At 32.1% G+C, this 121,896-nt stretch overlaps 6 protein-coding genes and 2 long non-coding RNA genes across 9 annotated transcripts; 4 read left to right on the forward strand and 4 right to left on the reverse strand.

The window, feature by feature from the left end:
* Nucleotides 1-6,005: 6,005 nt before the first annotated feature.
* LOC127711975 (beta-1,3-galactosyltransferase brn-like) lies at nt 6,006-7,171 on the reverse strand. Its single transcript, XM_052218132.1, has one exon. The coding sequence runs from the start codon at nt 7,169-7,171 to the stop codon at nt 6,050-6,052; it is 1,122 nt and encodes a 373-aa protein (XP_052074092.1). The 3' UTR covers nt 6,006-6,049.
* A 27,646-nt stretch (nt 7,172-34,817) lies between these two features.
* On the reverse strand, nt 34,818-38,449 carry LOC127710549 (uncharacterized). The gene is made up of 2 exons (XR_007986221.1): nt 38,361-38,449; nt 34,818-35,333 (listed from the first exon to the last, which is right to left on the reverse strand). It is a non-coding gene; the product is annotated as an uncharacterized LOC127710549 (long non-coding RNA).
* Nucleotides 38,445-56,738, forward strand: LOC127710533 (nuclear speckle splicing regulatory protein 1-like). Its single transcript, XM_052216465.1, has 8 exons — nt 38,445-38,554; nt 41,296-41,371; nt 43,986-44,054; nt 44,686-44,823; nt 46,510-46,717; nt 48,796-48,976; nt 55,145-55,186; nt 56,190-56,738. Exons 1-8 carry the CDS (start codon nt 38,520-38,522, stop codon nt 56,722-56,724), a joined length of 1,284 nt encoding a protein of 427 aa, XP_052072425.1. The 5' UTR covers nt 38,445-38,519; the 3' UTR covers nt 56,725-56,738.
* A 7,481-nt stretch (nt 56,739-64,219) lies between these two features.
* Nucleotides 64,220-72,657, reverse strand: LOC127710544 (ceramide synthase-like). Of its 2 annotated transcripts, none has more exons than XM_052216480.1 (5): nt 72,515-72,657; nt 68,984-69,070; nt 67,187-67,391; nt 66,243-66,338; nt 64,220-64,692 (listed from the first exon to the last, which is right to left on the reverse strand). In XM_052216480.1, exons 1-5 carry the CDS (start codon nt 72,643-72,645, stop codon nt 64,405-64,407), a joined length of 807 nt encoding a protein of 268 aa, XP_052072440.1. In that variant the 5' UTR covers nt 72,646-72,657; the 3' UTR covers nt 64,220-64,404. The 2 variants fall into 2 exon arrangements, with proteins under 2 accessions (XP_052072440.1, XP_052072441.1); XM_052216481.1 differs by having other exon boundaries at nt 72,466-72,546.
* A 90-nt stretch (nt 72,658-72,747) lies between these two features.
* Nucleotides 72,748-121,499, forward strand: LOC127710541 (SAGA-associated factor 29-like). Its single transcript, XM_052216477.1, has 10 exons — nt 72,748-72,830; nt 76,693-76,927; nt 77,508-77,583; nt 79,391-79,463; nt 84,925-84,989; nt 97,020-97,125; nt 112,818-113,000; nt 115,486-115,579; nt 117,092-117,160; nt 118,885-121,499. Exons 2-10 carry the CDS (start codon nt 76,778-76,780, stop codon nt 118,999-119,001), a joined length of 933 nt encoding a protein of 310 aa, XP_052072437.1. The 5' UTR covers nt 72,748-72,830; nt 76,693-76,777; the 3' UTR covers nt 119,002-121,499.
* Nucleotides 87,025-90,509, forward strand: LOC127710546 (uncharacterized). Its single transcript, XM_052216482.1, has 2 exons — nt 87,025-87,686; nt 89,315-90,509. The coding sequence occupies exons 1-2, from the start codon at nt 87,602-87,604 to the stop codon at nt 89,641-89,643; spliced, it is 414 nt and encodes a 137-aa protein (XP_052072442.1). The 5' UTR covers nt 87,025-87,601; the 3' UTR covers nt 89,644-90,509.
* On the forward strand, nt 92,514-94,484 carry LOC127710554 (uncharacterized). The gene is made up of 2 exons (XR_007986227.1): nt 92,514-94,098; nt 94,421-94,484. It is a non-coding gene; the product is annotated as an uncharacterized LOC127710554 (long non-coding RNA).
* On the reverse strand, nt 97,120-103,039 carry LOC127710542 (uncharacterized). Its single transcript, XM_052216478.1, has 5 exons — nt 102,358-103,039; nt 101,292-101,408; nt 100,724-100,783; nt 99,289-99,819; nt 97,120-98,805 (listed from the first exon to the last, which is right to left on the reverse strand). The coding sequence occupies exons 1-4, from the start codon at nt 102,943-102,945 to the stop codon at nt 99,679-99,681; spliced, it is 906 nt and encodes a 301-aa protein (XP_052072438.1). The 5' UTR covers nt 102,946-103,039; the 3' UTR covers nt 97,120-98,805; nt 99,289-99,678.
* Nucleotides 121,500-121,896: the final 397 nt, after the last annotated feature.

A 121,896-nucleotide genomic window follows, 5' to 3' on the forward strand; every position in this document is an offset into this window, starting at 1 on the left:
TTTTTATAAATTCGTGATATAGGTATGAGATGCGGACGGGTTTTCATCGCGCCTACAGCCATCCAGGTGCAAAATTGATACACAAATAGATAAATATTAAGAATAGTTCACGAACAGAGCGTGCAAGAGATTTAAAAGTAGTAGTTAAGTTTCATTTGCAGAAAAATGTACCTTTTAACATAATTATTAATGTTGTTTAACTTAAATCAGGTTTTGTTATTCAGCTTGTTGATATTGAATCAAATTCCACTATGCTGTTTTCGTTATGCGATTCATGTTTACTGTCGAATAATGATACTAGACTTTCATTTTCACTGTAGGGCAATTCATTTCTATTGTATATGCGATGCATTTTCACAGAAGGAAATTAATTAATTTTCATTATATAAAGTCTTAATTCAGCCGACTCTCTAACAAAATTTATGAAGTCAGAAGGATTGATTATATATGCATACTTAGTGAGTGAAAGTCTGAGGTAATGTATCAATAAATTTCTTAAACATGGTATTTATTGCTAATATAGTCAATTCTATTTTCTCAAATAATTTGTCCTGATCTATATGTAGGATAAAATTTATTCTTTCCTATGACACGTCATCATTAAATACATATATCTTGGACAGTTAAGCCAATCCACGTCACCGGAAAAGCAAAGTTTTTTTTCTCGGTCTAAATCTACAATGCATACTAATAAATTAAACGTCATTAGAGCTAATTTCCTAATGCTTGTAGTTAAAAGGTGTGGTTGGCCTTGATTGTGTAAATGTTGCCTAAGCATTGTAATTAAGATTGAGCAAACGTTTATACAAATATCAGGACTTTATTTGTCTCGTAAGTTCTTTACATGTTATATTGACCTTTACTATGATTAATCTAAAGTGACCGTTATAAATTAACAAACTTTATGAAATGTATTTATCAAAGAATTTAATCAATTCTTTACAACTTTCATTTAACATTTGCTTTACTTTAAAATATTCGTAAATTGTAGATTGTTCGTTTTAACCAAAATAAAGTAAAATTTATTTCCTCACACAAACAAAGCAAGCAAGCCAACCAAACCTTTAAACTACAAGTATTAGGAAAATAGCTCTAATGGATGCATTTGAGATAACAAAGAGCATTCACAAAACAATCTTCATTTCACGATTGAATGAGTGGAAACGTTTTCATCTTGCACAAAGAATTGACGCTTGGATGACTGGATAATTGATATTTATCATACCATTGTGTATACATCTTATACAGTAAAGAAAGTTCGAGCAACAGTCGAGTCATCTTAAATATGCTTGAATTTCATATAAGTCGGTGTTACAAATAAGCCAATACGGAATTGTGAGAATACAAAGAAATATTTTACAATATTATAAAACATATGAAATATAAAACAGTTTATTGTTACTTGTTTAAATGGTTCTATACCACGGGGTATAACCGCCGTACAGTTGATTCCGGACGTTAATCGCTACATCGCGAAGCAATGTTGGTAGCTATACCGTTCTTATATTTACACCAATGACTTATTGACTAACTATTCAGTTAAGTATTTAATGTTTATAAAAACAAAATTTACTGCTCCTGGCAGCATTGTATATCATTTATATTACATGAACACCATGTGACTATTTTAAATAGACAGGTCTGTGAATAACTTGTACACATTGCGAAGCAAACACTATGTGTAACTCAAACTTGATTAAGCTACAAATAGAGCATAGTTGGTTGGCTCTTTCACTAAATGCGACCGTGTATTTTGTGCTTTGTTGTTGTTAAAATACATAATACGAATGTGAAACCCGTTGTTTTAATTGTATTTGAAGACATTTACTTGAAAAACTGACCTCAGAATTTTGACACTGTGCGATTCATTCTCCTTGTAGTTTGTTTTCTTTCTTTAGTACCGTTCGTTGTACATTCTTGTAATGTTCGTTGTGCAAAAGCCTATCAATACGGTAGAAATGTGTATGACACGGCGTGACAAATGTTCAAAGCTTTTTAAGCGAGTTATAAAACTTTTCAAAGAAAATTCGTCGTAGAAAAACGTTATATTCATGGATGTTCTGCTCCAGTAAATTTTCTGATCCATGACAAGCTAATAGCAAACTCACCAACAATATTTGAATATTCATGATATGAACGTGGTTATACCCGTGTATATTCAAGTCAGCATCTACGACTCACTTGCATTTCAAATTGTAAATATCATCAATATTAAAGTCATTTAAAAACTATTTTCAGTTGTTGTATGTCGAACAATCATATAAAACGACAATGAAAATTCATCGCACTTCCAAAAATTCCACATCAGAAATGATTGCACTTACAGTGATAATTCATCGCATCTATAGTTAAAATGAATCGCATTCAGTAATCAATATTATGGATTCTGCTGCTTAAATAACACTTTTTTGGACTTTAATCCTGTTATTATACATTAAAAAGTTATATTCTAATGAAATTCTGTTAAAACATACATTCAAATCTATTATTTTGTATTTTCAAAAAGTAAACAAACGCAATTTTCCCCATCATCCTTTATTCTACAATAGACATACTCGCATACAACAGTGAAAATGAGCTAACTGGATTCGCACTTTATATACACTGATCAAGACGTAAAGGGAAGTAACGATAATTACTACAGAACAATTAAACAAGGGATCAAAAAAAGCAAACAATTTGAAAATGTTGTAGTTTTACAATAAAATGTTAATCATACAATAATTACACACGCATGTAAAATTTTTAAGCACACACATGGAGAACACATCCTAACTTAACATTGAATTATGGGAAATGACTTAATAAAACAAAAATCTTATAAGGCCGTACTTATTAGACTTTAAACAAATTTGAAAATAGGACACAGATTTGAGGCCGTATCTTTTTTAACGGACATGTACATAGATTAGCGATTGACGTCACGATGGGCACATATTTGAGAAACGGACACAGATTTGAGGCCGTACACAGATCTGAGGTTTACATATTTACACAAAAACTGTCAACTGAAAAGGCTGTTAATTACATTAAAATAGTTGCTTTAGTATTTCATCAATGTTCTTAATATATATATAAAAAAATATTCCCCCTTCAATTCTTTTATTTAAATTATTGTCGAGTCCGCAATTTTTGTATTTTTATATTCCTGTATTTATATAATATATGTGTAAGGAACTTGCTCATTGTTGAAGGCCGTTCGGTGACCTATAGTTGTTTTAATTTCTGTGTCATTTGGTCTCTTGTGAAGAGTTGTCTCATTGGCAATCACACCACATCTTCTTTTTTGATATTGAACAAAATTCTTCGGTAAATAAAAAAAAGTTTATAACTCACAGTATATGAAATCGTATTTGTTTTCTCCATCAAGAAAACGGTAGACCATGTAGAGATGACGCGTTTTTGTCAATTTTTATTCACATTCATTTGCTTCATTACGGATATACATGAAAGTTATATTCGAAAAGATAAAGGTTTCTTCATTTAACATATGTGTATGTCTTTATAAAACTTAATGTTATTGTATAATGATTGTTTGTCACAACGAATTTTTGAAAGTTCAATAAAACACTATAATTCTCAAAAATTATATGAAAATATTTCGTGAAAGGGTTATTAACAAGAAAATTTAAGAAGTTAAAGGCTAATAGTTACTAAAAATCCAAAAGTAAAGGCTCATCAAGTTGTTTGGCATAAAAAGGGGATCCGACTTCTATTTTAAAGAACACTTTCATTAATAAGATAATTAGTATGCAATAGTCTAATAATTGGTCAAATGAAATTAAATGCAAGCACTATGTTATTTTTATATTCAAAACACGCCTACCCTGTTATGATGACGCATAACAAAGATATTTGACCCATATATTTTGTTTTCAAGTCATATGAAATTTGAATGTTGATATATACATATTGCTTTAAAATATATAAATAATGAAATTTGAAGCGAGATGATATACTCGTTGTTTCTGTATTAAACATTTAAAGGACAAAACAGGTGACCCAAACAAGCGTGAATAGAAAAGGTGTACCTGACTTTTTTAACATGATAAGATTGTTAGCAATTTTAAGGATTTTTTTTAATTTATTGTTACCGGGGGAGAGATGCAAGTCAGTGCTTTTAAAGAACAATATCTTACGTTTATGTGAAAACTCATGTAAATTTATGCATGCATCTTCAACATTCCAAACCGATATAACTTACCAAAATCAGTTGTTTTGTGAAATTTGTATTTAGTTAAAACTATTTATATTTTTTTTCTGAATTCCGTCTAAGTAAAGTTACTATTTAAAGATAAGTACTAAGCAAATCAACATACTCACACATCGTTTAACGAACATAAAGATGTATCGTAGAGCATTGCACAATATGAAATGCTCCAAACTTGCATGTCTGCATGAATTATAAATAGCCAAATATAATAATTTAATTCATTTCGTCAGGATTTTTTTTTTTGTGAAAATGCCTAAATGACCTTGTTCTCAAAATCCTACTCAATCAATTAATACATAAGGAAAACGGAAAATATTTTATCTACAAAAGTTTTGAGTCATTCTTTAGTAGTTAGAGAGCACTCGAAAGAAGTAAGGTGCACTCGAATCTCGAAGTTACATTTTGTTCTGATTTATATCTTTAAATATCATTTTTCAGTATCTCTGTTTGTTTATAAATAAAGCATACAATAGAAACATAGTACACATGACAAAATACCACTTTTTGATGTAACCAATACATTTATTGAGTCATCGGTTCAGAAAGAAAAATACGCATTTTAACTGTATTGCACGTATATGAATACTTCGATACGTATATGTATCCAAATACTTCAGTTTTGCAACATCTCAAGGTTCATATTTGAATAAATTGGGGAATAGAATGTTGCTAAAAATATTTTCATGAAAACTGAGCTCAAAAATGGTTCAAATCTGACTTTTTGTAGGGCCACACATTTACGTTTATGCTTTCCCAATTTTATTACTTTTAAAAGTTGTTTGTACCTGTACTATCAAGAATACAATAAGGGGCAATACGATTACTATTTGGAATTTTAGATAAAAGCAATTGCATGTTTTGTGAATTTAAACTTTTTTCAAAGTTCAAAACCCCTACTATTTCTGGTTGCCATAGCGATGCTTCATAAATATGTTATTGGTTAATACTGTGAAATTATATCATGGCAAGATGCATCCGTGTATATTTACGTCCATTCGTTTTTCGATTTGAGATATTAAAAAAAATAAAATAAACCAAAACACTTTGATTTCTCATTTTGTTTTTCGTTTTTTAAGAAATGGAAAATGAAAAATGAAAACACTTTCGTTTTTCGTTTTTTGTTTTTGATATCCCAAATATACACGGACCAAGATGTCGTCTTTATGATATTAGGGTCGAGAAATGACTCTTTTTACAGTTTTGATTTCCTACTGAACTTTTTGAAATTTATATTTGACCACGTTTTTGGGTAGTATTTTGACAATATTAAAATAAGGAGATGTGGTATGATTGCCAATAAGACAACTATCCACCAGAGTTTAAATGAAGTAGATGTACGCAACAATAGGCAACCGTACTGCCTTATGTATCTCATGAAATGCAATTTGTGTCCATGAAAACCAGTGGATTTGAAAAAAAATATACCATTTTCATAATTATTGTGTTACATTACATGCAAGACATCATTAAACATCATTTTATGACAAAAAAAAATCCATTCAAAGCTCAGTGCTTGCTGACATGGCCTCTTAAATGACAAATTTTACATTTTTCCATTTTGGGCAAAAATTAAAGAAGATAGAGAGAAAAAGTAAACAGTATAAATGACAAGCAGAACACGATCCACCAACATGAATTATATTCTAGTGTACAATTATAGAGAGTGGTTATTGTTCAAGAAGAACAGAGATCCAGACTCTTTAGAGCATCTAATGCCACATGCACACGGGTAACTCTCTTTTGAAAAATACATCTACAAGTCCATTTCCGACTGGAAGAAATAAGTCGTTTTTAACCTCAATCTTGCGTTGACTACTACACAAATCAACGTTTGGCTTACTGATTACAATGCAAACTGTTTGCTGTTTTGAATTTCAACCACGCTTTGTTTAAATAGTCACTACTGTTAAAATTGTGACATGATATAATAAAGTTGAAGTCCATTCTCCTTACCTCAGCGTTGACAAATCTTTCGTCGTGTAATATATTTATACCTATTTTCTGTGCAACTAATGATACATAAACATCGTCAAGAAATATCGTTTTCATATAAGGAAATGCAATTCTCAATGTTCGTACTACATTTATGTGCGTCAGAACAGATCCACCTGAAAGAAACGGCGGTAAAACAGGTGGCTGATATTCTTCCTCTGATATGTACCATTTTCTATATCTTGACGATTTTGATCTCACCGGATTTTTCGGATTACACTGCTTATGTCCAAACATTACATCTCTACCGTCCCAAATTTTTTCACGGGAAAATTGTAACAGGTTTGGTATAGTTACAAAATAATCGTCGTCAACAAAAAACACAAACTGGCTGTCTGAACAGTTCCATACAACCCAGTCATACGCCATCGATGTCTTATATATGTTATTCCTGTATTCGTCCTTAAATGAACCTTGAACTATATCGTTGTTTTCAGCATATTCGTACCTTACTTGTTCGTCAAACTTGGAAGTATACCCGAGAAGGAAAACTACTCGTACATTTTCCCCATGACATGTTCCCCATGTGGAGCGAATGGCTTTTCTTTGGTCAAAATGTCCAATGTAAGACTTAACCAATATTATAAGTTCGGTATAAGCTGCACATTTCACATTGTATATTGTGCTATATTGGTTGTATATATGATTTATTGGTTGGCTAGAGGTCGTGCCATTGTCCTTTAGCTCATTCAAAATGTCTTTCACGTTGTTTAGAGGATAATTATAATGAAATTCATAACAACGCTGCTGTTTCGCTGGTGGCTGTTTCGCTAGTAGCTGTTTCGCTGGTGGCTGTTTCGCTAGTGACTGTTTCGTTGGTGGCTGTTTCGCTGGTGGTTGTTTCGCTAGTGGCTGTTTCGCTGGTGGCTGTTTTGCTGGTGGCTGTTTCGCTAGTGGCTGTTTCGCTGGTGGCTGTTTCGCTGGTAGCTGTTTCGTATGATTTCTTTTCAACTGGAAACAAATCATCATAAATGCAATGATAAGAACAACTAGGGTTATAGTTCTTTTGTTTCTGTATGATAATATAGAAACCATTACTACCCTGTTGGCTGCTTCGTTCCTCTTTTCTTTTTTGAAACAACTTCACCTACAAAAAACAAATATTTATCAATTATGGACTTTTGACGAGGTCAATACGTTTTATATGAGCCTGTTTAGATTATATTGACCGAAGACGAAGTCCTTAATTCATATATTCCATATGTAAAAAGTAAAATAACAAAAATACCGAACTCCAAAGAAAATTCAAACGGAAAGTCCTTATCAAATGGCAAAATCAAAAGCTCAAACACATCAAACGAAAGCATCTGAAAATGTTCTTACTAACACAAATAGAATCTGTATCTGAAATCTGAATCTGACAGTAACAACAGGGACATTCACAGCAATCCTTATCCTAGACAAATCACCTGAATAGTAGTGAAAGTGTTTTTTTCTTCTTAACATGTTGTTAAAACTTTACATAACAACTAGAATTTACTGTTCTATTTTGTAGAGGACAGTAGGTAGTATGAAAATATCTTTTAGTGCACATTCTCAAGTGTCGGTGTCCTAGTTAATTTAAAAAAAAACATATATTTCTTTTTTTTTTTAAGATGAATAATAATTATTATTTCATAGTCAGAAAAAATTTTAAATATTGATTACATGCAGCTGGTTACTCTTCATATTTTCTTATCTAAGACTGTCTGGACTTTGACAAAATTTAATTACTACATGGTCAAATCTGTCACGTCAAACTCCCGCCAGATGCTGAATTAGTGTTGTTAAGGGATGGTCAGTGCACAAATAATGCAAAATTTACAGTTTAAATGTATAAAAGAGACAAAATGTGTGGTTTTATTGATAACATAATGGTGTCAGAACACTCCTGGTGTGTTCCCAGAGGAATTTTGATATTTATGTTGCATTCAGCTTTGAAATTAGCAAACGGGATTTCAAAAATCAATTGAATAGTTTTGGAGAAATTAACCTTTAAATACTGTTGGTTGGAGTAAAACACGGTCTGACTGTAGTGTTACCTTAAGTAGAACAAATAAAAAACAACGTTGAAGAGCATTGAACCCAAAATTCCGAAAAGTTTTGCCAAATACAGATAAAGTAATCTCTTCTTAGGATAGAAAATCCTTATTATTTGTAAATATTTAAAGTTTTGTAAACAGTTAATTTTATAATTATGAGAATATCAATTCATGTCAACACAGGAGTGCTAACTACTGGGCTGTTAATACCCTCGGGGAGGAAAACTCCACCAGCAGTAGCATCGACCCAGTGGTTGTAAATAAACTCATCATAGATAACAGGATAATAATTGCGTTTCGTCTACTACATTGTCATGACAAATTCTTCAAAAAGGATCAAAAAGGGTCAACCAATCTTTTTGGTCATTTTAGCATTCTTGTAGATCTAGTTTTGCTGATTATGTTTGTTGTATAAAGTTCAACCTATCTTTTATAGTTTTGAGGTAATAGACCCAAAATTTTTAAAATAGTCAAAATTCTCTTGAAAGACAACAACCATTACATGAGTCATACGGCAATCACTGTTTTTAAGATACTACTCAAATTCTCGTAAATAAGTCAAAATTATCATGAATGGTCAATAACTCCTATAACGTTAGTGTAAACAGGAAGGAGGTAGATCTTGAAAAATTAAGCTTTTATGTCCATGTCCAATTTCCAAATCTATTAAGATTTATTAAATTAGATAATAAATGCAGTTTACCCATATGCTCTGTTTTCATCCATAACGGCAATATTTGTTGACTTACCTAATAAAAGCTCTTTATACTAGATACCTCATAGAACAGTCAACCCATGTTTGGTTGAGATTTTTTTCAGTAGTTTCAGTGGAAAAAAATCATTAAAACAGTTTACGATGGACATCGGACACAAGACGGCATACGCCAAGTGATGAAAAAAAGCTCAGAAGGCATTTTAGGCCAAATAAGAAAAAAAAGGAATATTGAAGCATTGGAAAATATTTGGTGAGACAGGAAACAAAACAAATGTGTTAGACAAAATAAGTTAGACTGTTTATGACGTATGTGAAAAACTCCATCGGAGTTGCGTACTAATTGATATTTTTTTTTCTCTGATACATGATTTGTTACTAGTTGTTTTTGGCTTTGACAAAACTTTCAGCAATTGCGAGTTCTCTTATTCATGTTATCTTTTTTAGCTGCTTTTTGTGTGCTTTGTTTCGATCTGATGAATCAAGTTTTTTTTGCTGATTTTTATACTTTGTTATACTGTTTTTTTATTGTGCTGTTACACCACTGTTCCAAATTCGAGGAGGGTTGGTTGCCCACTAATATGTTAAACCCCGCCACATTATGTATGTGCCTGTTCCAAGTCAGGAGTCTGTAATTCAGTGGTTCTCGTTTGTTGTTGTATATTATATTTATTTTTCGGTTATTGCAGTTAACATAGATCATGTCGTTAGTTTTTTTCGTTTCAATGATTAAATTTGTCATGTCGGTGCCTTTTATATCTTGCTATCAATTTATTATTATTGAAGGCCATACACCGACCTATAGTTGATAACATCTACGTCATTTTGGTCTCTTGTAAAGTTGTCTTATTAGCAATCATTCCATATCATATCATATTCCATATTATATAGATATAACGAGTTCTTATTTCCGGGTTTGGATTCTGTTTGCGTCCTGTCTGTTAAATCATGAAATACATTTATAGTATCATGCTGTTTTCGAATAAGTTATGGATTATTAAAATTGTATAAAAGAGAAGAAGTGTTATAGATACATAGATAAGCGTTAATTCTTGAAAAAAAAACACGAACCCGGAGGGCGAATGTTTTGTTTTTCGTGAATCAACGCTTATCCATTGTGTCTCTAACTTAAACAATTGTTCTAATGTCTTTTTCAAAATAAAAGCATTTTCTTAATTAGAGAGTTGAAATAACCCTGTTATCATGTTCAACGATGCATTTATAAATCAAAGTTCACAATTGATTGGTTAGAGAAATACAAATATAACATAACACGTCTGTCCTTTAATCATTAGGCATCTGAATATCATCCGTAATTAACAAAAATAAAACGTATTCGAACTTATTTTTGAGTATATGTGACAGCGATATATTCCTCTTTGTTTTATTTCGTGGAAATTCAAACTTTACCTAAAAGCAAGCGACTATTGTTCTCGAAATTGTTAGCTTACATGTTGAGAAGTTAATCCATTTTAATCCTAGCATTGTCCATTTCTTGTTATCATATATATGTTTTTTAATTGTATTATTTGTTTGAATCATTAAGTGACAAATTTCATTATTACATGTAGTTATGATTAAGTAAGATTACTTAATTCATATTAGATCGTTTCTAAGTAAATGGTCAGTTGGATACCAGCGGTCAAGCTGTACGGACGCCGTGCATTTTACAGTGACATTCATTGTATTTAGTATAGAACATTTATTGGAATTACCAGTTGTTTTATCTTTTTGGAATATTTACCGTTGAATTTTTATTGTAATTTTTTTGAACTATTGAGGAAGTTATATATAAACCATCGTAAAGCTTATCTTAGTTTTGTTGACTTTAGCCAGTGAGTCCCCCCCCCCCCCCCCCCCGAATTCTTAATATAACAGGAACGACGAAAACCCCTGTTATAAATTGGTGGAGGACCCGGGCAGTTTGTTTAGTTTCACACTTATTAGACAAACTGTACACAAGATCATACCTACACTCTACAACTTCATAATGGATTACAAATTGAGACAAAGATTTAATTGGTGGTGTCCACCTGAGCCTAGAAGGAAATGCAATATTAATAATCAGCTATTTTTCGTAGAAAACGATAACAATCCAGAACGTTCGGATTTTCTTCGGGTCGTCATTTCAAATATCGACAAAACAGTGAGATGTTTCCGCTGTGGACAAACAGGACATTTTTATAAGCAATGTGCAGAAATCAAAATAAAATCAAAGAAAAAGCTAGACAGAGATTTCGAAAGACTTTCCTCATTTATACTGCGTAAAACTTGTGAGAATTTTCCTTTCTTCACCTTGGACGATGCAGAATTTCGTAAAGCAACACGAACAAATTCAATTCTACATTTCCAGGTTAATTTACTTCAAACGAATCAAACCCAAATTTCGAAAGAAAAAGTGAAACTTGAATCAGTCGTTGATTTAATAAAGGATCAATTGAAAGAAAACAGAAAATCGCTGAGACAGGAAATCGAGTTTCTTAAATCAAGAGAACAAAACATTAAAAACCAAACCCCAGAAAGCAATTTCTAAAAGCACAGAACTATAGCGAGAAATAGAATTTCGGAATCTTGAAAACGATAAATTGGAGAGAACAATCGGAATGCTCTACATCAAAATATCAGGCTTGGACGTATCAGAACTAGCAAACAAAAAGAAGATAAAAGATTTAACCACTAGTTGCAGGAAATTAGAAACGGAAATTAACGCTTTAAGATATGACTCTTGTGACTGCAAATTTCGAAATCAATCGATGTCACGGCAGAATCAAAACAAAAGACAAAATTTAAACCACGATCCATCCCGTGGAAGAAACCCATCCCATGGAAGAAGACAGTATTTTTATTAGACTCTGGAACAGAGTCTTTTTTTCAGTTTGAGGGAATTTGTGACAGCGATATATTCCTCTTTGTGTCAAATCAAATCATACTGTATTTATAAAACAAAAATAGACAAATTGAATGTAATCATTTTCTTTTCAAATACGTGAAATAGCTAATATTAATCAAAAAATAAACGGGAAAACCCGCTACTATTACAAAAATATCCACTATTAAATACAAAATAAGAAAAATGGAAACACTTAAGAAAAGGGACAACATAGAGAAAAAACAGGGATTCGAACCTCTACTTCTTACTCAATTCTACAACTCCTTGATCTGAACCTCGCGGCTACCAACTTATACTATACGATTGCTTATTATATATAAATTAAGGTATATCCTGTGTGTCCGTTGTACGGATTTGTATCATATGTACATTTATATATGTTAGCGGCAATAAGTGAAATTAGGCATTAAGCTTAAATCCTAGGCAATAAGCTAACGCCTAGGCAATAAGTCTATTGCCTAAATAGTATTAGGCATTAATCTTAAATCCTAAGATTTAAGCTTAAATCCTGAAAAATGTGTCCAGGCATTAGTCTTAATGCCTAAAATGTAAATGCGAGTAAATAAAAAAAACATTTGTTCAAAATTAAAACATATTTGGTACATGATAACATGATAAGAACTGAAGTTTAAAATGTCAACTCCTTGAAATAAAGTCACCAGTTCTAACCACTTTATTTTTAAACTCGGGTATAACCAAAGCTGTAAATTCACAACCATTGTGATAATGCAGTTTATGGGACGCACTATAGCTAAAAAATAAAAACACTAAAAATATGAAACCCTTAATAAAAACAAAAGTCACCTATATTTAAGCACATTTTGACGTACAAAATCTAATGTTAAAAACTTTTGTAAGCTGATTTTGGTATGCTATAAGACATTTATAGTTTCCATTTTGGTTTAATTGGAAATCCATTAAATCAACCTGTCTTCTACTGTTGAAATCTTCGGCTAAAATGGCTTTCCATTCTACTCCCTTTCCTTAATACCTTTTCTTCATGTTACAATTTTCCCAAAGTGAAAGAAGACATTATTCGATGGAAATATTTGCATAGCCATGGAATCAGAAGAAATATTTATATTGACATTGTTGTATTCCTGTCTTTCATTTTTGCTTATGTACTTTGTCTATACAGTGTCTATATGCCATTTCTTTTTTCTTTGTTGAAATTGTTATTGTTTATTATAGTGATTTAGATTATAACATAATGTTGACTACTGTACCCCAATTTTTGACATTTTACCTAAAATGTCTGTTTGTTTTGGTCAAACAGTGTTGTCATACAAGTGAAAGGATTAGCTAGCTGTAAAACAAGGTTTATTCCATCATTTTTCACGTAAGGAATATGACAGTTGTTTTCCATTCGTTTGATGTGTTTGAGCATTTGATTTTGCCATTTGATAAAGGACTTTCCGTTTTTGTTATTTTCCTTGGAGCTCGGTATATTTTGTTATTTTACTTTGTATATAGTCACTACTAAATTGTTTAAATCATACGGTCTCTGTCGCCATGACCTGTTTATACATGTATAAAAATAAGGAGATGTGGTGTGATTGCAAGTGAGAGAACTATCCACAAAAATTCAAATGAAGTTGATGTAAGCAATTATAGATAACATAACGGCTTTCAACAATAAGAAAAACCCTTACCATATAGTCGACTATATATAGAATTAAGGAACAAACAAAAAAATATTAAATGTTCCTTTTCCAAAGTACCACGATAAAGAAAAAAAATAAATTTTGATTTTTTTAAAAAAATTTTCTCATCATTCTCCTTTACTCTACTTATCAATCTTTCAAAGTCCCCTAAGGTAAACAAATGTCATACGTTTTTTTTTCTAATTGCAGTAGTCTATAGTTGCCATCTTTTCCGGGGATTCTAAAAGTTAAAAGTTAAAAAATTATCATTGTAAAATCTGTTAAATTAGACCAAGTGTATATCAATATTTGGAATACAATTTTAAAAAATACTTTAAATCAAGAATATTTTACCGATTGTATATCTACTTGAAAGATTAAAAAAAATCCCAAAATTCACTTATTGCCTGAAATGATGTTTGGCAATAGGTTGAATAGTCATCATTATATTTCAGGAAATAAGCTTAATGCCTGAAATTTCAGGCAATAACTTAATGCCTAGGCGTTAGCTTATTGCCTAGGATTTAAGTAATAGTTATACACCGAGGGATAGGTGTGTCTGGATAAGAAACCCCGTCGGCCGGAGGACGGAGGGGTTTCTTATCCAGACACACCGTATCCCGAGGTGTATAACTAACTTACACCCCATTCTAAACCCTATATTTGTTAACATTGATTATTAAATGAAAAAAAAAAAACGATAGCATATTTATTGATAATATCAAACCATGATTTATAAGAATATTTTTATATTACATGAAACCCCACTGGTAACCTTTCTTTCAAACTTTGACAAGTGAGTATATTTTACAAATGTCAAAGTTGCTGTTTTGCATATTCCCGTTAAATCCATGTGCTAATATGGATCAGCAGGTCAAGGTTGACTGTTTCGTGTATTCTTATTACAAACAAAAAATACATCATGCTCCTGGTATACAGTTGTCAATATGGACGGGTATAAGACGGACGACATTCTGTGGCAAGCGTTGGATTTGGTAGAAGAGACTAAAGATAAAGGCAATATTATAACCCAAAGTACTTACCTGTATCAGTCTAATAAAGGTAATCATATCTGTATTTTATATCTTCTGATTTTATCAAAAACAAAAGCCCCCCCCCCCCCTCCCCCCTCATCTCGAGAATAAACAAACATTCATATTCGAACATACTAAGGAATAGGTGTGTCTGCATTAGAAACCCGACTACCAGACACGCTCAACATACAATATTTAATATTGAGGAATTCTCTTTTTTTTTTGGGGGGGGGGGGGGGTCAATCAGGGGCTGATCCAGCCGGAGGTTCCCAACCCAAGAGAAAAGGGGGGGGGCAACCATTCAAATGCATTGATCTTTCAAATTAAAGTCGGGTCCATCCCGTGGAACTCCCAACCCCGGATCGGCCACCGGGTAACCGGGGGAGGGGGTCCGGGAGCTAGAATCACAAATTCTTTTTTTAAAGATCAATGCTTTAGAATAGAGATATTTGACTGGGATAAAAAAAATTACCTTCAAGCAAAAAAGAATTTAAAGGATTATTTTTGTATTCCATATAGATGCTTATTTGAATTTCCTAAAATGTGTTTTTTTTTAATATCATGAAACAATTTGAAGTGAACACTATTAGTAATTTCTTATGTTCATAATCAATTTCTATTGTTACGAATAACAATGGACTTTGTTTGCGGAATGTAGAAGCAGGGGTTTCCAGAAACCTGTCGTCAAACCCTGTGGTCAAAATCCATTGTTTTTCGTAACAATAGATCTATTCAATTTACACTTGTTTCAGAAATAGAAACTATGAAGTATAACAATAGAACTGGGGTGTAAGCTTAATGCCTAATTTTACTACTTGCCGATAACATATATATATAATAGACATCTAAATTGCAACCTATTGGTAGCCGTGAGGTTTGGTCGACGTGTTGATATCAGTCACACATAACAGACTTGAAGGAGGGGTTCGATTCCAAGTGAAGGCATATAAAAACAACAAAAGTTAAAGGTACATTTTAAATTTAATTCCATTAGTGAACAGAATTCAGTAAATTAGTCAATTTAAATTTAATGAAATGAGGCACACAAAAGAAACAAATGAATATAATTTGGTAAGTCCATCGCAGCAACATATTTAGGCAGCGTTGATTCTAGAAAAGAAACCACGGTAAATAAATAGGCTGACATCACGGCAATGGTTTAATTTCAACAAGTCAATACGTTTGACTACAAAGCAATTCTTTCAGTTAAGCGAATCGGGTAGGAGAAATACCAGTACAAATGAGGACAATGTCACCAATATGGACAATCTCAACAATAAGCTAATTCTGGAACAGAAGAAAATTTGCATGTGATGGAGACAATAATTTAAAGATAATTTCGTTTTTTTCTATCTATTTGAAAGACGACAAACATAAGAAGTTCCTTAATTAGAACATATTCACCCCTTCTCGGCAAATGAAAAGTCAGTTTTTTTCCCTCTAATTTTCATAGTACATGGGTTTCAATGCACTATAAAATGATTTTACATGAATGACTTTTCATTGTAGATTAATTGCGAAAGTGAACTCTCTAAAAACTACACTAACGAAGTGTACAATCCCTTGAGGCATTTTCCTTGGGAAAATAGCCTACTGATTACAGATGAAAAAGAAAAGAATAAAAAATTTTTTTTTAAATTTTATACATTTTGTAATGGTACACATATATATGATAAACAAAAAATGAAATGGGGGTAAAGATGTAGGTAAAATAATATTTATTCAATTTATATACCTGACATTCGAGTCATTTTTGTTTCTTTCAAGAAAACAATGTCAGACTGCTGATATATAAAGGAAGGGATTTTTTTTCTCGAAAAACACAATACATAAAATTGAGAATGGAAATGGGGAATGTGTCAAAGAGACAACAACCCGACCATAAAGCAGACAACAGCCGAAGGCCACCAATGGGTCTTCAATGCAGCGAGAAACTCCCGCACCCGGAGGCGTCCTTCATCTGGCCCCTAAACAAATATGTATACTAGTTCAGTGATAATGGACGTCATACTAAACTCCAAATTATACACAAGAAACTAAAATTAAAAATGATACAATACTAACAAAGGCCAGAGGCTCCTGACTTGGGAAAGGCGCAAAAATGCGGCGGGGTTAAACATGTTTTTTGAGATCTCAACCCTCTCCCTATACCTCTAGCCAATGTAGAAAAAACAAACGTACAACAGTACGCACAGTAAATATTCAGTTTAAGAGAAGTCCGAGTCCGATGTCAGAATAGGAAACAAAAGAAAATAAACAAAATGACAATAATACATAAATAACAACAGACTACTAGCAGTTACTGACATGCCAGCTCCAGACCTCAATTAAACTGATTGAAAGATTATGTCTTCATCATATGAATATCAGGCACAATCCCTCCTGTTAGGGGTTTAGTATTATACCATCATAAAATATATGAGAAGAACATAACCCGTGTCATGCCAACAACTGGTTTTAGAATAAATATGTACATTTATCAACAAAAAGTAAGTATCTAATGTTGAATGATCTGAATTCAAATGTCTATACAGTGAGTTTTATAATTATATAAAAACAAATCAAATTTCAAAAAGCGGATTTATGCAACATTGTGTACTTTTTAAAACAAAAAAAAATGAAGATATATAAGTATTAAATTTTACCTGAAGTAGAAGAAAAACTCAAATGTTTGAACAATTTATCCTTTTTGTCCTCACAAACTATGTCAGTGCTATTTCATTCCATCCATTGAAATATCATTACCTATGTTATAAATTCACTTCATTATAAAAAGTGAACTCTTATTTAGGTTTGAATATTAAAATGGTAAAGGGTAATTTTGTAAGGTCACTCGAAAGTGTGAATATGTTCTAAATTGGTCAGACAATACTTGGTCTTTCTGAAGATTTAAAGCCCTCGGCTACGCCTTGGGCTAACCTATAATTAATTGATTTTGTTTCTTATTGAACATAAGTGTACAATGGACATTCCCCAACATTGTAGACTAGAATAGAATTCACGACCGTAAGGGATTATCATTCTCTTACAAACTTAGAATATTGTAAAGTGCTCAAGGCTCAAATGATCTCCTGATTGTTTGTATTCAAGAATTAGTGTCATTGTCAGTGCAATGTTTATTATTGATGCATGACTTCCTTTTTCGGCATTTCATTTAGGGCTTAGTTTTAGTGATGTAAGGACATTCTTATAATTTGGGAAATATTAAAAAAAAATGTGTTATAGACATTAGGTGACACAACAGTACAAAGAAAAGGTAGGAATTGTATATGTTTCCTGATTGTGAGTATTAAAGTAATTCATGTAATATTTTAGTGAGGAATTATCTTTTTTTTATTTACAGTCTAAATCCACCGTGCTAAATCAATAAATACACTTGAGGTACAACTAATTTTATTTCACAGCCAATATTTTGGTCCGGCTTTTTAAATCAAATACTATTTTATTATGTCAGGGGAATGTTCAAATAAAATGTCTTTAAAAGTTTTAAATATATTCAAAACTTAGAATTAATTCCTATTTTTTCATTTTATTGGAATGTTGGAAATAACTATTCTTCTCAACCGCTAGTCCAGTAATCAGAGTTTTGGAAAGCTAAAGATTTAGGTGGTTTTTGAATTTTTTTTCTTTCTTTCTTTGCATTGCTTTGATATTGTTTATTTTTTTAGTTATTTAAAGTTATTAATATTTTCATAATAACATTAAAGGTACCAGTATTACAGCACCAGTAGACTTCAACTTATTTTTATTTTTTTGTTTCACAATTTAACTTTAAGTCAGTTTCAATCAGTTTGTGGTAAATCCTTTCAATCTGATAAATTTGCTTCGGGGCAGTTGTAAATCATTTATAGAAACTCTTTGTTTTGAGCTGTAAATAGACCCAAATAATAGGATAATCCCTTACTAAGAACATGATTTACATTCATTCCTCACAATTAAGAGACATCAAATCCTACAATTTCATTGGTCGAGAGCACTTTGCTATATTCTAATTTGTTGAGGAATTAAAGGACAATAACTCTAATAAGGGGTCGTCTGACAATTCTTGTCTTGCTGATCATTTATGATATTCAAAGTGTCAATCCGTCTCTTAAAGTTTTCAAGATAACGGGAAACTGAAACAAATTGGTAAAATTCGTCATGTAAGAGCAATTACTCCTATAAGAAGTCGTTTGCCAGTTTAGATGTAAACAGTAGGTCTGGCATAGATTTCAACATTCTGAACATTTCTCCCACTGTCAGATTAGCTGTTTTCAAGATCATAGATACAACTTGCATTTTACCCCTATGCTCTATTTTAAGCCATGTCGGTAATATTGGTTTGCCGGTGGAATCGTCAGACACATTTTAGAATTAGATACCCCGAAGATGATTGTGGCCAAGTTTGGTTAAATTTGGTCCACTAGTCTCAGAGAAGAACAGTTTTGTAAATGTTAACGACGACGACCGACGACAAACAATGGACGCTAAGTGATGGAAAAAGCTAACTTAGCCCTTTTTGTAAGGTAAGCTAACAACGGGGGGGGGGGGGGGGGGGGGTTCAGTATGATTGCATGTGAGACTTCTATCAACCAGAGTCCAAATGACGTGGGTATAATCAACTTTAGGTTACCGTACGGATTTCAACAATGAAGAAAACTCTTACCGTATAGGCAACTCCTTCCTGACATGCCAAAATGTGCAAAACCTTAACGAGAAAACCATGATTTATGAAAAACAATAAACCAAAAACCACACTACTATCACTGATTATAAGTTTATTTTTCAGGTGTATTGACAGTATGTTTTAACTAAACAAATAAAGTCTTGCAATGTTTATTTCAATCTATTAAATTTAATAGTATCATTGATTTATGGAATTTGTAAATCTTGAAAGATTTGACGACAAAGGCACTACACTAACCCAATTTTATATTATCATAACACTGAAGGTTCTTTTCGACTACTGATATTACAGATCTTTAATATCATAAAATCAATGGGAAATGGGTGTGTGTGTTGAAATTTCAACATTCCCAAGTAACAATATGTCAAAGAAAAAATGTCTTAATTTCTTTGCTTCATCTATATAGGTACAGAAACGCCAACAATGAAGTTGTCCCATTGTGATATTGACGTTAGTTTTTAAAGATGTTACTTCTTATTTAGATAACAGTTGCTAAAAGAGAGTCGAAAGATATCAAAGGGACATTCAAACTCACAAGTCGAAAATAAACTCACAACGCCATGGTTAAAAAGGAAAAAGACCAACAGACAAACAATAATACACAAGACACAACATAGAAAACTGAAGACTAAGCAACAACTGGGTGTGATCTCAGGTGCCTTAGAAGGGTAAGCAGATTCTGCTCCACATGTGGCACCCGTCGTGTCGCTCATGTTAGTACAAACCCGGTAATAAGTCTAATTCGGTTGGTTACATTCGGGGAAAAGGGGACGGGATTGTAGTTACGACGTCTGGAACATATCCGCTATCTTCTATTGCTAAGGTCGAAACCTGAATGTTTATGTTAAAGCAAATATTGAACGTTTTAAAGGTATATCCATACAGGGGTCTGAATTGGGTTTATTGAATAGAGAAAAACCGTAACCAAATAAGGCATTGATTAGAATGGGGTGCTAAAATATAAAGACTAAAAATGGATAAATAAGGAAAATATAACAGAATAGTATAAGATATTAAAGAATTCAGAATTGAAGATCCCCTCCAAATCCTCATAAATCAAAGTGAAACCATATATTGGAAGAATGATTTGAATAATTTCTATTGAGGTTTGGGTTTAAAAAAAAACTTGATGTGCACTGTTGCACATAGTTGTATATAGAAAGATAAGGATGCATAGTGCATGCCACGAGCTAAATGTGAGTCCATGTCAGTGAGTTACTAAATTTACATAACAATTACTTTTAAATTACTTTCATATGTTGATCAATTAATGTTAACAGTTTCAACTCCTAAAAGGTAAACAGTTCTGCAAAAAAAAAAAAATTATATTCCTTAAAAAGGTTTCACAAGGCCATGTTTTTTTCTGTGACTGTTAATGACGTCTTTCCAATAAATCCATAGGAAGTTGGATGTGTACTGATTGATATTTTAGTTTTTTTTTGGTCTTAGATGCATGATTTATTTTATGAGTTAAGCATTTCAACTTAAATTTACAGTTTCTTCTTATGATTTGCTGTATCACCGCTGTCTCAGAATGGGGAGGGTGCGGTGGCACGCCAGCAAACATGTTTAATTCCGCCACATCACAATCTGTTTGTGCCTGTCCAAAGTCAGAAGCCTGTAATTCGGTGGTTGTGGTTGGTTGCTGTATATCATATTTGTTTTTTGTTTATTTATTTTTTTTAACACTGAAGGTTCTTTTGGACTACTGATATTATAGATCTTCACTATCATAAAATCAATGGGAAAAGGGTGTTAGTGATGACATAGCAACATTCCCAAGTAACAATATGTCAAAGAAAAAATGCCTTCATTTCTTTGCTTCATCTATATAGTATATAGTTACAGAAACGCTAACAATGATGAACCAAAAACAGTAACACCAAATAAAGTAAGATAAAAACGATTGACGGCTGAAATTTGATAACAAGTGTTAAACGTTAAAAGTCCAGTATTTCCGTGTGATTTTCATCTTATAATTTGTTAAGTGAAAATGGAAATAGAAAGGATAAATGGTTGGATATCAATGACAGCAACCCAACGACACAAAAAAAAACACATTTATAGGTCATCATATTATCTTCAAAAGTGCGAGTGTCTATCCAATGTGTCAATATTTGAATCGCCTGGAGTCTGTGAAAATTGTGAATACGCTGTCCTTGGTATAAATCGGGACGATATGAGTGAGTTAAATAAATATCTGGTTTACTTAAATACAGCCAATAGTGATCTAAAAACCATTATAACGACGAAACGCATCGACCATCACACGACACCATTAAAATATTAAAAAAGGCAAGGTTGTAATGAAATCGTGGAAAAAAATTGAAACAAGATTTTAACATTTCATGTTCACTAATGGGTTTTGCATATATTGGAAAGTCAAACTTTTGTATACTGCCATTTGATATTATGTTTTTTTGTGGTTTCAAAAGACCTCTTAATCAGTATGTTTAAAAATATGAACAAACAATATATTTTTATTTTTTTTAACTAAGGATATTTACTTAATAACATCTAACATTTTTTTCTGAAGTTATCCCATTGTGATATTGAAGTTAGTTCTTAAATATGTTACTTCTTATTAACAGTTGCTTAAAGAGAGTCGAAAGATATCAAAGGGACATTCAAACTCACAAGTCGAAAATAAACTCACAACGCCATGGCTAAAAAAGAAAAAGACCAACAGACAAACAATAATACACAAAACACAACATAGAAAACTAAAGACTAAGCATCAACTGGGGGTGATCTCAGGTGCTCTAGAAGGGTAAGCAGATTCTGCTCCACATGTGGCACCCGTCGTGTCGCTCATGTTAGTGCAAACCCGGTAATAAGTCTAATTCGGTTGGTCACATCCGGGAAAAGGGGACGGGATTGTAGTTACGACATCTGAAACATATGCGCTATCTTCTATTGCTAAGGTCGAAACCTGAATGTTTATGTTAAAGCAAATATTGAACGTTTTAAAGGTATATCCATACAGGGATCTGAATTGGGTTTATAGAATAGAGAAAAACCGTAACCAAATAAGGCATAGATTAGAATGGGGTGCTAAAATATAAAGACTAAAAATGGATAAATAAGGAAAATATAACAGAATAGTATAAGATATTAAAGAATTCAGAATTGAAGATCCCCTCCAAATCCTCATAAATCAAAGTGAAACCATATATTGGAAGAATGGTTTGAATAATTTCTAATGAGGTTTGGGTTTGAAAAAAAAACTTGATGTGCACTGTTGCACGTAGTTGTATATAGAAAGATAAGGATTATAGTGCATGCCACGAGCTAAATGTGAGTCCATGTCAGTGAGTTACTAAATTTACATAACAATTACTTTAAAGAACATCATATGTTGATCAATTAATGTTAACAGTTTCAACTTCTAAAAGGTAAACAGTTTTGCAAAAAAAAAATTGTATTCCTTAAAAAGGTTTCACAAGGCCATGTTTTTTTTCTGTGACTGTTAATGACGTCTTTCCAATAAATCCATAGGAAGTTGGATGTGTACCAGGCATGGGTCGAATTACATTGCAATGTAATGCATTATATTACAATTACTTTGACAAAACCATGCATTAAATTACAATTACAATTACATGCAGTTATCAAAGTAATGCATTAAATTACAATTACTTTTGCAAAGTAATGCATTGAATTACACATTAAATTTGTAAATTTTTTTTTTTTTAATTTCAATCAAAATATTTACTCAGAATTTATTTCCTAAATTAGTCTAATTATATAATAAACATAGAGCTTAATTTACGAACAAAAGTCAAAATGGTGAAAAGATTAATTGTAAAACTAACTAATTAGTGTTTTGTGACAATGTTCAATTATCTGTTATTTAATTATAACAAGGACTCCATTGATCTTTTGACAACAATGGAACACCTTTACAGTAATACTTTTCAAATATCTTTTTATGCAGGAAAATGTATAAAATAAAATGAAATAAAAAAAAAAAGAAAAGAACTCAATCTGATATACTGTGTTGTGTTATTCATTTAGAATTGTAATTTGATCATTCTAGTATTTATACCACTTTATTTTTTTTTCAAGTTCTACCTGGGGCAAGGCTTAATCTTCAAATTTCCAAATAAAAGTGATTTATGTAAAGTGTGAAAAATAAATATAAATTGAAAATCAATACGCAAATGATTATGTTCTTAGTTAATCAGAAATCTTAAATTCTGCTTTAGTTTATCTCCAGAAATCTGTTAAAGATAAATAGTATGTGAAAAAAGTAATGCCATGTAATGAAATGTAATGCATGAAATTACACAACTTTTTGCTAAGGTAATGCATTAAATTATAATTACATGTAATGCAAAAATTGCTGCATTACACATTACATGCAATTACTTGGAAAAATGTAATGCATTACCATGCATTACAATTACAAATTTGCATTACCCCATGCCTGATGTGTACTGATTGATATTTCAGTCTTTTTAGTCTTAGATGCATGATTTTTTTATGAGTTAAGCATTTCAACTTAAATTTACAGTTTGTTCTTATAATTTGCTGTATCACCGCTGTCTCAGAATGGGGGAGGGTGCGGTGGCACGCCAGCAAACATCTTTAATTCCGCCACATCACATTTTGAATGTGCCTGTCCAAAGTCAGCAGCCTGTAATTAGGTGGTTGTGGTTGGTTGCTGTATATCATATTTGTTTTTTGTTTATTTTTTTGAACATCAATAAGGCCGTTAATTTTTTCGTTTTGGTTTGTTTTACATTTGTCATGTCAGGGCCTTTTATAGCTTACTATGCGGAATTGGTTTCGATAATAGTTGATGGTCGTATGGTGACCTATAGTTGCTAACTTTCTACGTCGTTTGATTTCTGGTTGAAAGTTGTCTCATTGGCAACCATACCATATCTTCTTATTTTTATATTATCAGTTGTCCTTACTGGACATGACCAACAGATTAAAAAAATTGAAACTGATTTCTTTTTTGTCTCTTAAATTTAACCTGTAACGTATTGTTTTAGGGGATTTTTTAGTTCAAATATAGATATGTTCTTCCGTTAAGGGTTGCTTATTAATTCTGAAAATGTCATTTGAAAGGTTGGTATTCCAATTAAATCTCAAACTTGTCTTTTATTTTCTGTTAGGTATGGCAGTTGTTAATCATACTGATATTGCACCAGACCTTTCATTTTAAAAAATGCACAATCTAGACAGCAAAATAACAAAGCTTATGACATACATATTTGAATACACTGTCCTTTAGATAATCTGTTTTTTACAGTTGATTTGTGCATCTGTACACATATATGAGAATTATTGAGATCTATATTTCAGCCTGTATAGATTTAGTAGCTGTCCTGGCTATTACCTAGTTGGTGAGGCCGACGCTTAAGTAAAGAATAGAAACAATGTTTCCACTCTATCCATAAACGTCCGAAGATTTTGACCTAGTTTTGCACGTATTGTTATGCAGGTATCCTGATTTTCAGTAGTTGTCGTTTGTTGATGTGGTTCATAAGTGTTTCTCGTTTCTCGTTTTTTATATAGATTAGACCGTTGGTTTTCCCGTTTGAATGGTTTTACACTAGTAATTTTTAGGGCCCTTTATAGCTTACTGTTCGGTGTGAGCCAAGGCTCCGTGTTAAAGACCGTACTGTGACCTATAATGGTTTACATTTTATAAATTTTGACTTGGATGGAGAGTTGTCTCATTGGCACTCATACCACATCTTCTTATATCTATCTGGGACTATTATACTAACGTTAGTATAATAGTCCCAGTATCTATTCCATTTTTTTTTTATTTAATCCATATATATGAAATAACATGTATGTGGCCTTAGTAATTTCTGTCAATGACTCGATTATTTAGAATAATTGTTTCACGGTGACAAAAACGAGATTTGTTTATTTTTTATACACTTTATATAAAAACAAGCATTTGTGGAATTGTTGCCAATGAATCAATTATCCATAGAATCTGTTTGCATTTCAAAATCATGGAATACGTTGTACAAAATTTATCAAGACACCAAAAAGGTAATGTGGACAGAAATTTACGGGTGTTCAATAACCACACCCCCTTGCTTTTGGTTATATAAATTTATTTAAATATTTCAAAGCTGGTATGTTTTAAACGCATTCAAATGAAATCATCAGTATGAATACATTGTTTATTTCCAAATATAATAATTGTGTTTGTATTAAATTTATATAAATGTACTTTTAAGCTTACTAACCTTTATTGAAGTTGAGAAGCAACTTTTAAGCTTGTCAAATTGCATATCACTCAAACCTTGAAAGATAGTTTTTAGCAAGTTAAGATATCGTACTGTAAAAACGACATTGATTTTCCTATAGGATTACACACGATTTTCCAGAGGTTATTTATGTTTATCCTGCAAGCGACCTTTCTACTATACATGTACAAATATAGGATTCCAGATAACACGAAGCGATACATGGTATCTTGCTTCTGTTGCGACCGAACTGTTATGTTCAAATGAATGAATTAATTAAACCAAGTCAAATTGTTGAAAAATATTAATAACGCCTGCTCAAATCACATGTATCAAGAGAGAAAAAAAAAACACAATTGACGACAAAACTATCGAATAGTAAACCAAGGGAAAGGGTTATAACGGACCAGTCCGATTTGTGTATGCAAATAATATATAAGGATATTTATGATTTTGGCTCATGGTCCATTGTCATGGATGTCGATAACATTTACAGGTAATTGAAGTAATTTATGGTTATAAGCTATTTTGCGATATCAAAATAAGGGAAACACTCTTGTTTGGCTATTAATAGACACATATAATCAGTTTCTACTTCACAATACTACAAGATGGTTTTTAGTTATAGATTCTAGATCCTGAAGTTGTGTATCTTTTTATTTACATTATAGTTTACTCTTTATTTGTTCTGCATCCTTGGGGAACTAAACAGGACGAAATCGTGTGTAAATTCACATTCTTCGGCTCTAATTATATGTGCGTGTGTATGCCTTGATATGCGATGGGAGGGAGAGAGTAAAAGAGTATGCAAGTGAAATATGATACAGATAATTCTACTATTTACAAACATCATGCCAGATCATCCCTGTGATCCCAAATTTGATATGTACTGAACTACGTTTCCACCAACCATATAAGAATCAAGTATATATATACATTCCCGCCCCTAAAGAAAGGAAATTTCTTAAATTTCGAGATGATTGTCGGAAAACAAAGCTCAGATAGTATACTAAAATCAGAAAACAAACATCAAAGTAAAGACATAATCAAAACGATAATAGAAAACCTGAAGTTTCTCGCCAAACTATAAGCTATCGTATCTCCGATGTCGACTATAATACCACACAAGTCTCTTACAATGCAATACTTTCGTATCATTTTATAACTATTCTGGTCTTATGCATGAAACATGTAAATGTATCATGTAAATGAATGATAATTTCAGTTATGTAATTGATAAATCGTAGTCTAGCAGAGACCTGAAACTCATTTCATTTCATAAAATAATATCAACTTCCACACACAGATTCGGTGAGCACGAGCACTCTCACTTACATAAAAATACGAAAATAGTATATGAAACATACAGGTTTTATTTCTAGAACAAGCCATTCAAGCCCATGTTATACAATCTCTACCAATGAAACCACCAATATGAGTAACAACTATAAAAGGATGAGAGAAAGAGGTATATATTTTATTAAGATTGCATCAGTAGCTGGTTAAAAGCGATAACTGGTCCCTGTACTGGAGGAATACACTGGCGATGCAATCTTTACCGTTTAGTAACATTTTTATTCAGGCAACAAATGTGGCGATGCAATCATTACCGTTTAGCAACATTTTTATTTAGGCAACAAGTGTGGCGATCCAATCATCACCGATTAAGCAGCATCTTTAGTAAGGCAACAAGTGTGGCGATCAAATCATCACCGATTTAGCAACATTTTTATTTAACAAGTGTGGCGATGCAATTATCACCGAACACCAAATCACCAAATAAACTGCATGTGGCAATGCAATCATCACCGATCTTATGAACACCTTCGTAATTCTCAATACATTTGAAGGTATTTACAAGAACTTAAAAAAAGATAGTAAACTACAATTTGGCGATACAATTGTCACCGAATAATTACTATATATCAATGTGTAAAAACACATGTGCGATTGCGTGATAATTCTACTACTGAATATCATTGAAACATTCACGGTACTAAACTAGTGGAGTTGGCCTAAAAATGATTAGTTCCTGTGTTGTTATTGATAATTCTGACAGCGGTTGCCATTTTGCATTTTGTACAGGCTCGCCCACTAACTGTACACGATAAAGGAATGGACTACCGTGTTGATTCTTTGCTAGTATTCGTTTAACTTTCTCCTGGGCTCCATTGCATGAGTTTAAATTTTCATCAGGAACAAAATGTGCATCCCGGATAACGGATAGGTTAGTAAGTAACACTAGACGGGCGCCGTAATATGGTACGATTATCACTTTGTACTTCTTTATCTTCTTCAGAATCATGTTGTGAACTCTCAAAATCCAACTCCGAACTTGCTGAAAATGCATTTTGTTGTTGAACTTGTTCAAAATAATTATTAGGGTCCGGAGCTCTTATGTGTGCAACTTTTATTCGGTTAATGTGAACGGCAGTTTTTGTGCCCCATTTATGGGCATTATGTTTTTTCGGTCTGTGCGTTCGTTCGTCGTCCGTCCGTCCGTCTGTCCCGCTTCAGGTTAAAGTTTTTGGTCTTTCAGGTTAAAATTTTTGGTCAAGGTAGTTGTTGATGAAGTTGAAGTCCACTCAACTTGAAACTAAGAACGCATGTTCCATATGATATAATCTTTATATTTTTAATTCCAAATTAGAGTTTTGACCCCAATTTCGCGCTCCACTGAACATAGAAAATGATAGTGCGAGTGGGGCATCCGTGTATTATGTACACATTCTTGTTAATTACCGTTTGTCGGTTGGATCTTTTAATTTTGTAAAATGCGGGCTGGAGATTAGGTTCACAACAAATGGTCCATCGTAAAGTGGCTGAAACGCCCTGACCGGTTGGGTTCTTTTGTAAGTACAGATAATCGCCAAATGACACTTTCAACTCATGCTTATAAGTGTTTGCATATTCTACCATTTTCTCTCCGGAATTTTTAACATTTTTCACCACTGTATTGCTTGAAGACGATACTTTAATGCCGAAAAATAATTTTGCATATTAGGATGAATATCCACCATGTTAAAGTGTTCACTAAACACAGAAATTTTCAAACGATTTCAAATATGATTTCAAACGGGGGAAAAATCGGTATTATTATTGACTGACGAATACATAGAAAAGGTAATGCGGTTTTTATTTCCGCTTTCCATGATTTTCTCTTCAATACATGGGCAGTTAAGCGTTCGTTTAATGTCATGTGTTGCCTGTCGCATGCTCCTGAACAATGACGAGGCAATGCAGGTATAAATGCATGTGTCACTTCTAAAAGTTTACAAAGTCCAGCGGTATATTGTTAACGATTTTAGAGCCACGATATGAGACCAAAATTCAGAACAAACCAAATTGAAAAAACATGCAATTGATAGCTTCAACATGTCAACTACAGTCAAAACATAAGTATTTCCTTTTGCGGATTTCGGAAACGGACCGCATAAATATCAATTTGCCATACCTCAAAAGTTTCAGAAAGGGTCGGAAAGGACATCATTGCTTGTTTTGTTTTAAAATTTCATTCATTCATAATTTTATTTACGTCTCACCTTATGCATGCAATTTCACAATACAATTAATTATAAAAGATAAATATTTTTATATACATAAGCCAATCTGTACAGGTTTATGAGAGACGATAACAACTAAAACAGCAAGTAAATACATTAATGAATATTAAACATGAATGGTAAAAATATACAGCATAATTGTAATATTATTTACAATATAAAACTTCTCGGCGTGTTTTTGGTATAAAATATACAGGTTTTGGCACATAATCTAATAAAATACTAATACCATTTTTCTGATAGTCTATAAGACTATTAAAATGTTCATCAATTTTAAGAGATTCAGTAAAAAGAATTTGTCTAGGATCATTATAAACGGGACATTCATCTTCAACAGTACTACAACAATTAGAACATCTATCTTTCAGTGGCAAATTTCCATACCTCCCAGTTTCCAGCCTAATAGAAGCCACTTCAAATCTAAATTTTGCAATGGCACTTCTTTCACTGAAAGGCATCAACAGTTTACTGTAGTTTTCAACAACATAATCCTGTTTTGAAATAGTATACATTCTCAACTTGTTTCGCCCATTACCCCGTCTGGAAGAGAATGAATGTACAATGTTTTTTCATTCGTCAATATATTTACAAAACATTCCTGACATAACTGTATCAACAAACATATGCTTATTATTATTAGTGTTGGTATTGAAAAAGGCAACCAATTCAAGTTCAGTGAACAGTTTTTTAACCATAAAATTCCATTTTTTTACAATTTTATGTCTCAACCTGACCTCATCTGCCCATATAAATATTTTCCTGTTTATACGATCAGGCTTCATGTTTATTCATTTATGCCAGTGTCTTGCATTTACCTTCCATTGTGTATGGTAAATTGGAACCCACCCCATGCCCCCCATGACAGATGGGTTTGCTGTGTATTTACATACACCAAGAAAGAATCTACAAGCTCTCATCTGAATCGCATTAATAAATGAAAAATTCTTGCAGCCCCAAATCGCCACACCATATTCAACAATAGTACTTACAAGTGAATCAAATAGTTTTTTTTATAGACGTCATATGAAATGCCACCAATAGCTTTACACTTAGCTATTACCAGACCTAAAGCTCTGTTTGCTGACTTAGAAACTGCTTTTGCAGTAATACTAAAGTCAAGAAATTCATGTATAACAAGGCCCAGATAAAATTTAGCACCTTCCTTACTTGATAAAAAATGACATTTTTTCTCATAACCGGTAATGATTTTTCCCATTGTAGGAAACAACAAAAAGTTCCTTTGCTCTGTCTTACGTATACCCGCATGGACTCCTTAAGGCGAGCCATGGACCACTTTAAAAACAGAAGGTATCAATGCTTCTGGTATAACAATTTAGTGATGCGACGTCATTCTAGAATGAAAAAGAGTGTCATCAATGAGTGCATAATCGTTTGACTTCAATAGAACACCCCTTCTCATTTTGTAAGTCCGGAAATGTATCATTTTCTAAATAGTCTTTAATTGCAGATAGAAATTTATCTCCCTGGTGTTATTGATTGGGATGAAAAATTGTTGAAAAATTTTGCTGTTTAAAATTTCATTTACATGCAGGTTCGTATCTGACCTTGATGATTTGTGCAATTTGCGCTCTTGTTTAAGTTTAGATTTAATATTTTCGTCTTTTGGCTCATCGGAATTTTCTGATATTCGTGTTTTTGTTGAAACCTAAGTAATCTGGACTGCCTCAAGTTTGTGTTAAAATCCATTTTGAAAATTTTGACCGTTGAGTAATTTAATTTGGCCAATTTCGTCTGGAACGAAAAGGAAACACGGGTCATCTTCGACGGGGTTTTCAACAAATTCTGCTTTGAGATTTTTGCACCTCGACAGTGAGTCTGGAAGTTGCATTTGCTCTGCTTTCTTTTAAACTATTTCAAAATTAATCTGTTGGAGGATAGAAAAACAACGTTCATATACCGAACCCTTAAATTGCCTTTGGTATAGATGTTTAAGTGCTTGGTGGTCATATTCAACAATGAACGGGCTTCCTCTGAGATAATCAGAACAGTCCAATATACTCACAACCATTACCAAGCGTTCTAGTTTGGTGGGTCTATCAGAATGCTGCCAACGACTGAGGTTTTGGACCCAAAATGAATAACCCTCGGTTTAAAATTCGTGTCATTTGGATCAAGTTTGTTCCCTATTCCACGAGAAGATGTATCCCCGCTCAAGAGAAACTACAGATTAAACTCAACATTTCAGAATTTACCAGTCGATTTTTCAATTTATTAAACGCTATGTCTTGCTCCTTTCCAATTTGAATGCTTGATTCTTCTTTAACAGTGTAACGATAGGGCTAATTGTAGCGCTAAAATTCGGAATGAATTTCTTGAACCAGTTGAAAAGACCAACAAGTCTTCTAAGTTCTTTTATAGTAAGAGGAACAGGATACTCCCGAATTGCTTGAATACGATCTGGAGGTGGCAATTTTCCATCTTTCGAAATGATATGACCAAGGAAAACATACGATTGTGCCACAAAAAAAAAAACCCATGACAAGTCAATAGATGTTATATAGTTCGGTGTCATTTCCGAAAAGGATTCAGTAAGCTCCTGCTCCTGATCAGACAAGGTTGATTGATATTTACCTTATTTATATGTTCATGACTACAACTTTTACTACAATCCTTAAAATTAGGTGCAACACAATTATTTACAATGACAATATTTTGTATTACTGGACAACTTTTGCCAATAGGTACATATATATAACTGTATTGTGCATTGAGCGTTGAAAATTCTGCTATAGTTCTGTCTTACGAAATTATAACGCTAGATATGCTATTAAGAAATTTTACAGGAACTTTGTGATTATATGAAACAGTGCCAAGAGATTTAGCTATCATTAAATCCTTTTCTAATACGAACTGATTTGAACAAACACCATTTAAACCAGTCAAAATATAAGCAGGTACATGTCCCCATACAATACTTTCAGAGTTCGACGGCATTGTAAGTGTCGTGTGTGTTTGCATTAAACTGACTAATTAACGGCTCTTGGGCTGATATTGAACCTTTGGCTGGTAATACATGATCTGATATGAAAAATGCCATGTAATAATCTGATAGTTTTGTATTGGTATAAAACGATTGACGTGAATATATGCGATATATACAGTTACTCCATATATAAGTAAACAGAAAAGACCAGACACAGTATTTATCGTAAAAGTCCAAAGATGTCAGCAAATACGTTTGCATCGTAGATTTAAAATATATTAGTAATTAACTTCTAGTAGCATTTCAATGATTTTTATAAGGGTGACAACGTTAGAAGTGGCATATGAAAAAAGTTTATTCATTACCATATATGTAGCTGCGGCCCAGCACCCTCAAAACTAAAAGAAAAAAAAAAGAAAATAAATAGATATGAAAATCCGCTTCTGACTTCATAAGTTGAACCTCGGTAAATATAATATATATATTAAAAGTAAATCAATCATTTACAAATTTATAAATGTTTTCAGATGGTTCCTTCAATTTCCTCGAGATTCAATTGAATAAGTATTTGTGAAGATGAGACAAACACTTTACCATGTTTTCTTTTTTTTGCTGGCACTGAACTATACATCCTATGTAAGTTCTGACGAAGTTTTACGTTATCGTTTGAAGTGAAAATTATAAAATTGATAATCAAAAATTAAAATTCTCTGCTCTATAGATTTTCATGAATGGAGTTATTTGGTCTCTTGGGGAGAGTTGCCTCATTTGCAATCATACCACATCTTCTTATTTTTATATCTAAAATATATTCATAATAAATGCATCGTATCAAATGCATATATGAGAACAAGTTAACTACTTATAAATTGTTACGCTTCGCATGCTATGTGGTGTAAAGATATGCATCATAAATCTAAGATAAAAGACAAATTAAAAGAATAATTCTAAATGCTTTCTTTGGGAAATCTTATACTCTCTTCATTACAACAAGTTTAAATTACATTTGCTAAAAGAGAGCTGAGAAATGTTTGTATTGTGTAAATAACTAAGCGCCTATAAATAAATAATTTTGTATTTGTTTTTTTTTATAAATTAGTGCCTCCGATAATAAAAAGTCGTCATCGAATAGTCTCATTATGCCGATATTCACAAAGACTCGTTCCAATGTCAAAAGGTCAAAATAACACGATAGAGCGTTTTGTTTCAGTATGTTCTAGATAAATTTACAAAAAGCCAATTTTAGACAAGGTACACCAATAAGCCTGGAAATATCGTGGCTAGTCACATATGGTATGTACATTGTTTTAAGACGAAATGTTGAAATATATATAAATTTATCAGTTTAATCATGTTGTTGTGTTGCTGTCACTTTGATATATATAAACTTTAATTTTCCTTATTTTCATATGGATCTGGCAAATTTCAGTTGACAATGATATTCAAGAAAACCAAGCACTGGCAAAAAAACAATAACAATATTTCTTAAAACGCTATGATTTTTGTTAGTGTTTAGCATAACTTTAAGCGAACTTGGCTATATCATGGCGACTATTTTCAATGGTCGAGGAAGCCGGAGTACCCGTAGAGAACTACCGACCATGCAAGAAAACTGAAAATCCTTGACAATTTAAAATATCGAAGTTGAAAACATCTCGCCATTAGCGGGGTTCGAACTCACAACCTCAGGGCTAGTCATCGCTGCAGATAAACTACTAAGACCATTCGGCTACCAAGGCCACTGAAATGCTATGAAGATGCAATTGATATATGATGTATATATTGTATAAAACAAGAAGATGTGGTATTATTGACATTGAGACAACTATCTTCCAAAGACAAACGGACGGAGGCGTAAACACTTATAATAGAACAATTTCAGCCTTCGACAACAACAAAAACAAACAAAAAAACAGACAGAAAAGAGAAAATCGACGACCAGATTTATCCTATAAACAAGAATCAACAATTATAGCAGACAGCAACCAACGACAACCACTTTATTATAGGCTCCTGGAGTCGTTTTCACAAAAAAACTTACGACTAAGATTGCATAATCGTAAATATACTAAATTCTTCATGACTTACGATCAATCTTAGTCGTAAGTTTTTTTTGTAAAACCGACTCCTGGCTTTTGACAGGCACATACAAATGTGGCGGGATTGAACATATTTGTGAGGGTTCAATCATCTACCTAACGTTGTATTTAAGTATGCATGGATAGTAAAATTAGGGATTTTATCAGACTGGACACATTCATCCAAAACAAAGTATAAAGACAAGCTTAGTAGTTTTCAGTTTGTAGTATAAAAGTTGAAAATTGAGTATTAAGTGCATACATTTATGTTTTATCTATATCATGTACCCAAGCGCCTGTGATATTTATATCTATCTATCTATATATATATATATATATATATATATCCTAAATTGAGGTAAATTATATGGCCTTCCAAATACCGTTTCGATTCCTAACATCACTGAAGAGACATTAATTGTCGAAATCCGGATATGGTGTACAAAAATCTTTGCACCTTTTGTTTGCGGTATACCATCTTTTCTGCAAGTTTATTGTTCCGTTTGGTATAAGTTTTCAAATTAAGATCCATTTTTTACACCTGGTGATCCGTTTATTTGGCAACCGCCAATGGCAGTCAGCAGGGTTTAAGAACATTTGTTGTTCGACCTGTTAGTCAAATGCGTTTTGTTAAAATATACTTTTTCACTTTTTTGGTCTTTTGGAAAATGTTGTTTGTGCTGTATTTAGACCCCTCTAACAAGAAATTTCTTTTGCATGCACACGTATAAAAAATGCGGTTTTTATCCAACGCAATCATAGGTTTGAACGTTGTTTTCAATTTAGACTTGTATATATATATATATATTTTTTCATGTTTGACCTTAAATAACTAGCTAAGAATGAACACATATTTTATTATTAAAATAAGCACATTGTATAAATAAAGGTTTCTTGTTTTTACGTCGTACACAGTTTATTGCACAGAACTGTATTTATAAACTTTATCGTTTCACAAAATGTCATTAAGCAACAATAGCGTCTTATCTATCCGTAAATACGTCCTTGACTCCTTTCATTCTTACTTTTATCCCCGATTCCTTGCTGACTTAAACATCGAAGTAGCTTATCAAAACGATTTTCTCTAACGATCTTTCTGGATATTGAGCGTCGTTTGTGGTACTCTTTTCTCTAACGATCTTCCTGGATATTGAGCGTCATATGTAGTACTCGTTTCTTTAACGATCTTCCTGGATATGGAGTGTCGTCTGTGGTACTCTTTTCTCTAACGATCTTCCTGAATATTGAGCGTCGTTTGTGGTACTGTTTGAGTTGGTAGTCGTCTTGGTTTGTACACTATTACTGCCAAAGCTATGTACAAGGCAAGTAAAGACAAAAGTACTCCGATCGAAAGACCTGAAAAAATTAAAACAGAAACATTAGAAGCTCCGATTAGATAAACTATATAAAAAAAAGGCATCGACTGATATGTTAACTGAAAACCTAGAAAAAAAACAGCTACGAGTTATCTATACTGAAAGACCTTTAAAAAAACGCAGATGTAATTCAACTGGAAGGCTCCTCAAATGACCAAAGTATTCAGACTGAAAGTCCTAGTATAAAAGACATGAATTTACAAAGTAAAAAAAAAAATAAAAGATAAGAATACTCCTAATAAAAGAATTACAAAATATCATACTTAATGATTTGTTAAAATCAGGAGAAAACATATTTTAGTTATCAGAATCGTCTTTCTGGTAGCTAAAATTATTTTCAAACCGACTAATCTTATAAAAAAAACTAATTTTTTTATTTAACCACAACAATACTATTTTTTTATTGACATACAATAGATTTACATAAATACTAGTATATCATCAAATAAGTTGACCATATAGCTCTTCTACAAAAATAAGATATTCGTTGAAGAAAATGTATAAGATATATCCTCGTTTACAATGGTATTTTTGAATGAATCACCTATTCTGGTCTTGTTGAAGTACTGTGGAAGATGCTGGCTTCAGTTCATTTCAGAGTTCATAGAATTAAACTATAACTTTGGTGCATTAGTCAGTAGGTAGACAAATTTTTATATACTATACTTTACTATACACAATTAACGTACTACATCTTCAAGTGACCATATATAGTAGTTTCACAATGTATTGTTTTTGATACAAATTTGCAGAAATCTAGAATATTTTAAGCATAACCATGAAATTAATGCAGAGTCTACAGAAACAATTTCATTTTAGCTGCAACGATGGAGATTTCGACCACAAAAGTCTAAAATCAAAAGTGACAGTCTGAGATAAGTCAATTTCATATTGGTCATTTAAGAAGAATTCGAAGTCATTTTCGTTGTTTTCAAGTGAAGATACAAAATATATATTGAATACATTTTTGTTGTTGTTTGTTTTTGGGTTAAACATGTGTTGTTTGAGATGTCAAAAATTAAAATTAAGAAAATACTCATTTTCACAGAATTTTGTTTTGAAAAATTGTGTCAAAATTTTGACTCACTTCAATAGTTTGAAAAAAGTTTTAAGCAATAGAAATTTTGACTCCAAAGAAATTAATGGAGGTGGTGCGTTAAATTTTTGTTGTTGTTGAGTATATATCAACCTTTCTGTGTGTTGTGATATACATACTTCAATATAAAAATAAATTTAATGTTTGTTCTACGTCCAGTGGCAAATATTTCATGGATGTTCAAGACGAATAAAAATAAGAAGATGTGTTATGATTGTCAATGAGACAACTCTCCTCCAGTGACACATGACGTGGATATAATACAACTATAGGTCACCGTACGGTCTCCAACCAGACTGTATAATAAGCCGTAAAAGGTCCCGACATGACAAGGTATATTGAAAAATTTTAAACCCAAAAAAACAACAGCCTGATTTATGTAAAAACGACAAACGAAACACACATGATAGATGACAACCACTAAATTACATGCTCCTTCTTTAACAGGCACATACAGAAGGCTGCGGGTTAAACATGTTTGTGAGTGTTCAACCACTCCCCCTCCCCCCAAAAAATAGCCCTTTACATGGGTGTAAAAACACAAATAAGAACAGATCGTAAAAATCATTTGGAGAGGACTTGACTCATCAGATCGACATGAAGCTCCACCAATAGCACAAAATATCATAATCGATCTTAGAGTACTCGCAGTTATAAAACAGTAGTCTAAGAAGGTAAAGCCAATTACAACTATTAATCATGTTTTCCCAGATTAAAATATATATCAAATGTGTGTAAAGGTTCACCTGTGTAAAGACGTCAGAAGGTCTTAGAAAAACACAACCTTGTGTTATGCCAAAATATAAGTATTGATAAAATGTATGACCATAACTAGTGTTCATAACTTTATATCTATACATATTTATTGATGTTTTAATTCATTAATAAAAAAATCAATATAAGTAACAATAAAGACAATGTTCAAAGATCATCTTATTCAATGTTAAATTGGTAACCTTTTAGAATAAGTTTATTCAAATGTTCTATAAGTTTACATGGACCGTATCTAAACTTACGAGCTCTATAAACAACACCATAAAAATTAGGATGTGATATGCCGTTGATAACAAGGTTTTAATAGGTACAACCAAAACCCTAAATCAAATTTCTTTATCCACGAAAGAATTTAGTAAAGGTCTTAAGCAACATGTGGCAACGAAATCCCTAACCTGACAACCTTCCACTGCTACACGTAGATTACAATCATCGGTGAAATCTAAAACGACACTACAGACACGAAAACAGCAAACGAGCCGGACATTGTTTAAATATTGCACCTGTTTGTTCTTTTATTTATTTTAGCCATTCATGGCACTAGCATTATGATGCTTAGTGTTTTTATAGATTGGTGTATGCTTACTGTGACGCTTGATAGCAACATTTACATAAATAATACAGGAAGTCGATAACATACGAGGCAATGTTATAAAGATAACCATGATAACCCACATACTTTGTATCAATTGACTTACTTGACACGCCGGTTTAGATTTTTAGTATACTACTGATCTTATGACAAAATGGTTCACTGCCAGATATTATACTCGAACACATTATTCTCACGATCAGTCTTTGCTCTTAGTCATCTTGCAAATGATGTTTGCTTAGCTGAGAAGCAACAGTTTAATACCAATTTGAAAGTCATATATTATATTGACCCGACCGGCGATATCGAATCCATGACCTAGCTTTAGCTCTGGAGGTGAGCTCATTTCCCAAATTTCTTTGATATGTGATAGCCTTTTTTTTGGCGAACGTTTATATCTGATGATAAGCTGGAAAGCTGCATACCACTAAGTGTAGGCTGTGTATATTGCAATCCAACTTTGAAAAAATAATGATTGTTTACAATTTCCTGCGTATTTTATATTCATATGCAAATAATCATGTCAATGTGTCAATAAAACTTACCAAGTTGTTGATTCTTTAAAACACTAATCTGATTTCCTAATTCAGACATTTGTATTTATATAATCTCTCTTTTAGTCGGGTGACGCCCCCTTCCTGCGGAACATATCTGACTTTATTAATACACGCTTATTCACGAAGAAAACGTAAACAAACGTGGAGATGGCAGAGCAAGAAATTGGCAAGAAAGGAAAAACGTTAGTCATTAACTTGCATGTCACATTTATCGGCATTTTTTTTACAAAAACAAAAAGACGAACAAAAGTCCACAAAACGATACACAAAAAACTAAAGATTTTGAAACACTTAATAAACCATAATTGCATAAAAAAACAACCCCCCAAAACATGGTGGATGCAGGTGCTCCAGCCTCCAGTCAACAGGTCCTAACTTCCTAATATATGTTAATGATTGCATGTTTAAAGGTGAGACTATTAAGATGGGTTGTTCAAAGAACATAAAATCAGTCCTTATCAGTGTCATGATCATCTGACAATGTCTGATATTAATCAGTATTCAGGTTAATTTAAGGTTCATCATAACAAATGGACAAAAATGGCTGTTTTTATACCTCAAAAACTACTCTGTGTACCGACTTACCTGTCCAGTTTGGAAAGTTTTAAGGCCTGGCATCCACTAGATATACAAAAGTTAAATGCATTTTTTGTTTCAGAAAGATATAATCACTTCTGGATTTTGATGGGCATTTTTTTTCCTTTCTTCAGAAGGTGTAAAAATAAACAAACACCTGAATTGCTTTGATACTGTCCACTCAGTTAAACCCTTTAACTCACCTATAGTTGTGTAGATACCTATTGTCTGTCTTTTTTCCGTGTCAATCAAGGACAATCAATACAAAACAATGTAGTTTTACCTGAGAGGGAGCATCTCAAAGTTTTATCCCAACTTAGTTTATTTTTACACCTTCTGCAGAAAGGAAAAAAATGGCCATCAAAATCCAAAAAAGATTTTATCTCTCTGAAACCCAAAATGCATTTAACTTATATATATCTAGTGGATGCCAGGCATTAAAACTTTTCCAACTGGACAGGTAAGTCTGTACTCAGAGTAGTTTTTGAGGTGGAAATACAATCATTTTTGTCCATTTGTTATGATGAACCTTAAGTTAAAATTTTCACTTTTTTGCTTAAAACAATAAACAAAATTGAATAACTGTAAACTCTAACCAGAGCATTTTCTACAATAACATTTATTTGTTGTATTGCCATTATATTGCTATTTAACAGTATAAGGTATATTTGACCAATTTAGACAAGAATTAATACGTAATATTTTGTTGTCGTTAAAAAGTACATTTTCAATGCCTCTTTCTAGAAATAATTAAGTTGCACTACAATGAAAACATACTACACCTTTCTTTGAAGATTCTTCATTCCATCAATATCAAAATGATTAAATTCAAAAATGTTTATAAAAAATAGGTATAGAAATCACTCAAATCAGTGCACCTTCTGTCATGTCTATCAAAAGAATTGTGCCTCAATTTTGAGAAATTTTCCATCTTTCCGCCCAAAATCACTTATTCCAAGTTCTGATTGCTGTCTTGAAATGTTTTACAGGAGTTGATATATACATTGTAATGAAAAAATTATGGAAAAACCGAAAAATTGGACATCTAATTAAGAGAGCAAAAATGGAATTCAAACAAAAAAATATATATATATTTAGGGTAACACAGCTAGCTACATTTGTTGTACAATTAATTGTCACATAACAAATATTTTGGCTGATAAGCTTTTAATATGATGCAGGTGCTATATGATGAGCTCTTTTTGGTGCATGTTTGTTTTATTTATCATCATACTATTGCATAATCATATTTACAAATTTATGGGAAATACATGTAGTATGCTCCTCAGAAGCAAATTAGTGGGAAATTGTATGCTGCTTTTAAATATATGATGTTTAAGGAAATCCCAGAAAAGGAACAAAACAGAAAGGGTTTTAATCGACTGCCATCTTGTTGAAGGTCTTTCAGCATGTGAGTCGTATGACCCAAATCTACCCATCTCCCATTTTTGCTCCCTTTGGAGTATGGTAGGGGCTTATCCTGCTCACTTTAGAGTCCCACTTCCTGTCATCTGATATGATTAATAGATAAACAGTTATATTTTGATTTCTGGTATATCTTCTTTCTACATGTTCTAGATAAAATATTTTGTTATTTATACAATGAAAATGTTACCTGAAAATTGAAGAACAAATTCCTTTGTTTGTATTTATCATGATTTATAATGAAGTCATTTACGACAAATGCAGAATAGCATTAACAAGATTAGAAATCCTTTCAACAGAAATGTGAGGAATTCTTATTTTTTGCGAACTTGGTTATATACAGTATAATACATGTATGTATTGTCCAGGTTTGAAACAAGAAACCAAAAGATTGAAGGTGTATGTTGAGGTGTTCTTCTAACCTGAAAGCTAGAATCGGAATTTCTGAAGTATATGATAAACATAAATAGTGCCTGTGGATAACAACCTAGATGATATGGAAAAGGCCATGTATTAATCTGTTTGTAACTTAAGCTGTACTCTGATATTATGTAGTAACCCAAATATTCTTCATGGAGGGCATGTGGGAAGCTTCACTAATTTATATAAATGCTATATCATGTATATGAAGTCATCTGTTTTTCCACAACTCAAAAGGATTACCGTACAGTGATCACCTTATAATTCCATAACCTGACATTTATTAAAACCAGGAGGTACACCGCAAAACATTTGCACAATGTCACAAATGCTCTATAACTGTTAGAATATATTAGGAGTGTACACTTCAAACATTAGCACGCATTGGACTTTATTAACACAGATTAGTTTTTGCATATTAGTCCTGCACTAGTATTAGCCTATACCTGATCCATGCTCAATTTAGTCAAAAATGCTTTATTAGCTGTTCACTATTTTGTAGGTATGGTCTATTGTTGCCAAAGAAAGGACAAAACAAGGTCAAGGTTAAAAGTGTATTTGGTGATGACAGTGATAATGTGAGTAATATTTTGATGTCAATGCATAATTGTTTTATTAAAAGGACACACTGCTATACGAGCCTTACTTGGCTGATTTATATTTACTACAGGCATATGATCTTTTAATATTTTATAATTTTTTGCATTTTGTATATATTTGTATTGTGCATATGCCTTCAACCCCTCCAGGTATAAATGTGCATTTCTTTAATAAATTATACCTTTACTACATTTATTATGAAGTCTTGCACTTAATAAAACCAACAAGACAATTTACATAAGGTTTGTTTTTATACCACCGCAAAAAAATTTTGCGGTCGTATATTGGTATGACATTGGCATCGTCGTCCGAAGACACATTGGTTTTCGCACTCTAACTTTAGTTTAAGTGAATGGATCTCTATGAAATTTTACCATAAGGTTCAATACCACAAAAGGAAGGTTGGGATTGATTTTGGGGGTTATGGTACCAACAGTTAAGGAATTAGGGGCCAAAAATTAGCATTTTTGTAACTTCCAGACATAGCTTGTGTGTTAGTGTATGGATCTCTCTGACATTGTACCACATGGTTCCATATCACAAAGGGAATGCTGGGATTGATTTTGGGGGTAATTGCCTCAAAATTTTAGGAATTAGGGGCCAAAAAGGGGCAAAAAACAAGCATTTTTCTAGTTTAAGGACAATAACTTGTGTGTAAGTGTATGGATCTTTCTGAAATTGTACTTCAAGGTCCCATATCACAAAGGGAAAGCTGGAATTGAGTTTGGGGGTAATTGCCCAAAACGTTTAGGAATAAGGGGCCAAAAATAAGCGTTTTTCTAGTTTCCAGACAATTACTTGTGTTCAAGTGTATGGATCTCTCTGAAATTGTACTGCAAGGTACCATACCACAAAGGGAAGGCTGGGATTGCAAAATTTTAGGAATTAGGGGCCAAAAAGGGGCAAAAAACAAGCATTTTTCTAGTTTCAGGACAATAACTTGTGTGTAAGTTTATGGATATTTATGAAATTGTACTACAAGGTTCCATATCACAAAGGGAAAGCTTGGTTTGAGTTTGGCTGTTTAAGGTCTAGTGGCAAACATGACATGCATTTTTGGGTCAAGAACATATATGATATGAATATGAACCCTATTTGGCCTGTATAACTTTTTTATGCCCCCGCCGTAGCGTAGGGCGCGTTAAGTGTTACCCTTGTCCGTTTGTACGTACGTCCAAAAGTTAGTTTCTGTACTTTAACTTTAGTTAGCCTCAACCAAATGTTATGAAACTTATACACAATGCTTATTACCACAAAACACAGATCAAGTTTGAATTTTGGTGGCGTCACTTTAACAGTTTAGAGTTATGCCCCTTTACAAATGAAAAAATTGCTGAATTTTTCATTTTCATTCTTTAACTTTAGTTTGCCTCAACCAAATGTTATGAAACTTATACACAATGCTTATTACCACAAAATACAGATCAAGTTTGAAATTTGGTGGCATCACTTTAACCGTTCTAGAGTTATGCCCCTTTACAAATGGAAAAATTGCTGAATTTTTCGTTTCTGTTCTCTAACTTAAGTTAGCCTCAACCAAATGTTATGAAACTCATACACAATGCTTATTACCACAAAATACAGATCAAGTTTGAATTTTGGTGGTGTCACTTTAAGCGTTCTAGAGTTATGCCCCTTTACAAATGGAAAATTTCTGAATTTTTCATTTTCATTCTTTAACTTTAGTTTGCCTCAACCAAATGTTATGAAACTTATACACAATGCTTATTACCACAAAATACAGATCAAGTTTGAAATTTGGTGGCATCACTTTAACCGTTCTAGAGTTATGCCCCTTTACAAATGGAAAAATTGCTGAATTTTTCGTTTCTGTTCTCTAACTTAAGTTAGCCTCAACCAAATGTTATGAAACTCATACACAATGCTTATTACCACAAAATACAGATCAAGTTTGAATTTTGGTGGTGTCACTTTAAGCGTTCTAGAGTTATGTCCCTTTACAAATGGAAAATTGCTGAATTCTTTGTTTCCGTTCTCTAACTTAAGTTTTCCTCAACCATGTTTTATGAAACTTATACACAACACTTATTAATTTATTACCACAAAATTCAGATCAAGTACAAATTTGGGTAGCGTCACTTTTACCGTTCTACAGTTATGTCCCTTTATAACTTTATATGATATGCAAGCGAGGGCATCATCTGTGTCCCATGGACACATTCCCCATTTATTTATTCAATCGTCACTGATAAGTCTTTCGTAGGCGAAACGCACGTCTTGCTTTTTAAATTTTAATCCTGGTACCTATGATGAATTTATTTGTAATAGACTGAAATGCTGAGTTATATTATAATGTGTTAGTTCACAAGGTATCAGTCTGCAGGAAGAAAATTCTTTTTACAGGCACCTTATTCTTACTTTGAACCAAGCTGTCTTTGCTTTTACTCCTAAGTGCTGCATGCTTAGCATAGAAGCAATAAATACCAATTTTAAAGTATTTGGTTTGACTAGGCTGTGTAATGAACCAACAACCAGGAACTTATGACACTGTCAGAACTAGCACTCATTGAAATAAAAAAGTTGGACAATGTAACATTGCAAAATCAATATTGATCTTACATTTTTTTTCAGGAGAGTGCACATGATGCTATCAACACTTCAATAAAACAAGAAGCACAGAAATCTAAGATTAAAAGACAGGTTAGTATTTATCTGATGAAGTATATCTTTCTGTAAGTTGAGCACTGGCTCTGCATGCTCTGACAATGTAAAATACTTTTAAATATAAGTTAATCAAATAAAAAATGATCTAATTTTAAGTTTAGAAAAAAATATTTGTAGATTACTTGTACCTTCTTTCGTAATTTGAAGCGTCCAAATAATGTTTTAAAAATCTGAATTAGATAGAGTATTAAAGATATAACCTTGGTTTTGACTTGGGCCAGTTGTATCCCGAAAGATTTTGAATAGTCAAACAGAAATTTATATACAATAACTTTTTTAGTGATTAGTTCTGACCAGCCAAAAAAAAAAAAAAAAAATGATATGCCAAAATATGTCTTTTGGACAAAATATGATGTAAAAGATATCAGCCAGTTTTGCTGCTGTTTGTGATTATGAAAGGATCAACATTTTTCATATCATCTTTTTAAAAGTTTACAGACTGAAACAGATAACAGATGTTCGGTCCATTTCTATACATTTAAAATATTTTCTATACATATTTATAATTGCTAACATTTAAAAACCCCCCAGTTAAAAAATAATAAGCCAAAATATATTTATTGTTTACAAAGGGAGCTTACTCATCTTTATACATGTATTTTTTCAGACACAACTAGAAATAGACAGGGCTCTAGAAGCTGATCCTACAGTATATGAATATGATAGTATATATGATTCTATGCAGGAGAAGAAGGCTCAGCAGGCAGCAGCAATCAGTAGTGATAAATCAAATGTTGAGAAAAAGGTATGGATCACTGTTCAACATCAACATCTAAAATATATGTGTTAATAGTTATATATTGAATTAATAAATGTTATGTTTCAAAATCCGAAAGTGATTTTATTTGGATTTTACATGTTTACTTTTTCGTTTTGAATTACTTAAAACTTGTAGCAAAATCATCAACAGAAACAGTTACTTAGTCCTATAATATAAGCCTTTGTAAGTTCATATCGTTTGCTTTCAACGTTTTTGTTGGATTTTTTTTTTTAACTATAAATGCTTAAAAAAAAATATCCGATAAAAAACGTTGAAAGCAAATGATATGGACCTAGGGAGGCTTATATTATAGGACTAACAGTTGCTATGATTAATTTATTGACAAAAGGTCCAACACAGATACACATATCATACAAACAATTTTAAACAAGAGAGGACATTGTTTTATTTCAGATAACATTCATAAAACATGCATTTGCACATGAATCACACCAAGGACTCATCTTCACATAACTTGTATTTATAAACCAATTTAGAGTTCATAGCCATCTGGTTTGACTGTTAGCCATGAGACCTGAAAAGGACATTGCAGGGACTAAACTTAACAGTTGCCCAAGGCTACCAGATTTTCGGCTGGGCAAATATATTTTATCATCCTATAAACAAAAACTGTTCCCAAATGGAAACCTAATTGTCTAATCAAAGCGGGAAAATTAAAAAGAGAAAATTTCTGGAAACCAGTAAGTTCATTTTAAGAACCAAAACCTGGTCAGACAACTAAGTTTTCGATGCAAAGTCACGATTTGAAATATACCCCTTCTCTGAACACGTGTTCTAATCTCTCTTTTAAAGCTTCTACTATTATTTCACTATTGTTTAGTGTTTTCGTCTAAACTGTTGAATATGCATTGCTTCAGAGATGCATTCCAGTTGTCCAGGGAGTCATGACAAGCCTGTATTTGATGATAACTTGTCCATGCATCGTGATTTACAAAATCTTCAATGAAAAAACGAAATCTGGTAACGAAATTTTAAAATTTTTAGTTGCTATCTAATCTTCAAAAAAAATTATTTGAATAATATTTTTGATCAACACTTTTAAAGGATGGCTTGGATTTGAAATAGCATTTAATGATTCATAGAAACATCCATATTGTCAAAATGTCAACAGGAAGTTCAAATTGAAGGGAGACAGTTTTGGTGGGAAATGTACTTAAATCAGTATTGTTTTAAATCAATGATATATTTCTGGTGGCAATAATTCAAATATTATAAAGTTATCACACATAATCTTTTCCGGGCTCATAAGCTACGTATAGGTTTACATTAAAAGGCTTTAGTTGGATATAAAAGTACATATAAGCTTTATTTTATTAGTATGAAAATTTGTTGGACTCCTAAAATTTCAACTGGGCCCTGAAAAAAATAATTTTGGGGCCCAGCTGGCCACTGGAGAAAAAGAGTTAAGTTTAGTCCCTGGACATTATATCAACTATAGTTCAATTCCAATTTCACAATAATCAATTTGATAATTCTTACAAAATCCATTCAATAATATCATAAAAATAATGCACCAAAACATCCTTTTGTTTACAAAGGGAGGTTACTCATCCTTATAACATGACATTTTTCAGACTTATTCTTGTATCTTTTTTTTTATGATAAATGATAATTTCCAAATAATTATTTAGTTATCTTCTTTTATAAAAGGCCAAATACATTGGTGGATTATTAAAAGCATCAGAAGTAAGAAAAAGGGAGTTTGAAAGACAACAGGAAAGAAAAGTACAGAAGGAAAGAGAGACAGAAGGGGATGAATTTGCAGAAAAAGAAGTGTTTGTGACGGGTGCCTATCGTAAAAAGATGCAAGAAATGCAGGAAGCTGAGGAAGAAGAAAGACGGCAGTCTCAACTTGAAGGTTTTACATTTAAACTTATTTTGAAAGTTTGACACATGCTGAAGTACAATTGATTAATAATTTTTAATAAGTTAATCACAATTCAAACTTGCTGTTGGAACTAACTTGAAAACAGAGGTGTCCTACATGTTTATTGAAGGTTCCTCTGCAATATAATCTTGTGCTAAAACAGTGTAAAGCAAACATTAGTTTATCTATTGATGACTGAATATAAATATATATTAATTGATTTAATAAATAAAGAATAACTAATCACAAGTACAGTGACTGAACAACACAATAAATCACAATGTGAATTATAGCAGTTGTTTGGTCACAAGTTGAAGATTTTTGGATACATCAATTCTTGGATTCATTATTCCAGTTATTACATTGACATTTAATGTAAATAAATTAGAAAATGCAAAAAACTATAGAGCTTTTTTTACTCTTTCTCACATTATATTAATGCAACAACATTGACAATGTCTTGACATTACCTATTGTTAATGACCTCAGCTGAATGAAATTACAGGATATCTGTCTTATGAGAAATTATTGATTTTTATTTGATTAAGAAATCATGGTATTTCATTGCAACCAATGTCATATTAGTTTATATTCATGACACATGCAGGCAATATGGGGTTGTAATTTCACTTCTGCTCTTTAGGAGTTACAGCCATTAATTGAAATAAAAAGCCCTTTTGCTGTATTTTTGACATCCTTTTTTTTTATACGCCCGTTTACTGGACGTATTATGGTATACCGCTGACCGTCTGTCCGTCCGTCCGTCGTCAACATGTCGGACATTAATTCAAAAATGCTTTAACCAATATGCATGAAACTTTGGTGAATTGTTTATATCTATTGACGTGAGCTCCCTTTTGTTTTTTAAAAATTTCAGATTTACCATTTCCGAGTTTTGGGGTTTTATTCATTAAAAAAGGGGGGATTTTCCTGTTTTCGAACAATAACTCAAAAATAATTTCACCAATTTGCATGAAACTTTTGTGAATTGTTCATATCTATTGACGTGAACTTCCTTTCGTTTTATATAAATTTCGGATTTACCGTTTCCAAGTTTTGGGGTTTTATTCATTAAAAAAGGGTGGATTTTCCAGTTTTCGGACAATAACTCAAAAAAAAAATTCACCAATTTGCATGAAACTTTTGTGAATTGTTCATATCTATTGACGTGAGCCTCCTTTCGTTTTTTATAAATTTCGGATTTACCGTTTCCGAGTTTTGGGTTTTATTCATTAAAAAAGGGGGATTTTCCAGTTTTCAGACAATAACTCAAAAACAATTTCACCAATTTGCAAGAAACTTTGGTGAATTGTTTATTTCTATCGACATGAGCTCTCTTTTGATTTTTTTAATTTCAGAATCTATATTTATGGGGTTTTATTCATTACAAAAAGGGGGATTTTCCAGTTTTCGGACAATAACTCAAAAATGCTTTCAGCATTTTTTATTAGACTTTGGTAAATTGTTTATATCTATTTTTGTAAGCTCCCTTTTGATTTTTATAAATTTTCTATATTACATTTCAGAGTTATAAGATTTTATTTGTTTATAGTCTGACAACAGATTTACTAAGTATTGCGCAACAGCACAATGTATTGCACAACAGCAAGAAATCTTTCATATAACCAATTTCAAGTTCTTTGACTACATTTATTCAGAAACCTATAATATATCAAATATTTAATTACAATCCAAATTCAGACCTGTATCAAGCTTGAATATTGTGTCCATTTTTGCCCCAACTGTTCAGGGTTGAACCTCTGCGGGCGTATCCAGCTGCGCTCAGCGAAGCAGTTTATTATCAAATGAATTTCAATATTCATGGTTGGGGAAAACGATTGATTCACATGTAATTTCAGACTTCACACAAAGCATATCAAAGAAAAATACAAGTTTCTGTGGTAATTAAAACATATGGTTTAGATTTAATATAGTGATAAAATCCACAAAAATTAGTACATTTTGTACTACACAAATAGTATTATACAAATAAAATGGTACATGCATTCTCAGTGATAAGATTTTGTGTAAAATCTGATCAAATTTATACAATTTGAATTTATTTGTAGCCATGTTAGATGTCAAGAAGCAAAAGGATATGACTGGTTTCTATAGATACCTGCTGAATGAGAAAACTGGGGAAAATATCAAAACAGAAAATGAGAAGCCTGAGGTGTCTGTAAAAACAGAAGAAGAAAAAACCTCAGAAAAACCTGAAGACAGCGAAAATACAGATAATAGTTTACCAAAGTATGTTAGAAATTTGTATCAAGCTTTGGTTCACTGGGCATTTAATCTGTTTTTATACGACCGCAAAAAAAATTTTGTGGTCGTATATAGGTATGACGTTGGCGTCGACGTCGTCGTCCTCCGGCGTCGTCCGAAGACACATTGGTTTTCGCACTCTAACTTTAGTTTAAGTGAATGGATCTCTATGAAATTTTATCACAAGGTTCAATACCACAAAAGGAAGGTTGGGATTGATTTTGGGGGTTATGGTACCAACAGTAAAAGAATTAGGGGCCAAAAATAAGCATTTTTAGGCAGTTAAGCTGCCTTATGCGAGCACCCTAGATTTGTGTTCTACCCAATAAATGCTGAAATACGTGCCATTGTTATTATCTAGCTGGCTATTATGTTATTTATTACTAATTGGACATTTTATTAATACTTTTATTTCTGGAATACAAAAAATATGACCAGAAAAACCTTAAATGATCGTCGAACTACCCAAAACTTTTGAAGTTGCACATAGGAAGTAGTGCTCAAGAGAAATCCGTAGGTAGTTTATTATCCCCTGTGCTTTTGGCTACGATGTCAAAGAACAATTGTATGAAATATTTCATCGCCGAAAATCGGTAATTACAAGTCGTTGATATTTCCCAAATGGCAAAATACGCAGGAATATTGTTCATGTACAACAAATCTCTATGATAGAGGAAATAAAGTTATATAAGTGGGCGGTAATTTTTAACTTATCTTGCCAAATAAGGTTGTTGTTATTTTATGAATGAAACGAGGTCATGAAACAGATGCGGAAATCGACGTTGATGGGATGTTTTAAGTAATGTGGATAACTCGTCCCCGAGACAAGTCCACTCAACCCGTCTAAGAAGACAAATTTGACCGTTTGTCAGATTTACTTAGGGTTTCATGAAATATTAGACTAACATGTCTAGCGGAGCCATTATTCTTTTATTTGTGCATTGGGGTCTATTTCGGGGTATTTGGAGGGGCCTGAAGAAGGGAGGGGTTTACTATAGAACCTATGGGATTTTATTTTTTTAAATTTTCAAATGACTATTTCTCGAAAACAGTAAGTGATAGACACATGCAGTCTTCAGTAATGAGAACAGGACAATGAAAAAAATCAACCAAAATATAGAGTGAGTCCCTGGGGGTCATACCAACCCCCTTCAATTTGAAAATGTACTTTTATCATGTAAACCGTCGCGATCCCCACACCTAAACAATATATATACTTGTATGGGACAATATAAGAAATCAAATGAAAATAATTTGGGGGAGTCCCCGGTGTCGTTCCACCCCCTCCTGATTGAGAACTTGGAAATGGTCGAGATCCCCACCCCTAAACCATATATATTCATGTATGGGACAATAAAACAAATCAAATGAAATATAGGGGGAGTCACTGGGGTCACCCCACCCCCTCCTGTTTTAGAACTTGTAAACGGTCGAGATATCTACCCCTAAACCATATACATTCATGTATGGGACAATAAAACAAATCAAATGAAATATAGGGGGAGTCCCTGGGGACACCCACCCCCTCCTGTTTGAGAACTTGTAAACAGTCAAGATCCCCACCCCTAAACCATATATGTTCATGTATGGGACAATATAACAAATCAAATGAAATATAGGGAGCGTCCATGGGGTCACCCCAAACCCCCCTGTTTGAGAACTTGTAAACGGTCGAGATCCCTACCCCTAAACCATATACATTCATGTATGGGACAATAAAACAAATTAAATGAAATATAGGGGCAGTCCCTGGGGACACCCACCCCCTCCTGTTTGAGAACTTGTAAACAGTCAAGATCCCCACCCCTAAACCATATATATTCATGTATGGGACAATATAACAAATAAAATGAAATATAGGGGGAGTCCCTGGGGTCACCCCACCCCCTCCTGTTTGAGAACTTGTAAACGGTCGAGATACCCACCCCTAAACCATATTTATTCCTGTTCATCATTTCAAAAAGATTTGAATGACATACAGGGTCAATCTCCTAGGTGTCACATATGCATATCACTTTACTAGACCAAACCAATATGAACTGGACTTTGCCCAATGTCAGGAGACCATGGGAATGGCGAATTATGGGGCTTTGTTTGGGAGACTTCGCAACGGCATCCTGTTACAATTATTTCTTGTTTATTATAAAATTTTATTGATGCAAGAAATGAGTCTAGGTTAATTGAATTTACTTTAATTATTTATTAAATTATTTCTGGGCCTATAATAATTTTCATTTATGGCTCATTTAAAAAAAAACAACATATAAATCTTTCAATCTTTTGGGGGTGAAGATGGGGGTCATTTACATTGATATATGAGTTGCTTTTGAAAACCTTGATGAAATATTAATTAATTTGCCTTAATAGTCAATTCATTTAATGAACATAAATGTACAATATACGAATGTTTAATGTTTGTTCTTTCAAATTAAAAAAAAAAATTGAAGCAACACTGCCACAGTTTTCATTATTACGTTTGCCTTGGTTTTTTGGTTAACTGCCTACAGCGCTTACAGTGCTTTGATTGTTACTTCCAGACATAACTTGTGTGTTAGTGTATGGATCACAAGGTTCCATATCACAAAAGGAATGCTGGGATTGATTTTGGGGGTAATTGCCTCAAAATTTTAGGAATTAGGGGCCAAAAAAGGGGCAAAAAACAAGCATTTTTCTAGTTTCATGACAATAACTTGTGTGTAAGTGTATAGATCTTTCTGAAATTGTACTACAAGGTTCCATATCACAAAGGGAAAGCTGGGTTTGAGTTTGGGGGTAATTGCCAAAACGTTTAGGAATTGGGGGCCAAAAAGGGGCCAAAAATAAGCATTTTTCTAGTTTCCAGACAATAACTTGTGTTCAGGTGTATGGATCTCTCTGAAATTGTACTACAAGGTACCATTCCACAAAGGGAAGGCTGGGATTGAGTTTGGGGGTGATGAATCATAAGGGGGTTCAAAAAATTTGGGGGGGGGGGGGTTTTCCTTTTTTTTTTCTTTTAAAATTTTCCATTTTAAGTTGGTTATTTCTGATTTATATTTAAAAGCAAATAATAATGATATTTTAGGAGATACACACCAAACAGGATGTGTAAATTATTATATAATAAGTATTGTGCAATAGCAAGAAATTTTCAATTGCACAGTATTGCACAATAGCAAGAAATCTTCAATTGCACAGTATTGGGCAATAGCAAGAAATTTTCAATTGCACAGTATTGCGCAATAGCAAGAAATATCCAATAGCACAATATTGCGCAATAGCAAGAAATTGTCAATTGTACAGTATTGCGCAATAGCAAGAAATATTTAATTGCACAGTATTGTGCAAAAGAAGATACTTCGTATAAATTGCTTATTTCTTGACCAATTTCAATGGGGTTTTATTCTTGAATTCTTGGGGTTCTTTAATATTCTGAATCTAACCGTGTATTTAGTTTTTAGATTTTGGGCCCCGTTTTTAAATTGGTCCACATTAGGTCCAAAGGGTCCAAAATTAAACTTTGTTTGATTTCATCAAAAATTGAATTATTGGGGTTCTTTGATATGCAGAATCTAACCATGTATTTAGATTCTTAATTTTTGGTTCCGTTTTCAAATTGGTCTACATTAAGGTCCAAAGGGTCCAAAATTAAACTTAGTTTGATTTTAACAAAAATTGAATTCTTAGGGTTCTTTGATATGCTGAATCTAACCATGTATTTAGATTTTTGATTATGGGCCCAGTTTTCAAGTTGGTCCAAATCGGGGTCCAAAATTAAACTTTGTTTGATTTCAACAAAAATTGAATATATGGGGTTCTTTGATATGCTGAATCTAACCATGTATTTAGATTTTTGATTTTTGGGCCCCGTTATCAACTTTGTCCACATTGAGGTCAAAAGGGTCCAAAATTAAACTTTGTTTGATTTCATCAAAAATTGAATTCTTGGGGTTCTTTGATATGCTGAATCTAACCATGTATTTAGATTTTGGATATTGGACCATAATAGGTGAATGTCCAATTTAAAATTTTTAAGTTCTTAGACCACATTCATTCTGTGTCAGAAACCTATGCTGTGTCAAATATTTAATCACAATCCAAATGCAAAGCTGTATCAAGCTTGAATGTTGTGTCCATACTTGCCCCAACTGTTCAGGGTTTCGACCTCTGCGGTCGTATCAAGCTGCACCCTGCAGAGCATTTTATTCTTTTAATGCCCTGCCTACAATAATAGTGGGCATTACATTTTCTAGTCTTTGTGTTCATCTGCTCGTTCATATTTCTTTAAAATTTTAGTTTCAGTTAATTAACCATGATTTTGTGAACACATCATCTTTAAACTTAGTACTCTAGTTCATCATAATGTTTATTTGTTTTGGCCCATATTTCATGGTTCACTGAACATGAATATGTTCTAGTGTGATTTGGGTATGGTGTCTTATGGACACATAATCTTATTTATAATTTGATTTTAGTCAAGATTGACGTAGTGGCCTTGGACATAGTGTATTTTTCAAACATACAACCTTGCTGTGTAAAATCTGCATCGAAACACATTTGTCAACATAACATTCATCAATTAAATGATATCTAAATAATATACACTTTAACTGTTAATTTCAATTTGAAATAGATCTAAGTAATTATACCCCCGCTTTAAAAAAGGGGGTATACTGTTTTACCTCTGTCTGTCCTTCCGTCAGTCCATCCATCCATCAGTCCGTCCATCCCATGAATATTTTCGTCGCATTTTTCTCAGGAACTACTTGACAAGGATTTCTGAAATTTTCTCAGGAACTACTTGACAAGGATTTCTGAAATTTGGTTTCAAGGTTTATATAAGTCAGCTATACCGTGTGATGCGTTTTCAGATTCATCACTCAACAACTTCCTGTTTACCGAACACTTGTATTATTTTACACATGATAGCCAAGTTGAAAATTCTCGTCACATTTTTCTCAGGAACTACTTGACAAGGATTTCTGAAATTTGGTTTCAGGGTTTATATAAGTCAGCTATACCGTGTGATGCGTTTTCAGATTCATCACTCAACAACTTCCTGTTAACCAAAATATTTCGTCGGGGGTATCATCAGTGAGCAGTAGCTCACAGTTTTACTTGTTAGTAAAATAATATAAAACTACGATATATTGTAGCTAACTTGGTGAACAATATGCATATTGCAAAAATTCATTTCACAGCAGTAGTGCTGAAAACCAAATATTGTAAATTAAGGAGCACTTCAATTATTTTAAATTTCTGATGATTTTCTAAAATTGAACATTAATTAATGCTATCTGAAAATCATGTTATGATATAACATAACAGACCTCAATAAAAATGTTAGTTTTATCCAAGTAATATCCTGTTACATGTTTCCCATTTATTAAAACACCTTAATCAGGGTTTCTAAATTTACAGCATTAATTATCCAATCATAAACAACAATGAACAAAAATAATGTCAAATAGGATGCCAAAAAGAACTAAGGAATACATGTTGATCTTCATAATAACATCAGAATCTATATCTAATTGTCAGCTGGACCTTTCACAGGTATAAATTCCAGATGAAGTAATTCCTTTACAAAGCACCAGACCTGCCAACTTTACCGATTTTTATAAGTATAGGGGTTTTCCCAAAATAGAGAAGTTGGCCTGACTCTTTAAATCTTTCATTATGTTAACTGAATACTGCAAATGTTGCATTCAAGGGAGTTGAAATGGCATTTAAGCACACATGTTCTTAGTATTTTCAAATATTCCATGGGATTTGAAATATATAGTCCTGTTCCCCAAAAATTTTAGCATCACATTTATAATACTTCTTTTATTTTTTTTTGACAATTTGCAGACCATTGGTAAATTGTCAAAAAATATCATAAGGACCTAAGAACTAGGGTTCCACAGCTAGGTGCCTTGGTATTATAAGGTCTTGGAGAGAAAACTGACATACTCAATAAGAGTCTTATTTTATCAAATTAAATACACTTATGACATGCATTATGCATAAGAAATGCATCAGGTCCTCTAGTGCTTAAATGTCAGATATAAATTTAAATGATGATAATGTTGAGACATTTGTACAATCCAAACTTGTTTAGATTTAAATTCTGCCTCTTTGTGTTGGTATTTTTCACTTCTTGACTTCTTTATTGTTTTCTTTTTATTTCAGAATAAAGAAAGAACAGATGATACAGAGAGAAAACAAAGAAAGGTAATTGACACACTGCACAGACATTTTTCATTCGTTTAATACCTTGATTTGACATCTAAACGTCTTGTCTGGGTTGTTAGGTTGCTGTCATATATAATATAATAATCCACATCTCTTTTCAATCAAACTATAAATAATTTTTGAATTGAAAATGAACAGGGGGAATTATATTTCATCATTAAATAAAATTATCCTTGACTTAGATGTAACAAAGCATGTTTGTCAATCTTATAGTTTGTGGGGAATAAAACAAAGCATGATTGTAAATCTATTTGTTTGCAGCGAATCAAACAAAGAATAATGTCAATCTATTTGTTTGTAGGGAATCAAACAAAGGATAAATGTCAATGTATTTGTTGCAGGTAATAAAACAAAGCATAACTGTCAATCTATTTGTTTGTGTGACAGGGTTGTATCCCTTCATTAGTGGATACTTAGTCAGCCATAAGCGGTTGAGCTAAGGAAGTTAACATACTGCCTTGTAACACAGAGGTCCGGGTTTCGAGTCTTGCTGGAGACAATGTAATTTTCTCATAAGAATCATGCTCTCCGGTTACATGTGCATGGAAAAAATACACTATTTACATCATTTGGTCTCTGATGGAGAGTTGTCTCATTTGTAATCATACTACTTCTTTTTATTTTTATGTATGTGTTTAAATAGGATTAGATTGATAATTTGGAATTTGGAGATAAAAAAAACTGATATACACTGCTTTTAAGAAATAATCAGTCCATTTGTTCATCTCTCTGTTTGACCATCTGTTTATCTGTTCATCTGACTAGAACTCGAACTCATGAACTATTTAATGAATTACAAAGAAACAAAATCTCTAGTAGTGATTAGTAGTTGCTGAAATTTTTACCCTGCTATAATTGGTATTTTGGTTTTCTCTCATCAAATCACAGACATATCAACCAAGGTTAAGATAATTATTTTATAAAAAAAATTGATAAAACATCTGATATTTATTTTTAGATATGATTATATGTATCATTCCAGGAAGCAATACAGAAGGAGAAAGTCATCATCTTCATCATCATCAAGGTCAAGGTCACCAGAAAACAGAACAAGATCATCACCTAGACAACAGAAAAAAGCAAGTTTGGATTCCTCAGATGATAGTGAAGATGACAAGAATACAAAAGTTAGCTCAAAAGAGCAAGACAAATCTTCAAGAAAGGATTCAAGGTCAATTTCTAATAAACAAAAAGACTCATCAGAACTTGATAAAAATAGGGCTGAGAAAACTACTCACAATAAAAAAGATAAAAGAAAACAAAGAACAAGGTCATCATCAAGGTCAAGTTCAAGTGATGATGATGGTCCAAGTGTAGCAAAGAAAGATAAGAGTGAGGAGAGAAAGGAAGTGAAGAAAGAGACAAAAGTTGATAAAGAACTGACAATTGAGGAAATAAAAGCTAGATATGCTAGGAGGACAACTAAGGACATGATTGAAGCTGCGAGAGATAGATACTTTTTACGAAAGATTGAAAGAGACCAAACAAAACCTTATATATTTAGGAGTGATGAATAAATCATTGAAATTTAGGCATTCATTATCATTGTGCTTCTTATATCTATGGTTTACCTATGAAGATGAAAAACGTTGGCAACCACACAGATAAATGGAGGTTTTACATAGAACCATTTGGAAATGATTTTGGGCTTCTGCAAGAAAAATCTTTTACAGTTTTGGAAAACAAAATCCATTGGCAAGAATGGCAATGATTTTTGGTAGAATAGTCTATTGCCAATTACCTATTTAATTCTGTGATTACTGGTACACACTTTTAACACAGGTTGTTTCCTTTGGCCAATTGTAGACTGGTTCTATTCCAACAAAATGGGCTGCTGCTCATGCAAAATATGATAAGTAGAAAGTGACATATAGGCGTTTAAAAAATAAAAAGATTAAAAAAATAAAATAACTATTAATATCAAAAGTTTTTAGCCAAAAAAAAAGTTAAATGGAAAGAAGAAATTTGAAAAACTTAGATTAGACACATATAAATGTTATTATTTCCAATTAGCTCTCGATTGTGAATGAAAAATCATAATAGTCCGGAGGGAACCAACTTAAAAAATTGATTTCTCATTACAGGGTTAATTACTCAATTGGAAAATAGACTATTATGATTTATTGTGGAAATGGACTGTTGCTATTTACACTTTGAAATGATACTGTTAAAATCTATTACTCATTAAAAAAAGAGATGTGATATGATTGCCAATGAGACAACTATCCACAAAAGACCTAGGACATTGATGTTAACTACCTTGACAGTTTATGGCATTGACTATTTGCTCCGTTTGTAAAGCTGTACAGTAAGGGTTATGTTTTAAAAGGATTGAATCTCAAATAAAATTGAGAATGGAAATGGGGAATGTGTCAAAGAGACAACAACCCGACCATAGAACAGACAACAGCAGAAGGTCACCAACAGGTCTTCAATGCAGCGAGAAATTCCCGCACCCGGAGGCGTCCTTCAGCTGGCCCCTAAACAAATATATATACTAGTTCAGTGATAATGAACGCCATACTAAACTCCAAATTGTACACAAGAAACTAAAATTAAAAATAATACAAGACTGACAAAGGCTAGAGGCTCCTGACTTGGGACAGGCGCAAAAATGCGGCGGGGTTAAACATGTTTATGAGATCTCAACCCTCCCCCTATACCTCTAGCCAATGTAGAAAAGTAAACGCATAACAATACGCACATTAAAATTTTGTTCAACATGGTTTAACCCATCACCTTAAAGAAGTCAGAAACATGTGGGTTCTTTTTCAGTTATTAATACATAAAAAAGAATGCAGGAATCACAGTACAACAGACCAAATAAACCACCAATGCCTGACTCCACCAAAAAAAACCCAAAAAGTACAAACATAAACATTTAAGAAAAATACATGGTCTAGATAGCCTGGATGTGGTGGTGTAAAACCAGTGTTTCCCATCTAGACAATTTATGTCTTTAACTTAAACATGGAAATCAATCTTAGATCTGTTACACATTTTCCTTCACAATATTGTTAGTTTTTATTTTGGTTTTTGATGTCTTTTATATTAATCTGGTTTACTATTTTTATGTCCTTTCTTTAGCTTGCATAACTCAATTGGGCAATGTAAACTATTGCCATCACTTTGCATCCATTGTTGTCTCCAATCTCAGTCTACATTGTCATAAACTTTTTCAGAAATTTTTTCCTACCACACATAATAGAATATTGATTGGTTAATTAACTATGGCCTAAGGCCTAATAATAACTGTGGATTCATCATTATTCGTGGGATTTGAATTTTCATGGATTTCGTGGATACAGGTAAACCACGAATTTTAATGTTGAACGATTAACAAATTTTCTGTAGGCTTTTATCACAGGGGGGGGGGTCTCTTCCTATATGAAGGTATATACATATGTGCCGCTGTAATGGGTCCCTTTTTATATACGTCAAATATATAAATGGGGTGCAATTTTACTGAGGAAATATATCAATAGGTAGTAATTGACCAATTGTGATATATCAATGGGTCATAATTTTTCAGTTTGTTGTGCAACGATCTTCACTGAATTTCCCAAACTCTTTGTCATTAGATTTTTAGAGGGGTCTATATATAGGAATGCTGGTTCGGCTGTAACGGCGTAAACTGTATAAATTTGTACATTCTAATATATAGATATAAGAAGGTGTGGTATGAGTACAAATGATTTCACAGTGAAATATATGTATAGGTAGGGATTTCACAATTATTCAATATATGAATGGGGGGTGTTTTTTATATCCCAGCTGCACAACTGTACCCAAAATCCGATGTTGGCTTTATGCAGTCTTTGGCAGAACCATGAAATCTAATACCCACAAAAATGCAAGTTTTCTACAATCCAGGAAAATTGGTATGCACAAAAATAAATGAATCCACAGTATTGTGTTTTGATTAATTATGTAATAAGTAATTGCAGAATGTTGTTCCAATTAATTGCAATATGGTTCATTTCATGAGTCACTATTAAGATTTTCATGGTTATATCTGTTTCTGAGATACTATAAGCAATAGGTCATCTATATGTCTGACATTGACCTCATTTTTATGATTGGTTAATGTTCAGTTTTCATAATTATGTCCATTTCTCCAATACTAAAAGCATTAGGCTAACTATATTTGGTGTATGGTATGATTGTAAAATGCACATGTCAGTCTAGAAGGGTTCATCTGACCTTGACCTCATTTACATGTTAAGTTTATGTGATACTTGTATTCATTCATATAACACACTTTCAACATAAATTCAATCATGATAAGTAAAGCAGGCTAGACATTTCAGCGTGGGGACTCCTGATATTACACTTATTACCAAGCCACATAGAACTGCTAGTTCAACATTGAAGTGCTTTAAAGAGGTATTTACTCTTCATTTGTTTTTGTCTCGCCTGCGACGAAAAATCGCAGAATGCGAGAGTACTGTCTGGCAGCGGTGTAAACTTTATATAAAGTTATATATTTCAGAAGGTACAAGACCATGATGCTTCATACCTTGTATGCAGATACCTAATGTTACAAAGTTTCTATCTGTCATATCTTCATTGTCCTTACCCTATTTTCATGGTTCATCGACTGCTTGAAAACATTTTTTTTTTTTTAGTCATGTGAATTTCTCACTTATTATGAGTAATAGGATACCTATATTTGGTATATGGGTTCCTTGCAACATCTACATGTTCGTCAGACAGGGTTCACCTGATCTCGACCTCATTTCATTTAAAGATATGTGATTAGGTCCATTTCTCAGATACTATAAGCAGTAGGTGAACTATATGTGGTGTATTGAATGATTGTAAGGGTTATATGTCAGTTGCCAGGTTACATCTGACCTTGACCTCATTGTTTTGGTTCAGTGGTAAATGTTAAGTTTTTGTGTTTTGATCTGTTTTTAAAGTTCTATATAAACAATAGGTCAACTATATTTGGTGTATGTCATGATTGTAAGGTGTATTTGTCTGTCTAGCAGGTATCATCTGACCTTGACCTCATTTTCATGTTTTATTGTTCAATGTTAAGTGTATTGTGTTTCGGACTGTTTTTCAAATACTAATAGCAATAGGTCAGCTTTATTTGGTGAATAGAATAATTGTAAGGTGTACATGTCTGTCTGGTGGGTATCATCTGACCTTGACCTCATTTTCATGGTTCATTGGTCAATGTTAAGTTTTTGTTTTGGTCTGTTTTTCAATTAACATAAGCTATAGATCAACTATATTTGGTGTATGAAATAATAATAAGTTGTACATGTCTGTCTGACAGGATTTATCTGACTTTGACCTCATTGTCATGGATCTTTAAAATGTTAAGTTTATGTGATACTTGTAGTTAAACCTTGATCTTTAAGACTTTCAACAAAAAAATCATTGGTCATTAAAGCAGGCGAGACATTTCTGTGTGTGCACTCTTGTTTGCATTACTTTTTGTCCCTCAGATACACATTTCGAAACATATATGAAACCTATTGATGTATTGTATGACTTTATGTACATATCAATCAATTCTGATATACACTTTGTAGACATCCAACACATATGAAACCTTTTCTTAAACATTTTGATTTGGGAATATAAATCACTCTACTCCCCACTATGTTAAAAAAATCACAATCGCTTGAAAATAATTCTCATAGAAAAATTAAATAAGCTATCGTTATAATTTTTCAGGGGTTTGCCATTATGATGGAAGCAATTTTCTAATCCCTATTTAAGATGAACACAAGTTGCATGTCTGCGACACAGAAAAACAGGAGTTTAACATAGAGCCAATTAGAAATACATGTGAAGGTCCAAGCTCTATCTCTCATGTAATTTTATTCCTGTCATTGAAACGACTATAACAACACTTCAGACAAGATGTGATGGACTGTTCATTTGTATTAGAATGACAAATAGGTTTGTTACACATGTTCAAGTTCTAAATGTGCAATATATAAGGGGAAAATTAGTAAGAGGTTTGTTTTTCTTCATAAGACTCATCAGTGGCTCAAAAATCAAAACAGTTTGAAGGCCAATATAAAAAAGAAGATGGGGTATGATTGCCAATGAGACAACTCTCCACAAGAGACCAAATGACACAGAAATTAACAACTATAGGTCACTGTACAGCCTTCAACAATGAGCAAAGCCCATACTGCAAGTCAATTACAAATTCAAAGTTGAAGAGCATTCAAAACAAAACGAAAATAAAAAATAAAAACTAAGACAAACTTTGCTCTGAGATTGATACAATTTAGTGTTTCAATGATTTAACATTTTATGAACATAAAATTCCAAAAAGAAAATGAATACATCAATGAGGGTCGTAATGGGGGTACCTTCATGACAAATAACGGTAAAAAATCTTGCCAAATGACGTTAACGGTAATTTTTGGTGCATGACGATAAAATGTACATTTTCTTTATGACGATAAAAAAATTGACTGATTTTGACGAATCACGTTAAAGTTTTTACAGTAATAATGGTAATGGTTAATTATTTTAGCCATCTGACGAATCACGATTAGAATATTTTGACGACTCACGATAAAATTTTAACCAATTTGACGCTAACTGTAGCCGAAAATGACTGTTTGACGCCTGACGTTAAAGGGCATTCCTACCTTCAACAATGCTATTTAATGTCAGACCAGTGTGTTCACTACTGGGCTGCTGAAAGCCTCTGATAGTATAGATGTGATTTATCACAAATTCATGACTGGTGGATTGACATATTGTATAGAAACCTGTCTATTATTGTAGACTGTATGGTGTTCTCTAGATGTCTTTTGACTGATTTTGTTATTCCTTTCCTCTCTTTGACATATATACCCCACATCCCTTCTTATTCATAAACTCATCATAGATACCAGGCTTGAAATTTTGTATGCCAGACGCACATTTTGTCTATAAAAGACTCATCAGTGACTCTCCAATCAAAAAGTTTAAAAGGCCAAATAAAGTACGAAGTTGAAGAGCATTTGATCATTGTATTGTACTCCGCCATACCATCACAAAACTCCTGCTATATTTTTACATGAGTTGTCACGAAAAAATATCCTGTAAGATAATTTATAAGCCAAAAAGCATTGCAACAATTTTTCTACTTGCAAAACAAGCAACTAGACAGAATAATGAAATTTTATTAAAATAGTTATAAAAATATAAAATTAGATAATGCAAAACAACAAGAAAAATGAATGATTGCACAAATAGTGATTAAAGCAAACAATAAAAATATAAATTCAAATTTTATCAAAATAATAAACTATCATATATCATAAATAAAAAAGAACACATTCAATCACATTATTGGTATTAGAATAGTGTTAAAATCAACAAATAACAAATAACTAAGTAACGATTTACTGCAGGTGAAGTTTGTGCTTTTATTTTATGGAACATCTTTTTTATTTTCTTAAGAAAAAATAACTGAACTTTAAGCTGAACTTTTAATCATACATTTGAACTACAGCTTTCTACTAAAAAATCACAAAGAATGAGCTGACAAATTGATCATGAGGGCTAAATGGTTTTTCTATATTTTGAAGGCACTTTCAAGCTTGTTTGACCTGCCACATTCATTATAAGAATTTGAAAAGATGTTTTATTAAATAATTTTTATTTCTTTTATTTTTCAAGTCCAAAAACAGCATAAATTTTAACCCGATTTTCGAAGTAAAAATCGTTTATTGATTTGGGGATGTATGGCGGGCGGCCGGCTGCAAAACAGTGTCCGTTCATTAACATGAAAACCCTTTGACACTAATTTTCTGAATGCTATATATATAATTTTTTTGGGATGAAGTGAACTCTTTTAATTAGATAATAATTCATTTTTAATAAAGGATACATTTCATTACATTACATTGTGTAGATGATAGATAAGTTGCAGATCTATATTAGTTTGTGACAAATGAAAGAAAAAATACTTGGAACTATTAATCATATTTGATTATAATTTGAAAATAGATATACATTATGTTACATCATATCTAATTTTAGAGAACTATTTAATTTTTTAGTGATTAGATCATATCTAATCTTAGAGAACTATTTTTGCTTTATTATTTTCTGTTCAAAGGGAAATAACTCAAACTTGTTTCCATAAACCAGTAATCATAATATAAGTATACGGATTTTGTTCAATTAATTTTAGTCATTAGTTGTCAAAAATTTCTTTATAACTATTTTTTATAAGTCAAGTGTGTTATAAAAGGTAGATGTCACAGTTTTTATGTGGTATTTTATTTTTGTTGTGTGTGTTAATGTTTAATTTTTACATGTTCCTGTTTGCGGGTTCAGATTTGCAAATATCATTTTCATTATTAATTAGATAATATTCTATTTCAAATATTCAATCACAATCCAAATTCAGAGCTGTTTTAAGCTTAAATGTTGTGTCCATGCTTGCTCAACTGTTCAGGATTCGACCTCTGCAGGAAAATCCGGTTTGCGGTCACTCTGACAGCCTCTTGTTAATATAAGAAATGCCAAAGTTCTACATTTAAATAGAGAATACATTATTGGTAATTTTCTTATCTTAACAAAAATCAGAAATATTTAATATTACTATAAAAATGAACACAAAAAAGACATAGATAAAAATGTCAATAAAAATCTCGTTATGAGGACATAACTTCAGCTGAAAATGTTCAAATCTCCAGTTGTGACTAGAAAACACTGTCACAGGTCTGTATCAGATCATTTGACCATCTATTCATAAGATCAATGAAATTGTGCTACATGTATTTCAAAACCCATTGTATTATTTGAAAATACTGGCAATATTTGTCAGAACAACATGTAATTGTGGAACATTAAATTTTTTAAAAAGAAAACAAGGAAAAAGGTAAATTGGGAATCACAGAAGGGCATCAAATTTTATCATACATTGGAATGTAAAATTATCATCAATCTAGACAAAGAATTTCAGTAATACTTTTCATAGTGTTCAATTTTTCTCTCAATTATCGATATAAATTATCCTTATAGATATTAGAGGTTAAGCTTGCTTTTTTAAGTAGAAACCATTCATACCACAATAAAACCCAACACACTTTATGTCTGTACAATAAGAATTACTCCAGATCTATATATATAGCTAGTAACAGGATAAAACTGCTAGAAAAATAATAATGTAGACATGGTAAATAAATCACAATAATTCATAACAAAAACAATATCCCTGAAACTTATTCTGTTGAAGACTTATTTGATATTCTTCTGATATACATCTTGTAAAACACTCTGACAGCTCCTCTTACCATAACAGCTAACCAATACACTTGTAATACTAGAATTATAAGACAGCCAGCATTGCATTTTATTGGAATGTTCAATGGGACCTCCCAGAAGGAAATATTTGCATGTATACTATACTTCCAGTAAAGATATGGGAACACTGCCACTCTGGTAATGGTGAATGTTACTATCATAAGTAATCCTGATATGACATACAATGTTGTATCTTTCATGTTCAGCTGGAAAAAAATATATCTAATATTATTAAAAATTTGTAAAGGTTTCCTCATAACCCTGTGTCTCACCTGGCATCACTGCTGTCAGTGTAAAAGTGTATTGTTAACTGTAAGGCCTTTTATCAGTATAATAAAGTTTTTTATTTTTAATCTTACTTTTTTCTTCAGATATTATTTCTTGATCTTAATGAATAGCTTCTGTCCAAGTTTCATAACAATCCATGAAGGTTTAAAAATTTATCCTGTCAAAACAATTTAAAGCCAGACTGTCTGTACATGTTTAAAATTGCAAAAAACGTCCATCTATCAGTAAAATACTGAAAAATGAAAAAAAATATATTTTCAAATCTTTGCTTATTCTCTTTTTGTGAATATACAAATATAGTTGCCTACTGCAACGTCATTTGGTCTCTGGTGGAGAGTTGTCTTGTTGGCAGTTATACCACAGCTTCTTATTTCTATACTGCATGAAGAACAGCAATATATTATCGGAACTGGAATCTTTATTTACTTCACTTATTTTTTATTTGAGGTTGTCATGTGTACATCATCCCTACATTTAATTTATTTTATTTTAAAATTACAAACTGGCACACCTCTTCCTATTTGTATACTAGTATAACAATAACACTTTTTAAAAATATATTCTAGAACAAAATTTACCTCTGTTCACCTAATACATATTTATTTCAAAATGTTCCTCATTGTAGCGACAGTTTTACTTATATAAAGCTTAAGGCTTTAACCAATCAGAAGCAGTGGATAATGCAATACTGTTCTAACATGTTTCATTCCCACTAAAACATACAGTGAATATCAAAAACAAAAACCTCAAATTAAACTTTTCTATAAAGTCTATTTTATTTCTTATAAACACCTTAAACACCTTTTGTTTCCTCAACTTGTCAAATTCTGTATTTTTTCTGCTCTCTTAAAATTAAAAAATTATTTACAGACACAAGAGATTTTATTCAAATTTGATCGCTGTTGTAATAGCAAGGTGACTAACTTTTTTGGCCAATAGATACAAATCGCCATATCTTAACCTAAAATAAATATTTGATAGAACAGAACCCACTCACTATAAATGGTCTAATCAAAGTAACTGTGAGCACTGAAGGGTAAAGATTGCTTTCAATTTGCAATTTTGTGAATTTTTAAATAAAATATTGAATTGTATTTTGCTAGGCAAGTTAAAAATTTGAGTTGAAGTTATCTTCCTTTGTTCATGATTGTACGTTTGTAGTTGAACCTATTTTTATAATAGATTCATACACCATGCATTACTTTTATAGTTTTTAATAAACAAATGTTTTCTGGACAATGTAGTAATTCAAATACACATCATATTGGAACTTAAATATCAAAGTATAACATATCAATAAATTGCATGACATTGACTGGATAGGATCTAGATAATGATCACTTCACTGCACTATTTTGTTTGAACTAGCAAAAGTAGTGATCAACCTTGAAAAATATAGATATCAAGTCAGTACAAAAGGGTTTTGATTGCATTTCATGCAATCTTTACCCAAAAATGGAAACTTTACCTCTGCAAGTGCTCCTCTGAATACTATAAATGGAATGGCTAACTCTATCTGATAAAATATACCAACAAAAAAATCTCCATAGCCTTTTCTCAAAAGCTGAAATTGATAATACATATTGAATGTGTAACATATATATTATTTGATATTACATAAAAATTCACCAATAATTATGTCCAAACCAAAGCCCTTCAGAACAGATGATTTTGTTTGGATTAGACAAGTGTTTGGTTTACACAGGTGAAAATAGTAAAGAATAGTCATTGTACGTCATGATACAAGAGTTAGAGCTAATTTCCTAATGTTTGTAGAGTAAGACTTTGGTTGGCTTACTTTTTTTGTTTGTATAAATGTTTGCTCAAGCATTGTAATTAAGATTGACATCTGTAAACAATAGACATAGGGGGAGTTAAACCAGTATACACTATACTTAAATTTGATTGGATGTTATCCTGGAGGTTATTAATAGTCAATAATGAAAATCATCAAAAGATCACATATATAATCAAATAATTTGTTTTCATGAATTTTGACTACGGTCCAAAGATTGGTTCCAAATATATTGTTTATACCAGAGACAATGCAGAAAGTGAATTTCATGTTTTTCAACTAAAATATTTTCATATCTTGATTTTCAATGTTTAAAGTAAATAAGTTCAATGCTTGGCCAACAATTATTGAAAATCATGAATAATAATTCAAAATAAAAGTTGTAATTCCTTATCCAGATTTGGCTATACTAAAGGTCCTATTTGGTTTTATCAGCTCTTAAGCATTTGTATTAGGTTTGGATTTTCTCTTTTTTTTTTCCTCGAGCATAACTGCAGAGTCATTAATTGTTGAAATGCGCATCTGGTGCAGAAAATTAGCACCATTAATGGTATTGAAATTATCCTGAAATATACACATCAATAAGATACTAAAGTAATAATTATGATTAATCTTACAATTATAGCTGGATAAAAAATAATTGGCAGGACCAAATGATGTATCATCATGGCTTTGTTTCTTCTTAAGAAATGCTGAATTCCAAACAACAAGGGCTTCTTTTGAATTTCTTTATATTGGTGGTAATGAACCTCATACATGGCAGCAACATCATATACAAAGTATGGCAAGGCAAAGACAGCATAACTGTTGGTCAACCAGTGTCTAAAACAAACAATTTATTTACACAGCACCAATATTAAAGAACATCTGAACACAAAATACATATATTAGTCAATAAGTTTCTGAAACAAACAGGAACTTACTTTGCAAAAACATCAGATTCAAATAAAATTGAGAATGGAAATGGGGAATGTGTCAAAGAGACAACAACCCGACCATAGAGCAGACAACAGCCGAAGGCCACCAATGGGTCTTCAATGCAGTGAGAAACTCCCGCACGCGGAGGCGTCCTTCAGCTGGCCCCTAAACAAATATGTATACTAGTTCAGTGATAATGGACGTCATACTAAATTCCAAATTATACACAAGAAACTAAAATTAAAAATGATACAAGACTAACAAAGGCCAGAGGCTCCTGACTTGGGACAGGCGCAAAAAAGCAGCGGGGTTAAACATGTTTTTTGAGATCTCAACCCTCCCCCTATACCTCTAGCCAATGTAGAAAAAACAAACGTACAACAGTACGCACAGTAAAACTCAGTTTAAGAGAAGTCCGAGTCCGATGTCAGAATAGGAAACAAAAGAAAATAAACAAAATGACAATAATACATAAATAACAACAGACTACTAGCAGTTACTGACATGCCAGCTCCAGACCTCAATTAAACTGATTGAAAGATTATGTCTTCATCATATGAATATCAGGCACAATCCCTCCTGTTAGGGGTTTAGTATTATACCATCATAAAATATATGAGAAGAACATAACCCGTGTCATGCCAACAACTGGTTTTAGAATAAATATGTTTAATTCCGATGCAAAGACCCTATAAGTGAATCAATATCAAAGCCAAAATATGCAATCTTTAATGACCTGACAACAGTATCCTAACTATATCCCTTCTTAATAAGTCTGTTTAAAGGTTTTGTTAGCTTTTGAGGTAAATACTGACATTTTTGTGCTTTGTAAAGAATATTACCATAAAAGATTGGATGTGAAATACCCGAACATATAAGATGTCTGCATGTTGAGTTATATTTACGAATGATGTCCTTATACCGATGATAAAATTTAGTAAATGTTTTGACTAGTTTATGATATCGAAAACCCTGGTGTAATAATTTTTCAGTAATATATAAATTTCTCTCGCTAAAATCTAATACGTATGTTGAGCCAAAAGTATTATACCTGTTGATCTCTGTCTTCTGTGGGTTTTTTTTTTGTGTCATTTGGTTGCTGTCTAATTTACAAATACATTGTACCCTTATTTCCTTTTATTGATAATTCGCTAGTCAACCAACCATTATCTAAAATTGTTAAAGGTACAAAGTTGACATTGTGACATACTGAATAGATTCGATCCTGTTTAATCTTGATGATTCACTGATTGTATGTTATCCTAAAGATATCTTTTGGTTATTTGTGTTGGGGGGTGGCTGTCTCATTGACATATCCCACATCTCCTTTTTATCTGTTAATTCATAAGTACAGGCATAAACACATGACAGCCAATATTACTTATTGAGTTCTCATCACATCACTTTATCAAAATACAGTTTTTCTTTGATTTTTTTTTAGTATGGTTACTATTAGCATATATATAGAGCATCATAAATCATATCCTTATAAATACCTATCTATCATTATGTTTCCTTGGCATGCTGTGGCTATAATATTTCCAATAGTAAATGAAGCAATGGCCTGCAGACTAGACACAATTCTGTAATAAAAATGTTATCAATGCTCAGTTATTCATAGAACTACTATTTGAAAAGTATTTCCTATTTCTATTTCCTTGTTATTTATCCCTTCAAGTCATGTATATGTTACAATCAGGGGTTCAACGAAATTTTTGCTTCACAATATGTTCATTTATCAACATTAGTTGACACAAATTTGACAGGGTTCTTACTCAGCATTTTTAAAGGCAAGTCCAAGGACTCAAACATTTTGCCCAGAAAAAGTCCAAAGTTCTGTATAGAAAAAATACCAATGCCCTTATTCATTATTTAACTCTTTCATCAACACAAAATGAGAACAGAATCAAATTAATTATTTTTATACTTTTGCCATAAAATGATGATAATGCACTAAGCTGATACAATTTTGCTGCATCTTTAATTTGGAATTACCAGTTCAAACAAATATGAATCCAGAACTCATCTTAGTGAACACCCTGTGGGTGAAATTCTAATGCTTTGATTGCAATGATTGAAAAACTGAAGCATTTTTTTTTTTTTTTTAACAGAATTAAGAATTCAGTTTCAAAATGGATTAATAGAATCCCAAAATTTAATTGAAAAGAAAGGGTATACTGTATAAATTAATTACACAAAACCACTACACACTATGTCATATATAAAAAAAGTTAACCATGTAAACAGTAAAGGAAATTGTTGCTTTTGTAATTTGATCTGAAAAAGTCACAGCAAGGATAATTTAGCCTTTTTCAATGATATAAATCCTGGAAATATGCATTCCTAATCATGTTTATTCCATAAAACAATCTTTTTCCCCTCAATTATTTCTGGTTACCAGCAGCAGTGATGGACAAATGAATAACCCCTGTGAACATGGTAAATGAAGGATGTTTAGTTGGAATAAAAATTTATATATATATGTACAATGTATAATGTATGAAAAAATATCAAGTGTTCAGAATGTCAGTTTTAAGGTGTTCATAAAAATCTGAACTATGAATTCAGGGAGATAACTACATGTATACATATATATGCATGTACCTCTAAACCTATTTACCTTTTGCAGTAAATGAAAATTATTTTTACAAGTATTATCCCTGACCGACCATACAATGATAATATACATGTAAAAAATGTATACATACATGTACATGTTGTCCAATATCTGCAATACATTACAAATAAAATCTAAACTCTCCATAATGCTCGGTAATAAACATAATAAATATGTTCTTTGATGTGGTTTGTATTTTATAACTTAAAAGACTGGTTGTTTCCAAGTTTTTTTTGGAAAAAAATACATGTAGCTTGAACATTACATTGTCACTAATTTGCACAAAACATGGTGAATAATGAGCATCTAAAAAACTTAAAAACAAAAGAAATAATAAAATGGGGAATGTGTCCATCGGACACAGATGATGCCCCCGCTTGCATATAACATTATAAAGGGAAATAACTCAAGAACCGCAGAATTGACGCTACCCAAATTTGTACTTGATCAGTGTTTTGTGGTAATGAGCATTGTGTATAAGTTTCATACCATTTGGTTGAGGCAAACTTAAGAAAGAGAACGGAAACGAAAAATTCAGTGATTTTTCGATTTGTAAAGGGGCATAACTCTAGAACGGTAAAAGTGACGTCACCAAAATTCAAGCTTGATCTTTGTGGTAATAAGCATTGTGTATAAGTTTCATAACATTTGGTTGAGGCAAACTAAAGTTAGACAACGGAAACCAATTTTGGGACGTACGGACAAGGATAAAACTTAACATGCTTAATGCCCCCTCCACAACGGCGAGAGCATAAAATGGCAAACATGTTGCAATAAAATAACCCTTTATGACCCTCATTATATAATTGTCTTAATGCATGTCATTGTCATACTTTTCAGCAATCAGATATACAAAACTGCAGAAAATTGTATTTCCAATCATCATGTTCATGGTGTCCAATGCTGTAATCCTATAGAAAATTGCCCTTTTTTTTTGTAGAAAATCATATTCCATATATATATGAAGCTACAGTTATGGTTAATCCAGACTTTTTACCTAAACCACCCCAATTTTTCAAAATCCTGTATCTGCAGCTGATATTAAACTATCATTCCCTGTCAGCTAGGTCTAAAATTATTTCCAGTTATTTTACTGTTTAATTAGCTGTGGAACAATAACTCTTATGGTCCTTATTATGTTTTCTGATTTGTGCAGATCGGTCCGCAAATTGTCAATTGCACTAAATTTCATAAGGACCGGTTGTTTTATAACTGAGACGTTTCATAACCTTATAATAATATATGATAATATGAATTGTAGGTTATGGAAGAATTGCTGAATAAATATTTTGATTAATAATTTTAAAACACTTATGCTTATTGATAATTTATCCATGCCTATAGCTAGTAATTTATCAACTTAAGTTAAATTCAATTCATTCAAAATAATTCACTAGTCATGCTAGTGGTTGCTCTATTGTTGATAATGTTTATTGTATTGAATTTGCTGTAATTAAACATAAAGTTAAAATGTTTCTTTCATTAATAATATTTTGGTATTTTACACAAGTGAGTTTTATTTTCAATATTTGTTTTTCATGTTTTTAATGTCTAAATTAAAGAATTCATTAGAAAAAAAATTGGTTATTGAACGAATCCCAGAAATATTGATTCTCATTATGACTGTAAATGAATTTTCATTAATCATAATCTCTAAATTAATTGAATGGCTTCGGGGGCTTCATGTTCGGATATTAATTAATCAAAGGGTTTCAATCATAAGGAAACAACAGATGTTTAGGTCACCTGGTAATTGTGAACAGTAAAAATAATGAAAATGTAGCTAAATGTTAAAACAACTAATAATTTCTATGCTTGTAATATGCTTGGTATACGCTTTTGTTAAATAAATGTTTAAACAGTTTACACAAATATTCAAACTTCAGAGGGTAGGGATAAACTCAAACGCTTATATGTCAAATATTATTATGTATGGTATCCCAAGTTACTCAAATAAAATTAAAATAATAAAAAAACAAAATACATGGAATTTGTTTTACCTTCAATATTTAGACATTTCTTAGTCCAAATAATTATGACGTCTTGAAAGGCTATTATATTTTTTTCTTTGACGCCTTACGTCGATGTAAGGCGTCAAAGAAAAAAATATAATAGCCTTTCAAGACGTCATAATTATTTGGACTAGACATTTCTAAAGAGTTATACACTTCCAGAAACAAAACTTGTGAATTAATCTATATATATTGTATTTAACTGTTTAATCTTAAGCCAAAAATAGGGACACACTTTATAACCATATAAATAAGGTGCCTTTATATAAATACAACAGGTACGAAACGACTAGCATTCTTCCGTAGCTACTGTTTAATAGTAACATAATTTACAAAAGTTCAAAATTACAGTAATTCTATGCCCTGTATCTGCTACAGCTTGTGTCTAACATTCTTACTTTAAACTCAGGTCACATAAGATGTCGGTAGATATTTTATGACTGAAAGCTAACAACAAAATACGTCGTATTAAAAGATATGTGCATGAAAACGTTGCACCCCCGGCCAGAGATAGGCCGGCGACCTCCATCTTTAAACACTTAAGAAATTTGACCAATCAACAACCTCCTATCGAATTTTTACGGAAGTACTAGAAAATGAACCAATTAATAATCATTTTGTAAGTTGAGTTTGATAGACGTAAACAAAGCAAATTCACCGACCAAACATTCACATGCACATGTCTACAATGTAGCACGAAACCATAAAATTCATGTAATTTAATGCACTACAATAGACATCCAAAAAAAAAAATCAGGAAAGAAGTTTAAGCTCTACCATTTTGTTAAATGTTTTTCAAGATCCAAATCACCATTTACCATTTAATGATTTATGCTGGGATCACACCTATGATTCCACGGTCCCATCATCCAACAATCTTGCAGTCCTATAATCCAACAATCCTACATTCTACAATGGGGGTACCTGCATAACGAATAACTTTGAAAAATCTTGCCAAATGACAACAGTAATATTTGGTGCATGATGTTAAAATGTACATTTTCTTTTTGACGATAAAAAAAATCATGTTAAATTCTTTCCAAAAATAACGGTAACAGATAATTATTTGAGACCTCTGATGAATGACAATAAAATTTTAACCAATTTGACGCTAACGGTAGCCAAAAATGACCGTTTGACAACTGATGATAAAGGGCATTCCTACCCTGTATAATCGGACAGCCCTATAGTCTGATGAAGTGTGGCATAGTGATAAGGAATGGACTGTCTGAATTTCAGAATGTCAGATTATAGCTACGTTCCCTTTATGCTTCTTTCTGGAGCATATAAAGGTAGCCTCAAGTATGGAATTGGTCAGATAGGAAAACATAATCCTACCTCTGCTATTAAAATGTGTCTGTTCATCCTTATAACATATTTTTGGCCAGTGACTGATCACCTTATTTTTCAAATGTTTTTTTAAAAAAAAACATAAATCTATATTTATTGAAAATAGGTTAAACATGTTATATATGAAAAAAAATTGAATGTTAGTAAATTATAGGTAAAATTTTGTGAGAACAGTCAGGGATATAACTCTATAGGGTTATTACAGAAAAATAACATACATTTGTTAATGTGGACTTAAAAATCAAAGAACTGTGATAACATATGTATGTTACATGTTTCAAAGGGACAATATACATCACTAGTTTAGTTAAAATGCATACAAGTTCTATTGATATTACTATTGTCTTTATGTACACTTAACTATAGAAAGATATAACAGTTCATAGTTTGCCAATTTTGCATAGTACACCTATATGTTATTACAGAAAAAATATGCCTGTAATAACTAAAGGGTGTTATCACAGCTTCTCTATATAACTCCAAAGCATTTTCTCAGACATACATCATGCTTAATTACAATGTATTTTAATTTATTGTAAGAAATAATGACCAGAGCATGTAATGAGGTTCTGCGCAAGCTTCCCAGTAATTCCCAAGTGTCTCATATAATAGGTTACATTCCTTTAATAACTAAGCTATGTTATTACAGCTAATTTTATCCCTTAAAAGCCTTGTCTCATTGATTTACTGATGATGGGAGTTTTTAACGACCTTGACTGGCTATACAGCCCTTGCACGGTCGGCTCATTGATTTACCATGGTTAATCAAAAATGTATTAATATAATTAAAGAATTAATTATCAAGGCTATGCATTTAGTTTCTGCGCAAAGTCTCAAGAGTTCCCTAGAGCCCATTATAAATTAAAATATTTTTGATTTATTTTACAAATAACAAACATATGTTATTGCAGATTTGGAAAATTTAAGGAATAAAGAGTAGGCAACTCATGAAAGTATGTGTAATAACACACACAAGTTATTTTCTGTAATAACCATATAGAGTTATATCTCTGACTGGAGAAAACAGGAAAATATTGTATACAATTAATGATTAGTCTCAAGTACTGATGGTAATTCTTCAAAATTTCTTTAGCATAATAAACTAAACGGCCTTAAACAAAAACCCATGTCATGATAAAATGTAAAACAATTCAAACAACAAAACCAGATACTAGTAACTGATTTATTCTAAAACATTAACCCAAAATCAAATATTGCATACAGCTACCATTATTTTCATTACACATTGTGGCAGGATTTAATATTTTTCTGATCACCTAACCTTCCTCCTGAACAGGGACAGTGGTGTAACAGCTGTACAAACTGTAAACGTCAGTTAGAAAGGGCTTGACTCATCTGATTAATGCGAAGCACAATAGTAACGGGAAAAAAGACGAGATTCAAAGCACCATTGAATCTAAGAGACTAGCAGTTACTTAACGCTATATTTGAAAGCTCACTTCAACTAATTAGGCTGCTAGTTTTCTCGTTTAAAATGTTTCACATTTTTCATGTCAAGTCTTTTTATAAATTACTATTTGGTATGGATTTTCTCATTGTTGAAAGCTTTACAGTGACCTATACTTGGTTTTATTTTCGTCATTTGAACTCTTGTGGATAGTTGTCTCATTGGCAATCATAACACATCTCCTTATTTTTATATAAATCATGTTTTCTCTTATGGTTGTGGCCTATTATCTATTTCTTGCACGAAGAGATATTTCTCATATCACACTGCACGGAGTGTGATACGAAAAATGATATGAAAACTGCGTTAATTTGATTGGCTTATCCAGCATCATGAGACAATATTTGGACATTTCCATTGGCTATTTGTTAGGTCATTGATAACTTTCAAAGGTTAAAACAATGTACATTTCATCCATGGCAACTGACATGTCATTTCTTCAATAATATACAAAACACTCACACTTTTCACCTGAAAATCTTCTTTTTGACAACTTTTATTACATTATGAAGCATACAAAAAGTTTTAAAATGTCTGATGTTAAAGTTTGACACCGTTCTAGGACATATGACATCATGCTGGTATGTGCAAAAGACTAGATCAACAATCCGCAGAATTTTAATTTAACACATGAGAGTGTTGACCATAAGAGAAATGGGTTTAACAACTCGTGAGAATTGAAAATGTTGAAATTAAATGACTCGAGTTGATATCAACTGATATTCAATTCTCACTCGTTATGAAACATTTAATCACCAGACTTAAATATCAAATAGCATGCATCCAATGGAATTAGTGAAAAGATATTATCTGAGAAAAGCATGACCTTTATTGTGCAATGCCAAAATAACGACATGATATATGCAAATAAGTGTTCATAACTGTATAGCAATAATTATCATGCTTATTAATTATATTTTGATTTATTTAAAGCAAAATCAATGTTAGTGAGTATTATAATGCTTATTTCTTATATAACATACAATAGGATCACTTTTTATCTGAAACTACTGGATATTTAAATTTCTTACCACAAATAAATTCCATTACATCATAATGTAACAAAATTTGTTTTTCTTACATCTTTTGATACAGCTTGAGTGTCCTGATATTTCGTAGGAATAAACTTACTTTATCATGTTTATCAAATGTGAAAATTTTAGATATAGGACATCCTTGAAATAAATTGAGGTTATTAAATAAGGACATGAAGGAGTTTTCACAACATTTTTAAGATGCTTTTCAATCTTCCACTATTTGTGAAAGCATATTGAAGAATTTGATACCTGTAGTTATTTTGTGATAGTGCCAACGTCATTCATTGTGTCTGTAACCTATTGGGCTCCTTTAATCCTTGATGCATTTTGCAATGGCATGCCTAGGTTATATTCCTTATCATGCTTATGGACATTTTCTATCCAGGTACTTGTTACACATGTATACTATTTGACTATAGTGTATCAACCATTGTTAATGATGAACCCTAATACTTAGACAAACTTGTGTGGAAGCCTTATAAAAACTGTACATTCAATTTGGAATTTGATGTAAATAAAACCAGTAATTTTTTAGCTTCACAAAGGAAAATACTAAATGTCACAGACCAAATGGGATTGTTTTAGCAAGCATCATTAGGTCAATTGGTACAAAAATAAGGTAAAAACTAGGAACTCTAAATTTGTTTATTTTTGCCAAACGACAAATCACATCTCATGCTGAGCTTAATTTTTTCAGTCATTTGTTTTTTAATACTTTCAGATAATATTGTAAAAAGTTATCCATTATACATGTACTTGTGGAATATAATAGTATAGTATCCGAGTTATAGAAAAACAGATGCATCATGGGTAGAACTAAGACTATCAGCGGTGGTGGTGGAACAAACAGTCCATCCTCATCAGACAGCAATCCAGCTTCAACTACAGCACAAAAATCTGAAACCAGAATAAAAGATTTACTGAAGGAATTGTATACTTTAATTCATAATGTTCAGGTATACATGGTATATTGTTTTTTTTCTGAAAATAATTGGGCTATTACTTTTTCGTCGACTATGACAGCTGATAACAATGTGTCCCAGAAAATCCTGGAAGTAAATTAAATTTCATGAATATATCTGTAAAGGGATAAATAAAAAAATGTTCTGAATTGGAAAGGTAGAAAATGATTTATGTACATAGATATAGGAAGATGTGGTATGAGTGCCAATGAGACAACTCTCCATCCAAGTTACAATTTATAAAAGTAAACCATTAGAGGTCAAGGTACGGCCTTCAACACAGAGCATTGGCTCACACTGAACAACAAGCTATAAAGGGCCCCAAAAAATTACTAGTGTAAAACCATTCAAACGGAAAAACCAACAGTCTAATCTATATAAAAACGAGAAACGAGAAACACAACTACTGTAATCAGATTCCTGACTTAGGACAGGTGCATGTATATCATGTATATCATTTATATACTGGTTTATACTTAGAAATAAATTTCTTTAGTGTGTGAACCTTGGCAGGGTGTAATTAAACTTTTTTTATATGATATTTGTGAAAAAAGAGATATAGTTTATGTTTTAGGATGAAAGGGCTCGCGGGGAACACAACTTGACAAATATTTCAAAGACACATGAAAGAATGCAACAGGAACAGAGAGGTATATAAGTTTAGGGACTAATGTTCCTGTAGAGAAAGATTTAATACATTCTTCATGGTGTGTGCCAAATCTGAAATGTTACTTGATGATATATTCTCACAAACTGCCACTATTGTCTTGTGGTAGAGTGCTTTACTAAAGTATTAGGTTGGTGTGTTTTGATCCCTAGCTTAGTGAAATGAAAGACGTCAAAAATGGTTTTTGTTGCCTCTCCATGTACATGTGCCCTTTCAAAGTCAATCAAAGACTGGTTAATATATCAACATATACATCCTTATAGTACTAATATGGTTGATAGATTGCATGCTGGATAACAAACATCCATCTTATGATCTATCCCTCACATACCTCAAAAAGAAATTAATCAGGGCTTACAGATGCTTAGCTTTTGTTCATTTCTTCATCCAGCTCAGTTGTTGTATTCATTGTATAAATAATCTTTAGGAAAACATTTAATTTAAGTTGGTCATGTTGGTAATACAGACAATGGAATAACAGATAAAGAATGAAAGATAAAATACACTTTGATATGTGTTCCATACTCTTCATTTTGATATGCATATATATATATTGTAAGTCATGCATGTCATACATGCTGTTCTTGATAGATTACATGTATATTTAAAAGAGTTTTAACACTTGATATTGGATACAATTTTATAATGCCTTTCATGCTAAATACGGTTTAAATGAAGCACCCCTAAATATATTTGAATATTTATTATATCCCTGCTCTGAAGAAGGTGGTATACTGTTTTACCCATGTCTGTCAGTTAGTATATCTTTTTGTCCCTTTTCTCAGGAACTAGAAATCAGAGCTTCCTGAAATTATGTTCAAGCTTTATGTGAGCATGTTATGCCATGTGATGTGTTTTCAGATAATAATGCATCAACTTCCTGTTTACTGAATACTTGTATACATTTTTCCTATTACATATTGGCCATGTATGAAATTTTTGTAGCATTTTTCTAGGGAACTACAAATAAGAGCTTCCTTAAATTTGTTATCAGGCTTCAAATGAACATACTATATGTGTGATGCATTTTCACATTCATTGCTCATCAACTTCCTGTTTATGCTAATACTGATATATTCTTGCATATAATGACCATGTGTGAAAATTTCGTCACATTTTTCTCAGAATCTACAAATCAGAGTACCCTGCAATTTTGTATCAAAATTTATGTGAGCATGTTATTCAGTAAGATGGGTTTTCAAATCCTATGTTTTTCTACATCCTGTTTACCAATTTTCTTTAAGAGGGGGTATCATTAGTGAGCTATAAGGAATAAAACGGTTAACCACTAATTCATAGCCCAAAAGCTATCTATGTAAAATTCTGCAATTTCAAGCATTAATGACTACTTTGTCTTAAGTTCAAAATAAAGTGACAGTCATTTCATGTCAAAACTATACCTTATCCTGACTTGTGCTGAAAAATTCAACATACCTTTAATTGCATATTAGACGCACCAGTTTCCGGAAGTTTGATAGTACAAAAACAGGTACTTCCGATCTGAACAGCAGGGCAAATGTGCCCTCCTATTATAATTTCATATATTTATTATTCAAAATAAACTTTCAACAAGGGTCCTACAGTTATCTCAAGTCCTTAAGCTTTCATTTGATACCAAATTTACCCAAATATTTTACTAATTGATAAAGTAACAGCTATGCTTAGGAACTATTTTGTTTAAAATATGTACTACTTTCTTGTATGTTCTTCTGACCGGGCCCGAATTAGTACGTAGTTCTATACCATAACTCACAGTTTCACCTTATCAACTAGTTTTATTATATTTTCAGTGACACCGTACTACAAGACTAAATTGAAAGGCCTGTACAAGACAGCCATGCAGGATGCTGAAGTAGAAGCAGAGTAAGAGTTTTTTCTATGTATATTATATTGATGTCAAGCAGTGTAATCACAAACATATCATGTAGGAAGGGGTTGGGGTCATTTTTGCATTCTTTGATTTTTAATATTCATTATACTGGTAAAGATGGCGAATCTTTGTTTACCTCCAAAATCTCGTGCAAGTCGAGATCGGAATCCATACTCCATAAATAATTTTAATTTTTAAACTAAACGTTAATACTCTCTTATTCTAAGAAGTCTTCAAAAGAAAAAAACTAAATTTTTTTGAAAACTTTGCAGCAACAAGGACAACTGTTTGCTAATTCACAAAAATTAAAGCTGATTAGATTATCTGTATGATTACCTGTATACAGGTGATCGACATCCTAGGGATGTTTTTAATTCTAGATCACCTAGATGCTTGTGATGAAATCTAGTTAATGCAAATTATGTTCTTTTTATATGACCGCAAAAAAATTTTTGTGGTCGTATATTGGTATGACGTTGGCGTCGTCGTCGTCCGGCGTCGTTGTCGTCCAGCGTCGTCCGAAGACATATTAGTTTTCGCACTCTAACTTTAGTTTAAGTGAATGGATCTCTATGAAATTTTACCATAAGGTTCAATACCACAAAAGGAAGGTGGGGATTGATTTTGGGGGTTATGGTACCAACAGTTAAGGAATTAGGGGCCAAAAAGGGGCCAAAAATAAGCATTTTTGTAACTTCCAGACATAACTTGTGTGTAAGTGTATGGATCTCTCTGACATTGTACCACAAGGTTCCATATCACAAAGGGAATGCTGGGATTGATTTTGGGGGTAATTGCCTCCAAATTTAAGGAATAAGGGGCCAAAAAGGGGCAAAAAACAAGCATTTTTCTAGTTTCATGACAATCACTTGTGTGTTAGTGTATGGATCTCTCTGACATTGTATCACAAGGTTCCATATCACAAAGGGAATGCTGGGATTGATTTTGGGGGTAATTGCCTCCAAATTTTAGGAATTAGGGGCCAAAAAGGGGCAAAAAACAAGCATTTTTCTAGTTTCATGACAATAACTTGTGTGTAAGTGTATGGATCTTTATAAAATTGTACTACAAGGTTCCATATCACAAAGGGAAAGCTGGAATTGAGTTTGGGGGTAATTGCCCAAAAAGTTTAGGAATAAGGGGCTAAAAAGGGGCCAAAAATAAACATTTTTCTAGTTTCCAGACAATAACTTGTGTTCAAGTGTATGGATCTGTCTAAAATTGTACTGCAAGGTACCATACCACAAAGGGAAGGCTGGGATTGATTTTGGGGTTAATTGCCTCAAAATTTTAGGAATTAGGGGCCATAAAAGTGCAAAAAAACAAGCATTTTTCTAGTTTCAGGACAATAACTTGTGTGTAAGTGTATGGATCTTTATGAAATTGTACTGCAAGGTTCCATATCACAAAGGGAAAGCTGGGTTTGAGTTTGGGGGTAATTGCCCTAAACGTTTAGGAATTTGGGGCCAAAAAGGGGCCAAAAAAACAAGCATTTTTCTAGTTTCCAGACGATAACTTGTGTTCAAGTGTATGGATCTCTCTGAAATTGTACTGCAAGGTACCATACCACAAAGGGAAGGCTGGTATTGAGTTTGGGGGTGATGAATCATAAGGGGGTTCAAAAAATTTGGGGGGGGATTTTTTTTTCCTTTTTTTTCTTTAAAATTTTCCATTTTTGAATTGGTTATTTCTGATTTATATATAAAAGCAAATAAAAATAATATGGTTTGAATAGGTAAATTAAAAAATTTTAAGTTCTTAGACCACTTTCATTCTGTGTCAGAAACCTATGCTGTGTCAAATATTTAATTACAATCCAAATTCAGTGCTGTATCAAGCTTGAATGTTGTGTCCATACTTGCCCCAACTGTTCAGGGTTCGACCTCTGCGGTCGTATCAAGCTGCGTCCCAGCGGAGCATTTTATTAAATAAATGTTAATTCTCAATTTCTCACTGTTAGGTATAACTCTATTATTAAAAATCTCAACTTGGGAACAAATTGTTCCCTTTTTTAGCCTGTTCTCTATTCTTTATTTTCTAGCACTCCATTATCCTCTATTGTTTATATTTTTGGCTCAATTTTTTCCATTCTGTTATTCTGTCAAGACATTCATTTAGCTGTTCATTTAGACTCTAAATTTTAGAGGTGTAAGAATTGTGTTACCATATATACAAAAGAAACCAGTTTTTGAAAGGGCAAAGTTTTTATGATATCATGAGCTTAGGAAGAATAGAAACACCAGTATTTCCCATTGAAATTTGTTGGTGCTATCATACATGTGAACCTCCCGACGGGAGTACAATAATCCCGTTTTCAGGGGTCTCCTCCCGACCTCCTGTTGAAGAGAAAAAAATCCCGTGTATGAAATTTTTCATGAATGAAAAATTTCTGCCCAACATATCATCTCAGACATCTGGTGTAACTGACATTACCTGAAGTTATATTTTACCTGTAAATCAATAAACATGCATTATTATATGGCTTCACTTGTCAGCTTGGGTGTCAAACATACTGGTTAATCAACGATTTTTACCTCAGGCTAACTGCCGTTGTGTAATAAAAACTGTTTGTATTTATTGGGTTACTTCCCTTGATTTATCCTGTTTTAAGTTACTTTCCTTTAAATAATGTAAATTTTAAAAAGAATATAAATAAAATATAAGTTGAACAAATAATCATAAAAGGATGGTAATTAAAAGATTTTAAATCACTTAGGACAAATAAAAAATAAATAATTTGAAAATTATTTGAGGGTTCTATACTTCATTTCAAGTATATGCAAATCAAAGTAAATGCAACTGCAGATAGTTAAACAAATGTTCTGATTGCAATGATTGTACTATAGATAATGATATAAAAGATATGAATTAAAAAATTAAAAGAACATACTAAAAAAAAAGAATGTAAGATTGAACATGTGGAATATAAAGATAAAGAAACTTTATAAGTACAAGGGTACTATGAACATAATACATTCAGATGGAAAGTTGAAGAAAACACACTTTAAAAGACAATTTTTACAACACACGGTTACATTTACAACAAAATTTATGTTGATTAAAAACCTCCTGATCTGAGTCCTAATCTCCTGACCAAAATTTCCCAATCTCCTGATCTGAGTTTCACAATCCATCACATGTATGTGCTATTGGGGATGGGGGTCTGGGTTGGACATTAGAATGGTGTTCTATTATTCTATTATTCTATTTTCTTTTGTATCTTTGTATTACAAACACATAACAGATATTTCTTCTTCTCTTATTATAATATTATAAAACTGAAGTCAATAGAAACTCTCAAGAAGCACAGAATTGTGTGATTAAAGCCTTAAATAGCCATTAAAGGTACTGAAGTACAATAATATAGATTTGAGATACCTTTCTTTTTAATACAAAATAGCATAATACATGGGAGATAACTCTGTATTTCTTATGATTGCATGCCATCAGACTATTGATGGAGTATGATTGATGCACAGATGTATGAAACAAGTATTTTTTTGAAAATGTTATGCTTTTATAATTCAAATCCATGTTGTTAAGTGAAAAGCGAAAAGTCATTTGTAAAATTAATTAGTTTATGCCAAAGGGGTCTGGAAGTAAACGCAAAGTAATAGTTTTGTCACTGAAATTTTTGTGTCTAAAATTAGTTTCACCTCTTTTAAATTATATTTTTAGGCACTTGTCCATTGTAAAAATCAGCATATGATGATGTGTAGATAATTGTGTATTTTAACTAACTTGTATTGTTGACTTGCTCTCACATTGATATTTATCTTTTTTTTCCTTTAATTTTTATACGACCGCACGTATATTGGTATGACGTTGGCGTCGTCGTCGACGTCATCCGAAGACACATTGGTTTTCGCACTCTAACTTTAGTTTAAGTGAATGGATCTTTATGAAATTTTACCATAAGGTTCAATACCACAAAAGGAAGGTGGGGATTGATTTTGGGGGTTATGGTACCAACAGTTAAGGAATTGGGGGCCAAAAAGGGGCCAAAATAAGCATTTTTGTAACTTCCAGACATAACTTGTGTGTTAGTTTATGGATCTCTCTGAAATTGTACCACAAGGTTCCATATCACAAAGGGAATGCTGGGATTGATTTTGGGGGTAATTGCCTCCAAATTTTAGGAATTAGGGGCCAAAAAGGGGCAAAAAACAAGCATTTTTCTAGTTTCATGACAATAACTTGTGTGTAAGTGTATGGATCTCTCTCTGACATTGTACCACAAGGTTCAATATCACAAAGGAATGCTGGGATTGATTTTGGGGTTAATTGCGTCCAAATTTTAGGAATAAGGGGCCAAAAAGGGGCAAAAAACAAGCATTTTTCTAGTTTCATGACAATAACTTGTGTGTAAGTGTATGGATCTTTTTGAAATTGTACTACAAGGTTCCATATCACAAAGGGAAAGCTTGAATTGAGTTTGGGGGTAATTGCCCAAAACGTTTAGGAATAAGGGGCCAAAAAGGGGCAAAAAAACAAGCATTTTTCTAGTTTCCAGATAATAACTTGTGTTCAAGAGTATGGATCTCTCTGAAATTGTACTGCAAGGTACCATACCACAAAGGGAAGGCTGGGACTGATTTTGGGGGTATATGCCTGAAAATTTTAGGAATTAGGGGCCATAAACAGGCAAAAAAACAAGCATTTTTCTAGTTTCAGGACAATAACTTGTGTGTAAGTGTATGAATCTTTATGAAATTGTACTACAAGGTTCCATATCACAAAGGGAAAGCTGGGTTTGAGTTTGGGGGTAATTGCCCCAAACGTTAAGGAATATGGGACCAAAAAGGGGCCAAAAAACAAGCATTTTTCTAGTTTCCAGACAATAACTTGTGTTCAAGTGTATGGATCTCTCTGAAATTGTACTGCAAGGTACCATACCACAAAGGGAAGGCTGGGATTGAGTTTGGGGGTGATGAATCATAAGGGGGTTCAAAAAATTTGGGGGGGGGGATTTTTTTTTCCTTTTTTTTCTTTAAAATTTTCCATTTTAAATTGGTTATTTCTGATTTATATATAAAAGCAAATAATAATGATATGGTTTGAATAGGTAAATTAAAATTTTTTTAAGTTCTTAGACCACATTCATTCTGTGTCAGAAACCTATGCTGTGTCAAATATTTAATTACAATCCAAATTCAGTGCTGTATCAAGCTTAAATGTTGTGTCCATACTTGCCCCAACTGTTCAGGGTTCCACCTCTGCGGTATCAAGCTGCGCCCCAGCGGAGCATTTTATTTATAAATGTTATTTGTTTTTCAGACATTCTTTTTATTATGAATGAGAGAGAAATTTAATTCATTATCAACGTTGGCTTCTGTATAAAATGTGTAAATTAACATCTGTGATTTTGAAGTGTTGCAAATATTCAAATTGACTTTGATACTTTATTCCAATTTCATTCATTAACATTTCGAATAATTTCTCTTTTCTTTTCAGACTTTTAAGGAAAGCTTTAGATAAGATATCAGAGATAAAGTCTATCAGAGAACAAAGGAGAATTGGTTTGTATTGCCTATAACATATGTTAAAAATAACACATAAAATCAGTCCGTCTTTCTGTCTGACCGAAACTTTTTGTAAACCCAACTCCTCCAAAAGGAAGACACATTGTGAATGCAACTCCTCTGAGACCTTTTGACAGAAAACTCTCATACTTACTTGGATTGTTTGCCATCATGTGTAGTTGGCTATATATATAATGTCATTTTAATATGAACATTTTTATGGGAGCTATTGGACTCTTATTTATTATTACCTTTGTACCACAATGACACTTTTTAAACACAGTTCTTCTGACATAATATGACAAATAGCTCTCAAACTTGCCCCAACTGCACATGTGGTCTCGTAGTAGGATCAGAGATTGTAGGTTCAATCCCCTATTGGGTCATACCAAAGCTTTTAAAATTAGTAATTGCTGCTTCTTGGCTAGCTATAGGCAGGCAGCATTAAGGAGTAACAGCAAAGACTGGTCAGCTGGGAGTCAGAATAATGTATGTGGATAAGGCTGGAAAATCTTGATGTGGTCTGTTACCTTGTGAACTAGCACGTAAAAAATTCAACTCAGTGTGTCAGTCTAGTACAAAGCAGGGTCCATATTCATATTACATTAACATGTTCTCGTTCTGAATATGCATTTAACTTGCCACTGGACATTAAACAGCCATACATTCATCCATCAAACTTTCTACGATTGTGTTTGCTATTATATGTAGTTGACCATGTTAGGCTGTCATTTGGATTGGATTCCTGTTCTTCAACGTTTTATTTTTACTATCCTACCACAGTGATACTTGATCCTTTGACAGAAAGCTCTCATACTTGGTAGAATCGTTTGCAATCATATGTTAATGACCATATTGTACTGTCATTATGATCCCACCATTTTATGGGAGAAATGGGCAACTTACTATTTTTATACGACTGCAAAAAAATTTTGCGGTCGTATATTGGTATGACATTGGCGTCGGCGTACTCGTCGTCGTCCGGAGACACATTGGTTTTCACACTCTTACTTCAGTTGAAGTGAATGGATCTCTATGAAATTTTACCATAAGGTTCAATACCACAAAAGGAAGGTTGGGATTGATTTTGGGGGTTATGGTACTAACAGTTAAGGAATTAGGGGCCAAAAATAAGCCTTTTTGTAACTTCCAGGCATAACTTGTGTGTTAGTGTATGGATCTCTCTGACATTGTACCACAAGGTTCCATATCACAAAGGGAATGCTGGGATTGATTTTGGGGGTAATTGCCTCAAAGTTTTAGGAATTAGGGGCAAAAAAGATGCATTTTTGTCGAAAAAGCGAGACATAGCGATCCTACATTCCGTCGTCGTCGGCGGCGGCGTCCACAAATATTCACTCTGTGGTTAAAGTTTTTGAAATTTTAATAACTTTCTTAAACTACCCTGGATTTCTACCAAACTTGGACAGAAGCTTGTTTATGATCATAAGATAATATTCAAAAGTAAATTTTGTAAAAAAAATTCCATTTTTACGGTATTTTACTTATAAATGGACTTAGTTTTTCTGCCAGGAAACATTACATTCACTCTGTGGTTAAAGTTTTTGAAATTTTAATAACTTTCTTAAACTATCCTGGATTTGTACCAAACTTGGAAAGAAGCTTGTTTGTGATCATAAGATAGTATCCAGAAGTAAATTTTGTAAAAAAAAAATTCCATTTTTTCCGTATTTTACTTATAAACGGACTTAGTTTTTCTGCCAGGAAACATTACATTCACTCTGTGGTTAAAGTTTTTGAAATTTTAATAACTTTCTTAAACTATCCTGGATTTGTACCAAACTTGGAAAGAAGCTTGTTTGTGATCATAAGATAGTATCCAGAAGTAAATTTTGTAAAAAAAAGAATTCCATTTTTTTCATATTTTACTTATAAATGGACTTAGTTTTTAAAGGCAGTGCTTTAATGCCTTTCTAGTTGCCGTGTTAATATTTCTTACCGCGATATCCAACTTATCTACGTGGGGGGTCATTAGGGCCCAAGTAGATCCGGAAAATGTTGATTCTCTCCTCTTCTTATTGTGGTATAAAATGTTTTTTGTCTCATTTCATTTACATTGGGAAATAGAGAAACGATCATTGTGTTTTGTTAGTTTTAAAAACTTTTGATATATTTGTATTTTACATTATAAGCAGTCAACCGATTGACAAACTAGAATTATTTGAATTCCGTGTGGAAAGAGGTCGGGTTAATTTCGAGTGTTATCTGCAATCTAGATGTTTATAAATCATTTCAGTCGTTGATATAATAATTAAAGGTCGACTGAACATGAATTATATTATACAATTGAAAGCGCATTTCTGTTTATGCACGCGAACCCGTCTAACGTTATTGTTATTTCGCAGTTTTATAAAGTAGCAAATTATCGTTCCTGAATAGGTGGCGCCGTGGTAGCCGATCCTGTACTTCAACTTCCGGTTTCTGCACTGTGCAACTATTACAGTTGCATTTTTAATTAACGATGCCAAGTACTTGTTGTTGTGTACCTGGATGTCATTTAAGAGGAGGACATGCATTTCCAAATGACTTAAAAAGAAGGAAAAGTTGGATCAACGCCATGGCCCATACGCAGATTGGACGAGAACACGATGAAATCGTGGAGTCCATCTCAATCAGCTGTTGTTTGCAAGGCACATTTTACTGAAATAGACTACGTGCAGGAAACTATTTATGGTAAAACTCTATTTTCTTTTTAAAATATATAGTTAAATATGTAATCGCCATGCGAATAAACCAAAGTCTGTTTACAACCGCAATTATCGTTTTAGAATAAAAGGGGGTGGTTAATTCACATGATTTAAGACGTCATAATTTTTTGGATTACGCTTCAATGTGATCTGTTTGAGATTTTTTGGTGCTTGCTACAATTATAATGATTTCTTACAAGAGGTATATCATACTGAGAATTATTTTAGCAGTAATTATGCTAATGTAGTAATGACAGGAATGCATAAGCTATGCCTCATAGACTTTCTTGAAAAATATCAATGACAATGTTAACAGGAACAAAACAATGACATGCTCTCATCTATATTATAGTTATTTAGGTACAAACAATGTATGTTTGTTGCATACGTCTCTCATTGTTTGTCCTTTGGATTTACATACATTGTAACATACATTTTGATGTACATTGAATCAGGCTAACATAGTTTTATCCAGATTGTAATGAATAAATCTAGTTAATATTTTGCCAGGTAGTACAAAGGAATTATAGTTATCTCGTACCATTGTAAACTCGTACCAATGTCAACTCGTACCACTAAACAAAAACTCGTACCAATGCAAACTCGTACCACTGCTAACTCGTACCACGGTAAATTCATACCATTGTAAACTCGTACCAACTTATTTAAATGAATTCAAATGGTGTTTAATGATGAATATATACTTTAATTTCGCTCAATACCTCTTAAGTCTGTAAAATGTATATAATTTGAAATTACAATAACCAATTTGTAGCTAATTTTCCTTGTCTAATTGGATAGAGAAAACCGTGGCAGATTGGCTTTGTTGTCTCCCTTGAATTGACTCTTTTTTAAACTTTTACTGACAACTATTTGATTTAATTTTTAATCATTCCAAATCAGTAACATTGAATAGATTTGGGTATTTTTCTATTGTTTCTTAAAGGAATTTTATTTAATGAAAGAATTTATTGATTGTGTTTTAAAGGTTTAAAATTGTTTATGACCAACAGTTAGAAAGTATGAAATTTATTTTTATACAATATTCAGCACATTTCAGCAGAATATGACCATGCTTATATGATTATACAAGTTGATTAGTTAAAGATAAAAAAAAACAAGTTGATTAGTTAATAATCAACCAATAATCACACAATCAAAGGAATTTAATATATTTATTAGCATGGTAATTAAGAAATTACATTCACATTTTTGTCTAAGTTTTCATTAAAATCTGGTATAAATTTCAAAGATATTTTAATTTTTTGTATAAAGCTTAAAAAAAAAATAATCATAAAACATTCGTATTTTTGTCTAAGTTTTCATTAAAATCTAGTATAAAATTCAAGTAATACAACTTTTTTTATTTAGTTTACCAAAAAAAAAAATCATAAAACATTCGTATTTTTGAATATATTTTTAATGGTACAAGTTCTGATTGGTAAAACTTCCCAGTGGTACGAGTTTACGTTGGTACGAGTTAACTTTTTTGGTAAAAGTTTACGTGGTACGAGTTTACAATGGTACGAGTTAACTTGCTTCCGTACAAAGTATGCATTGCTAATGGAAGTTCATTTAATAATCAAAAAACTAATGTTTTATAACCTTTTTCAGGGCACAAACCCACCATACAGAGACTTAAGTCTACTGCCAATCCCAGCCTATTTTCCTGGACCAAGCAAGAGACTGAATCGTCCGCAAAAAGAAAAATCAGGGCAGTTTCCTGTGAAAACAAAAGAACTAAACTTGATGAATATTGTAGTAGAAATCTAGAGGAAAGTTTTGATTGTAAAGTTGGTTTTCCTGAAAAAGTAATTCATACTGCAGACAGGATTTATGACTGTCCACCACCAACTGCCGAGCTAATGTTGAGCTTCACAGATGGAATTACGCAAACACCATCAATGCCTACGGTATATTTTCAGCAGAGAATTTTGAAATGAAGACACGCGACACAGCCATGCATTTTTATACTGGTTTAGAGTTGTATACTAAATTTTTATTTGTTTTGACCACACTTGGTCCAACAGCACATTGTTTGAGATACATATATTTTCAAATTGATAGGGTGTCATTTGAAAATCAGTTTTTTTATGACTTTGATGAAATTGATGCATTATACAACCAACTTTGAACTGTCAAGATTCTAGATTGAAACTAGTGTTAAGAATATTGTGTAAACATGGATTGTTTTTATGTCTAAACAGTGGCGTGAGGCTAACACTTGGCCATTTAGTGGTTTAGTCAGGTATTTTTCGCCATCCAACTTCAAATTAAAGTTTCCTACAACTGGTGGATTATTATTGACAGCACAGAATATCCTGTGATAAAACCTAAAGCTCCTAGAGCTCAGGCAACCTTTTCATCATATAAAAACAGAAACACTGAAAATACTTGTATGTTCGACACCTGGTGGTTTAGTCAACTATGTCTCTAATGCATATGTTGGTTGTACCAGTGACTGTGAAATAGTTGAAAGATGTAGAATAGTTCAATTATGTGATCCAGGTGACAGTGTGATGGCAGACAAAGGTTTAAATGTGCAAGATTTGTTTGCTCACTTTTTTCAAAAAAAGAAACAGAATTAGTTCCAAAACTCTTATACGGGATAGAAAAGTCTCCAATTAACACGTGCACATACATGTAGAGCTAATTATTGGACTTGGCAAAACATACAAAATTCTAATAAATCCTATGAATGGAACTGAAACAAAACTTTCATCTGAAATAACATTTAGTTGTTTTATGTTGTGTAATTTTAGAACTTGTATTGTGCCAAAGGATGCATAAATAAAAGTGACGCAATGAAGTTTGTTCTGATATATATATAAAAATATTATTTACAATTACATGCACATGTAAATTGTAATGCATATAAAAATAAGGAGATGTGGTATGATTTTCAGTGAGTTTATCGAACCAAAGTGCATAAGAAATGGGTTAAGCAGTTACAGGTGTTACTGTCACCATACAATCTCCAACAATTAGAAAAACTTGTACCATGTAAAAAATTTCAGAGATCTTACAACTAAGTTTTGTTGTCTCACCTTGACTTTGGTGAATTGTTTATATCTGTTGATGTAGATATAAAAAAGAAGATGTGGTATGATTGCCAATGAGACAACTCTCCACAAGAGACCAAATGACACAGAAATTAACAGCTATAGGTCACAGTACGGCCTTCAACAATGAGCAAAGCACATACCGCACAGTGAGCTATAAAAGGCCCCGAAATGACAATGTAAAACAATTCAAACAAGAAAACTAACGGCCTAATTTATGTACAAAAAAATGAACGAATAACAAATATGCAACACATAAACAAACGACAACCACTGAATTACAGGCTCCTGACTTGGGACAGGCACATACATGTACATACAGAATGTGGTGGGGTTAAACATGTTCGCGGGATCCCAACCCACCCCCTAACCTGGGACAGTGGTGTAACAGTACAATATAAGAGCGAACTATAAAAATCAGTTGAAAGAGACTTAACTCATCAGATGGATAAATACAAATACAAGTGGACGTGGCCGGGTAGTTGTACATCCAAATAACAAAAAGACACTAAGTACAGATCTGAGAGTACTCGCATTTACTGACAGCTAGTTCAAAGCCACAAACAACTGATAAAAAAATCTTGCATCTAAGACTAAATTATCGATCCGTAAGCTCCCTCTAGAATTTTATCAATTTAAGATTTTACATTTCTGAGTTATGGGGTTTTATTCATTAAAAAAGGGGGGATTTTCCAGTTTTTGGACAACAACTCAAAAATGCTTTAAGCAGTTCACATGAAACTTTGGTGAATTATTTATAGCTATTGATGTAATCTCCCTATTGATTTTCATAAATTTCAAATATGACATTGAGAAGAAATTGAACTTTATTTGTTTATAGTCTGGCAACAGATTTATTAAGTATTGCGCAACAGCACAGTGTATTGCACAACAGCAAGAAATCTTTAATTGAATATAAATTCAATTCATATAACCGATTTCAAGTTCTTTGACTACATTTATTCAGAAACTATAATATGTCAAATATTTAATTACAATCCAAATTCAGACCTGTATCAAGCTTGAATATTGTGTCCATTTTTGCCCAAACTGTTCAGGGTTGGACCTCTGTGGGTCTATCCAGCTGCGCTCAGCGAATCAGTTTATTACTTAATTAAGAACTCCTTTTTGTTGAGCCTGCGACTTTTGTCGCAGAAAGCTCGACAGGGATAGTGATCCGGCGGCGGCGTTAGCTAACTTCTTAAAAGCTTTATATTTTAGAAGGTGGAAGGTCTGGATGCTTCATACTTTGTATATGGATGCCTCATGTTACGAAGTTTCCGTCAGTCACATGCCCAATGTCCTTGACCTCATTTTCATGGTTCAGTGACTACTTGAAAAAAAAGTTAAGATTTTTTGTAATGTTAAATTCTCTCTTATTATAAGTAATAGGATAACTATATTTGGTATGTGCATACCTTGCAAGGTCCTCATGCCCGTCAGACAGTTTTCAATTGACCTCGACCTCATTTCATGGATCAGTGAATAAGGTTAAGTTTTGGTGGTCAAGTCCATATCTCAGATACTATAAGCAATAGGTCTAGTATATTCGGTGTATGCAAGGACTGTAAGGTGTACATGTCCAACTGGCAGGTGTCATCTGATCTTGACCTCATTTTCATGGTTCAGTGGTTATAGTTAAGTTTTTGTGTTTTGGTCTGTTTTTCTTATACTGTATGCAATAGGTCTACTATATTTGGTGTATGGAATGATTGTAAGGTGTACATGTCTAGCTGGCAGGTGTCATCTGACCTTGACCTCATTTTCACGGTTCAGTGGTCAAAGTTAAGTTTTTGAGTTTTGGTCTTTTTTTCTAATACTATATGCAATAGTTCAACTATATTTGGTGTATGGAAATATTTTATGATCTATATGTCAGTCACGCAGGTTTTTTTTTACCTTGACCTCATTTTCAAGGTTCATTGCTCAGTTTTAAGTTTTTGTGTTTTGGTCTGTTTTTCTTAAACTATAAGCAATAGGTCAACTATATTTGTTGTATGGAAGAATTGTTAGCTGTACATGCCTGCCTAGCATGGTTCATCTGACCTTGACCTCATTTTCATGGTTCATTGGTCAATGTTTAATTTACTTGGTTAATGTTAAGTTTATGTGACAGTTGTAATAAAGCTTTATATTTAGGACTATCAACATAATATCAATGATTAGTAAAGAAGGCGAGACATTTCATCGTGTGCACTCTTGTTTCATTCATAAATTACTTTATACTTGGAAATGTAATTTTGCTTGGAGTTATAGTTTCTAAAAAAAGTATTGTCATTGAAAGAGTTGACATGTTGCAATGTACATTTATTCTACATAGTTCTATGGTACCAAATCAAAAGTTTATATTAAAGAAAGAAGTCAAAGGTTTCCCATCATAGTTTAGTTACATACATTTTTTTTGTACCTGAGGTCGTTGAATATAGATCATTATATAAATAAGGAGATGTGTTATGATTGCCAATGAAACAACTATCATCCATACATTGTACTTACCAGTAACAAACCACATTTGCAAAGTTGAATAAAATACAGTTGATAACATTTACTTATTACTAAAAAGAAAATGCCAAACTATTTTAAACAGTATTTGACTATAAACATAGATAAAAAAGGTACAAACTGGACATAATGCACTAGTTCATAAACAAGTGAGAACAATCGCCTTCATATAGTGCTCAGAATATGACATTCATAAAACTTGTTCAATATCATTAGAGAACTCTAAATCTTAAATACTGAAAGCCACCTCTGATAAGTACAATGTACTATGCAAGATAATGATATAACTGGATAAAAAATACACACAACCTGTAATTAACTGCCTTTACAGCGCTTTCGCGCTTTGATTCTGCCAGTTAACATTACATTCACTCTGCGGTTAAAGTTTTTAAAATTTTAACAACTTTCTTGAACTATCCTGGATTTGTACCAAACTTAGAAAGAAGCTTGTTTATGATTAAAAGCTAGTATCTAAAAGGAAATTTTGTTAAAATTTTGTTCCATTTTTTCCGTATTTTACTTATAAATGGACTTCGTTTTTCTTCCAGTTAACATTACATAACAGTCTGCAGTTTAAGTTTTTATTTTAAAACATTTATTAGATTCATAAACTATCCTGGATTTTTACCAAACTTGGACAGAAGCTACTTACAATCAAAAGATAGTATAGAGAGGAATATTTTTATTAATTTTTTTCCTCATTTTTGTTGAGCCTGTGATTAACAGCAGAAGTAGGCGAGACACTGGGTTCCGCGGAACCCTTACGAATTTTTCTAGTTTCATGACAATAACTTGTGTGTAAGTGTATGGATCTTTCTGAAATTGTACTACAATGTTCCATATCACAAAGGGAAAGCTTGAATTGAGTTTGGGGGTAATTGCCCAAAACGTTTAGGAATAAGGGGCCAAAAAGGGACCAAAATTAAGCATTTTTCTAGTTTCCAGACAATAACTTGTGTTCAAGTGTATGGATCTCTCTTAAATTGTACTGCAAGGTACCATATCACAAAGGGAAGGCTGGGATTGATTTTGGGGGTAATTGCCTCAAAATTTTAGGAATTAGGGGCCAAAAAGGGGCAAAAAACAAGCATTTTTCTAGTTTCAGGACAATAACTTGTGTGTTAATGTATGGATCTTTATGAAATTGTACTACAAGGTTCCATATCACAAAGGGAAAGCTGGGTTTGAGTTTGGGGGTAATTGCCCTAAATGTTTAGGAATTTGGGGCCATAAAGGGGCCAAAAAACAAGCATTTTTCTAGTTTCCAGACAATAACTTGTGTTCAAGTGTATGGATCTCTCTGAAATTGTACTGCAAGGTACCATGCCACAAAGGGAAGGCTGGGATTGAGTTTGGGGGTGATGAATCATAAGGGGGTTCAAAAAATTTCGGGGAGGGGAGGGGATTTTTTTTCCCTTTTTTTCCTTTAAAATTTTCCATTTCAAATTGGTTATTTCTGATTTATATATAAAAGCAAATAATAATGATATGGTTTGAATAGGTAAATTAAAATTTTTTAAGTACTTAGACCACATTCATTCTGTGTCAGAAACCTATGCTGTGTCAAATATTTAATCACAATCCAAATTTGGTGCTGTATCAAGCTTGAATGTTGTGCCATACTTGCCCCAACTGTTCAGGGTTCGACCTCTGCGGTCGTATCAAGCTGCGCTCAGTGGAGCATTTTATTATTTACTGTTGAGCCACTATGACATTATGTTTTGACTATAGCGCATAAGAACAAATACAAAAACTCCAAATACACTTTATATGGAAATCTATGTTCCTTTTCTACAGTTCTGAACTGAACAGACAACTTCACTCCTCATTTACACAGGGTGGGACATTTTGCTCTGGCATAGCAATCTTGCAATAAATGCAAATTAAAAAACATTCCACCTGTGTTTTCTAAATAAGAATTTTACAGTGTAGTGTCCTCATTTTGGTACAAATTATATTCAAACTATAGTCAAAACTCAGAACTCAACTCAAAATATGAACAATTTTATGTTAAAGGGGTCTATAGTTCAGATTGATAGCTTCAGACTTCAACAGAACCAAATTTTGATGCCAAATTAGAGTTTTGACCCTAATTTCACGGTCCACTGAACATAGAAAATGATAGTGTGAGTGGGCATCTGTGTACTATGGACACATTCTTGTTTACATATGCATTTGTTATTTCATTACCCTACTTACTATTTTATGCATAAAATATAAAGAAATAAATTTTAAAGGTATATGAAAAATATGGAAATTATACACTGTCCCCACTAGAGAAAATATTTGTTGACAACGAAAATGAAAAAATCATAATTGTGTCCCTGGACCAACTTGCTTGAAAGTTTTGTGCCTATGTCTCCCAATTATTTTAATATCAATGATATTTAATTAAAAGTTAAGCTGATAAAACTTCTGAGAGATAAACACACAAAGAATACCTCCGAATTAATGATAGTTGGTAATTCTTCGTTTGATTATACACAAAGCTTATTACTGTACAGTAAATAATTTAAACAAAACAATTACAATTTTTATTTAAAAAGATAGTAATAAAACATTTAACGATTACTCATTCAATATTTTTTATACATTTTTTTAACATCTTTTTAAAAGCTAAAGATTGCAGAAAAGCAAACATTACAAATATTTCTAACCATCATTGACTGTCATTCATTGTAGCCAATACACAACCATCAAGACAGTATTCAGGTCAATTTAAAAGCTACACAGATTTTATAAAGTTGACTGTACACTGACAAATTTGTGCAAGGTTCAAATGAAAACAATAAAACATAACTTCATTTCCTAATTTCACAAGCTGATTTCATTCTAAAATAAAACCCTTTACATTTTGTTCAATGAAGTTTTACTCTAGTTTTTCATTCTAAGAAAACTATCGGAAAATTATCTAAGATGTACAATAAAAGTTCTCATTGTAAAAAGGAATGTTTTAACAAAACTAAGTGATATGCTTTCTACTACTATTTACAAGAACAGACTTAACATAAAAATGAAGATATATATACATGATATATAACAAATCTAAGTGATATGCCTTTCTGCTATCATTTACAAATCAGATTTTGACATAAAATGTTTCATAAATCAAAAAGTATGTGTAAAGTTTTGTCAGATTCTCTAAATACATATGGTTTGTTGATATCTGATATATAAGTTGAATGATCCCAACAGAGGACAATAGCAATTGTATTTATCCAATGGGACAATTCACCTTCCAAGAATTTAATTACCCTGACCAACATTAACTGATTATAATGAAAGGTTTTATTTACTTTTCAATAAATAACATAATAATGTTTCAAGTATTAATTAAAAACATAAAATGTTCAACAACTAGACAGCATTCTTTTATCAACCTGTATTTAACAACTAAACACCATTCTTATATCAACCTATATGTTAAACAACTAAATACTATTCTGCATCTTCATCGTTCTTATTCACTACAGCATTCCAAGCTTTTCTTTAGAGTCAAAACTGTGAAAATTTACTACTTGTAAATCAACTAAATTTAATGGCTGAATCTGTTGAACATTGACTTTTTTAATGATTTTTTTTTTCCAATATGGATGTTTTTTTCATTATTATTTTTTCAGACGATCATTCAGTTGTATTAAACAGCTCAATATAGTGAAAAGGACAAACAAATAAGGGTAAGAGTGTACTTCTGCACTTCTTAAGAGTAAGAATTTGCCCTACATGAGGTAATGTTGTTGCTATGTTATTTTCAGCTGATTCAGATAGACCTAAGCCTATAATGAGAAGGGGTGTACTTATGTCTATGTTACAACAGAATGCCAGCACACTGCCATTGTGGGTTAGCAAGCCTGGAGAAAAGTAAGTTTTGATGATGAAAGGTGTACTTATTATTACTAGGTAAAAACTTATTGAATATTTTATAGGTCTTATTTTCAGATAGATATGAGCACTGAATAAGGAATATGAAACATTTCTGTAAAAATAGTTTGAACACTCTGTTTTTACGGCCAAGCAAACCCTTATAAAATGTCCAAATATATCATAGATACAATTCCTTATAAAAATAGATAAAACAAATGTCTTAAAAGCATACAACACAAAAAATAACAAAATATATGAATATTAAATATTTTAAAAATACAAAACCAATGAATATTTTGGATAAATTAAATATCCTTCAGTAGTATCAACTACCTGATCAGTGTAAACTGGCTACTACATGTAGTTCTTGTCTAAAATCCTGAAAATTATACATTAAATGACCCTTAAGTATGGAGACATATTGAGACAAAGTCTTCTTTAATCTTAAAAATTATTGCAGCAAAATAAAGATGGAGGAAAATTTTAACCACTTAAAGAAGAAATCAATATAATATAAAACAATGCAACATATGTACAATCTACAACAGGGAACAAAAATACCTATACCCACTGGCCCCTATGGGAATTTTGTTATACATATCCTCTAGGTGCTTCATTGGAGACTATTTGGAATGATTTTACCAAAGGGGTCAATGTATACGGATATTGTATTATTGGATTATACATGTTAAAAATAAAGATATAAGCTGGTTATAAGTCAAGAGACATTTTTGTTCTGAGATCATGATCATTTACTTGATTTTAAAATCTTCTTTAATTAATGACTAGGTAAAAAAATCAGCTCAACTAGAGTAGACAAATGAAGTACAGAACACTTATGTTGCAATTTAGACATATAAAAATGTAATGAAACATAGGATAGCAGGAGCTGGTTATAAGTCAAGAGACATTTTTGTTCTGAGATCATGATCATTTACTTGATTTTAAAATCTTCTTTAATTAATGACTAGGTAAAAAAATCAGCTCAACTAGAGTAGACAAATGAAGTACAGAACACTTATGTGGCAATTTAGACATATAAAAATGTAATGAAACATAGGATAGCAGGAGGTTGCAAAATTTCACAAGTTTCAGATACTGTGGATTTGTTTGATGCCTTTCTTAAATATATAAGGGATTTTGGAGAAACCAGAATTACGATATCTGACTAAGTACAAATTTTAAGTTACTTGATAGGAACTTATAATAAAAAAACTAAATTTAATTAAAAAGCAAATATTTCTCCAACCACAAAATTGACACCAACAAAATAATAAATGAATAAGCTCTTTTATATATAGTTTGTAATTTTCAAAATATAAAAAGTCTATATCTGAGAAGTCAAAAGGTTGATCTGTGATAAGATTATCGTCATCATTATATGATTGTCCATTCATAGAACTTCTTCTCCCTCTGGTCACCATGTCTGTGTTGGGTAAGATGCTATCCATTAAATCATTGGTTGAATCACTGTTCATAATGTTTCCATTGTCAAAGATAGACAACAGAGACTGTAAATCATCATTGTTCAATGGGATGTCCTCAAACATTTTGTCATCATGGTATTCAGTGTTCATGTTATTGTTATTAGATGCTGTATTTGATGAGTTTTCTTCTGTCACAGCCTGTTTGATATGGGCATCTGGAGATAATATACCAGTAGTCATTTCTGGTGAACTGCAAAAAAGTTAAAGTTTTAAAACATCAATAACTTTGACAAACCTTCATTGAAGTGTTTGAATCTTAAACAGAATGTTCTTTGTGAACAAGATATAGAAATGGAAGCAAAAATTGGAATTTTATTTTAATTTTTGAATTTTTTACAGAGTATTGGACAATTTGTTTTCTAGTTTTACAATTAGAAACAATCGAGGCAAAAAGTTTTTGAACATCAGAAAATTTTGTAAACCTTCTGCTTCATAGAATATCAGGAAAAAAACATAAACAGAAGCTACCAAATGGCCACCTAAAGTAAACTTTAGATTTTGTTCTCCATTTTCCAAAATTGTTCTTATAAATGGACTTGGTTCTTTTTCTTGCAGTCAACATTTAGGTTAAGTCTGTGAAAGATTTAAATCTTGAATAACTTTGTCACTTTGCTTACAGTTTGACATAACTAATAAGTAATGGATGAAATGAACAAATATTGAACCTAATAACCTGCAGTTGTAATGTTGATTTATCTCAGATGACTGATATGTGCCTGATATCTTCATATCTGTACCCAATTCACTTTCCACTGGACACTTTGTTGAATGTCTGCTCTTCTGAATACATTCATTTTTATAGGAACCAGGCAATGGGTTATGGATAGATTCATCATCTGAAGCATTAACTGGTTTGATAGTAGAAATCTCAGTATATTCCTCTAGTTCTGGTATTTCACTTACAAAAATTTCAGATTTATCACAAGTGGCAAAATTCTCAATGGTATATTCACAGTCATTATTTTCTTTTGTTATACCAGTGGGATTAAGTATGTCATTGTTGGTTTTTTCCTCTGGTTCATCGTCTAAATTTTCATTTAGCATCACATTTTCATGCTGGTACTCATCTTTTGTTTCTTCTAAACTTGCATGTTCTTGTTTTTTTCTGTGCATCTTCATATTGTACCTCTTTGAATGTAGAAAAGTCAGGTTTATAGCCATGAGTTTTTACCTTGATTGGTTCTCCATTCAATGTAATTTTTATCTTGAATAACAAATTTTTACAGAAATTAGTGTCAGTTAATTAACACCATTATTAAGCAACTCATAAAATAATCCCATCATTTTTTTTATTATAAATTCAATTGATATCATTAGAAATTAAAGTTATGATTTGAAGTCTAAATGAAATCCAGTTTCAGTAATGTAAATTCAAATTTTTTTGTGTGCGTTTATTATTGCGATTGTTGGACAATTAATAAAAATGCAAGGTTAATTATCATGATTATTGCAATTTCAGAAAATTTCAACACATTTGTTTTAGATGGTTTATTGTTTTCATATAAACTCTTTAGCACATTGATCAAGGGGGCCTCGGTGGCCAAGTGGTCTAAGTAGTTCTACTACTATAATCACTAGCCAGTCAACACTGAGGTTGTGAGTTCGAACCCCGCTCATGCAGGTGCACTTGACTCCAATCTTAATTGACTAAGATTGTCAGTTTTCCTTTCGAAGGTCATGGTTTCTCCAGGCACTCCGGCTTCCTCCACCAATAAAAACTGGCCGCCACGAAATAGTCCAAAAGTGGCGCTTAAAAGTGGCGTTAAAACACCAACAATCAATCAATCAATCACATTGATCAATATTAATATGGTGGCATGAATGCAAGTAGATTGGTATAGTTCATTGATGTTTTCTGAGTGTTATAATATTATATCTTAGTAGATTCGTTTTCGATCTTGCCAAACAAAATTAAAGAGAGCAGAAGTATTTATAGTACTCTTGTACTCCCATTTAACAACAAAATGGTGCATTATGGTGTATACAAATAGTAGATGCCTTAAAAGAATGAAGATATCTATTTCCAAATGTCACAGTCATTATAACACACCTCACACCTCATTGATTGAGCTGCAAATAAAAATGTAGTAGCTCAAATTATATCGTACCCATATTTCCATTTCTGTCCTCAACTTTTTTTCTTTAGGTGAAACCTTTGCATCTGTAGCCTGAAAATTTTAAGACTTAGTTTAAGGAATGTCAATAAAAATATACATTTAATTAATGCATGCAATTTTCAAAATAAGAGTTTTAAGGGTTTTTGAGATGCAGATTTCTAAGTTTAATTTTGCTGACAGGAGTACAGGAGTAGCCAGTGCCAAATAGAAAAACAAATCATATAAAAGATATGCAAATGTATATAATTGGTACATTATTCCTTTTTATTTTCATGTTTATCAATGTTCATAGAAAGCTGTTTTATTTAATCCAGTTTTTTTCTTGTTTTTTGTATAAACAAAATTAATATTCAGTGAATAAGAAAATGAAGATATATATCTGTCAAGAATTCAGTGTATTATGATCTTTGAAGTAAAGGTCTAAGTAAATGTAATATTAAATTGATACTGTAAAAACATTGGAATCATCCAGATTACACAAAGGACAAATACTCTTGTTCTGAAATTGATCAACATATAAGAGATATCCTTCTTTAATAGTATACTCAAACTAGTTTACCTTTTGGACAGCCCTGTATTTTTGTGCAGTTTCCAATTCAGAAATCCCATCATTATTTCTTGGCATCTTCACATTTTTTGTTTTTTCAGTGGTCTCTGAGTCTTGGTTTTTTCTTTTCTGCAAAAAAAACTCTTTTAAAATTATATAAACATGCAACTTTTTCATTTATCTTTTCCTCTGAAATCTCTTGGCCAATTAAAACCAAACATTGAGGGGGATTATTTCAATTTTATGTTGGTTTACCTGAATGTATTTGGCCACTATTGCTTTATACAGAACGTATTGGCAAAATTAGATTGGAAATTTAATTAAAAAATCAGAAAAGTTATGAAAAGGACCAATTGCAAAAAATCCAAACTTTGGTTAAATGTAAAGGACCAATTGCAAAAATCCAAACTTTGGTTAAATGTAAAGGACCAACTGCTAAAAATCCAAACTTTGGTTAAATGATACAAATAATGGTTGGTGATCCCATCTGTTATCAAACAAGGTTACCACCACTAGTAAATAAGAGACAGTAGCAGTTTACCAAAGTTATCAAAATAGAAATAGAAAACGGGACCAAAAAAATCAACTTAAAACTCTGTGTCAATCATGTGATGGACCAGTTACAACCAAAATTTTATTAAATAATAAATTTAACTGATTTCATTTGTGTAAGGTTTACGACTCTATCTGCCTTCAAACATTGCTGAAAGTGTTACTTAAATTTTTTTTTTTTATAGAAACATTAATATAATTATCCCCATTTTATTCCAACCAAATAACAAAGGATCAATTTTGAAATGCAATGGAAAATTTATAGAAATCCTGTATTGGGCCTGCTAATTCCTTTTGAACTCAAAGAGATTGAATATATTGAATGAGTTATTGATAATGGCTGAGATCTTGATGAGCCTTTAAAGACTGCAGATTATCATGATTATATTTGACACAACTGAAAACAACAAAAAATTCAACCCAAACTAAAAATTTGCAAAACTGATTTATAAATCGGTAGTGATGACAATACTCTCAAACAATTAACTATACATGTAAAGTGAATTAAGCATTGTTAGAATCTTACCCTTGAAGTGGAAGTAGGATCTGACTGTAAACTCAATGTTCTGCAGTTATCACTCAACAAGTAAATGCCTTTCTCTTCCAACATTGATGTGACATTACAAAGAGAACAATCAGATTGCAGAAGACTCAGGTTTTCCTTTATAATAGTTAAATCATGATGAAGAACATACTCCTCAAGCAGATCTTCCTGCTTTTTGGTATCTTTGATCCAAGCTTCACATGCTTTAATGTATGATTTGAATTCCTGAGGTATCCAATTTCCTTGGTCTCTTTTACTATAATAATCTAAAAGGTCTTTGAAAAATATTTTGATGTCATGACCACTCTTTTCGTTGTATGGTTTTTGGAATTTTTCATATTCTGCTGACCAGTCCAGTGGAATAGTATACTTTCCCCTTTTGGATTCTTTATTTACATGTTTACAGAGAGCAGAAGTTATGTAGCGACAAGCTTCCCAACAAAGATCAGCCTTCCTTCTTTCTTCTTCTGTAAAATCAATTGATAACCATATCTGGAAGGATGCATAATTTAATTGTATTCCAAGTTCTACCATTTTCTCATCTATTGCAACTCTTTTTGCATATCGCATAATTCTTTTTAGGTTAGATGTGATGGCATTTACTTTTTCTATAGTGGTTGAGATAAAATGCAAATGAAACAACTTGTTAAAATCACATGATCCCCAAGCAGTTACTTCTTTACAGATCTCACTTATATCACATTCTTGTTCTTTGCAGCAAGCAACTAAAATGTCTATCAGTGCTTCTATTTCTATGGACTTGTATGTACAACTATAGATCTTTTCTTTAGAATGATCATACAGATAAAAAGCAGGCTCTGTTGTCCACAAATTATTCGGGCTTTTCTTTGCTTGTTTTCCTTCAAAGACTTTTAGAAGTTTTGTACATAATTTCTTAGTAACTGGTCGTAATTTTTCAGAAAATGTCTGTCGTAAAGGACCTGGATTATTTTCTACATCATGTGAAATCCATAAGAGACGTTCAGCTGCATTATTATATGAATATTTCAGAATCCAAAACTTCATTAGTTTTTTCCCTTCTGCATCATTTATTGTGATAGAAGACAAAATTAAGTGTGCCACAAGAAGGGACATTGGAATAGCAGGATTTATATAAACAAATTTGCACATTAGAAGTTCTCTTATCAGTAGTTGATATTTGAGAACTATTTCTGAACTAATAAATATGTTTTTCTTTGAATTGTTTTCAACAAATACAGGTAAATATATTTGTAAATTATATTTTTTCCCTCTAACATGTCTAAGTCCCCTGGAATGTGCTTTCATTTCATTACACTGTTTTCTATGAATATTGATTGTTAAGTCTGTGTTCTTTGGTGAAGCTTCACTTTCTCCATACATTACTATTTCTCTTAAATTGTCTGGAATAATGATATTTGAATTCAAATGGGGATCTATCTTTTTAGCTATATATTCAAGCCATAGAATCGAATTGCACAAGTCAATGAGCATATAAGGCTTAGACATAGGTAAAACTAAAACGAAGGCTAAATTCCCTGATTTTTCCTGATTTGTTTTCAGTATCATTGTATCATAACTCTTGTATATGGTCTCAGTATTAAGATTTTCTAAACAGACCTTGAAATGATGAATTCTCAAATGGGCAAAATATGGTTGAATACTGTAATGACTGTCATCAGGCTTGTCAGGGTCATATCTTAAAGTTTCTAATTCTATAGTATAAATTGTACATGTAGTAGAGTTACAAGAATTAAGATATGTTAGTTGTTTCATCTTTGTTGAATTGAAATGTTTCAAATGTTCTGAAGATTTTACATATGATTCAGTTTTGAAAGAACTTTGCAATAGTAATATAACACACGGAATGAAAAGGAATACACAATGTACACTTGTTATAACTATTATAACTTCAAGGTTCCTCATGATTTGATTTATTTTATTAGAAGCCTCATCTATGGCATCTATGAGTAAGAAAGCTGTATAATCTATATTCTACAAAAAAAGAAAAAAAAAAAATGGTGTAAATTACAAGAATTTCTAATGTGAGTTAAAGGTTAGCTTATCATTTCATAACCTGTATTTCAGACCTAAGTTAAGGTAACTCTTTTCATCAGTTAAGGAGTTTGGAATAGATTATTGTTTCATCAATTTTTATATAGCATTCATGTGAAACAAATATAAAATAATATGTAATACTTGGCAGCTAAGAATACATTTACAAAAATATTTGAAATAACCACTATATATACAGTGTTTTTGTCGTGCCTGTGATTAAAGGCAAAAGATTCCATCTGCATCTTCAACGTTTAGATTTTGAGGTTAAAGTTAGTTTTTTAAACATCAATAACTTTCACAGAAACTTCTTTTTGATCAAAAGACAGTAATCAGTACAAAATTATGATTTTTTTTTCATTTTTCTGTATTTTCCTGATATATTAACAGGTTTCTTTTTTGTGTCTTGTCTGAGACATAAGTCACAGTATGCACAACATAGGTATTACAATCCAGCAGAGGCAGCGCTGTAAACTATTTGTTAATCAAATCCTGAAAGCTTTATTACCATTGTCCTTGATCTCATTTTTCGTGGTTCAGCGACTGCTTAAAAATTTTGTATAGTTTTTTTATTATATGAATTTCTCACTTTTTATGAGTAATAGGATAATTATTTTTGATATGTGTGTTCCTAGGAAGGTCTTCATATATGTCAGAAAGGGTTCACCTGACCTCGACCTCATTTCATGGATCAGTGATCAAGGTTACATTTATGTGAATAGGTTCATTTTTCAAAGAGTATAAGCAATAGGTCAACTTCATTTGATGTATAGAATGATTTTAAGGTGTGCATGTCTATCTGGCAGATATCATTTGTCCTTTAACTCATTTTCATGGTTCATTGGACAATGTTAAGTTTCTATAGTTTTGTCCTCTTTTCAGATTCTATAAGTAATAGGTCAACTATATTTGATGTATAGAATAATTGTTAGGTATACATGTTTGTCTGGCAGGGTTCATCTGAACTTGACCTCATTTTCATGGTTTATTTGGTTAACATTTAGTTTTCCTGGTTAACCATTATATTTTGTACAAGGAATGATTGTAAGGTGTGCATGACTGTCTGGCATGTATCATCTGACCTTGACCTCATTTTCATGGCTATATTAGCAAAAGGTCAACTATATTTGGTGTATCAATTGTTTTTAAGCTGTACATAGATATAAGAAGATGTGGTATGTGTGCCAATGAGACAACTCTCCATCCAAGTCACAATTTGTAAAACGTAAACCATTATAGGTCAAAGTACAGCCTTCAACGCTGAGTCTTGGCTCACACCAAACAGCAAGCTATTAAGGGCCCCTAAAATGACTAGTGAAAACCATTCAAACAGAAAAACCAACAGTATATCTATATAAAAAATGTGCAAACGAATTTGCCCTGAACAACAGGTTCCTGACTTAGGACAGGAGATAACAAATGCAGCGGGTTTGAATGTTTTAACAGGCGCCAGCCTTCACCCTAACCTGAAACAGCAGTATAACATTACAACAAAGAAAGACACACTATAAAATATCAATTAAAATAGCTTAACTCAATTACAAAACAAGTAAACATACACTGAACGAATAAATTAGATCCATTACACATTGAATATAAATACAATATGTAAAACAATGTCAAAAAGACAACTATAACCTGGGACAAAATGGTGTTAGATAAAACAAGTATTCTGTGAGTATTGCTCCCCTACCGGTTAAAAATTCATTGTATTGGAACAAAGTTCTAACTTGATCTATAACTTGTAATGGTGTAAACTATATAAATATCAAGTCAATATCTTCAAGCATGACAAAGAAAGTGTTGAAAACTGATTATTTAAGTGAACTTTCTAAGTCCCAGGACCATAACTCTGCACAAAATCATCAGACCAGAAAAAATTTCGAACTTGATTTGTTACTTGTCATGATAAAACTATATATATATATATATCAATTTTCAAAATCAATATCTTCACGCATCACGAAAAAAAGTGTGGAAAACTGATTATTTGAGTACATTTTTTAAGTCCAAGGACCATAACTCTGCACAAAATCATTAGATTGGAACAAAATTCAAACTTGAACTGTAACTTGTCATGATAAAACAATATACCAATTATCAAATCAATATCTTTAAGAATGACTAAAAAAGTGCGGAAAACTGATTATCTTAGTGAATTTTCAAAGTCAAAAGGACCATAACTCAGCACAAAATCATCAAACTGAAACAAAATTGGAACTTGATCTGTAACTTGTCATGATAAAACAATACACCAAACATCAAATCAATATCTTCAAGCATGAAGAAAAAAATTGCGAAAAACTGCTTTGCTGGACTGACGGATGGACAGACAGAAGGAGTGCAAACCTAAAGTCCCTTCGACTTGGTCGGTAGGGGACTTATAACTTAAATAGGTTACTATAAATAAAATAATTTTGTTGTTAGTACAGAAATATTTTTTATGCCCCTGCCGTAGAGGAGGGGGCATTAAGTTTTACCCTTGTCCGTACGTCCGTCCGTACGACCCAAAGTTGGTTTCCGTTCTATAACTTTAGTTTGCCTCAACCAAATTTTATTAAACTTATACACAATGCTTATTACCACAAAACACAGATCAAGTTTGAATTTTCGTGGCGTCACTATAACTGTTCTAGAGTTATGCCCCTTTACAAATGGAAAAATTGCTGAATTTTTCGTTTCCGTTCTCTAACTTTAGTTTGCCTCAACCAAATGTTATGAAACTTATACACAATGCTTATTACCACAAAACACAGATCAAATTCGAAATTGGGTGGCGTCACTTTTACCGTTCTTCAGTTATGTCCCTTTATAACTTTATATGATATGCAAGCAGGGGCATCATCTGTGTCCCATGCACACATTTTTGTTGTTCATAATACGAAAACAGAATTGAAAATGTATGGTAATACTAAACATTTATCAAAGGTGGTACATATAAAAAGTAGTGAGACAAGATATAACACAAAACAAGCAAACATTGAATAACAAAAATGCACTACAAATTGTGTCCCCTACCGGTAAAAAAATTCATTGTACTGGAACAAAATGCTAACTTGATCTATAACTTGTCATGGTATAAACTATATAACAAGTATCTATGATGAAAAAAAGTGTGGAAAACTGATTATTTAAGTGAATTTTTTAAGTCCAAGGATCAAAACTAATCAGGCAGGAATTTTTTTTTAACTTGATCTGTAACTTGTCATGATTATTAATAACTATATACCAATTATCAAATCAATATCTTCAAGCATGATGGAAAAAAGTGTGGAAAACTGATTATTTGAGTGAATTTTCTAAGTCAGAGGACCATAACTCTGCACAAAATCATAAGACTGTAACAAAATTCATACTTGATTTGTAACTTGTCATGATAAAACAATATACCAAATATCAAATCAATATCTTCAAGCACTAAGAAATAAAGTGTGGAAAACTGATTTGCTGGACTGACAAATCAGACAGACAGACAGAGTGCAAACCTAAAGTCCACTTCAGGTAGGGGACTTTAAATAAAAAATCATGTATCAGAGACTAATGTCTGTTCGACACAAGTTTATATAACCTTTGTGTCATGGATCATTGATAATGTTTAGTTTATATGTTACTTGTAGTAAAACTCTTATCTTTAATTCTGTCAACATTAAATCCATTACAATCAGTAAAGCAGGCATGAAATTTCAGCATGTACACTCTTGTCTGCAGTTATTTAGAAACAATCTAAAGTTAAAAGTTTTTAGACATCTATAATTTGTCAAAACTTGGACAGAAGCCTTTGATTAGCAAATGAAAGTATCCAGATCAAACTTTGTAAATATTTTCTCCATTTTGCCATATTTAACTGATAAATGGACTTTGGTTTTTTTTGTTTTGCAATTAAGGTTTACATAGTCTTGGGTTTTTAAAAAAGTCTTTTATAAATCAATAACTTTGTCAAATGTTCATAAAATGTGTAATAACACTTGCACAAAAACTTCTTCTTGACAATTTATATCATCTGAAATGAAAGTTGGAATTTTTTTGTTCAGTACTTTAAAATTATAATAAGGTTTTTGCAGTCTTTTTGCACTTTTACACGGACAGCAGCAATCACAGGCATGACACTAGGTTCCACAGAACACTTTACAAATTTTCCTCTCAATAATCTTCTTTTTGCCAAATTAGAGAAATATTTCTTCATATTATATGTAACTATAGGATATTTTGGGTATATGTCAATGAGACCATCCTAACTACAAAAATAACCAAAAGACATATAGAGTGCTACACATACAGTATTCAACAACAGACAAGTGTCAACACAATATATCTAAACTCGAAAATTATCCCAAGTCTATATAAAAGTTACAGAAATTAGTAAGAGATCTACCATTAATACCCAATTCTCAATATAAGTTATCTACGTTCATATCCATAGATATGGATATTTTAACACCCTGAAGTATCCAAGTACATCCTGAGGCGAAGCCGAAGGGTGTACAGGGTACTGAAGGGTGTTAAAATATCCATATCTACGGATATGAACGTAGATAACAAATTTATCCCCGGTCTTAGTCCAAATCTTGCAATTTTTAGAGAAATTCAACCACAACTTGAAAGCAAAGTTTTTTTTCATTTTTTAAAAATCTTTTATTGAAATTTGGGAATTTGACATATTTTTAACAGGGTGTAGGGTACTACCTTTGGTAGAACCCTACAGGTAGTCAAATATAAGACGTTTTTAATCCAGAGACAGAGAAACGGGAATGGGTCGCTCAATATTGTGAGAGTTACATCATAGACGGTGTGACGTCAATGTGGGTCATTTGCATAGCTAGGCCAGTAGTCCCATTCATTGACAATGTGGCAGCCAAGTAATGCATTAACTAAAATGAGTGCAAATGATCGATATAATAAGATAAAATCGTAAGTTGATTAAATATTTAATTACAGACATCATCCATAATCTACAGAATTCGATATTTCACAAGGAACAACCATGACACTAAGAAAAACGTGCGTGATGTTCCCCGTTGTAATGGGTAGCAACGTCCGGGTATATGGGTTAGCAACACCCAGGGGCTATGGGTTTTGTAACGACGTGCATTAACCAATCAAATTCCTAGAAATATACTAAGCCGGGGATAATATAAATTATAACATGTTTATGTATATTATATATTGAACATATTTATAAGAATGAAAAAAAGAAACCAATTGTTTCTAGCCATTATTCACAAACTCTAAATAAAGGATGATCATGTGTCTTACCTTGTTAATTCTTTTTTGATCTTCATAATAATACCCTTTCTCAAATCTATAATCAAATAAGGTAAAATGGTTGGTCAGATCATATATGTAACTATTTGGTTAAAACAAAGTTGGTTAGTACAATCAGGTAGTTTTGTATTTTATTACCTGGATCTATTTATAGAGATATGTCTATACAGATTAATAATATTTAAAAAGTTATTTGAATTTGATAGTCTCTTCTTGTAGGTTATCTATAAGTAGCTATCTTTAGGTGGCAGAAACCAGTTATTTTACAATAAATCTTTAGAATTTCATGGATTTATGATTTAATTTTCTTGAAAAATCATTCAAGCTTATATACAGAAAACCTTTAAATTTGGGTGTCTGTCCAGCATGGAGATTTTAAAATTTATAAATGCATTGCAAATAAGGCAAAAAATGTGATGCTCTGATACAAATCACCTTCAGACTCCTGCTAATAGCAGACAAGAATTTTAGGCAAAATTCAAGAGATAAATGATATTCAATGAATTAGAGCCTTGTCCCCACATAATCCTTACCATAAAAATCTCAAGATATTTTTGTTTACATAAAACTGAATTTTTTCCCCACTTTGATTGGATGCCGTCAAGTGAGGAGACCACAATTTTGACTTCTGATTGGACCCGTATGTGAAAGAAATCCCCAACCTGTGTATGCAACTACTTACTAGCCTAGTATAATAGCCTAGAATTTACATTCATTTATTTTTTCAGTCCACATGATGCAATTATATACCTCATTGCTTAACTATAACAACATTTCTGCGTGGGACACATGTTCTGGTACACCAAAACTGGTACCTGCCACCTTAGGAGAAAAAATAATAGGTCATACCAGCTAAATATTCATCAATTAAATTGCACTGAAGTAACATTATTAAAGAATACAATAGTGCATTGAAATGTAATAGCAAATTCAATCCGGTAGTAAAGTTTGTCCACCAGACTTTTGTGCCGAGTTAATCAAGTCTGTGACCATAATTTTACTAGGAATGTAGGTCCCTGGATGCATTTTCCTACGAAAATGAGTCCATAGCTAGTAAATTTGTCTGGCACTAACATTTTCCTAGGAAAAGTTTTATATATTCGGATTTTTGTTTTTTACTATGAAAAAGGTCCCTTTAAAATTTTATTTCTCTTGACATTCTTTAAATTATTCAATATTAAAATTAAGAAAGAAGTCTAAAGGACTATTTGTAATTATGTACATCATTAGAGTCTGTGATATCAATTTTCCTGAGGGAAAAAAAGTCTGTTAAATTAGTAAAAACTCAACCATATTTTAATAAAAATGTGAAATATTAAATATAATGCACAACTGTTCAACAATTTAAAAACATAAAAATTGAAAATTCCATTTTAAACATGTTAATTATTTCTTTCATTACAAAATTACCCATAAAAATAAAGGACATGGACGTTTTAAACCTTGAGAATATTAATGCCCTGATCATATGCATGCATGAATTCCTAGGAAAATTATTTGGGGCACATAAGTTTTATCAAAAGATTCATGCAAAACTGTAATACAACATGTTACATGTAAAAGATTTCTTTTATTAAACATTTACCTAGTCCAATAATGGACATGGACATTTTTACCTAGGAATAGTGATGATATGGACATAAATTCCTAGGAAAATTAGGGTGGGGGACATACATTACTGACATTTGACTTAGTACACTAGTAAATTCTGTAACCATAGACTTTTTATATACTGGTAATATTTTTACCCCAGACACTTTTCACCAGGACTAATTTACCAGTTTCTCGAACACATTGAAGAAAAAAAACAAACCAGATATGTTATAAAGGTGAAAAACTACAAATGTATCTTGATAAAATATCAGCAAGCATAGCTGAATCTCAATATTGATTTTTAACTCTTTTTTTTCTTATAATTTATGGTAAAGCATGATAAATGCAGGATATCCAATTACATTCGATTACACCTTGGCCAAGTGTATTTAGTACATATGATGCATTAAAACACATACTTTCAGTTTGATATATTAAGTAATATTTATATCAACTTTACAAAAGGTGATCAGTAAGAAAGTCATTTTTAGACTCATACTTTCCCTTTGCCATGTTTGAAGCCATTAAAGAATTGAAAATAGACATCAATTGTCTTTAGAACCAATTATATTAACTAGTAGAAACTTGAGATATTTGTAGATTTGATTCATGTTAATTAGAAATTATTTGCTGTACATGTACTTACATTACTTGTTTTACATGTATGTATTATGCACTGGGTATTTTTTTTTATTGTTAGCCTAAGATATATTCATAATTACTACTGAGTGGAAGTTGCTAATAGAGATACCAGCCACATATACCAGTAGCACAATATAAATTACAAAGTTATGACACCTAAAGTATGCATAATTTCTATGGAAATGTCATTTTGATCCAATTGGTCATAATTTATAATAGTTTTTTGCATAGATAACTGGCTCCATCATCTAATGTAGAAAATTGTTTGTTCTATGGATTCAATATAAACCTTTGCACCTTTCGCACACTATCATCATGTTTCCGCAACATATCTAAAATAAGCGGATTTTAGAAAAACTTTGTTTAACATAGCATTTAGGCTTTTGAAAAAAGAATAACCAAAATGTAGCCTTTTTGATACTAATGATAACATTACAAACTGTTTGTGTTACTTTTTCTCACAGCCAATATGACATACTGTGCATCTATGATCAGGGAACAAGAATTGGACATGATATCTCTTTTTTTAATTCTGTCCATTACATTATGCTATACATTGAGGCAACAGCTAGAATATAGCTGTCCCTTTTACACTTAGTACTGAAATGATCAATATGAAATATGATACATTATTTTATAATCTTATTTTCAGGATGACCACAACTACATAGCTAGACATAGAGATAAGGTAGTCAAGATAATCATGACATCTGCTGTTTGTATTTTTTAATTTAGATTTTTCTAGATTTTCAGGAAGGCGTCAAAGCAAAAATTGAAATAGTTTTTTTGTAGATGTAATAATTTATTTGACTAAGAGTATAAGTTTACTATCTCAGTTAAAGATGTTGATTGGGAAAATTGAATACCCAGATAGTCTTAATAGCACTAATATTTTTCTTCTTTTTTTTCAGGCCCCCTCCACTGTGTGGTGCTGTACCTGCAGACAACAATTACATAGCCAAACCAGGAGATAAGGTTGCTGCCAGAGTGAGGTCAGATGATGAGGAGAATTGGATCTTGGCAGAGGTTGTGTCCTTCAACGCATCAGCCAATAAATATGATGTGGATGACATTGATGCTGATGAAGGAAAAGAGTATGTTCCCCTTGTACTAAATATTGTTTCGTCTCTTTCTATGTGCAAATATTTCTATGCAATTCATATTCTCATTTAATTATTTGTTCCTATTGTATTTCTATTTATAGAATAGGGTGTTGTAAATAGTGATCCATTTCTTTCCTATATTCAATTGTTCTTGAGACTGAATTTCAGTGAACTTCTTATATTATTTTTAAAATGCTGAGCTTTTTTGCTGTTAAGCCTCAAGTTACAAATAAACCTAAAAATTCCAATGTCAGGTATCTATTCGAATATCACAATCTACCTTATTGTCAAATTTCATTGAAATAAAATAATAGCTGAGAAATGGACCTTAACACAAAAACTGAACTTAGGTTAGAATGGCCTAATTTTTAGTGAACCCTAATGCACAAATGTTTTCTGAGTCCCACCATTTCAGATTATTGAAAAACAGTGTTTTGAATAATTTTTCTACACAAAGAAGTCTTAGCACAAGATAAAAATTAAAAAAAAAATGTATAGGGGATATTTGATAACATAATCATGATAAAAAAAGAATTCTCATAAAAAAGATTAACAAAAACTGCACCATGATATTGAAAGAAACAAGCCGATGGCATTTGTAATGACAAATTTTGGTTAGACAACTAGATGTATAAAGGTTTTCATTGTTCCAGAATTCGATATTCTCCAGAGACTTGGCGTAGTGGGATTTCTACAATTTGTTTTTGTCGAGCCTGCGACTTTTGTCGCAGAAAGCTCGACATAGGGATAGTGATCCGGCGGCGGCGGCGTTAGCTAACTTCTTAAAAGCTTTATATTTTAGAAGGTGGAAGAGCTGGATGCTTCGTACTTTGTATATGGATGCCTCATGTTACGAAGTTTCCGTCAGTCACATGTCCAATGTCCTTGACCTCATTTTCATGGTTCAGTGACTACTTGAAAAAAAAGTTAAGATTTTTTGTAATGTTAAATTCTCTCTTATTATAAGTAATAGGATAACTATATTTGGTATGTGCGTACCTTGCAAGGTCCTCATGCCTGTCAGACAGTTTTCACTTGACCTCGACCTCATTTCATGGATCAGTGAACAAGGTTAAGTTTTGGTGGTCAAGTCCATATCTCAGATACTATAAGCAATAGGTCTAGTATATTCGGTGTATGGAAGGACTGTAAGGTGTACATGTCCAACTGGCAGGTGTCATCTGACCTTGACCTCATTTTCATGGTTCAGTGGATATAGTTAAGTTTTTGTGTTTTGGTCTGTTTTTCTTATACTGTATGCAATAGGTCTACTATATTTGGTGTATGGAATGATTGTAAGGTGTACATGTCTAGCTGGCAGGTGTCATCTGACCTTGACCTCATTTTCATGGTTCAGTGGTCAAAGTTAAGTTTTTGAGTTTTGGTCTTTTTTTCTAATACTATATGCAATAGTTCAACTATATTTGGTGTATGGAAATATTTTATGATCTATATGTCAGTCATGCAGGTTTTATTTGACCTTGACCTCATTTTCATGGTTCAGTGGTTATAGTTAAGTTTTTGTGTTTTGGTCTGTTTTTTCTTATACTGTATGCAATAGGTCTACTATATTTGGTGTATGGAATGATTGTAAGGTTTACATGTCTAGCTGGCAGGTGTCTTCTGACCTTGACCTCATTTTCATGGTTCAGTGGTCAAAGTTAAGTTTTTGAGTTTTGGTCTTTTTTTCTAATACTATATGCAATAGTTCAACTATATTTGGTGTATGGAAATATTTTATAATCTATATGTCAGTCACACAGGTTTAATTTTACCTTGACCTCATTTTCAAGGTTCATTGATCAGTGTTAAGTTATCGTGTTTTGGTCTGTTTTCTTAAACTATAAGCAATAGGTCAACTATATTTGTTGTATGGAAGAATTGTTAGCTGTACATGCCTGCCTAGCATGGTTCATCTGACCTTGACCTCATTTTCATGGTTCATTGGTCAATGTTTAGTTTACTTGGTTAATGTTAAGTTTATGTGACAGTTGTAATAAAGCTTTATATTTAGGACTATCAACATAATATCAATGATTAGTAAAGAAGGCGAGACATTTCAGCGTGTGCACTCTTGTAGATACTTTTATAATATTTACCAAAAAATCAACAGGGATTTTTTCTTTGTACATGATTAATATTTATAAGGGACTTGTTTCCTTTATGTTCTTCACTTTCTTTATCCATGTATTCACTTACATGATTCTTTTGTGGTTTTTAAAGTTTAAATGTAACGATAGATAAAACAGTTAGAGATTTGTTTTGGAGTAACTGGTTGTGTCTTTATTTTAAATGTGAAAAATATCCAGTTCTAAATGTAAGAAAATTATATATTATACTCAATAAACCAGTTTCATAAAATATTTCTCTTATGTTAAATAAAAGCATCAGTCATTAGTAATTTACATGATTAATATACTAAATAGCAAAAGAAATGGACAATTTTTACATAAATTAACATATATTTCTGTTACAGAAGACACACATTGAGTAAACGAAGAATAGTAGCACTACCAATATGGAAAGCTAATCCTGAGACAGATCCTGCTGCTTTGTTTGGTAAAGGATCTGTAAGTACAAATGGGAATAGTCAAAATTTAACATACCGTACTCAATTTCTGTATAGATGTACGTGAGTCTTCCATTAAAGATACAAATCTCCTTTAATCACATGATACACTGTGTGTTATCTTTCATTCTTCATCAACCGAACACTACCTTTGTTGTATCGTGGTAGCATGCTTGTCTTGAGTTAGGGGTCAAGGGTTCGATTCTAGGCCTTGTCAAACAAAAGACTTCTATTGGTATTTCCTACTTCTCTCCTTAGCACCCTGTATAAGGAGTAAGAGCAAACACTGAACAGCTAGGAGTCAGCATAATGTGTCTGTGTAGGATGACATGTCTTCCTGTGGACTGTTGCCTTGAGAACTAGCTTGTTTAAATTCCACTCAAGAGTGTCTGTCTAGTACAAAGCAGGGTTCATATTCATATTGCACTTGCATGTTCTCATCCTGAATAGACATTCAATTTGCCACTAGATGATAAACAGTCATCCATCACCTTAAACAACATTTGTAACAATAAAAGTTGATTTATGGTTAAGTCAGCTTACAATGAAGTTGTGTTTATATTAGGGATGTCAACGAGTACTCAAGTACTCGAGTATCGCTTGGTAGTACTGAGTATCGAATACTAAAATTATACTTGACTAATCAGTTTTTGTTAAAATGTTGCCTTCTTAAAGAAATTTTTTTTTTTTATAAAGAAATTAAATATTAATCAAAATTAAAATGCACTTCGAATATTGGATTTAATTATCATTTAAAATTCCTTCGAACAGATGTTGGCTACAAGAGCACCTGTCCAAGGCTTACACTTTTAGCTAATCGTGTCTTAGTCATTACAACATCTCTGTATCGTCAGAGCAAATATTTTCAACAGCAGGACTGTTAGATATGTAACAAAGTTGAGAAATCGACTCGTCCCAGAAAAAGTTGAAAAGATAATATTTCTAAATCAGAAAAAATTAGTTGCACCCTGTCTCGACCCTTAAAGCATCAGTGAGTTCTAATCATCATTCCCTTTGTTGATCATTTAATATGTTTTTGTACGATTTACAAATACTGATGTTTGAGTAAACATTTTTCTATAGATGTTTATTAATGAATTGGTTAGCTTATTGCAAGTTTACTGATTAGTGCATGTAGTAAATGAGCTATTAGTTATGGCATACAATTCCTTGGAATATTATCTAGTCTTATAGCTAGATAATAATGTTGAGGGTTCTACGTCCTTAAAACAACGACCCACAATACGTAAATTGGGTTTATTTTTTTTCCATTTTGTAGATGTTTTTTTTTTGAGCGAGTACTCAAGTATCGCTCGGTAAATCTAACGGGTCACTTGATTAGTAAATCTTCACCGAGTTGACATCCCTAGTTTATATAATGAAAACTTTATTAGTTATATACCAAAATATGGTTTTTAGCACAATTTAACAGTTTACAAAACATGGACATATAAAAGTGTGTGCGGGGCATTGTATCCTTTGAACACTTATTCTTATTGTTTTAAATTTTCAGTTGGTGCTGGCATTATATCCACAGACTACTTGTTTCTACAGAGCACTGATACATGAACCACCAAAGAAGGTAAGAATTCTTGTTGAGATCAAAATTAATTATTGTGAAGATAACAAAATTGGAATGTATAAAACTGGAAAAAGAAAGACTTTGTGCTAGAAAGTAGTTATAGAATAGAAACAGGAAATGTGTCAAAAAGACAACCCCGAACAAACAGCATAAAACAGCCCAAGGCCACCAATGGGTCTTCTACACTGGGAGAAAATCCCACACTTGGAGGCATGCTTCAGATGGCCCCTAAACAATAATGTATACTAGTTCAGCAAAATGGATGCCACACTAAACTCCGAAACATATTATTATGAACCAAAATTATAAAAATTGTAAAGTCTACCTTATGAAGTTATTTGCCAAAAAATAAGATACAGAATAAAATGAGATATTCAAAAATTAGTTTTGACTTTAATTCACAATATTTATGCCCCCACCGTAGCGGAGGGGGCATTAAGTTTTACCCTTGTCCGTCTGTATGTACGTCCCAAAAAGTGTTTCCGTTCTCTAACTTTAGTTTGCCTCAACCAAATGTTATGAAACTTATACACAATGCTTATTACCACAAAACTAAGATCAAGTACAAATTTGGGTAGCGTCACTTTAACTGTTCTTGAGTTATGTCCCTTTATAACATTATATGCAAGCGGGGGCATCATCTGTGTCCCATGGACACATTCCCCATTTATTTCTATTCTACTTATCCTGTTACTAGTTTCAGTCTACAAATATGAATTATGAAATATAAGGTGGCTAAAATGTCACACATGGAAATTTTCTGTGAACTGCCAATAAATTAAGATGATTTTATGTAGTTTTCTATAGAGCTAAATGTAAGTGTTAAATATCCAACACAATTATTTGAACAGAGGATTGAAGCATGCTGCCTTTTACCACAATTATCAAGAGAGATGGATTGCTCATATGTATTACTATCAGTAAATTTGACCCCTGTCTCATTGGACACTTTCTTTTTTTTTATCACTTCTGTGCAATCATTACTCTGTTGATGGTGTTGGATTGGTGTTTAACTTCCAGTGCAATTATTACAGGCATATAAGGACAGTTAGTTAATTTGGTCTAACATTCTTGCATTTAGTCAATTTTGCTTTAACTTTTTAAATGTAATGCAAAATTGTTAGATCATTGAAAATGAGCAAAGGCTTAAAAGTTTAGCCCAAAAATGTTATTCTATAAATTGTGTTTCATAAACATATCAATATATGTCAAATATCTATTTGGGTTACAGCCTTTGCTGTTATCTACACAGGCAAATTTTGTTCACGTGAATTTCACGTGAGTCTCATTTCACGTGAAATTCACGTAAAATTCACGTGAGTTTCATGTGAAAAATTTCACGTGAGTTTCATGTATAAGCTCGTTTGAGGTGAATCTCACGTGAAAAATTTCATGTGAAATTCACGTGATTTTCACGTGAAATTTACGTGAACAAAATTTGCCTGTGTATTCGGCCAAAAAAATATGTGTAAAATTACCATTTTTGGTCAAACATTTCAATTTCAACATGTTTATGCTTCATATATGGTGACATCACAAATGACCTTACTGCATAAAGCGTTCAGATTATCATTATATTAACCAGTTCATTTATCAATAAAATTAAAATAATTATTTAATCTTGAATAAGTTTAATATTTTACAATTTCATAGGACAAATAATGGCTCTTAACATACCTCCTCCTTTGTTTTACTTGTAAATGATTTGTTAACTATAATTTCAGCAAGGAGATGAATACTCGGTACTATTTGAAGATACATCCTACCCTGATGGGTATTCCCCTCCACTGATGGTTGCTCAAAGATATGTCATTCTGTGTAAAGAGGATAAGAAGAAATGAATAGTGCTATGTCATCAAAATAGTGTATTCTGGGAGTTTATATTTCTCAGCTGCAATATTTTTGCAGTAAAATATGTAAACTTTGAAACTGCATGTATGTTTATCTCAAAATTAAAAGATACCTATCAAATTAAATGCTTACATGTTTTCAATGTATATTTTGAACAATTAGTCATTGTTGCTTTAAGCAGTATCTTCAGAATATAAAGGGTGAGGAAAATGGTATGTGAGTGATAGCATACTGTGTTTTTGTTTACTTCATTGTTTTTATAGAATATTATTAAGGACTGTTTATATTGTTATTAAACATTCATATATAAATGAAGGAGATATTGTATGATTGTTAATGAACTCTATATCATCTTTTTCAAGGGGTGGGTTACACTTTATATATTCCATACATTGAAGCAATTTCAAAATTCATTGACATTCTGAACAGTTGTTTTAGGAAACCCACTCATATATGAGATTTCTTAATGCCAACCCTAGGGGCCACATACGGCAGATATAATAGGCCTCAGCTAATCTTAGTACTTGTAGGTGTATCAATTTATGTTATAAATATATTAATGTATTTTTTTGTTTCCCCAATAGATAATAATTATCTGGCTTGAATTATTTTTGTTGCCTCTGTACATTATTTATCTGAACAGCTACTATTTAAACTGATTGATAATATTGCATCAAATTTGAAAGTCCCATAACTCTAGAATGTCAAACAAAAAAAATTATATAATTAAAAGCTAGTCTATATTCACCAATCCCAATAACAGCGTCAAGTTTGTAGTAATTTGGTCCACAAATATCAAAGCCAGTGCATGACATTTAAAAATTGACATTTAAAAATTGACATTTAAAAATACTTTTAAATTATCTGACGGTCAAAGTCCCATAACTCTATAATGACATATCAGAATATTTTTTTAGTTGAACTGTGTGTCAAGTTCACCCATTCCAGCAATTATGTAAAGTTTCCTGTAAATCAAACCAAGCAAACTCAAGTTATGAAACATCATGTGAAATTTTTTTTTAAATCTGACAAAAGTTCCATAACTCTGTAACGACAAACCAAAAAATTTAGAAAATCAAAAGGGAGCTGCCTTTTATCAATTCCAACAATACTGCAAAGTTTTGAGGAAATCTATCAGGTGTACTGGAGTTTAAGCAGGATATGTGAAAAATTGCCTTAAATCTAAACAGTTAATGTGGAATGACAAAAATTTCAAAATCAAAAGTGAGCTTTCTTTCGTCATTCCTAAGTTCTGTTCAAATTACATGAGAATTGGTCAAAGCAAATTTGTGTAGGAGTTATTACATATACCCTTAATTCCCTGAAAAAATAACATTTTTTGCGATTATTTTAGAATCATCCACCTTAAAAGGAGTAAGAACATGAAGGGTTAAATTGGCCCTAAGAATTTTGATGTTTTTTTTAATTTGGCCAAAATACTACAAATTTCACATAGAAATAGTTGTCATAAAACTATTAATACAAAATAACTTTTTTTGGCACATCACATTAAAAATGATGAAGAAATTACCCCTCAAGTATGCATTAATTAGTGTTGTAACGTCAGTTATGGTCAAATTTTCAACAATTCTTAACAGTTTTTAACATAATTTACTTTGGCTGCCTTCCCGGATCAAGAATGTTTTCGTGTCAAGGTATTCAATATTGTCATTGGCAACAGATCATTTTGGATCCTAGGTTGCGGCCAAGGATTTCCTAAAGCTTTTCGCTCCGAAAAATGCACAAGATCATTGTTTTTTGACAGTATATCCAAAATGTGCTGAATTTTGAAGCCTAAAATGTACTCTAATGAAGAGATTTGTTTAACCTAGTAGTAAGGCTTTTGAAATAGATCCATTTAAGAACCAAATTATGATCATTTTGATATTTTATGATAAAGTTGAATTTCAAGGCCATATTTCACTTAGTTCATATATTAAAGTGAACCTTGTCCTTTAACTTTTGACATTTTCCCATTTAATAGCTGAGTGTGCCTTACATTTAAAATGTGATTTTTTTCCCTCAAACAGTATCTTGAGAACTGCTTTCTGTATTTTGGTTAAGATTTTCTAACAAATATATGGATCAGATAGATTTGTTAATATTTTCTCCTTAAGCCCCCTTATCTTTCAAACATGTTTTTATTTCAGGCAAAAACTAAATAAAATTGTTCTCCTTGTATTCAAATACATGTACTGTATTCAGTTGTATAAACAAAAGACATTTTCATTAATTTTTTCGTATCATTTTAGTTTGTTTCATCATTTCTCATTTGCATTTTTCATTAATTTCAATTCATGTAATTTTTAATCTATTTTATTTATCAATAAAGTTACTTATTTTATTTTGTTCAAGTTATAATTGTTTTGTATTAATAATCTTGTTACAAAATGTCTGCACATTATGTAGTTCTGTAATAGTTTTTATATCTGTACCAAGTACAAGATATTGTAACATGTATTGTTGGAAAATAAAATTAAAATAACTATTTCATTTTTGTACACTTGGATATATTGTGCTGTCATAACTGAATGACATTTAATGAAATGTTTGCATGATAAATTCAAGTTGCCTGCCAAAGATAATATTGATTTGAAGATCAGCATAGTTCACGTATGATTCAGTGGTGATAATGGAAGGATTCTTATTGTCCAGTGGCAAATATTATATTCATGTTCAGGTTTTCACTTACAAGGTAATAGTCTGAAAGGGCTGTTCCAAAATTGATCTTGTAGGGGGAGATGGGAGGGACTCTGTTATAGATAATGCATATTTTAAGGTTTTTCTTGTCGAATAACACACCGAGGGGTGTCAGGACTGATCAAATGAAAGACCGACCGTAGGGAGATCTTGATCTTTCTTTGGGCAATCCTGACACCCCGAGG

This window comes from Mytilus californianus, unplaced genomic scaffold (assembly GCF_021869535.1).
Source record: "Mytilus californianus isolate M0D057914Y unplaced genomic scaffold, xbMytCali1.0.p SCAF_8, whole genome shotgun sequence".
NCBI classification, from domain to species: domain Eukaryota; kingdom Metazoa; phylum Mollusca; class Bivalvia; order Mytilida; family Mytilidae; genus Mytilus; species Mytilus californianus.

Excerpts from the sequence above, each read along its gene's own strand:
- LOC127710541 (XM_052216477.1), top strand. The coding sequence starts at position 76,778 with ATGGGTAGAACTAAGACTATCAGCGGTGGTGGTGGAACAAACAGTCCA. Across the intron at positions 79,464-84,924 it reads GATGCTGAAGTAGAAGCAGA|ACTTTTAAGGAAAGCTTTAG; the intron begins GTAAGAGTTTTT and ends TTTTCTTTTCAG. Across the intron at positions 97,126-112,817 it reads GTTAGCAAGCCTGGAGAAAA|GCCCCCTCCACTGTGTGGTG; the intron begins GTAAGTTTTGAT and ends CTTTTTTTTCAG.
- LOC127710533 (XM_052216465.1), top strand. The coding sequence starts at position 38,520 with ATGGCAGAGCAAGAAATTGGCAAGAAAGGAAAAAC. Across the intron at positions 38,555-41,295 it reads ATTGGCAAGAAAGGAAAAAC|GTATGGTCTATTGTTGCCAA; the intron begins GTTAGTCATTAA and ends ACTATTTTGTAG. Across the intron at positions 41,372-43,985 it reads TTGGTGATGACAGTGATAAT|GAGAGTGCACATGATGCTAT; the intron begins GTGAGTAATATT and ends ATTTTTTTTCAG.
- LOC127710544 (XM_052216480.1), bottom strand. The coding sequence starts at position 72,645 with ATGGAGGTCGCCGGCCTATCTCTGGCCGGGGGTGCAACGTTTTCATGC. Across the intron at positions 69,071-72,514 it reads TTATGTGACCTGAGTTTAAA|AATTGTGTCTAGTCTGCAGG; the intron begins GTAAGAATGTTA and ends TTTTTATTACAG. Across the intron at positions 67,392-68,983 it reads GGAAACATAATGATAGATAG|ACACTGGTTGACCAACAGTT; the intron begins GTATTTATAAGG and ends TGTTTGTTTTAG.
- LOC127711975 (XM_052218132.1), bottom strand. The coding sequence starts at position 7,171 with ATGATTTGTTTCCAGTTGAAAAGAAATCATACGAAACAGCTACCAGCG.
- LOC127710546 (XM_052216482.1), top strand. The coding sequence starts at position 87,602 with ATGAAATCGTGGAGTCCATCTCAATCAGCTGTTGTTTGCAAGGCACAT. Across the intron at positions 87,687-89,314 it reads CGTGCAGGAAACTATTTATG|GGCACAAACCCACCATACAG; the intron begins GTAAAACTCTAT and ends AACCTTTTTCAG.
- LOC127710542 (XM_052216478.1), bottom strand. The coding sequence starts at position 102,945 with ATGCGATATGCAAAAAGAGTTGCAATAGATGAGAAAATGGTAGAACTT. Across the intron at positions 101,409-102,357 it reads ATCCTACTTCCACTTCAAGG|AAAAGAAAAAACCAAGACTC; the intron begins GTAAGATTCTAA and ends TTTTTTTTGCAG. Across the intron at positions 99,820-100,723 it reads GGACAGAAATGGAAATATGG|ATAAAAATTACATTGAATGG; the intron begins GTACGATATAAT and ends TTGTTATTCAAG.